The sequence below is a fragment of the Dermochelys coriacea genome, chromosome 7, assembly GCF_009764565.3.
Source record: "Dermochelys coriacea isolate rDerCor1 chromosome 7, rDerCor1.pri.v4, whole genome shotgun sequence".
Classification (NCBI taxonomy): Eukaryota; Metazoa; Chordata; order Testudines; family Dermochelyidae; genus Dermochelys; species Dermochelys coriacea.
This window is the reverse complement of record NC_050074.1, coordinates 19,583,128-19,694,853: the sequence shown is the minus strand read 5'-3', so window position 1 is coordinate 19,694,853 and position 111,726 is coordinate 19,583,128. Positions and strand designations below refer to the sequence as shown.

Sequence of the window (111,726 nt, the reverse complement as noted above, 5' to 3'; positions counted from 1 at the left end):
TAAATATTCCCCTATATTCTTGATAGATACAGAGGGGCTTTTTGTAGCCTTCTGAGAGAGGTCTATTGTAAATTTTTTAAGTGATTTCTTTAAGTCTCCATTAGTGGCTACTTAGAAAACAGATTGCCATATATCTTTGAACTATACCCCACAGAATAAAGCAAAAGGCAGAATGCAATGCATGGTGCAATAAATGTCATTTCTAAAATCTTCAGCAACAAGATCATAACAGTCATGTCATAGAATTAAAGGCCAGAAGGGACCAACAGAGCATCTAGTCTGACCTCCTGTATATTACTGTATATTACAGGCCAACATCACCCAGCACCCGCACACTAAATCCAACAACCGAAATTAGACCAAAGTATTACAGCCCACAGGAAACTAAATTATCGTGTACCATAGGCAAAGAATAAAAGGGACTACGGTGTACAAGTGCCTGAGGCCCCTGCAGTGGCAGGGAAATGATTTAGTGAGATATACCCAGATAATCCTGGCAAGGGATGTGCATCCTCACTCCACAGAGGGAGGCCAAGAAACCCAAAGGTCACTACCAGTCTGCCCTGGGGGGAAATTCCTTCCTGATCCCACATATGGCAATCAATTAGACTCTGAGCATGTGAGCAACAACCAACCAGCTGAATACGTGAGACAGAGAATGTTCAGTGCCACCTCAGAGCCCTACCCAATGTCCCATCTCCAGCCATGGCCATCCCTGATACTTAAGAGGATAGACATTAAAAAAGCCACCCAGAATACACTGGGGGAGGGAATCCCCTCCTGACCTCTGCAGGTGGCTAGCTGAAATCCTGAAGCATGAGATTTTAGGAACATGAGAAATAAACTAGAAATGAGCCCCAGGGCTACTGAGTCCTGCCCCCTACCATCAGAAGCAACCCTGAAGCTGCACTCAACAATTTGTCCAACTCTCTCTTAAAAATAATTAAGTTGTTTACCCCCACAACTCATATTGGAAGGATGTTCTAGAGCCTCACCCCACTGATGATTAGAAACTTGCTTCTAATTTCCAGCCCTAATTTGTTCAAGGCCAGTTTATGTCCATTTTTTCTTGTGCCAACATTGTTCATGAGCTTAAATAGGTCTTCACTGCCCGTCTCTTCCCAGTATTAACTGCCCTAATGTATTTATGGGAAGTATCATATCCCCTCTCAACCTTATTTTTGCTAGATTAAGCAAGCCAAGCTTTTCCAGTCTTCTCTCGTAAGATAGATCCTCCATTCCTCTGATCATCCTAGTAGCTCTCCTCTGCACCTGTTCCAGTTTGAAATTTGAATTAATCATTTTTGAGCCTGGGTTAAATAGTACCAGAATAGTACACAATATTCCAAAGGAGGTCTTATCAGTGCCTTGTACAATAGTATTAATACTTCTCTATTTCTAATGGAAATGCCTCGTCTGATACGTCCTAGGATTGCATTTGCCTTTTGCACAGCCATATCACATTGGTGGCTCATAGTCATCCTGTGATCAGCCCACACACTCATGTCTCTCACTTCCTCTGTCGCTTACAACTGATGAGCTCTTAGCTTGTTGCAGAAGTTCTTATCATTAGTCCCTAAGTGCATGACATTGCATTTTGTACTACTGAATTTCATCCCATGTCTGTCACTCCAGTCTTCCAGGTCATCTGGATCTTCCTGTACAACATTCCGATCCTCCTCTGCATTGACAGTGCCTCCCACCTTTGTAGTGTAAAATGTCAGGTTTTTTAATAATCTGTATGCTAAACTATCTGTTTATATGGAAATTTAAATTAGAGTAAGCTCCAGGTTTAGACTACATTCCTCTATACTATATTCCTTGTTTCTATCGCAGAAGGGCTGAGAGGAGTGTGCTGAAACAGTCCCCTCACATGCTCTATTTCTATAAAAGTAGAGATTGTGGCAACTACACTGAAGGAAATGATCAGTCAGAGGTATGTTAGGGTTCAGAATTGTCCATATGAGATTCAGTTTTTAATTTTGTTTTCTTCAATAGTTTAAAAAATAAAACAACTTCAGTTAGCTGTACAAGTAACATCTGATTATGGAAATTAAATGCTCAGAAAACTGAACAATTATATCATTACTGTTAAAGACATGAGAGGCACTGAGAACTCCTCTATCACAAAGAATTTCTTAAATTCATTTTTTTCTGAGGTTAATGTAATTATTTTTTGTACAAGGCTTTTTATGTAAATCCAAGTTAGCTGAAAGGGAAAATTAACAAGATCTACAGACCTTTCAGTAATTTAAGTTTTTAAAATATTCTCCCTTAGAATAATTTTGTACATATCTTTGGCCCAAATCTTTGAACACTCCATGTGCTCAACTTCCATTGCCATCTGATGTCAAAGGGAACACCTCACATGCGTAAGCTTTTGCAGGATATGGGCCTTGGTTGTAAAGTCTTTGCTGTGAAGAATACTAAGAATGTGTTCCTTTTTGCCATGTTTAAAACATATGTAGACTGTTTCAAATATTGATTTTGTGAAACATCCATCTTTTTAACATTTCAAGCCCAATTTCTGAGGCCTTCTGCATGTAAAATGCCCATTTAAATCAATGGGAGCATTTCTTGCATAAGGTGGCCCTTCCTTTGGTGTCATGACAATCACACCGTTTGAATATTCTTGCTTTTCTGTTGAAAATAGAATGGCAACCTTAATGTCTTTAAATGCTTTTTTATTTCAAGAACATTTTTTAAGGTTAAGAAATGGGTTGGGGTGTTGATCAGCATTGCAGTCATTTCAAAGAATAATAATTAAACTGTGAATTTAAAAAATAATACCCATATTCTAAGACTGAAGGGTTATGGAACTCACAAGTTTGATTTTTTTCTCTTTTGAAAGACAAAATGTGTTAACACATTTCATCCATATTTATATTTATGTACCATCTTGCAGGAACTACAGGATGTGAAATCAGCTTCCTGTAGTGATCACAGACCACCAAATTCTGAGAAGTGCTAAGCAGCTTCCATTCCCATTGCAGGTGCTCTGCACCTCTCAGTAATTGGCTCATTGCATATAAAAATCTGTTCCTAGAAACATCTATTACTGCAAAGCAAGTACAGAGCCATTTGAAGAGTTTGTTTTACCATTTAGATTTTAAAAAGGGGAATTAATAGATTTCAAGTTAGAGGTGGGGATATCCTTTAGAAAAGTATGTTATTTATAGAGCATATTTGTTTTTTTATCATCTGTGGTATTAAGTTCAAGTTCTGGAATATTTTCCTATAATCCATCTGTTCTTTAAAATATATTGTAAGCCAGTGTTAAAACACTTTTATAACTAAAAACTGCACATTTTTCATTGTATAATTGTATGTATTTGGCATACTATGAGCTCTGAGCTCTTACAAAAATACCCCACTTGTTACAAAGGGAATTGTCTGCTATAGTTCCTTGGGATATTTTTTGTAACCCTCTCTTCTTCACTGTTTAGAAAATTGTTATTTATGCCATTACATTAACTACAGGTTTAAAACCTGTTAAAGCTGTTGCTTTCTCACAGCTTCTTTGTGAAATCAGCTTTGTATATGTGATGGCATTTAAAAATAATAGCATGAGTTTTTTAATCTGAATTTTATATCTAATCAGTGTCTTCAGTCATGAAGAGAAATTTGCATTGTTGTGTTTGTATATAGAGTATTGCAGTGCATGAATTAGCTTATGCATTTTATTAAATGCAGTTTAAATGTGGCATTACATTGTTGTGGCTTAATACTACTACCTGAATGAGGTTTATACTATTAAAGTGAATTACAAACTCAAATGTATCTTTGATATTTATAAATGCTTTATTTTTTTCTTGAATCACAAGTGATCATTTCACATCCATGCCAAAATTTCAATTTTACCTGCTTCCCTTTTGTCACGCTATCAGGAGTGGCTCACAATCATGAGTGCTAACCTTAGGGCAGACTGTTAAAAGCAGGGCAGACACTCCAAACTGGTGGTATGTTTTATAATTAGATTTCATCAACCCAGTAACAAATGTGAGCTCCTAGATCACTGTAACATTCTTAGCATAGGTTTCATAGTAGCAGCCGTGTTAGTCTGTATTCGCAAAAAGAAAAGGAGTACTTGTGGCACCTTAGAGACTAACAAATTTATTAGAGCATAAGCTTTCGTGAGCTACAGCTCACTTCATCGGATGCATTCTTAGCATAGAGTCACAGACAGTCCCCTTGGGCTCTCCAATCTATCTTGCTACTCAGCGGTCACTAACACCAAAAATCACAAAATTTTCCAGTTGCTTCCAGTCCCAAGAGATCAGTCACTTATCCCAGTTCAATTTGTGCCCTACATCTCCCACCAAAGACAATGCCTGTAACCACATCCTGCAATAAACTAACTAAAGGTTTATTAACTAGTAGAAAGAAATCAGAGAGTTATTTACAGGTTAAAGCAAACCAGCATATATGCACAAATGAATTTGTTTGTGATTTGAAAGCTGACAGAGATGTAGTAATCTGTCAGCATGGAATGTCTTTTTAGGACTTAATCCGGTTCAACCCTGGGAATCTCTCCTTTTTGTTTCTTAGCTCCAGCCTTTGTGAGAGTCCAAATAGCAAAGTGATGAAAAATCTTCATGTTAGCTATTTTCCTTTTCCTCTTCCAGAATTCACACCAATGAGATGATGCCTTCTACACATACTTTTCCATGGGTGGATGGGGCAATTGACAAAGTTTTTGTCCTACAATGGCCCACTTATTTTTTGATAGACCTCCTGGATGGTTGGGGGAAGGCACTCTTCTCATCTGAATTCATAAATTCAAAGCAGGCATTTTTACAATTATAAAACAAACTTTTATTTTATTTGTAGCATGCAATACAGACATTACAAGTAAGATTAATGGATGCGGCAACTTAAAAACATTTCATAAAGTCTAAACACTAAATATATTCTTATAAGACTAATACCTATTTTGAACAAAACTAATGTATAAGTGAGCTAGTCTGGTTTCTAGCTATGAGTTTGTCTGCTCTTAGCTAACACCTATGGCCTTGGCCAGGCTGGCACTTGTCTTACTGATGTCATGCCTGTCTTCAGAAAGAAACAATTTGATAGTTTCTCCGCATTTGGTAAAAGTATCCTTTTGGAGTGGTCATTTAAACTATTCTAATAAAAAGGCCCAAATCCTCTTCACCTTACTTGTGCCTATGAACAAGTTGAGCAAGATTTGCCACTAAAGATATTCATCTTTCTCAAAAGAAAAGGAGTACTTGTGGCACCTTAGAGATTAACAAATTTATTTGAGCATAAGCTTTCGTGAGCTACAGCTCACTTCATTGGATGCTGTAGTTTACGAAAGCTTATGCTCAAATAAATTTGTTAGTCTCTAAGGTGCCACAAGTACTCCTTTTCTTTTTGCGAATACAGACTAACGCGGCTGCTACTCTGAAACCATTCATCTTTCTGTGGCTTCTCAGATTTTCCATCTGAAAGCATATGAGATTATTTATTGAGAGTTATATTTACCCTTAAGAACATAAGAATCAGCATTCTGAGTCAGACCAATGATCCACCTAGCCCAGTATCATGTCTTCACACAGTGGCCAATGCCAGATGCTGCAAAGGGAATGAATGGAACAGGGCAGTTATCAAGTGATCCCTGTCCTACACTCCTAGCTTCTGGCAGTTGAAGGTTTAGAGACACTCAGAGCATAGCTAGCATCCCTTACCATCTTGGCCAATAGCCATTGATGGACCTTTCTTTTTTGAACCCTGTTATACTCTGTCACAACATCCCCTGATAACAAGTTGTATGAGGAATTACTTCCTTTTGTTTGTTTTAAACCTGCTGCCTATTAATTTCATTGGGTGAGCGCTGATTCTTGCATTATGTGGAGGGGTAAATGACACCTTCTCCCTACCATTCATGATTTTATAGACCTCTACCATATCCCCCTGTTAGTTGTCTCTTTTTCTAAAATGAATAGTTCCAGTCTTTTTAATCTCTCCTTGTATGGAAGCTGCTCTATAACCCTAATCATTTTTGTTGCCTTTCTCTGTACTTTTCCCAATTCTAATGTATCTTTTTTGAGATGGGACGACCAGAAATGCATGCAGTATTCAAGGTGTCGGTGTACCATGGATTCAGATAGTGACATTATGATATTTTCTGTCTTATTACCTATCCTTTTTAATGATTCCTAATATTGCATTAGCTTTTTGACTGCTGCTGCACATTGAGCAGATGTTTTCAGAGACTATCCACAAAGACTCCAAGCTTTTTCTTGGGCTTGCAAGTATAATTGGTCCCTCACTTTTATGAGCACAAAATTCATTCTTCATATTTGACAGAGGTGTATGTCTTGCCACTAAGAAAAATACGTATTCATGTCAGATATCTCAAAAAAGAACAAAAATTCAACAAGCTGCTTTTGAGCCTTTTGTGGCCATATGAATGCAAAGGAGAAATGAAATGCAAAATTTGGACTCTTGCATGTATTCAAAATCCAATTTGCATCAATAGAACATTATTATGAAGAGGACACACAACCGAATGATAGAAAACAGCAAGAATTGTCATTTGTTTCAGACTTAACAGCAACCTCACTTTCCTCTTGAGCCATATACCCAGTGCCCTCTTTGACTCTGTTCTCTCCTATCCCAAATTCCCATCTCTTGTTAACTCCTGTCACTTCTGCCTATGTTGGCTTTCATACTATGGTATCTATGTCCATCTTAAAAATTCTAAGTCAACATATTCTTTAACATATTCAAATTTCTCTCTTTTTGTACTATAACCATTGCTTAAATCCTTGTCTGAAACCTGATCCATCTCTTGCCTTGTTTATTACTTTTTACTGAGTGGTCTCACTGCTTCCAGAATAATTTCCCTATTCCCTTGCTCCAACCAAGTTAACTCCTCCATTAATCTTTCCTTTGGCTTCCCATAAAATTCAAGCTCTTCAGCCTCATTTACAAGGCCCTACATAATCTTGATTCTGCATTTATCTCAGCTTTCATTTCTCTTTAATTCTCTCTAGTTTTCTCTTACTCCTGTCTTTATCATCTCATCCTTTTCCATTCAACTGCATGCCTTCTGTCATGGTATGCTTGGGACACTGTAGTTGACTTCATCTGCAAACTGGCTTTTCTTTCCTTCAAATTTCTCTTCCAACTCTCTTAAAGCTATATTTCCTCATAAATAATTCCACATCCTCCCTCTCCTGTGCTGTGATCCCAAGTCTTGTATTTGCCTTATTTACATTGTAAGCAGAGAATTAGTCTAATCTTTGGAATATATTGTGTATATATCAGTGTTCTCTGCTTTCTTCCTCTAAGCCTAAACCAACTTGTCCATAATGGATTAGCTTAATAGCAAATTCAGTTGCTCATAACCGCTATTGACATATAGAAAGGGATTTGACTTTATATAGCATCTTTCATGCTAACATCTCAAAACACTTTAAAAAATAGCCGGACAGACATGGTCAGGTTATGAGGTGCTTATGGTCTGTGGGTTAATCAATATGCAGAGGACCCTCAGCTCCATGTCTCTGTTTCTTCATATGGCAATGTAGCTGTTTCCTTGCTCTTTTTCAATATCTAGCAAAGATAGGGACATGGATAAAAGGCAGGTTTTTAGTTCAGGCTCAATCTGTGAATTGCTTATTGACTTGGGGAAGTCAATAACCACTTCCTTAGTTGAAGGCATCTGCTCAGTCATTTATAAAATAGTTCTCAATCTCTGCTGATTCTTGCAGACTTTTCTCTGCTTGTACAAACCCAAATAGCATCAAAAGCTAGAAACCCATCATCTGTCTTATGCTGGCAAAGATATTGCTTCCTTTCTTCCAAGGCAAATCTAGCCACAGTCATCTGTAGCTTTGTTATTCAAAGCTGGACTGCTACACTGAGGGCAACTCAGACGCTTCACCTTGTGAAAATACTGCTGTTGCTCACTTCATGTACGGTCCTGCTAGTTTGTCCTACTCACAACTTCTGTGCTCAACTCTTCACTAACTAGCAATCCACACAGCAGACATTCAAGGTGCTGGTCTCTTTATCCAAAGCCCTTGAGGGTCTACGTTTTCATAATTTCCCATGTTGACCTGGAATTTTTCAGCTATCTGGCCCAAGTATAAAGTTCATGGGAGCAGAGGTCAGGGTGTTTTCACTATCATGCCCTTTAGTTGGAGATGAATAGAAATAGACTGTTGGAGGCATTTAGCACATAATAAACTTGTTCATTTTCCCTAATTGCAAGCTCTGGAATCTCTTGGCACTTTGCCTGATGACAGGGTTTTCCCAGCTCATTTTTCTAAGGTTAACTGCTTACTGCTGGGTAGAAGTAGGGAGTACATGCTTCTCAGTTGGGAAAATTACTGTTACTCTGAACCATGTAAAGGAAACACATACCGTAATATCATGTAAATGCTTGTAATCATGTTGGTCATGCAGTCACTGCAGGCAAAGGTAGGAGCTATTGTGTATTCCTGAATCAGGCTATCAAGCCTTAAATTCATATTGTGTAAATAACATTGACTAAAACCCCTTTCTACACCAATCTTGACTGTTAAACTACTAGATGTTAGTAATACTTCAAAATTGTTGGACAAAAAGTGCTACATAACTGCAAAGTGTGTTATGAACAAGTAGATCACAACCACACAAGCTAAGCAAGTGGAGAAATGGGCACAGAGTAGCTGTGGTTTCAACAGTTCATACACCTAGTTAATAAGTAGCAAAGAGAGGAATTGAACCAGTATCCTGCTCTAATCACAGATTATCTCCCCCTAAACAAGTGTGTTAGCTACATAAGTACATAACCTGTAATTGATTTATGCTGTTGGCTTCTAAAATAGGGTCTCGATCTTTCAGTGGTTTTCAGATTATAGTCACCTTTCTTTCACCCACTGCCACTAGTAATTACTGAACCCTAACAATTATACTAGTAAATCAGTATTGCCAAGTCCAGCCTTTCCAAAATCATGAGTCAAGCATGTGCGCACCCACAAAACAGTCCTGCCAATAGCTCAAAAGTAACAAGATTTGTTTAAAATAGTAAATTTTAGGCTCTTTATTTGTCTTCTGATTTCTGAGCATTTAGCTACACAAACTTCATTTGCAAGCTTTTATTCACACCCAAAAGGGCTAAACGCTTACTATAAAATCTCTTCACTCCAGCAGCTGGAAACCCCTAATGTACCAGGCTGGATAATGCTTTCTTTTTCAGTATTTGCAAGGCCACCCACTCCATTTCCTCCTGGGGTTAATTCAATGGAGCCCCACCTGGTGACCTGAGCAATACTGCGGAGAGGCGATGTTAGTGCGAGCAGGCAGCTGACCCAATCCCACCCAGACGCGTAGGAGAGCCGGGGAAGTGACTCACCCCGCAGCCTTCGCCTAGGGCTGCCCCCTCTCCACCCACCATCCCCAAATTCTTTTCTTCTTCCTGCCTCCCTATTGCCCGCTCCACGCACCCTCTTCCTCTTCCCACCATTGCCCCTGCGAATCCCCGAGCCCCGCTTCCCTGCCCCGGGGCAGCGAAACTACATCTCCCGTAGGCCTCTGCGGCCGGGGCGGAGAGCACGTGTCTCCTCGCCCTGCCGGCCGGGCCCTGCCGCCTAAGTTCCCCCGCGCGTCGGGGGCTCGGGGCTGAGCAGCCTGCCCGAGGGAGCCCGCTGCAGCCATGCCGATGAAGGGCCGGTTCCCCATCCGCAGGACCCTGCAGTACCTGGCCCAGGGGGAGATCGTCTTCAAGGGCGCGGTGAAGGTGATGACCGTGAACTACAACACCCGGGGGGAGCTGAGCGAGGGGGCCAGGTGAGTGCCGCGGCGGGGAAACTCGCCCCCCCGCTCACGGCTCTAGGGCGCGCCGGGGAGGGGAGGCAGCTGGGTATCCGGGGGAGTGCAGCCTCTGAGGGGGGGGGCTTCAGAGCGCACCCCCCTTTCCCCAATCGCTGGGGCACCGCGCCCTGGCTGTGCCGGGGGGGCAGATGTTGCTGCCGGCTGCTGAAGGGCTGCGTGCGTTTACACGGACTGGCTCGCTACGAGAGACTCTGGCTTTCTTTTCCCCCTAGGAAATTTGTGTTTTTCAACATCCCTCAGATTCAGTACAAAAACCCCTGGGTCCAGATCATGATGTTTAAGAACATGACCCCTTCGCCGTTTCTAAGGTTCTATTTAGGTAAGTGCTTTATCCTTGGGGTGCTGGGCACCCCTGCCCCGCCTCAGAGTAACAGCGGATTCTCCTCTCCCAGCTTTCAGAGCAGCAGCCGTGCTAGTCTGTATTCGCAAAAAGAAAAGGAGGACTTGTGGCACCTTAGAGACTAACAAATTTATTTGAGCATAAGCTTTCGTGAGCTACAGCTCACTTCATCGGATGCATTATCTCCTCTCCCGCAGGATGCTGGCTGTCCCAGCTGCCTCATGCTGTCTGGGATTCCCTGGGGGATGTCATACATCTAGGCCCAGGGTGGGCAAACTTTTTGGCCGCATAGGGGTGGGGAAATTGCTTGCAGGCCGTGAATGTCGGGTTCCCCGTGGCCAGTGGGAGTTTCGAGGGAGGTACCCACAGGTAAAGGCAGCGCACGTGGAGCCCTCTGCCCCGCAGGAATGTGGTGCCGGCTGCTTCCAGGATCGGCGGACGCACGGACTGGAGTTTCCCCACCCCTGATCTAGGCACTGCAAGGACTTCTTATGATAGGGTAACTGCAACCTCCCCCTTTAAAAGGGCCTAGAGAGCACAGATCTCCGAGCACCCAATTGTTGTATAAGGGGCCTAACAGACTTGCTGACTCAGGTGCTGATCTTTAAAAGAAGCTCTACAGTGTTGCCTGCTCACAGCACTTTCGTGTCACTATTTGAAGCTGTAGGGATTTGTTCCATTCCCACAGAACAGTTACAGTCTACTACAAGGGTAATCTTAATAAGGACCTCACATCATCCTGCAGGTATATCTGTAAAGCCTTCCCGTGGCTCTCTCTTACTAGCCCATAGAAATATGTGGGGTTGATGGATTAAGGCAGTGGTTTCTCACATGGCTTTCTGGTCATGAGATCCATTTATAAGGAGGCAGTGTGGCCTAGTGGACAGTGCATTTGATGGGGACTGGGAAGACCTGGGTTCTGTTCCTAGCTCTGCCCCATCTGTAAAAAGGAATAATGTTTACAGGGAGCTGAGTTTTACCAGCTAACACCCACCCCAAAACCCCTTTAAACGTTTAGCTTGCACCCTTGAGAACTGCATACAAAAGTGAGGCTACTGACCAAGGAACAGGCAGCACATTGTGCTGTTCATGACTGTCTTGCTGGTGCTTTACATCTTAAAATATTTACTCAATCTAATGCGAAATGGGAGACACTTCTGGGTAGTCACCTGTTGATACTTATTCTGTACCACTTTCCTCTACAGATAGTGGTGAGCAAGTCTTGGTTGATGTGGAAGATAAAAGCAACAAAGAGATAGTGGAGCACATTAAAAAAATCTTGGGTAAAAGCAAGTAAGTAAACATCCTTCACAACCTGAGGAGTCATTGTCTCCTTTCTGACAGATCTGTAAGATGTCACAGCACTGATGGATGGGTTGAAAGTGAACAAGACCTCTTAAACCAGGTGGTTTAGAACAGTGGTTCTCCACCTTTCCCAACTACTGTGCCCCTTTCGAGAGTCTGGTTTGTCTTGTGTACCCCCAAGTTTCCCCTCACTTAAACTTACAAAATCACATATAAAAATACATAAGTGTCACAGCACACAATTACTGAAATTGCTTACTTCCTAACTTTTAACCATATAGTTATAAAATAAATCAAATGGAATATTGTACTTACATTTCAGTTACAGAGCAGCATAAACAAATCATTGTCTATTAAATTTGTTTGTACTGACTTCACTAGTGCTTTTTAACGTAGCCTGTGCTATTGACACAGTAAAACTGCTCCAAGCTAAGCAAATGGGAATTTTTTCTACAAGTCAGTCCTGGAAAGGTTGCTTTGCTGCTAGCAGCCATTACTGTGTGAGATGCTGCCCTATGAAATTTTGGGGTATGGGAAACAATGCACCACCACGATTCTTTTTAGGCAACATGGGAGAGGGTGGAGAAGAAATACAGCTGCCTTAATAGCTAATTGTTTTCCCTCTTCCAGGGAAACACTACAGAAAGAGGAGCAAGAGAAAAAGAAGCTGTCTCATCCTGCAACCTTTGGACCTAAAAAATATCACCTGCGTGAATGTATGTGTGAAATTGAAGGCCAGATTCCTTGCCCTGGTTTAGTACCGCTGCCTAAAGAGATGACAGGCAAATATAAAGCTGCCATGAAAGAAAGTCACAGCCTGATTTAACAGATTGGGCAAATCTGCTGATGTTCAAGGTGCAGATAGGATACAAGGTGCTTCAGTAACTGAGGCAGACTTCACAGCCAAAAAACTGGTCCATGTTATTAGATGAAAGCCCTTGATTCACAAGAGGTCTCTTCATAGATATGATTTGACCCATTAATGTTGGTTACTCAGCCAAGGGGAAGAAAATATTTTTAAATAAATTTTTAAAACTTCAGCTTGGTCTATTTTTCTGTACATTCTCCTGTCCAGCAAAGCTTCCTCTCAACTTTGTACCCCAAGTTGCTTATAGGTAAGAGGGAGTCCTCTGTTTCAAGTTCATCTACCTTTAATCAAAGAACGATTCTGTGAGTAGGCGCTGTAACTTAAGGGTAACATGCCCTAATAGTTCTGCCTCAATTTCCCCACCTGTAAAATGAGACTATTACCAGAGACAAGTAGATGTTTGTAAGGTAAGAGTTCTACAAAGAAGGGGAACCAAAAGAAGCCAGCTTCCATAATTTGCCTTTCATGGGGGAGGAGGAGTGAATTAAGGACATGAGATGGAGCTTCCATATAGGGAGAGGAACAGCACAGGATGCTGGTGAGAGAGGTCCAGTATGTGAAAGGCAAGGAGTAGCAGAAACAAACTTGAGACTCCTGAAAGAAAACAAGTTACACTATAGGTGACTAAATACTGGGAACCTTGCAAAATTATCATGACTAACTGCCCAATCTACTTTTCCCTACTCCAAGGGTGAAACTAATGATATTTACTTACTAAAGTAAGTAGCCTTAGGATGGATTTTCAAACTTTAGTCAAGCAGGGTGGGTGGGGGAGGTACATCTTAACCTTGTTCACCCCGATCCCACCAGATACAATTCCCATATCAACTGACAGCTAAGATCCTGAATGTTTAAGAAAGAGGTACTCACTAGCTATTGGTAGTACCTAGTATGTGAACAAAAAGTCTAATTTTTTTTAAATGGGTTGAAGCTGGACTCTGGTATTGTCAGCAACAGTGTTACAAGAAATGAAATTCAGAATAATACAGGCCACTTTTAAAAGATTAAACCTATTCCCTAAACAGTCTCCTACTTAAAACTAAAAGATTGAGCTATATGTAGACTCAACCAATCAGTTTTCACCAAACTTGTATCAACATCCGTGTCCTGCTGAATGTTGCTAAATGACAGCATACACTAGAAGCAGTAATTTATTTTGGTTTGAAGGTGCTGTGAAGTGGAAGAATCATTCCACATAAAATTAAAGTTAGTTTGACTACTCAGGACATGGGGGAGGGGAAATAAGTGTGTAGCTGCACATCTTAATTTAAAGCAGTTTGATATGCCCCCAAAAGAAAATTACTGTAATGGCACTATATTAAAGTTCCCCTGCTATTGCACACTGAATGTTGGCCCATCAGATCCTACTGGTATCTAGACCCACATTTAAAAGCATTTTCCAACTACTGTATGCACACACACCAAAATAAACATGTTATTTTATTTCTTTACAAATTTTCAGTATAGAGTAGTGCATGCAAGTTTATTAACAAATGTCAATGCTAGTTATTTGACAATAGGATGTATTCATTCTGCTTTATAGTGTAATCTCCACAGCAGTCCACATACAGATAAGGTTTTCACTTTGGAGATCACCTTTACTGTTAAGAGTTCTAGTCTATCACATTTAACATTGATTGAGCTCATGAGGTACATTAGCATCTTATCTGCTTGTAAAAATACATTGTTACATGTACAATACATATACTTTAGTGTATTAGACTGTAAAACACAAACAATGCAGAATATTTGCAACAAAGGAACACTTTCTCCCTTCGCCTCCCAATGTAAAAAACTGAAGCCATGGAACCATTTTTTTATTCTTAAACTGAGAGCAAAATAAATTTTGGATTGCAGCCGAGGAGCCAGTTCTGGTTTGGTACAGGAAACAGTTTTGCCTTAAATGAATAACTGCTATATTGTTATGCTTTTAAAATGTAAACAATTCCATGCCTTGACTAATCTCTGAGCTACAGGGACATGCATCTAACCTGCCTTAATTAAACTGGTGCTAGCACCACTTGTAGTGCATTTTTCAAGACATGCCATGAAACACCTCCCCACAATCAGTTACTATTTAAAGTCACTAAAGGAAAGTTTATATATTTATGGGAAGATGTGCATTACTCCCTAAGCTTCGTTTCATTCTGAGTAAAAGCACAAAGAGCCTACTTTTGACTTTCAGGCAGTAACGTTACTTATGCCCGTTGAGATTTTAAAAGGCATATGTAACTTATTTAGGCAAAACTACAAACGTTCTGTCACAAAAGAGTTTGCATTTTCATATTCAGTGATCAATAAAATTTGCATGCTAGTTCTAGCATGGTCTGTTTTAACCATTTGCTCTATTTCATCTAAAATTACACATACACGGTTAGGCCAAAACTTTCAAACACAAGTTCCTAAAGCTAAGCACCTAAACCTAGATTTAGAAAACAAGAGTGGCTTGATTTTTCAGAGATGCATCTTCCATTGAAGCAGATTCTGGTACCCAAATCAAGATTTAGGTGACCAACTTTGGGCACTCACACTTCAAAAGTGATGACCTTCATTCATGTGGATCCTAACAAAGGCTCATACCTGGCGCTTAAAACACATCCAACCTTATTTTATGTAAGACAATCAAGTTTGATTCACTGATATAGATTCACACTCTTTTAAAGGAAGTGAATCAAGTAGTAAACTGAAGTATTGAAGGGCATTATACAGCCACAAACTTTGTCCTTCAACTTTTTCACAAAATTCCAGTTTAGTGGCTTTTCCATTGCAAACAAGATTTCTGTTCCCTAAGTGCTATGTAAACAGGGTTCCAGTCTCACACACACACACGATCATTCTGTAACCCAGAGTTTACAAAGGAATGTGCAGGTTCCAAAAAAGGAATTAGAAATTGAATAGGGAAATTGAAATTTTCCCTAACATTTTATTTTGCAGTGGTACTGCCACTTTCTTCCTGGAAAGAGGGAGTTAGATGTTTATTTTTATAAAAACTATTCACCTCTGAACACAACTCAGACCTCTCTACTTTTATTCTGCAATTTATGGCCAGTGCAATGGCAACAGCTTAAAAAAAAAATATGGGAAAATGAAATGGCAGCATACAAGGCTTTTTTATGTAAAAAAAAAAATCCCGAACACACCACCTACGAGATCAGTTATCAAATTTGTTTTTAAATCCCTAAAAATCCCTTTACATATTTGCATTGCACAAATTGATCTGTAGCTTTTATATTCTGCAGCTCAAAGAATCACAGCAGCCTGCTTTTTAACAGCACTTTCTTGTAGCACAATAAGGCAGTTGAACTAGCCTGTAACAACTTACACGGTGTCATTTTCACGGGAAATATCTGATGCACAAAAATTTTAGAAAATAATGTTGGTCACTTATTAATGGAAGTCCAGTTTTAAAGGCTGACCTATAATATTGCAACAAAACCAAAGGAAGAAGGAAAGATGGCAGACTGATGTCTGCATTGTCATAGATATTTTTGATCTATTGATCATCTATTTCCCTATTAGCACTTTCCCATTTTGCCCAGAAATAAGCATGTGATGATGATCAACAATTTAAAAAAAATGTTGTTGTGACAAAGTTCATATTATTTAAAGTTTGTATTATTAAACATGTTTGAGAATAATATAATAGTATTAGAATATTCAGTTTTATTCTCCAAATCCAAATAGTAGTGGAAACACCTAAATGAAAGTGCATTGCACAAAATTCAAGATTCTTCTCATCCTTCCCTCTTGTAACCTGTGCTCCTTACTTTTAAATTCAGTCTGCTCCATCCTCCAGCATTAACAGCAGACTATAAAGTTATTTTTATGTGGACATAGTATTGCTTCAGCAATTGGATTTCTCTTTCTGCTTTGCTAATGTGCGCTTCAGTTCCTTTAAGTTCTCTGTCAGCACTTCCACCTCATCCATCCGTCCACTGTGTTTGGCATCAAAAATATAAGCCTTGATATTATCAATCTGTTGGAGAAGGAGTTCTTCTTCTATAATGTCCTCTCCTGAGATTTCATTATCATCAACTTCAAAAGGATTGGTAGAAGACAACCCTTCAAATGGATCACCAGAACTCTGAGCATTCACAGACTTTTGAAATGGATTTCCATCATCTTCAAAGGGATTTGGAGCACAAACAGTTGCCCCATTTGCTTGCTGATCTTCCTCATCATCTTCAAATGGATTATATTCTTTTTTATCACTGTGCAGGGCTTTGGTGGGCAAAGAAACCACCTGAGAACTGTCGCCAGCCAATGTGTTAATAGGGTCTTCTTCTACTAGACTAGTATCTGCCTCATCTTCGAAAGGGTTTAGAAACACTGTCTGATTTTGGTCTGTCTTTCTGATGTATTGTGGGGCATCTCTGGGTTTGGTTGGGAAGACTGAGTTCTCTTCAGTTACCTGTTTCTGGACAGCATCTGGAGACCGTGTTTTAGAACTTGGGCTGCTTTTGATCTGAGTGGTATCTAAGTCCAAAGCATGTGCTGTCTGGTTCAGGTTTTCTTTTCCAGATTCATGCTGGTGCTGCTTCACTTCTCTGAAGTCTAGAGAACATGTTCTTGAGTGCTGAGACATTGCTTTGTGTTGTTCCCTTTCCCACTCCTTCTCACGAAGGACCTGAAGCTGCTCCCTCTGCATCTCTTCCTCCTCTGCCTGCTTTTTAGAAAGCTCAATAGCTTTCAGAGTTTGCTGCTGATCGTATTCATCTTGAAGCTGTCGCAGGTTCTCTTGCAACATATGGACCTCGTCTAACCGATTAGCTGCCTTTGCTTGCTTAATAAAGGATGTAATATTGTCAATCTGCTGAAGAAGTGGGTCAGCTATTTCCCTTTGGCGAGGTAAGCTGGACATAGGTAACCAACCTTCAGATTTCTTTATTGTGCCTCTTTTTGGATAAGGTACCTCACCATTGGGTGCAGCTGTGAATCTGGAAGCCAAATCTTTCTGCTTTTCCTCCAGTCTTCTCTGTGTTTCAAGTGTTGCCTAGCAGAGACAAGATTTAAAAGGAGACCCATGAACTTAAACTCCCATTTTTGCCTGAAATTTCTGTGCCTATATGGTTCCAACACCTGAGATTATTATAACTGAAAAGTGTCAGTCACTTTTTGGGTTATTTTGTGCAGTTGACAGCATTTGTATCAAGTCAGTTTCCCCTTTGCTGAAAAAACTCAAACATCAAAGGACCAAAAAACCCTATTTTAAAAAATTCAATGTATACTATTTGAAGGTTGTTCCATCAGAAATGAAATATTTTTTAAAGTAATTTTAAAAAGTTGACAGTGTCCATTTCAGAACTGGGAAATATGCACAAGTCTCTCAAAAAGGGAGGATTACTGCACTATTTTGTTCTGTGACTCATTATTTAGATTATAGGAGCAACATAACAGATTTTTACCCATTTCTACTACAATAGGAGGAATATACAGGGCCCAAATAAGATATTAATGTTAAGAGGCTTGTCTTGGTGTCACCCTTGTGTTCTGTGTTGATCAAACAAGACAAAACTCAGAGCCACAATTTAAAATCTAAACGCAGTAATTTCCACCCAAAAACTAAGATCAGGTTGCTATAGACCTTCTGACCTGCAGTTATGCCTGGGGCAGTATTTGTATTATGCAGAATATACTGTTCCCTCAAACAATGACAGCCTGTTAGTAGTGGGGGTTAAAATACCTTTTCCTATCCTAGTATTTGCAATGAGTTCAGAAGGCCAATTATATGGAGATACTTCTGGATCATACAATGATGTGCCCATCCAAACTCACAACATGAGCACATCCCAGAGAAAAGCAATCATCACACTTCAGAAGATGCCGGAGTTCCTAACAATAACTGGATGGTTTTTAACTTGAGTTTAGCAGTTTCACAAATCAACTCAAATCCCACCAGAGCTGCCTACATAAACCCTCTCCTGCTCTACACTAGTAGTAGTGTTTATATATAAAATATAAAATTGTCATCCTCTTCATTTGAAGGTTGTGTGCACTTACTGAAAAACGTGCCTGATGAGACTGCAAAGAGCAATCCTAATTTGATTTGGGTATTAAATTGACCAAGCCTGTCTCTAACAGGTGCTCTTGTAATGGAATATCACACAGTATTAATTTAAAGGGGTCATAAATATAATGAAGCCTACAGAAATCATATACATTAAATTTTAGACCAGAGGACAAATGTGTTCTCCCTCAAGGAAATTCAGTGAATTGAAGAAAAGGATTCTCATTCCTCTCTGTACTCCTACCCCAAGATACACCCAGCCCGCTCTTTGCTAATGACTCCTTTCTCCTCCCTGGCTCCCTCCAGGGAATACCAAAACCTCATTCCACAGGGATCCATAGAGAAATGGGCCAGTTCCTGAAAGGCTAAATGAGACACAAAGTCCAGTGCTGCAAACAGTTACTCACGTACATTGAGGCACAATGGAGTACTAAATGAGTAACTAATACAGGTGAGTGACTGCAGGAATAGATCCTAACACAGCTAAAGCTAGATCCACATCTTCACCTGTTTTTCCATGTGCAGTTTTCTATCAATCTCCTGTTTTCTTTTCTCTTTCAGTTCTTCATACTTGTCTTTGGTTGGCAGGGACATCAGACCCAACAATTTTTCCTAGAGAAGAGTATAAATAGTAAACTACTGAAACCGCAGGTTTTTAGCCTACTCAAAAACAAACTCTATTTAAAAAGAGTAAGGTGATCTAGTGCAGTGTTTCTCAACTTTTCTATACCACAAACCAATGCTCAACTGAAAAAAGTTTCCCTGCAGCAACTTAATGCTCAGGAAAATAATGAAAGCACATCTTGGTACGAATATACACTATTCTGAAATAATCGGTCTCTGGAGCACACATTTTAGTCTAATATCTCCTCAGAATTAATGAAAGTCTGAAAAGTTTAGCTTACAAAATAAAAAAAATAAATTAGTTTTCTATATATTGGTACTTAAAATATTAATAAGCAAAAATTGGTGAAACTAGATGTGTAAAGTATGCTGTCAGTTCAAGAAGGGCATTTAAACATGTTGCACAAGCGTACAGTACTAGATTTCCAATACAAGTTATCTTCATGCCAAGGGAAAGTCTTAAAAGGCTCATTAAGGCAGACTGCAGGATATTCACCATTTAAATAGCCTGAAAAGTTATTCTTCTCCAATACGTAATTTGAGTCTAGTCACGGTTCCAATTTTTGCTTATGAAGAGAACACAGCAGAAGATTCACATATGTGCAACTCATTCTTTGTTTACCTGTACAAAAAGGGTAGCTGAGTATCTAATCATTCTCTGAAGTTGTAGAGTTTTGGGATGAGGTTGAGGCTCTTCATTCAAGCCTAGAGTCAAAATCTTCTTACTGAATCAGAATACGCATATAGTGAATTAGTACAAAAATAAGGGCCAAGAGTAAGAAAAATTTAAAATAAGATCCAGGTGTTAGAGACGCACTGTCAACCTACATTTAGACAGAAACATGATTTTTCTTAATATATTACTACTTGGGCTGTCAAGCAGTTAAAAAACTTAATTGCACTGTTAAACAATAATAGAATAGCACTTATTTAAATATTTTAGAATTTTTTCCACATTTTCAAATTTCACAGTGCTCAATTCATATTTATTTTTTGTTACAAATATTTGTGCTATAAAAAACAAAAAAATTGTATTTTTAAATTCACCTCATACAAGAACTGTAGTACAATCTCTTCATCATGAAAGTTGAACTTACAAATGTAGAATTATGTACAAAAAAACTGCATTGAAAAATGAAACAATGTAAAACTTTAGAGCCTACAAGTCCATTCAGTCCTAATTCTTGTTCAGTCACTCAGACAAACAAGTTTGCCTACATTTGTAGGAGATAATGCTACATGCTTCTTGTTTACAATGTCACCTGAAAGTGAGAACAGGTGTTCGCATGGCCCTGTTGTAGCTGGCGTCGCAAGATATTTACAGGCCAGATGCGCTAAAGATTCATATGTCCCTTCATGCTTTGGCCACCATTCCAAAGGATGTGACGTTGTATATACAAAGCCAGCAGCATTATCTCCCGTAAATGTAAACAAACTTGTGAGTCTTAGTGATTGGCTGAACAAGAAGTAGTACTGAGTGAAACTTGTAGGCTCTAAAGTTTTACATTGTTTTGTTTTTGAGTGCAGTTACGTAACAAAACAAAAAATCTACATTTGTAAGTTGCACTTTCACGGTAAAGAGATTGCATTACGGTATTGTATGATGTGAATTGAAAAATACTATTTCTTTTGTTTATCATTTTTACAGTGCAAATATTTGTAATAAAAATAATATTAAGTGAGCACTGTACATTTTGTATTCTGTGTTGTAATTGAAATCAATATATTTGAAAATGTAGAAAAACATCAAAAATATTTAATAAATTTCAATTGCTATTCTAATGTTTAACAGTGCGATTAAAATTGCAATAAAAAAAAGAATCATGATTAAAAAAAAGTTTAGTCAGTCGCGTGAGTTAACTGCGATTAAATCGACAGCCCTAATTACTTCTACTAATACCTAAGCTTACTGAAAAAGTTTACAGAAAAATATTGTTCAATTGGTTAATTCGTGTAGTAATACAGAGTAAGAGGGGAAACAAATATTCTTACAAATTAGCAAGCGAGCCTGTAAAACTACAAAATATTGATAGGGAGGACTGGAATACTATTTAAACTTGTTTTTAAAACTGAAAATGAAGTTGAATGTGTCCCTTTATGTAGACAGAGGTGTGGTGGGCACATAGCAGATTCATAACCTAGCATGATTGGTTTTTTGGTTTGTTTTTTCATATTCTCACTCAAACACTATTAGAAGAGGTGATTTTTCTTTTTCTATGTTTGATTAAATTAAGTACAGTACATTTCAATTTCAAACCCATCCACTAAATAGTTATAGAAATCTTTCTCAACAGTTTATTCCTTACCTTAAAGCATCTATTAACTCATACACTTTCTGCACCTCCACTCTCAGGTCATTAGCATGTTCAAGATTGTAGGTCATCTCCCCAGCACTAGGAAAGAAAGAAAGAAAACACATCTCATTTACACTAAGTTATGTCCTGCCAGCAATCTATGCAATAGTAAGAATTAACAGGAGACCTTTTAATATTACTTATCTCTTCTGTCAGATAAAAGGACTACTGCAGCTAACAAGATTTCAGGGTGAATGTCCTACGTTAAACTCATACATGAAAAATTTCTTATTTGCAAAAATGAGAAATGGTTAATTTGTGAATGCTAACGTTTCACAGAAGAGAGTTTACTATATGATTTTATGAACTCATGTATAGTACCTATATTTTAATACAAGCAGAAGAAAAACTGTTGTATCTTTATGTGTAATGTCTTGTGGTGTGTGTGTGTGTGTGTGTGTACACATACATATGTACAGTTATTGGCATATTTGTTTATTTTGTTAAATTGAAGTAAAACAGTGATACCAAAGCTATCCTCTCCTTGAGTTGGTCAGAAATCAGGACAATTATCTATCAGCATGAAGAAACGATAAACATCAACAGACTGTAGTTTCCTAGCATTTTGCTTTTTATATTTATTGAACAAAATATAACCAGTAAGGATTTATAAGAATGAAGAGTCCCCCCACCCATTTTCATCTTACACATTAGGCAAAAAAAGAAAAAGAAAGTGACTATACTATTCTGAATTAATTTTATATCAAATGATCCAACATAACCCAAATCTCAGTCATTTCAAACAAGCATCTGAAAACCCACCAGAATCAAGGAAAGGATAAGTCCTGTCAATTCTGAGATATGCTTTAGTAATTCAGGACATTTACATTTAGCTTCAGCGATTGAGCTGCGTACTTAACATTTTGCTGTAATGAAGTCTCAAACAACATACTACCCATTTTCTTCCCTGTAGACCTTGTATTAAAAAAGCAAATAGCTTTTTGGAAAGATGCATGCAAATGCTAACATGCCTTTTTTAATAATTGAATCTCAAAATAACTAGCATTGCAACACATTTGACACTTCATTTAGTGATGGACATAGTACTACAGACTGTACTGTAGTATCATATCTCACTTCACTAATCCACAACCCTAAAAAATTTAGTCTTGCACCAATTTTCTGTACAGATGCAATAGCAAAGTGTGGTAGTGAGATATAATTACTGAAACTCATTTTTTAAAATTAGACTTAAACGTTTAGCTTGTATTATTAGTATAAATAATTAAATTTGTATCACTCTGTTTGGAAAGTGCCTACAATATTTTGGGTGCTACGGCCATATAATTTAATAATAAAGCATAACTATACTTGCTAAAATAAACAAACTGAGCACACACAGGGATGTGGTAGCCTTGATTTGTCAGAGAGTTTGTGAATTTATTTGCTAATTTGCAAAAATTCTAGGATCCGAAATGGGTCTCCCAGTTGTTAGCACAAATTAGTGAGGTCTTACCCTATATTTTACATTTAATATGTGCCACCAGAGAATACAAATATAGCCTTGTGAGGAGTCTAAGCATGACAACAGACACACAAAATAAGTCAATCTGAATGAGAGAATATGTCCCAAGAGGAGCTCCTGGAAGTGCCTATTAGTATGATAAATTAATTCATTTGGCTTTTGGAATTTTATAGTAGTAAGAAGAGAGAGGGTATTATAATCATCACACTTTACAGTTCTATACAGCCTTCCTCCTGAGGATAACCAATGCTCTTCACAAAGATAAAGACAATAGAGTCAAAAAGATGACTTTCCCTCTAGAAGCGCTGTATCTGGGAGCAAAACCCTGACATGCTCACCCAGTTATCTGCACTTATGATCCTCTAAAGTCTTCAGAGCAGCTCAAGATAACATACTGCACCAGATAACGTGAGTTCAAATCACTGAAAGGGGAATCCTACTTAATACCCCACTTTGCCCCTTCACTGGAATGGTCTCCCTGAATCTATTTGCCATGCAGCTTCCTTCTCCTCCTTCAGAACCCAACTTAAAATGTTTGTTTTTAGCTCAATTTCCAATACTGATCCAATGCTTTGTAAATAAAAAATGCACTGTCATTCCCTGAAGCCTTTGTTACTCAATGAAATAACTTAAGTCCTAATACTGACCATACACTGTGCAGACCACCTCTTACACAGTAGAGAACCTCTTCCTTTGCCACAGCTAGCCTAAAGTCAAAGCCCTTTGGGATAGCATCTATTGTACTTGTCTGTAAAGTTTTATGCAGACTTCTCAGATGAAATTCTGACCACTGACTTAAATAGGGCCAGAATTTCACTCATACTGCATAACAAACATTCACCTATTCAAACCCTCTACCTAACACCCTCCCCTCATTTCCACGAACATGTAACATCACTGGTACATCACATCAATGTACAAAGTATCTCTCCAGGCCACCTAGATGAGATATTTTTATTTAGCTTCAGGCATTTCAGACTGTCATCTGAAATCTTAAAAGAATTAAGCTAAAGATGAAACCTGTCAACTCTAAGATATGCTTTAATAATTTAGATCATTCACATTTACTAGCTTAGCTTCAGCCACTGTGCTGTGTCTAATATTTGGCTATAATGAAATCTCAGTGTCTAATACTTGGCTGTCCTCAAATCTCAATACAGAACAGGTTGCCAGTTTTAATTACTGTAGACTTTATATTAAAAACAGCTTTTTAGAGGAAAAAACACATGCAAGAAAGTCACACAGGCTTACTTTAATGATTCTGCCATCTTTATGTATTCCGGAGCCTTCTGGTCAACTTTCTCCATGCAAAGTCGGAGTTTCTTGTTTAATCAATCAATAAAATCAAGAGATTAAAATGCAGTTCTCCTATATTAGCTATACACATACTCTCCTCACATAAAAAAAACCCAGACATTTGTATGGCATAAACCTTTCATCTGGGGCATGTGCATATGCATGTGAGAGTTTAGAGCTGATGAATGCTCTCAAATTGACTACCTGGGACAACACGGTCCTCTATTTATCCACACAAAAAATTCAGCATGTGCAGTAGCACAGCAAACTTCCCTACACTGCCCCACCCCTGAACCAAGTTCAGAGACCATTTCTAGGGCTGATGGTGTATATCTGTCATCATGACTTCTTCAGTCCTTGGCGTCTCTGCTGAGATTGCTGACAAGCGGACCAATTAGTGCTAACTATGATGTTCTGATATGTGATATTGACATCTAGCCACTAGCAACGGAACTAAAACCCGTCAATCCATTTCACAGACACCACCAAAGAGCCATCAGATTATGACTTTCAGTCACTAATGGCTTGGAACAGTATTTGAACCCATAATCTAGAACCAAAAGGCTCCAGTCATAGCCTATTACTAATTTCCTGAGCCATCCTGTCCACCCGCCCTCCAGTCCCCATACAAGAAACAGTTAAAAGCAAAAGGCATAGATTCTGTACAATCCATTAATGTAGTGCAGACACACAAATATGCACATACATACTTCTTTTAAAATGCATTTTATGAGCAACCGAGCTGAGGAAGACCAGAATTTGGGAATCACCTCAAAACTATTGTCTCTAGATGATTAGAAACAAAACAGGTCACAAAGTGAGATGCTTCTTCATCCGGCTAGGGAGAAGGAACCAATTATTACACAGCCCTACGTACATTTAGATCCCAGCTAGTGGACAGATATCATCCTGTATTCCATTTTCCTAGAGTGATTAACAATGAATGATCCACAGATAAGGGAAGTCAGATGAGGGAAAATAAGACAGGGATCACCTATGTTCCATGCCATCCTCCACACCCACCCTGAGCAAGTAATAGGTTTTATTTTACCTCATAGAGTTTCACAATATCCGGTGTGTATTCTTTCTCATCAATCTGTTGCTCTCTTTTGAGTAGGGTGTCTTTACAGTGCCTACAGCAGCGGATTCTGTCATCGTCCTTCTCATCCAGAACTGAGCTCACACTGCTTACACTGCTAATGCTGCCACGACGGGAGCCATGGATACTGTTAGGTGAGGAGTTTGGACTAGTTTGAGAGGCCAGGGCCTCTTTGCTGGCACTCGTGAGTTTGCCTGAAAACCACACACACAAATGATTCTGCAATATCCAGAAGGCCAGGGGTTCTCAAACTGACCCCTCAGGGGGTCACCAGGTTATTATGTGGGGGGTCACAAGCTGTCAGCCTCCACCCCAAACCCTGCTTAACCTCCAGCATTTATAACAGCGTTAAATATAAAAAAAAGTTTTTACTGGGGGGGGGGGGTCGCACTCAGAGGCTTGCTGTGTGAAAGGGGTCACCAGTACAAGTTTGAGAACCACTGCAGAAGGGAATGAATATTTCCAGTCTCTCATTGGAACCAAATTGATACACATGTCGGAAAGGAAACCACCTTGTTAGGGAGGCAAGAACTAGCTATTGGGACATCCTACATCCCTTTGTAAGTAAGCAGTTTATCAAATTAGCAAGCAGCTAATCAGATAGATGAGGACCTTATGTTGTAAGACTCTCATATCCAGTAATTACCACCAAGTTTATTTTTATATTAATAATTAGCCAGAGTTATGGGGCATCACAGCTCCTCTCTGGAGCTATAGGACGTGCTTGAAGACACAGAGGAGAATAAATTAAAATGACTGTATGATCAAGACCAATGTTAATCAAGTGATTTTGTGAACTAATCCACATTTAACTCATAAAAGGGAGGATAATATTTGTCACAGTAGTGCTAGTGGGTTCATTACAGAGTTGATAGCTGACCACCGCATAGCACTATCCATCTGTCTTCTTCCCACTGCTCTCTTAAATAGTCATTAATGCTAGCAGACCAGCATATAAGGGCTGCAGCAACAATTTGTCTTGTTTAGTCAAAGCTACAAGGTGCTACAGCTGCTAGGAGAAGACATGGTGTAGCTGTCAGAGCACATCACTAGGAACCAAGAGATCTGGATTCTAGTTCTGTTTACCTGGGTCTAATCTGATCTAGCCTGCAGTAAGGCTTAATTCATTAATGTTTATAACACACTTTGAGCTCCTTGGAAAGATGCTACAGAAATGAAAAATTACAATATTAAAGAAATTCAACTGCACCACACTGGGAAATCTTGGGAACTGGGAATACCAAATAGAGAATCATAGATAGGAACCTTTGATGAAAATAGACACAAGCAGCTCAGATGGAAAAAGCTGAACCCCTTTAGTCGGTGTTCTCAAAGAGAGGACGACAGGAGTAACTCACATCTGCCCACTGTACTCACTCGCCAACGGAAGGCTGACAAGCTCCATACACTTCTTGCACATGATAGACCCGCAAAGGCGGCAGTGATGACGTCTGTTCCGAATGCTGAACTTATTGCCACAGTCTGGGCAGAACGGTACATCCTGATCATTGACCCAAGGCACAACAGACTTCTCTATAGCTGTTCATGGGGAAACACAAAAAAACACCCCACCTTAGAACCACCATGAAATCCATTTATCAGCTGGTGTGAAACATCAGCAAAGTTAGTTTGATGTAAGCATGTACCAACCTCTTATTTTAGCTGACTCTGTATTTGTTCTGTCAAATGACGTAAGCTGGCAAAGGACACACAGAGAAGTTAATCAGGTCAACCGCATGCTTCTCATAAGACAATATTTACAGGCCTCAAGAATGGCATTTTTAACAGCTTGGACTGTTCAGTCTTGACAGCATTCTCTTATGTACTACAAAGGTAATCTGTCTTTTATAGCAACCTCCCTGTACTTTCCCCACTATTTCTACAGCAACACTGGTGTAAACAGCACATGACACACGTAAGACAGGTGCCTGACCTGAGGACTCTCACTAACTTCGATGAATACAACAGATTGCTCTTGTATATTCTTCCTACAGCACCCATCATCACTGTACCTATGAAAAGATACAAGTAAACTAGAGCTATGAGACAGGGTCCGTAACAGAATATGAATAATAAAAGATTTGGGGTAAAAATATGAAGCAGACAGTATGAGGGAGGAACATTACAAAACTACAAGAAAATAGTAAAGGGATGGCGCTTGGCTCACTGAGAAGTAGAAGTTCTTAAAAGTATAAGGGACAACATGGAATAGAGGTATTAACTCAAACTGAAAATGGAGCTCTTAGTACAGGACCAGGCCAAGCACAGGACACACAAGAAAATGAGAGCCAAAAAGGAGACTGTATGAGAGATAAAATATTTATGATTAAACCTCCAACATTTCTGAAACAATTTGGGCATTACACAAATTGTGCACATTACAGATTCAAACAAGGTTTTACATCAGGTCTTCTATACATTCACAGGAATAAACAAGTAGTAACAAATTTACCTTCTCTAACCTGATTATTAATTTATTGACTTCAACAACATAATGATCAATCCTAGCTGCTCGGTGTTTCTTGAAATCAGAAAGATGACTCCTCATGGCACCTGGTCAGAAAAGACAGATTAAGAAAGTCCCCAGATTCAGTCACATAACCTTGTAAATGTCAGTTTAAGAGAAACTTTCATTTCTTTTCACTGTTTGCTACTCGGGTTCAAATGGAATTTTAAAGACAGATTGGAATCCTGTATTTTAACAGCACTGCTTTGAATATAGTTGTAGATTAAAACTCTTATCTGCAAACTGGCTTCAGTGATAAACGGAGCACTCTATTTCTACCACTAAAATTACAAGCATTACTTTAAAGACAGCAAAAGCAACAAAAAAAACCTCTTGCTTTTACTCTCTTGATCCCTCAATTACCAGTCAACAACAGCTTACTAACTGTAGGAGTTGCTTCCTTTTCATTTGCTGACTACCACTGGAATTAAGAATAAAGCTGTCAAATGGATATTAAAAATGTATGCAACTGCAATTCCTCTTTCAGATTTCTAACTTCCTTTTTTTCTCTTCAAGGATTTTAAAATCTGACTGCCAAATACATAGGAGAAATCAAAACTGCATAATCGCTTCAAGAAAAGTGCAATTCAACACTGCTCAAAGATGTTTCTTCTGGTTCATATTTTATTCTCAGATATATGGACAAATCATGAAGTAATGACTTTTTTTCCTGCAACACTATTGATGGAGCAAGAAATCAATGCTGAGGTTACACTACAAATATTTGTTTATAAATATAAAACAGCATCTGTCACTTCACCTCCTCATACTAGTGCAAGCCAATAATCACATAAAAAATATGGGTCTCTCTGAAGACAAAAATTCCTTATGCCTTGCTGTTGAAAGAGTAAAACATTCAAAGCCTAACTGAACAGTACAATACACCATGAAGCTCACCAAACTTAGGCTCTGGCAGACCAAAGGGACTGAGTTCCAGAGGTGTAGGTCTGCCATTAGTCCTGTGGGATTTCATCCCAGGACCAAACAGCAAAAATGCCCCTGAAAACTGTAACCATAACGACAGGATACAGCATAAGAGGCAGTCTCCAATAATGATATTAGAAGTAAATCGAGGTCCAAACAAGATACCCTTGAACTTTAAATAAGTCTTTGATATGGACCTGAGCTTTACCAAGCAGCCTGTCTCTAACAATGCCAGCCCCCCGCACCTCCCCCACCAACTCAAACCCAAGCAATACAGAAATATTGAGAAAATCTGAACCTGAATCCATACTTAGTGGCTCAGGGACAAAGTAACATCTATTTTCTAAAATGTTACTTAAGAGTCTCAGTATAGTTTAATAAAACAATACACAAAGCATCAGCTCTCTACACAGTGGACCAAATTCTATGTAGATTTACAATCTGTGCAACTCCAATGAAATCAATTGGATTGTACTGAGTGCAAGTTAACAGAAAATCTGTCCTACTACACATGGCTTTCCTGTTTTCTTACCCAGTTCTTGGGGCTCCCACATGTATGGATCTACTCCACCATAACTGAAAGACTCGTATCGCTCCTGAGCCCCAGTATCAGTTCGGTCATCTCCATCTTGTTTCAGTAGCTTCTTCTTTGCTTTTTTGGCCTTTTGGACTAGATCTGAAAAACAGATCAAACACTAAGCAATCAGTCCCTGAACATTTGTCATTTGAAGCCACTATAAACTTCATCTGCTCATTTAGCATAATTCAATTTCCTTTAAAACAATAATAGTTTTCCTCCTTCATAAAAATAAGCTGGCCTGGTGTACAGAACCAGAAAGCATCCCCATACTTATGTCAGACAGTGGTGAGGCTGGACATAAGGAGATGCTTAGCATTCACAGCTCCTGTTGATAAACTGGAGTTACAGGTGCTCAGCACCAGCATCAGTGTTTGATGACAGAAAATTATGCAAAGAAATTAATCTAAATAGTGAACTGTTGACTAAAACATCATTGCAGGGGTCCAATCCTGCAAGTGGTGCTCACCTTGCACGTGCTGAGCACCTCTCAATTCCCAGTAATTTCTCTGGGAGCGGAGGTTACTCAGCACTTCACGGGATTGAGCTCCAAGGGAGGGAACCCTGTCCAAAGTCAACTTACCGACCCAATCCTAAGAAAAGCTACAAAATAATGATCAGCAAATGCCTTATTATGTTCATTAAACATTATAAAGGCAGCTACTTGAATGTACAACTATCTTTAGTGCAATACCTTTGTTTTCAAATATTCTGCTTATAAATGGCATTGCTTTGCATTACTTAGTTACATTCTTTGTAATTTCACACAAAAAAACCCACAAGTAAAAAGATGACATTTAGCAATATTGTAACAGTGAATATATTTTAAATATTAATGAATTCTACCAGACTACTTCACATGAGTTGAATATTACTGAGAGAGGGGCATGGTCTAGTGCAGAGGTGGGCAAACTCCAGCCCGTGGGACCATCCTGCCCTGCCCAGCCTCTGAGCCCCCTCCCCTGTTGTCCCCGCTCCTCTGCAGCCTCACCTCGCAGCACCACCAGCACTCTGGCCCACCGCTCCTGTCAGGCAGTGCAGCTGGCTCCAGCATGGTAAGGGGGCGGGGAGGTTGGATGAGGGGCAGTCAGGGGACAGGGGGAGTTGGATAGGAGGTGGGGTCCCGGGAGGGGTGGTTGGGGCAGGGGTGTGGATAGGGGTCATGGCAGTCAGGGGACAGGGAGGGGCGGCGGGGCTGGATGGAGGTGGTGTCCCAGGGGGACGGTTAGGGGCGGGGGGGTCCTGGGAGGTGGCAGTCAGGGGTCAAGGAGCAGGGGGGGGTTGGATGAGTCAGGGGTTCTGAGGGGGGTGGTTAGGGAGCGAGGGCCAGGCTGTTGGGGGAGGCAGAGCCTTCCTTACCCGGCCCTCCATACAATTGCGCAACCCCAACGTGGTCCTCAGGCCAAAAGGTTTGCCCACCCCTGGTCCAGTGGACCAAGCAAAGGACTGGGAGTCTGAAATTCCTGAGTCTTCATCTGTATTACCACACTTGCCCCTGAGATATTGGCCAAAACATTTTAGTATTCTGTTTCGGATTCCCCCTCTGTAGAGATATGGGAATACTTAGCTACTGACACATGGGGCAGTTATGAGAATTAATCAGCTGAATGCAAAGAGCTCTGAAGTTGAAAAGCACTGTAAGTACTATGATAATATTGGTCAAATTCTCTTACTTGGCTCAACCTGGTGTGAATATTAATGTGCCAGTTAAATCATCTTCCCAATTATCAGCAGCTCACAGGACTACAGTGTACCCTGACAAAGACTTATTTTTCAAGCAATCTGTGAAATTAAAACACTGAACACAGTACTAGATATGAGAACACACAAGTCTGATTAATTTAGCAGCTATTAGAGGGTAGGTAAGCAGCTTGTTATGTGGAAGTTACTGTTCACTGCAGTGAATTGGCTGCAGACCCTCCCACATATAGTATTCTAAACAGAACAAGTGTCACATTTATCCACCAGCTAGCAATAATTACATTTTGTCCTTCTAAAGCACCTTGCTTCCAAGGATCTCAAAGCACTTTATACAATATTAAGACTCATAATAGCTGTAGGTTGAGGTCACAGGTATGATTAGCCCCATTTGACAGATGGCTAAATTGAGGCACAGAGGATTAGTTTCACACAGGTTCAGTGTCAGTTGCAGAGTTAGGAATATAGCTGAGAAGTCCTGACACACAAGACTTTCCTCTAGACATGCTTCATTTCTAATATAACTGATGTGTGTCACCAAATCTTTCCCCAGCTCTTGGCAACAACTAAGAGGGTGTGCCACAGATCAGGTGGGCTGCTAGGGGTTTATACTGTTTATAAGACAACTCTTGATAGACGGGAGCCAACCTTAACTTTCCAACCACCGCCTATACTGTAGGAGGAGCTACAGTCACTAGTCCAACCAATTAAATAAGAAAACAATTACTATAAGCATATTACAGATGGGCATTAGTAGCAATCCTATAAGTAAGGTTATGTTGATACTTTCACTTTAAATTAAGACTAAAATCCCTGTTTCACATTTTAATGATGAGACAGTCTCCAGTTTATCACAATTACTGTTCAAAAAACAAAATGAACTTTTCTAGAACATTTTCTGGATAGAATACTTGATAACTATAAAGTTAAAGAGAAAACTAAAAAATTACAGTTTTGAATTTTAGCCCCAAGGGCTTTTTTGTTTTATTTTTAGCAGTTTTGGTTTTTGTTTTGTTTGCAGGGCACAGAGAGTAGCTCATTATAGCTGCACAACCCAGCCACTCCAAACTACACACCATACATCTGCACTACCACATCTCAGAGACAGGCACTTTTGAAATTTAAAAAATATACAAAATAAAAATTATTTCCCTTGATTAAGTCATCCCAGAATAATTTAAGCATCAGCCAGAGCCAACATGTGGCTAATATTAATGTTTATTAATTCTGTTTATAAAGACCTTTGAAACCCTAGGGTCAAAGGCTCTATAAGAAGTCCCAAGTTAATGGGGTAACTAGAGCTGGCTTAGACTTGCTGGGGCCTGAGGCTGAAGCCTGAGCCCCACCACACAGGGCAGAAGCTGAAGCCTGAGGGCTTCAGCCCTGGGTGGCAAGGCTCAGGTTACAGGCCCCTTGCCTGGGCCTGAAGCTCTTGGGTTTTGACCCCCCTGCCCGGGGTGGTGGAGCTCGGGCTTTCTGCCTCCCTGCACCCCAAGCAATGGTGCTTGGGTGGGCTCAGGCCCACCTGGGGTCATGTAGTAATTTTTGTTGTCATAAGGGGGTCACAGTGCAATGAAGTTTGAGAACCCCTGCCTTAGTGGATCACAGTTCTTTATCAGGTCAGTACCACTAAAGTGGATATTAAATTATTATTTATATTACCAAAGCCTTAGGAACCCTAGTCATGGACTAGGACAACATCATGATAGGTGCTGTACAACCACATTAGCATCTTAGTCTTTGCTACTCTGATATCTTCATAGAGAGACAACCCAAATCTGCATATGCAAACAGTGAGGAGGGAAATCTGTGAAGATTATTTTGTTCAAGGAACTGGAGTCAAAGGGTTAGAATATGATAATTCAACAGTGTTGGTTCCTGAATGTTTTTTTGCTAGCAGATATATTTTAACAGTTTCAATATGATTGTAGACAGGGGCCCGAGTTAGCACCACCAGCAGCTCCTCAATGGCCACTATTTATTTCTTTGTCTGTGAAGGGAGGGAAACTTAGTTTCTCTTTGGCCAGATTTAACCTTCAGGTTTTAGGTTTAGTAGCTTCACCACTGGCATAACTGATTTACACCACCCTACAAAAACAGCCTTGATTTACACCACCTTACACAAATAGCCCTTGTTACACTTGTTTAACAAAGCCTTTGTTAAAGGCTTTCCAGTCTCTTGAGCTGTGAATTTCCAGTAAAGTCCATGTTTAAAAATATCTATTTACTATCAAGCTAATATCTGGCAGTTTCTAACAAATATTGTAGGATACAAATCTGTCACACAAATAATATATGAAAAGTGAATAGTAACATTATAATGCACTTCAATAGTGTCTTACAGTATCTACTAAAGACAGAAAAGTTATGTGATTGCATGGTACTATCATTTGTCATAAAAAGTTTAACACGTATATTAATGTGACATGGGATACATGCAAATTGGAAACCTGCTGTACTTTTCCTCATTGTTATCAGTTACCCACCAAATCTCAGTTAAAATTTACAGTCAAAAGTGCTATCTGAGGACTAAGGTACTCAGATAGCAATGCGAGTGAAGATATAATCTGGTTTAGAGATTTTTCTTGCAGACCACTTCTCCTTTCAGTCATAATGGCATAGACCCATCTCCTCCATCCATTTCCTACTGAGCAAACCATCTCCCATCTCATTCCTGATCTCATAGGCAAGGCAATTTTTTTCTCACAGAAGTCACGGAAGCCTGTGGGGTACCCTGGGGACTTTGGAGGTTGGACAAAAACAAGAAAAAGTATGGGTTCCTCATGACTATCAGAGACAAAAGGTTCTTTCACATCCACTTCATCTCCCCCCACAATAAAAACATATAAAAGTTTAAATTTAAAAAAAACATGGTACATTAACACAGCATATATGTAAAAGCATATATAAATGATCATCTTATCCACCCACATTTAGGACACTTTGAATTCAGCAAGAAATCACTTAGAAATATTTCTGATGTGTAGTTTGAATACTACTTCCCCACTTAATATAAAAGCAATTTTGTTGTTTTCTACGCTAGGGTGAGTTTTACTGGATATGGCTTGACATGAATAACTATGATAAAGTAGGCAGATAAAAACAATATTCTTAAAAATGCAAATTAAAGAAAAATTTGAAACAGTGTGACTATTATATTTTCAATTAAAGGGACACTACTGAGATAGCAGAACCCAAAATTTAGGTGTTTTTTGTTTAAAAGTAAAAAACAGTTAGGAGAGCTAACAAAACCTAACACAACTTCTCTTTTTCTTAAACCAATGAAAAGAATATTGTTATTTTGGTTTAAATATTCCAGTGTGGTGCTTGCAATTCCAATACTACAGCATTGTGCTAGTGCAGGAGAACCCCAAAAGCGAAACTGACAATTTAATTGAATTTAATTGTCCAAATTGAGTGAATGGCTAAAAGCAAATGAGCAGCTGAAGTGGTGAAAAGTAAACCAGATTTATAAAACTGAATTTTAATAATGTAACATGGTCTAAGAGTAACACAAGCAATGTTTTTAAATAAAAAAAAGATTGTTTGAATATATGGCTTTTAACCTGTGTCCTTTTAAGCAGCACTGTCAATTATAGTTACAAATGATAAAAATTCAAAATTAAGGAAAAACAATTAAGCGACTTTCCAGAAAAACACTCAAAAGACTGTTTCTGCACATTTTACTCTACACATAAAATGAAAGTGTAGATGAACAAAAAGCTAAGAACAATCTCATCATCACAAAAATGGGAAAAAAAATATGATTATCTAAACAGAACAGAAATCCAGTATAAATATAGTCAAGGCACCCAACAATTAAGGGGTGTAATTGACAAGTTCAAGGCAGCCACATTGTAGTCAGCTGACAAATCCAGTCTATATTTGACATTATGCCCAGGGAAGTTCCAAGGAAAACTGCTATTAATTCTAACACTATAAATCGTCCATGTACTGAGAACTTTCACAAAAGTGAAAGGCCAGCATTTTCTAACTTGGGTGCGTAAAATTAGGCATCTGAAAATCAAGCCTCTTATTTAGGTGCCTAACATTAGGCAACATTTTTGAAGCTTTCTGTTGAAAATTGTACAGTAATTATTCTTTGGCCTAAATCCATTTACACATAAACGAACCCCGCCCCTAACTCATTTTAATCAATATTTTAGTGAAGTGAAATTTATAGGTGAGACGCTTTTAGGAATCTGTAGTACAACTTAAACATTTTTCACTGTATGGAATTTTACAGAGCAGAAGTTAAAGCTGCTATCATGACTCTTACTTCTGAGCTGTCCTTTGACATCTCTGTCCTCACTTGAGTGTTCTTCTTCATAGTGAGACTGAAGCTGATAGAAAGACTGCAGATCCTTCAGGCACAGTGGACACAGAAAACCCTCTCTCACTTCCACAGGGTCATCAAATGGAGGAGGGCAGCTTGATGCCATGGTGTTTTGTTTACTCGTGGGATACTGCTGTCCCCCAAGTCTTAGCAGCAGTGGAACAGCAATATGCTGTTCAGTAGCATTATGTCTGATGAAACAACTGAGCTAATGAAAAGAAAGTGCCATCGTCCCTTGTAGCTTGTGCAAAACAGCACTCTGAAAGAGATCCACAGAGCAGTTTTAAACAGGATGAACAGTTTTAACTCAGTAACTCTCTCTGATCTTTTAATACTGATACTTTTAATAATCCAGTTATAGCCTAGAACACTGCTTCACAGAGGACTGAAGGGCTCTCAACCTTCCCAGACTACTGTACCCCTTTCAGGATTCTGATTTGTCCTGCATAACCCCAAGTTTCACCTTGCTTAAAAACTACTTGCTTACAAACTCAGACATAAAAATACAGAAGTGTCACAACACACTATTAATGAAAAATTGCTGACTTTCTCATGTTTACTATATAATTATAAAATAAATCAATTGGAATGTAAATATTGTACGTACATTTCAATGTATAGTATATAGAGCAGTATGAACAAGTCATTGTCTATATGAAATTTTAGTTTGTACTGACTTCGCTAATGCTTTTTATGTAGCTTGTTGTAAAACTAGGCAAATATCTAAATGAGTTGGTGTACCACCTGGAAGACCTCTGCGTACCCCCAGAGGTACACATACTTCTGGTTGAGAACCACTGGACTAAATCACTACTTCACCTCTTCATATCACATGGTGCACAGGACTCTCAAATATTTTGTGGGTGGAAAAAGCGGACCCTTCCTTCAGGCAATACTTTGGCGTAAAACACAAGTTTCTCATAAGCTCCTTCCCTCGGGAAGGAAACTTCTATGAAGAATGACAAGGAATGCTAAAGGACACAAAATTAGGTGTCTGACGCAGAATGCTTGGAATGCTGGAAGCATTCTGGTAAATAGTTTTAGCAGTACCAAATGTGACAGAGGACAATTTCCTGGATACACCGTAATGAATTAAGTTAAACCTTCATTAAGTTTAATATCTTTGGGATCCATTGTATAAAAATGAAATTGTTTGTGTGTTGTTACTGTATGATTGTATGTACATTTTCTAGGAGACTGACTAACGTGAACCTTGGGGAAATATTAGGAACTTCAAAGAACCGTTTGGGACAATTGAGGTGAAGTGGGTTTCCTGGAAGGTACTTGGGAGGCTGTTCAGCGTGGAAATACTCCCTGAGAAGGGACAGAGACATGCATCTCCACCCAAAAGAGGTGTCAGCCAGGGGTTTGGAGCCTGAGAGTGGGGTGCTTTTGCTAGATCACTTAGGGGAAATACAGGTGCTGTTGCCCTGAACCGACGCCAAGCCAATGTACTAGACAGTTGAGTAGGACAGTGAAGGATCTTTATTGTGGAGAAGAGTAGTTCAGGAAGGTAGGCACACCTAACGGGGAGGGAGCCTGGTTGAGGATCTGCCCCAAGAAAGGAGGCAGATCTGGTCCAACATGTGTTTGCAGCATAACTTCCTGACCTGCTTCACTGTGTTCAAGAAATGGCTTAATCTATTATTCTTTATCCGATTCTAACTCCTTCCTACTCTGTAATTTAGTTTCTGTTTATGTCCCTGCCTGTACGTTACATTGCTTTGTCCCAGATATTGTTATGCCATTAGTTGGCTCCCAGCTGTTGGCATTCCTTCCTAATGCTCTCATCGCCTCTTATCTCGGATAGTCACATCTTGACACACGAGACAGCTGCTTTAAAACGATGTCACACACATCCAAACACCCCCAACAGGCTTGACGTGCAGCCACCTCTAGGGTGGCGCGCTCAACAGCCCAGGGCGACCCTGCCCCAGTTAGTGGAAGGAAGCGGGGAATGCCCCACGCCCAACTGGCTGCGCGATGGGCGTGTAAAGTGACCAAACTGGGACCGCCTGGCTGCCGCGAAACGCGCCAGGGGAACCTCTGCCAGGAGCAGGGGACCGCCCGCGAGACCTGGGTTCCGCCCTGACTCCCCGGCACCGGGGCGCTCCCAGCCGAGCACAGGCCACAACGGCAGGACGTCGGCACCCCCCCCCCCCCATCGCCCGCAATGGAGGGAGGGGGGCTCCGCTCCCAGCCCCGGCTGCGAAGGTGGGGGGAGGGAGGGGGGAGCAGTACCGTACTCTGGGGCCCGGCAGCCGTCCCTCGGCCCCGCCCCCTCCCGTGAGCGAGCGGGGAATCCCCCCGCCCTGCGGCACAAGGGGGCGCCGGGCAGGGGCGGGCGGGAGCTGGGGGGGACTCGGAGCCCACCCCGGGGCGGGTCTCACCTCGGCTCCCAGGCGGGGCGGGGGCGGCGGTGGCGGTGGCGGCAGCTCCCGGGCGCGCGGGGCGGGAGAAGCCCTGGCCCAGCCGCGTCTGGCGGCGCTAGGGGCTAAGGCCCGGGATCGGGGCGGGATGCGCGCCGAGCCAGCGATGAGGGAGTGAGGCGGGTTCATCCGGGGCAGCAGGGAGGGGCGGGGCCCGGCCGGGCCGAGGCGCCGCTGTCGAGCGTCGAGTCATGGATCGAGCAGGAGTGGGTGCTGGGGAAGCGGGGCGGGGCTTGCAGCAGGCCTGGGCCAGGGCTGGAAGGGAGCGGGCGGGGAGGCCAGGGCCTAGGGCAGGGTGTGCCCTGGGCGATTGCATGGGCAGGCTAGGGGCTGTGATCCCTGTGGAAGTGGCAGTGCCAGCCCGAACAATCATGAGATTTACCAGTGGAGAAGGGCAGGGGTGGTTGGTTTCTGGTTTCCGAACCTTTAGGCTACGCTCCCGTCACGTTTTCAGGCTTTTCTCTGCAACCCTGTGGGCCGGCGACGTACCGTTCTCATTTAAGTGAGAGCGGAGATTCTCTTGTAATCAATTGTCTTCACAAGTTGGGGCCGTGAGCAGAACATTGTATGCTGCGAGGCTTACGATAAAATTCGGAGAGTTGGCAACATAGCTCCCGGAGCTGGGGTACTATGCAAAATACTACATATTACAAGAGCGGAGAGAAAATTGCAAGCGTTGGCAATACTGTGTCTTGCTCAGCCCCCTTGCCCCTTTGGAGTAGCTTTGGTGGCAAGGATGGGAGTGTGAGACAGAGATTCCCACCTGAAATATCCTATAGCCTAGGTATAGTTGGCAGGAGATCATAAATTGTAGGCTTACCTCTTTCACTGACTGTGATTAATTCTACAATTCACAGTCTTATTACTGAGCATACCGGAAAAAACACAGGTTGCTAACATTACAGATCCAAGTCTCATTCTCTGGTCCACCCTGTAATTCAAAGAAAGTATGTCAAAGCGAAATGTTTGACTGTGCTGTCCACTGGACCACACTCTACACCCAGAGCCAGTAGTGAAACCCAGGAGTCCCAGTATCAAATTTTCACCGCTGCCTCACAAATAGTTGTGTAAACCACCAGCAAAGTGTGTGTCATGTCCCTTTTCCGATACCAGTTACCCCCTTATCTCAAGTGGAAGAGGTCTGTGCTGTGGATCTGAAGTTTCCTGGGTTCTAATTGCTAATACAGATGTGGAAAAATAGTGCATGATCATGTAAACCTGTGTCCGTCTTGTATGTTTAAGTTGTAAACTCTGTAGGGCAGGGACTGGCTGCTACTCTGTACAGTCCCACATCTAATAGGGCCCCATTCTGGGTTGGTCTTTAGGCACTACAATAATAAACATGATTATTATTCTATCTACTTAACTACTGCCTCTTGAGAAGGTAGATTTACTACAGTGAAGGAAAAGCGCCTTTTGTTACTATAGTCAGCATCTATAGTACAGTGATGTAGCTACAGCGCTGGAGTTGTGCCACTGAATAGCGTCCCCCTCTACCACAGGAATCCCTCACTGAGGATGGATTGTGTTAGTGGCCCTTAGGGACTACATAGCAGCATGGTTCCAAAGAGGGCCCTGCTGTGGGGATGATCAGGAGAGACCTGGCCTCTGGCAGTGTCCTAGTGTGCCCGAGCATTATCAGCAGCACCCAGACCACTCACAGTGCTGTAGCCTGAAAAAGGCTGCAGGCCCAACTGGAGGTTATTATATACTTTCTGTTGGCGGGGGGGGGGGGGGGGGGGGGGGGGGGGGGGGGATTGTGAGCACCTGTATGGTAATCAGTGGGTTAATGAAGTAATGAAAGGATATAAGTCAGAGGAACAGAAAGCAACTGTGAGTTCAGATGGTGAAGTTTTGAAGATGTAATGGATGGGTCTCTTTGCTGTAAGCCTGCATTTTAATGAGATAATTTGTAAGAAAAGAATAAATATGCACCTTAGTGAAAGGATAATTTGATGTGTATTTGTGACTATGAGACTGTGGGAACTGGCCAGGCAGTAGGATACATGTGGTAGTGACAGATGCCCTGTGACACCAGATTTCAAGCCATCTATAGGTTTAGGGGCTGAATGTATTGCCCTTCTGGCAAATACCATCTCACTCTCTGGCTCCTTTCCTAATGAATGTTTCACAAGAACTTGAGAAGGAAAGATGTGTGGCGTGCAGGAGTATTTTCAGTTGTCCACATGGGGCCCCAAAATCAGTGCAAATGGTAGAGCAGCATCTTTCATGTCACTGAATTTAACCCATTTTGCTTTTGACAACTACAATCTTACAAAAGCCTAAAGGGAAATTAAAGGCACAGAACTGATCTGATTTAGCTGTAGGAATAACTGCTTGTTTATAAATAACCATACTAATTGAATTTTTAAACATCCACTTTCTTATATCCATTACTCCCCACTTTTCAGAACAATACAATCTTGGTTCAATTATGTACAGAAAATCAAACAGCTATGAAAATAAATGCAGAACCCTAGTTATGATCACTTTGCTGTTTAGCATGGAAAGTGCAGGCTCAAAACCCATCTGCTCTGAAAAGCAGAGGAGAGATTTTTATGGTGCTGTAAAAGAAAGAATTCCCTCAGTCAAATACTGCTCCCCCATGTTAGACAATTTTACTGTATATAATAAACTGTTAGCTGATTTTTAAAAGTGTTTGATTTTTTTATACTATGAGGCCACACTGATCAAAAACTCTTAAGAACCTGAACAGTTTAAAAACAAAAACCAAAAAAAACCTATTTTACTGGTTTTATTTTTAAACTAAAGAAAAAGCCTCGGCCCATATGGACTAGAAAGAGGGAAACAGGACAGTAAATTGCTGCACTAAAGCAAGACATGACAATTGAATTAAGTATAACATAACAAATTTGGAGGACATCCAACTTCACTGCTTATCTGTTTTTCATCCTGTATAGCTGCTTATCTATTTATCTATCTAAGCAGTGTTAGGCTGCTCTTTACCCAAGTGTCTAGGGGCCATATGTAAGGGAAAGGAAAAAAATTAAAAGAATGAGAATGAAAATGGGATCAATCTGGAGAACTCTTTAACTAGCTTATTTGTCGTGCTACTATTGTATTATACAAAATACCCTCTAGCTTCTTTGAGTCTTAGTGGTAAATAAATGTATACATTTTAATTACATATTTAATAGAGCCATGAAGATGTGTGCCTGCCTTACATCCCCAATTCTGCAGTTGCTTTTGTGCTGGTGGATCCCTACACCTGTGTGATCTCGTTGAAGTCTATGGAAGTCTACCTCTGCTGATCCAGTTTCAAGATCAGGCCTAGATGAGTAAATATCTGATTTTATTACTGACCTTTTTCCCACCTCTCCCTTTCCCTAGCAGTTGTTTACTGACCTCATTTGTTGTCTCACATCTGTTTCTCTGCAAACAATGAGGCATGTTAGTCATCAGCCTGAGCATTTGCAGATTTGAGCTCTAAGGCCTTAGTCCTGTGACTTGATCTACCTGGTAGGGATCAGCCTGTACTGATCAATTTACAGGGTCCAGACATTAGATTGTAACCTCTCTGGGGCAGGGAGCATGCCTTTACTTGTTTCTGTAAAGCACTGTGATGAGGGTGTCTACCACACACAGGGCAGAGCTTGTAAATTAGGGTAATTAACCTGATAGGAAAGGAGTACTTGTGGCACCTTAGAGACTAACAAATTTATTTGAGCATAAGCTTTCGTGAGCTACAGCTCACTTCATCGGATGCATTCGATGATTTTCCACTGAATACATCCGATGAAGTGAGCTATAGCTCACGAAAGCTTATGCTCAAATAAATGTGTTAGTCTCTAAGGTGCCACAAGTACTCCTTTTTCTTTTTGCGAATACAGACTAACACGGCTGCTACTCTGTAACCTGGGGAAGAGCCAGGGACCGAAGGACTGATTGAAGATGGCCTTCCCACAGACAAATGATGGCCTTCCCACAGACAAGTGCCACGCTGGAATAAGCCAATGGTGTTGTGCCTCTGTGCCAGAGATAATTTAACCTCACAAGTGGCATCTCAGTCAGGTAAATCCTAGCTTCCTAATTACATATTAAATATTCCAGTGATGTAGATGAAGTGGATTTGATTATCACACTCCCAGGGGAGAGATCTTGGCATTATCTAAATTTATACTAGCCAACACAAGGCATTTATGCAGACAGAATGAGTCACTGGGTGAGGAAAATGACAGTCTGTGTAAATGCAGTTCTTTTTTTCATTGTTACACCAGAAATTGTTTGTTCCCACAGTACATGTCTACAGGGCACAGACCTCACTTAAGTTAGCGTCAGTCTCATTAAAGTCATCATGATACACTAACAAGAATGTGAACAAGAGATGGGCTCAAGATGCAAGAATTTGGATCCAATTTTGGAATTAGCTGTTTGGTAGGGTTTGGATCTGGTGCATTTGTTCTCATAACTGAATGCTCAGACTGGATTTGCCATTGTCAAGTTCTTTGTGGGCAGGGACATCCTTAATACAAATGTCAATGGGCTAATATACCATCACTGGATGGTACTCACAATGATTTCAAAGTTGTCTCTTCTCCTGTACTTTGCTGGTAGCCTTTCATGGGGGAATATTGCTTGCATAGCACTAAATAGCAGGAGATCATGGGCCAGATTCTCAGTTGGCACAAATCAGCATAAGTCCACTGTGGTCTGCATTGATTTATACCAGCTGGGAATCTGACCCTCACTGTCCATTTTGGCTCCACTCTGGCTAGCTATGTCTGGGATGATGCTCAATTATGCTGAAGTGAATTTGAATTCCCACAGATGCCAGTGGCATCATTTAGACTTTTCAACTCCCATCCCCAGGGTATTTCATATTAATTGTGGAGCTGTTTTCTTTTTCCAGTGTATGAAAAAAAATTCCTTAATGGCTTATGTCTTTTATGAATATATTGAGGGTCAATTTGCTGTGTTAAACATATTGGAATACTGTGTAGTGTATGTGTGTGACCACCCTCTACTGGATGTCAGGAGAACTGCTCAGCTGTATGTTATAAGCCCTATATTGCTAACAGCTAATCTAATGGTATATAACAATAGCTTTAGCATAAATGGTATGGGGCCTATATTTCTGGCACAGGGGGATCTGAATTCTGTCTGTATAACACAGAAGCGATGGAGCAGAACATGACAGCAATCCTGAATCCTAGGTGTCCTTGAATTTGTTTATTTGCTGTATTTATTCTATGGTATGAACATAGACATTCCAGAATACTAGGAACTGTATTCTGAAGTTTGACTCAGAGGTGCTTAATAAAAGTTGGAGGCAAAGAGGGGGTGAAAAGTTGATTTTTTTTTAAAGTTATCTTTATGTTCTGATTCTGGGCTGCTGTACCCTGGACTAGGCCCCAGGTACAAATTAAAGCAATGCGGAGGCTGATCTAAGTAGTAGTGGCAGCTTGGGATCACCAGGATGCAGGGAGAGAATGGTGGCTCTATGTTCTGACTGTGGGGGATCCTCCTTCGTCTGGGTTAGCTAGCTTTAGGACAGGCAGCTTTGTGCTGGTAGAGGGGTGCACTGGGAACTCTCAGGTGGAATCAAACTGCTGATTCTCATTTATAACCCTGTTGTTACCCCGCTGTTTTGCTCGGCCAGGCTTGTGTTATAAGTCTGGCTCAGCCAGTGAAAAACTCCTCTCTCATACAAAGAGGTGGCTCAAAATAGACCAAGGGAGGCTAGAATTTCTGGAAGGGCTTAAAGAGCTCTAGGATGGCTCAAGAGCTGTGATCTGAACAACCTTTGAGTGAAGTTTGGATGTGAAGAGAAAAGTAGAGAAGAGTGAAAGAACTTGGGAATGTGGGAGAGAAGGGAGAAGAGAGAAAATTTGGAGGGCAGAACTGGGGATGTTTTCTATGGAATTAAAAGTCAAAGTAACCTATCAGGAGTAGAATTTTAAATTAACGTGGGTGTATGCATGGAAATAGGTGATGAAAATGCAGAGGCCGCCTATGATGATATGATTTGTAAATGCCACCAGATGGCGGAATAGGCACATCTAAAATAGCCTAATGCCTAGTGTACAACTACATAGAGAACATTTCACTGCATGTTCTACTTAACTGTTAACGTTAGCTTTCATTATTTCTCACATTTATGGAGCACATGAGATAACTTGGCTTGTCTAGTTAGAGCACCAGGCTCAAAATCATCCTTGCAGTCTAGTCCTTTCACATCCTCTGGAAAATCTAATCGTAAAAGTCAGAGAGCAGCAAATGGTTTGCTTTAACTCTGTCCTTCTCCAGTACTTTACCAACAGGTAAATCAAATGCTGGCACTGTTAAATACTTTAAAAGGCTTGTTGTAAAAAGTAGCCAGGATGGTTAAAGATTAAAAAGGTAATTGATTATTCATGGGATTGTCTAAAATCTGCTATAAATGGGGGTGGGGATTAGTTACACAGATTTATGGTGGGCATGGCACAGGTCAGGAACTGAATGCATTGACAGAGCAGTGTACAGAGCCCAGAAGTGGAATAGCTGGACTGTTGCTGACCTGAACTGCAGTACACACCCAGAGGTAGCTGTGCATGACTGCTGTCTGCATTATCCCCAACCTAAGCCTGTGTAATCTGTTCCCTGCTTCTGCAGGCATCCAATTCACCACAAACATTCAAACCAAACCCATCCTCTGGGAAGGAGCATGCCATGTTTCCCAGTCTGAAATCAAAGATTTTCAAAGAACCGGTCTCTACTATGTAGGGATCACTGTGCAAAGCTTCAGGTTTTTCAGTTTTCCACCAGTATAACTGAGATTATGAGAGACCCTCTTAATAAATGAATCCGTTTGAATTAGAGATAAAAAGCCACAACGTGTCAGTCATTCTAGACAGAAATTTTTCTTTTCCTAGTAGTTTTAAAATGGAAGTCTGTTAGTGTGCATGTTGTTGAACTTCTGTCCTGATTTTTGGAGTCTTTCCTCAAGTACCCAGACTCCTTTACATCAGTGGTTCTCAATCAGGGGTACATGTACTTCTGGGGATACGCAGGGATCTTCCAGAGGGTACATCAACCTATCTACCAATTTGCCTAGTTTTACAACAGGTTACATAAAAAGCACTAGCGAAGTCAGTAGAAACTAAAATTTCATGCCGACAATGACTTGTTCATACTGCTCTGTATACTATATACTGAAATGAAAGTATAATTTATATTCCAATTATTTATTTTATAATTATATGGTAAAAATGAGTAAGTAAGCAATTTTTCAGTAATAGTGTGCTGTGAAACTTGTATTTTTATGTCTGGTTTTGTAAGCAAGTAGATTTTAAGTGAGATGAAACTTGGGGGTACGCAAGACGAATCAAACTTCTGAAAGGGGTACATTAGTCTGGACAGGTTGAAAGCCAGTGCTTTACATGACTGTCTGTTAATACTGGTCCTGTAACTACAAAGATAGATTATACTGAGAATTGTATATGTAATAGCTAGTATAAAATTGGTAGGCCAAATTCAGTTGTAATCTGTAAAGTGGTGTGTTAGACCCCCCCCCAAGTGTAAATTCTGGCTCTATTTACACTTGCGTAACTCTATTACAGTCAGTGGAGATAGTTTGGTCTTAGACTGGTGTAAATGAGAATAGAATTTGCTGCCTTGCACTTGTTCAGACTCCCTAACACTCAGGGGTTTTGGTAGACCCAAGAGTGTAGGGCAGACCATGCCTATGACTAAGTTTTGTAGGCATAGGCAGTGGTGAGCTGGCGCTGGAGCCAGTTCGCCGGCACGTCATTCACTCGCTCCGGATCTTCGGCAGCACTTTGGCGGCGGGCCCTTCAGTGCTGCCGAAGACCCAGAGCGACTAAAGGAACCGGTTCTTCGGCTTCTGGCAGCTCATCACAGGGCATAGGTATGTCAGATAGAGTGTGTGGTATGTCTGTGTGTTAAATACACCTCACCTACATAGGGGTGTGTGTGTATTACATACACCGTGCCTACATAGCTATGTCGGCAAAACCCCCAGTGTAATAGTTATTTGTATGCTGCATCTCCACTAGAGGGTTTTGCAGATACAGCTGTACCAGCAAAGGCTCTGTAGTTTAGAAAAGTCCTGAGTTCGTATAAGGGGGTCTAAGTCGGGGGCACCAATTAAATGGGGCTGAAGGGGGAGGCAATTCTACTCAAGTTTTTTGCACATGCTCAAAGCCGGAGCGTAGCTGTACTCAGGGTGGGCTGTGGCCTACCCTGGCCCATTAGCACCAACACCCACCCAAATCTGAGCCTGTGTGATGCCCTTGAATGGGAGCGCATCCGATGAAGTGAGCTAAGCTCACGAAAGCTTACGCTCAAATAAATTTGTTAGTCTCTAAGGTGCCACAAGTACTCCTTTTCTTTTTGCGAATACAGACTAACACGGCTGCTACTCTGAAACTTGAATGGGAGTAGCTCTGTGGGCTTGTCCAGGTTATGTGACCCAACAACTCTGCCCACTGCAGTGTTTTCTCCCCCTCCCCACCAAGGCAGTGGCAGAAGGCACTCTGTGGTCCCACCTCTGACATCAGTGGTGCCTAGGATTGCCATCTTTGAAATGCAAAAAAACTGGCACTCAACCTCCCTCTTCCCCCGCCCCTCCAAGGCAAGCCCACTGCAACCGCAAACACAAGGCAACTCTGCAACCCGCCCCCCTCACCCCAAATAGCCAACTGCAGTATCTAGAGAGAGAACTCACAGGTCTCCTCACTTTGTGTGACTGACTCAAATCCTCTCTCACGAGTCTATTGGTAGGCAGACAGCTGCTCTATTATCAAGTTTTGCTCTATTATCACTCAAACCGTGGAGGTGGGAATGCTGCAGCATCTTTAGCTGGACACAAACTGTTAACGTTGGATATCCCAGTATACTGTGGTGATCATGCAAATCTTAAGACCCACGTGGGAATAAAAAAGGCAGATTAAATTATTTTTCTAGCAACTGGCAAATCCATTAAAAAAAAAGAAAACTGGCCAGGCTGGTCAAATACCAGTCAGGTGGTAACCTTAGTGGTGCCTGACCCTCAGGCAGATGGTAGGGTAGGGAGCCCTGTCCCCATGCTAATGGATTTGTGCCAACAGTCCCGGGCAGTGACATCAGGGGGGTTGGCAGGAACCTCAAAACACACACACACACACACCCCGAACTTGGCAGGTGCATGAGGCATTTCCCCCTTCCCGGGGGTTCACTCTTCTCATTCTCCCAAAGACACCCAAGATACTCATGGTGAGGGTGTCTGCACCAGTCCTTGCCTCCCTGCTATGGTGGGGGTCTCTGGAAGGTCTCCCCATGTCCTCCCATCTCACAGAGGGTGGGAGGATGTGTGCTGCAGGTGGGGTGGGGTCAAAGCCTGATTAAGTTCTTTTTAGTGTATATTTAAATCACAATCTGAAAATTTTGCCCCTGCCCCTCCCCCCAAATATCTGAACCGGTCTAAGTTATACCACCTTACACACTACAAAAAGAAGGATTCTGGGTGGACTCCTCCTGAAGGTCGAAACAGCAGCCTAGATTTCTACATAGACTGCTTCCGCCGACGTGCACGAGATGAAATTGTGGAAAAGCAGCATCGCTTACCCCATAACCTCAGCCATGCAGAACACAGTGCCATCCACAGCCTCAGAAACAACTCTGACATCATAATCAAAAAGGCTGACAAAGGAGGTGCTGTCGTCATCATGAATAGGTCAGAGTATGAACAAGAGGCTACTAGGCAGCTCTCCAACACCACTTTCTACAAGCCATTACCCTCTGATCCCACTGAGAGTTACCAAAAGAAACTACAGCATTTGCTCAAGAAACTCCCTGAAAAAGCACAAGAACAAATCCGCACAGACACACCCCTGGAGCCCCGACCTGGGGTATTCTATCTGCTACCCAAGATCCATAAACCTGGAAATCCTGGACGCCCCATCATCTCAGGCATTGGCACCCTGACAGCAGGATTGTCTGGCTATGTAGACTCCCTCCTCAGGCCCTTCGTTACCAGCACTCCCAGCTATCTTCAAGACACCACTGACTTCCTGAGGAAACTACAGTCCATTGGTGATCTTCCTAAAAACACCATCCTAGCCACTATGGGTGTAGAAGCCCTCTACACCAACATTCCACACAGAGATGGACTACAAGCCGTCAGGAACAGTATCCCCGATACTGTCACGGCTAACCTGGTGGCAGAACTTTGTGACTTTGTCCTGACCCATAACTATTTCACATTTGGTGACAATGTATACCTTCAAATCAGCGGCACTGCGATGGGTACCCGCATGGCCCCACAGTATGCCAACATTTTTATGGCTGACTTAGAACAACGCTTCCTCAGCTCTCGTCCCCTAATGCCCCTACTCTATTTGCATTACATTGATGACATCTTCATCATCTGGACCCATGGAAAAGAAGCTCTTGAGGAATTCCACCATGATTTCAACAATTTCCATCCCACCATCAACCTCAGCCTGGACCAGTCCACACAAGAGATCCACTTCCTGGACACTACGGTGCTAATAAGCGATGGTCACATAAACACCACCCTATATCGGAAACCTACTGACCGCTATTCCTACCTACATGCCTCTAGCTTTCATCCAGATCATACCACTCGATCCATTGTCTACAGCCAAGCGCTACGATATAACCGCATTTGCTCCAACCCCTCAGACAGAGACAAACACCTACAAGATCTCTATCATGCATTCCTACAACTACAATACCCACCTGCTGAAGTGAAGAAACAGATTGACAGAGCCAGAAGAGTACCCAGAAGTCACCTACTACAGGACAGGCCCAACAAAGAAAACAACAGAACGCCACTAGCCATCATCTTCAGCCCCCAACTAAAACCTCTCCAACGCATCATCAAGGATCTACAACCTATCCTGAAGGACGACCCATCACTCTCACAGATCTTGGGAGACAGACCAGTCCTTGCTTACAGACAGCCCCCCACTCTGAAGCAAATACTCACCAGCAACCACACACCACACAGCAGAACCACTAACCCAGGAACCTATCCTTGCAACAAAGCCCGTTGCCAACTCTGTCCACATATCTATTCAGGGGATACCATCATAGGGCCTAATCACATCAGCCACACTATATCAGAGGCTTGTTCACCTGCACATCTACCAATGTGATATATGCCATCATGTGCCAGCAATGCCCCTCTGCCATGTACATTGGCCAAACTGGACAGTCTCTACGTAAAAGAATGAATGGACACAAATCAGACGTCAAGAATTATAACATTCAAAAACCAGTTGGAGAACACTTCAATCTCTCTGGTCACTCGATCACAGACCTAAGAGTGGCTATACTTCAACAAAAAAGCTTCAAAAACAGACTCCAACGAGAGACTGCTGAATTGGAATTAATTTGCAAACTGGATACAATTAACTTAGGCTTGAATAGAGACTGGGAATGGATGAGTCATTACACAAAGTAAAACTATTTCCCCATGGTATTTCTCCCTCCCACCCCCCCACCCCCGTTCCTCTGATATTCTTGTTAACTGCTGGAATTAGCCTACCTTGCTTGTCACCATGAAAGGTTTTCCTTCTTTCCGCCCCCCCCCCCCGCTGCTGGTGATGGCTTATCTTAAGTGATCACTCTCCTTACAGTGTGTATGATAAACCCATTGTTTCATGTTCTCTGTGTGTGTGTATATAAATCTCTCCTCTGCTTTTTCCACCAAATGCATCCGATGAAGTGAGCTGTAGCTCACGAAAGCTTATGCTCTAATAAATTTGTTAGTCTCTAAGGTGCCACGGGTACTCTTTTTCTTTTTGCGAATACAGACTAACACGGCTGCTACTCTGACACCTTACACATGTTGTAGTACAAGCAGATACTGACAGGAAATGTTGTCCTTGAAGACATGTTGGACCAAATTCACCCCTGGTATAATGCCACTGAAATCAGTGGAGCTATTTCAAGGCTGAATGTAAATCAATAACACTATACATTGGGCTGAAGACCAAAAACAACAAATGAACAAAAATCCAGTTTTCAGCAGCTCGTACTGTACTTCAGTTCTCAAAGAAGCTCAGCAGCTAAATGACCCGCAGGTATTTCAGTAAGAGTAATGCATGCATCTGAGTAGTGGTCACAAGTGACATTAATATGAAAGGTTTCAGAGTAGCAGCTGTGTTAGTCTGTATTCACAAAAAGAAAAGGAGTACTTGTGGCACCTTAGAGACTAACAAATTTATTTGAGCATAAGCTTTCGTGAGTTACAGCTCACTTCATCGGATGCATTCAGTGGAAAATACAGTGGGGAGATTTATATACATAGAGAACATGAAACCGTGGGTGTTACCATACACACTGTAACAGGAGTGATCACTTAAGGTGAGCTATTACTAGCAGGAGAGTGGGGGGAGGGAACCTTTTGTAGTGATAATCAAGGTGGGCCATTTCCAGCAGTTGACAAGAACATCTGAGGAAGGGTGTGGGGGGCGGGATGATGATAAACATGGGGAAATAGTTTTACTTTGTGTAATGACCCATCCACTCCCAGTCTCAATTCAAGCCTAAGTTCATTACACAAAGTAAAACTATTTCCCCATGTTTATCCTCCACCCCCCACTGTTCCTCAGACATTCTTGTCAACTGCTGGAAATGGCCCACCTTGATTATCACTACAAAAGATCCTGTCTGTCTCTCCCCCCCCCACCCCCTGGTAATAGCTCACCTTAAGTGATCACTCAAATAGGGCCTGCCCCCTCTCGCTCCATCCCCGCTCCCTCTGTTGCTAACTCTCCCGCACCCTCAATCACTTTTACCAGGCAGGGGTTGGGGTGTGTGTGTGTGGGGGGGTGAGAGCTCCAGCTGGGGGTGCAGGCTCTAGGGTGGGGCCAGGGTTGAGGGGTTTGGGGTGTGGGAGGGGGTTCGGGATCTCGGAGGCACTTACCGCAGCTCCCAGGTCCCAAGTCCCTGCAGCCCCTAGGCACATTGGTGGCCAGGGAGGCTCCATGCCCACAAGTGCTGTGCCCACATCTCCCATTGGTCGCGGTTTCCACAGCCCCCCGCATCCATGGAGCGATAGGCAGGTGGTGTGACCACAGCCCTCTCCTCCCACCACTCCCATCCCCGGAGTGATGGGAGGGCGGGTGGCATGGCCCAAGCTGGGATGACCCCACAGGGAGACAGTGAGCTGTGACAAGTAGGAAGGTGGGGGCAAATGGGGGCAGAGCATGGGTGGGGCCACACCTGGCTGTTTGCGGAGGTACAGCTTCCCCAAGCCTATGATACCTGCTGTCCATGGCAGAAGGTGCTGCAGCTTGTCAAAACTGAAGTGTTGTGTGACAAACGAGTGCCGAAATCTTGCCCAACTTCTTTCTGTTCTAAACATAGTCAACCATGACTGCAAGTCCCTTTTTTTTCTTCCCAAGAGCACTAAATTTATACATTATTAAAAGAAAAGTATGTGAAATTACACACAGCACCTGGAAATGTCATATTCTGTGATCAACAGCAAAACCTTTTAAAAAAGCTTACAGATGTGGAAAACCCTGTGTTATGGTGTGTCCTACTTCTCCCACTGGAGTGCAGGTATTCCACAGTCCCCTTCGCTGCTCTCCTAGATCCCTATCTAGCTCCATCTACTCTGCCACATGAAGAGATAGTATCAAATATTTCCCACTTTAACCTCTTTCACCCAAGGATCTCAAAGCACTTTGCAAACATAAATCTGCATACCACCCCAATGCCCCAGGGAAGGCGGGGGCTAGTAAAGTATTAACTTGTATGTCAAATGGAGACATTAACACGGGAATGAAGTTAAGTAACTTTTGCCAAAAACATGCTAGCAGTTGGCACAGCAGGGAATAGAACCCAGGAGTTCTAACTCCCAATCCAGCATTCTAAACACTAGGCAATGCTCCCCTTGGCCATAAAGGTAGTCTTAGAAAATCTTAATTGCAGATTGTGGGTGAAACGTACACAGTTACTAGGAAAAGACTCAGTTAAAGACATCAGGATACAAATTATGAATACTGTATGTGATCAGATCAGTGAAGGAAAGTTACTGTGTACTGGGCTATTAGAATTTCCTGTCTGACTGAATAGTCTAATTTATACTGGGAGTAGTGCAATATTCATTTTACATTTATAATGCTCAAGTTCAATGGGGTGCATGCAGGAAGGTGAAACATTGGCTTTCCAGATAAGAACACCCACAGTTTTACCCATTGTCTTTCAAGTATCAGCCTCCAGGATCTTGCATCCTGTCTCCAAGGCTGATGCAAGCTTGTTTTGCCAGGCTGAGAACCTGGCAATCGGGGCTATAAGCTGTCTAAATTTTTGTGATGGGGGTGAGTTGCCAGGAGCTGTCGAAGGTGGTGTCAGTCAGCTCTGACATAACAAGAAACTTTCTGAAAGGGAATTAGTCATTGCAGTATCCCCGGGTGGAAGATGGGTAGATACCTGGCAATCAGGTGTGCTAATAGATCATAAACAATAAACCAGCCTGTTTTCTCTGGAATACTTTTGTTCTAAATAGCTAATACTGGGCTTCGAGGAGGCTGTTTGGTCAGTAATTATCACTGTCATTACTTTCAGAGGGAACAGAATAGCAGTGTCAGCACATAAATCCGTAATCCTGGTTGATACACAGGGGAGACAGAGAACCATGTGATTCCACCAAGAGACAGAGGACTGCTAGAGAGGATTGAGACTGAGGGGTCAGAGATGCAGTTAGTCTGGTAATTGTGACACAAACACACTAGAAATATATCCCACCTATGTTGAGTCATGTTATTTGCCTTGTTTTAATATTCTCTAAGGCATTTAGGATGCTAAATTACACAGAATCTAATCCCATTAAAAAAGAGTTAAGATACAAAGTGAAGATGCTCCTTGATGATGATCTGTCTAGCTTGCAAGTTCCTTTTAACACATGCTCAATAAACTGGAGCTGTTTATTCTAAACATTTTTATAAAAAGCAAAATTGTTTGATCGCTCGGCATGGGAAAGACTCCATAATTCTTTTGTTGTTTGAAGAGTCATCTCTCAAAAGTGACAGCAAAATGGTTTGTAGGAGCTGCAACTAAAAACTTGTCAAACCTCGTTCGAATGATTTGCCCATTAACTGCTTCAGTGTTATCTAACGTTCCTGTCTAACATAACTTACCTGACCTGCATCTTTGTGCTAGCTGACCCTTCCAGTGCTGCTAGAAGAATTAGGGGGGAGAGGGGAGTATGTCTATGCTGCAGTAAAACACCCACCATTGGCTTGTGTCTGCTGACTGGCTCACAGGGATTGGGCTTCAGGGCTATAAAATTGCAATGTAGATGTTTGGGCTCGGGCTAGAGCCTGGACTCTGGGACCCTCCCTACTCACAGGGTCCCAGAGCTTATGCTTCAGCCTGAGCCCAAATATCGACCCTGCAATTTTTATAGCCCTACATTTTGAACCCTGTGAGCCCAAGTCAGCTGACCCGGACCTGGCACAGGTGTTTTATAGCAGTGTAGATGTACCCTGGCTCTCCCTGCCCTCACTGATGTACCAATGTTGCAGTGGAATGTTGGTACTTTTAAAAGAGGCTGAGATGTATGTGAAGGAGGGGAGCAGAGGAAGATTGAGAATCCACAAATATTATCATTTGACTAGATAAAATATAATGATAAATATAGAGTAATAATTAGAGGGGAGACAAAGGAACAAAATTCAGTTCCAGCTCCGGACCCCTGTTCAAATCTCAAACAAACCTACATTTGAGAGTCTTGGGACCTGGGTTTTTGGTTCAGCTCTGTCTCCATTAGCCCTACTTGTCATCTTTTCCATACCGATTAGCACAGCGACCAACTCAAATCTTGAAAGCAACATATCTAAAAACAATATGTAGATTGCACCTTGGTTATCAACTTACTGCTAGACGAAAGGAGCTACCTGCTTGACAGTGATCAATTTATATTTCTCATAGACCATTATTGCTGTCACTTTCAACACAATCCCCTCCTTCAAAGAGCTTGTTCAAGTGATGTGCTTACATTTTGCCTTGACTGTGTCTACTTTGAGAGCTTTCATAAAAGTATGATTATAACTTTCATTTCTCTTTGATCTTTCTCTTTCGTCATCTTCCCTTCTTACAGTAGTTTTGGCAATAATCTCACAAATCAACATCAGCTTCCTAAGTTAGTTAAGTGGTTACTTGGTGTGTCCTATGTTTTATTTTGTTTTTTATGTTGTGGACAATGTCTTAAAATCAAGTTGCTTCCATTTCAGTTCCAGTCCTAATCCCACATTGTCCCTGTAGCCCCCAAGTGCTGGGCTAACTGAACACACACAGTTAGGATAGCATTAGACAGAGGAGAATAAACTAACTCCTTTTGATGTGATGCCTGTGGATGCTGGCTTATGTCCACTCCATTTTGTAGCAGTGCTCGCTCTGAATGTAGGACTCTTCATTTATTAGGACCTAGGTTGACCAGATAGCAAGTGTGAAAAATCGGGAAAGGAGGTGGAGGGTAATAGGTGCTTGTTATAAGACAAAGCACTGAATATTAGGACTGTCCCTATAAAATCGGAACATCTCGTACCCCTATTAGGACCAAATCTCCACTCTTTCCTGAGAGTCTTCTTTGCTTCAATGCGCACAGGAAACTTTGCAGTTTAGTTTTGACCCTCTGACACTTTGGCTTTTTGTATATGTGTGGGAGAAGGATGTCGCCCTCTAGTGGCTGGACCTACAAAGAGGTTGGACAATCTAACGAGCAGTTAAGGCCCCTGTTCAGCAATAGGTAATAGGACTGCTGAATAGGGAGGTCCTATTTAGCTCAAGTGAGAGAAGTGGGAGTCTTGTTTCTTGTTGGCCAGCAGGAACATGATTTTCCTTCTGTGTGTTTGCTGTCTCCTTCAATGTTGATGTTGCTCACAAATGTGAATTCCCCCCTCAAAAAAACAAACAAACACCTGAAGAAGAAAGAAACAACACAGTTATACAGAGCTGTTTGTTTAGTTGTTGTTAACTTGGAAACAGAACCTCAGCTGGTGTTAATCAGCATAGCTCCATTTGACTCAATTCACTGATTTATGTCAGCAGAGAGGAGAGTGGGGGATCAGGCCCTTGTTTTTTGTCAGAGGTCCAGCAAAACTCCAAAGACATGGGGTTTGGTTGATTTGGGGTTTTATGACAAACTCAGTTTTGTCGAGAAACCTGCTATGGGTCACAAGCCTGGGCCCAGTTCTGCATGAACATGGGACTAGTATAGTGTTTGGCATCAAAGCCTTGGGCGAGGAGTTTCCCATACTTCTGATGCAAAACTAGGAAAGACTCCTCCATTTCCCCTGAATCTTGCCTTGGGATGTAGGGCCTAATTCTGATCTCACACCAGCATAAATCAGGAGCAACTCTTCTAAGTCATAGTTTGATGTTAATCAGAAGGCCAAGAGCATATTTCAGTCACTGAGGCCTGGACTGGCACCTTGCAGTCTAGCTCAAGTAAGGCGTAACACATACAGTGTAGCTGTGCTGTCCCAGGACCAGGATGGGGAGCAATCAAACTGTTTAATATCTGACATGTCAGGGGGCTGTGTCTAGTCTATGCAGGCAGACAGAATCTATTCTCTAAGACATTTCCATCTCTACCTCTTCTGACCTTTTATGTTCCATGTGAGCTGCCAGCGTGGGCCACCTGCTCAGCTACGAACGGGCATCAGCAAGTTTCTTCTTCCTAGTTTTCTTCTTTAGATTTTTAGACAACAGTGCTTTTATCAAGAGAAACAGATCTGAATGGCTTTATGCAATCCAGAAATACCCGCCCTCAGTCTGAATTACATTGCAGCCCTGAGTACGGTACAGTACTCCAGCCTTCTCAGTGACCTTTCCCCTTCTAACTCTTTTTATAGGTGTTCCTTGTATTCCATTTGAGAGCTTGATGGAGCCTTCAGTCTCCAATTCTCCCTCATAACTGACTGCTGACATTGTCCCATGCAGAGTAAACTCCATCCACTTCTAGCCAGCCACATTTCTATTCCTTAAAAACAAGCTGACTTTCTCTTTGCATCCTCTCTGTGCACTGTCATTGGTTATAGTCTAACTTAATTAGCTTCAGGACTTCTGGTGTGTGGTGCCTCCATTTGACTTCTCTTGAGCAGTGAGTTGTTCACTAGGATGGTCTAACTCGGTGGTCACGAACTGGTAGATTGCGATTGACCTTGTCAATTGTGGCACCTCTGACAGTCAATCTCAGTCTACAGTTGCCAATCCTCCTGTAGCCAAACTGGGAGATTGTTCACTAACAGTCCAGCGGCGCAAATGGCTCCCTGCCTGCCATGGCCCCGTGCCACTCCCAGAAGCGGCTGGCATGTATCGCAGCAGCTCCTGTGGGAGGAGGGGGCAGGGGGTCTCCACTCGCTGCCCTCACCTGCAGGCACCACCCCTGCAGCTCCCATTGTCCAGGAATGGGAACCATGGCCAATGGGAGCTGTGGGGGTGGTGCCGGCGGACAGGGGCAGTGCATGGAGCCACCTGCCCCTCCCACTCCAGGAGCCACTGCCAGACAGGCCAGAAACGTCCGGGAGCGGCATGGGGCCTGGGCAGGCAGGGAGCCTGCCTTAGCCCCGCTGTGCCGCTGCCTGGGAGCCACCTGAGTAAGTAGCACCTGGCCAGAGCCCATACCCCACACCTCTCCCACACCCCAAACCCCTGCCCCAGCCCTGAACCCCCTCCTGCACCCCAACCCCCTGCCACAACCCTGAGGCCGCCTGCACGCCGCATCCCCTCCTGCACCCCAACTCCTGACCCCAGCCCTGAGTACCCTCCTGCACCCCACACCACCTCCTGCACTCTAATCCCCTCCCAGAGCTTGCACCCCCTCCTGCCCCAGCCCTGAGCCCCCTCCTGCACCCAAACTCCCTCCCAGAGCCCGCACCCTGAACACCCCCACCCCCCAACTCTCTGCCCCAGGCTCAGTCCAGAGCCCCTCCCACACTCCGAACCCCCCAGCCCAGAGCCCACACGCCAACCTCCTGTCCCAGCCCAGTGAAAGCGAGCGAGGGTGAGGGAGAGCGAGTGACTGAGGGAGAGGGTGGAGCCTCAGAAGGGGCAGGGCAGGGGGCATTTGGGTTTGTATGATTACTGTTATTTCTACGTTTTCTTTGAGGTAGATCCTAGGCTGCACTTAAATTCAAAAAGTGATCTTGTGCTTAAAAATGTTGGAGACCACTGGGGTAAGTGTTACTTCAGAAGTGCAATTGGCAATGTAATGTTAGCTGAGTGAGTCACTGGGTGAGCAATGACTTCTAGCTTCGTTGATGATGTTTCATCAGCTCAAGGAGTTTGAGCGCCATTTAAAAAATAATAATAAAGGGTTTTGTTGGGACCGCATGTCCCTACGAAGTGCTCAGCCCATGCTAATTATAATGATTTTAAATGGAGGTTGAGCATTTGTCACAGCATCATGTTCAGGGGGGTGGAGGGGCATGACTTTAGTGATGAAAGCGGTTTAAAATGTGTTGAGAGGTATTAATTACACAGCTTGTCCCCATCTACCCCCAGCCAAAACCCAAACTTATGTTGGAGAAGTTTGTACGGGATGCTGCTAGGGAATCAAACTCCTTTATGCTTCAGTAGTTCGTGATGATTCTGGAATGTGAAACTTTAGTGGAGTTGCTTAGGTCTGCAACTCTGAATTGTAAACATTCCTGTTACAGCTGGACATATGACTTTGCATTATTGTGGTTCCAGCCAAGAGTCAGTGCACATCTTCTGATAATGGACCTAATCCAATTCCTGGTGAAGGCAATGGAAAAATTCCCACTGACTTTGAGCATTGGAGTGGGCATTATAATAACTATGATTCCTAAAGTGCCACTGGTTTGTATGCAAATAAAAAAACCCAGACACTGATTTAAGGTGCTGTCAAGGCTGAATCCCTGCTCGGGCACTTCAAGTGCAGAAGGTGGGGGCCCGCAAGAATTCTAAAAATTAATACTTGTCACTCCAGGCTTGTATTAAACTCCCAAGGTTACAGCTTTTCTCTGACCTTGGCTTGGTAAATGCTGCCACCACCCAAATGCAAAAAAACCTCCTTGGACCCAGAAAGGAGGACTAGGGAATTCATCCCTGTGGGGTACCCTCAAGCCTTTATAAAAAAAAAAAAAAAAAAAAAAAGTCCTCCCCCACCACCGCCCCCACTTCAGGGAAGAGCTGAGAAAGAAAACAAAGGAAATTAGCTGTTGCCACCAGCTAATCAAACAGTATATGCATAAACCTCTTCAGACACCAAAAATCCAATCCTGTTCTTAAAAAAGGTAATTTTTACTAAAAACAAAAAGGAAAAATAATACATCTGGAACTTAGGCTTTTGCTAGATTTTAAAAGAGCAATTCCAAAAATTAAGAACCCAAAATAGCTTTCTTGGGGTTCAGCTTAAAGATTACAAGCAAACAAAAACATCTGGGGTTAGCACAGAGGAGATCCACAAGCCAAAATAAAGAAATAAGTCTAATCGCATTTATCTAAACATTTCCTATCCAAATTATTCCTTCTAGGTATGGAAGATAATTTTTCATACCTGGTTCAACCTTACACAGCATTCCTACTTATAGCATTGCTGCTCCATGTCCCTGCAGCCCAGAGAGAACAACCAACAAAGGGAAAGTTTCTTTCCCAATTTTAAAAAGTTCTAGCTGTAGCTCACGAAAGCTTATACTCAAATAAATTTATTAGTCTCTAAGGTGCCACAAGTACTCCTTTTCTTTTTGCGAATACAGACTAACACGGCTGCTACTCTGAAACCAGCCTTCCCATTGGCTCTTTTGGTCAGGTGCCCATTTTTTTTGCTTTACCTGTGGGACTTTTTAACCCTTTACAGGTAAAGCAAGTAGAGAACAGCTACCAAGAGGGATTTTACAGCTAGCCCTGGCTGGCTGGGTGTCTATCAAAGGGAGCTGCCCCCCCATACTTTATTTATCACAGGTGCTTACCACTGAAAGCCCTGATCCTGCAAACACTTACCCAAATTAGTACCCCAACACCTGTAGTTTGATGGGGTATGTCTATGCTGCAAAGAAAAACCCATGACTCTGTGTCTCAAAGCCTGGCTCACTTGACTCTGGCTTGTGGGGCTATGGGGCTAAAAGTAACAGTGTAAACATTAGGGCTCAGGCTGTAGCCTGGGCTCTGAACCCCTGAGTGAGAGGCGGGTTAGAGTCTGGCCCAGTGCTGGAGTCTGCAGATCCTAGTGAAGGGGTTGGCTAATTATGGCCACAGGGCCGCATCCGGCGCTTCAGATGTTTTAATCCAGTCCTTAAGCTCCAGCTGGGGAGCGGGGTCGGGGGCTTGCCCTGCTCCGCATGCGCTGTGGCTCCAGGAAACAGCAGCATGTTCCCCCTCCGCCTCCTATGCATAGAGGTAGCCAGGGGGCTCCACACACTGCCCCCGCAGCACCCATTGGCCAGCAACCGTGAGCAATGGGAGCTGCAGGGGCGGCGCACGCAGATGGGGCAGCGCACAGAGCAGCCTGGCCGCACCTCCGCATAGAAGTTGGAGGGGGGACATATCACTGCTTCCAGGAGCTGCTTGAGGTAAGCGCCACCCGGAGCCTGCACCCCTGACCCCTTCCTGCACCCCAACCCCCTACCCCAGCCCTGATCCCCCTCCTGCCCTCTAAAACCCTTGGTCCCAACCTGCACCCTCTTGCACCCCCAACCTCTCATCCCGAGCCCCACCCCAGAACCTGCACCCCCCAGTCGAAGCCTTCACCCCCTCCCACACCCCAGCCCCCAATTTTGTGAGCATTCATGGCCTGCCATAAAATTTCCACACCCAGATGTGGCCCTCAGGCCAAAAAGTTTGCCCACACCTGTCCTAGTGCATATAGAGCATGATCCCAAATAACTAACCAGTTTCAATCCCCTTGCTGCCCATGGTGCCACCTTCCACGAGGGTTGCTTACATCAGCTAATTAGCTTTGTGCTCTTCCCAGTGGCTTTGCACCCCTTGCTAAGTTCCTTTTTATAGGCCAGATAAAGACCATCCTGAATGCATTTCTCTTCATTATCTCTTGCTTTAATTTAAGCAGAACAATCAAATACAGCTTTATTTTGCCTAGTGCCCTTCATGCAAATTGCATCCTCTGAACAGCTTTACAGAGTTTAATAATATCACTTCAGTCAAAGGCTCTTGAGCCAACAGTGCCAAACTTATGAGTAGGGGCATTAAGAAGACAAGCCTCCTGGAGACTAGAGAGCAGATCTGTGTGAGTGACTGAAGCAAGTTCATTATCAAACACAGTGACAGGTGACGGTCTAACCTTTATAAGATATACAGTGAGACAACACAGGCAATAGCTATGTTATAAGCAGCATCGTGGCTGTTAACATAGAGCATGAGGGCATGCAGAGAAGAGAGGTAGTAGCATAAACTGAGTGATGCAAAAAGTGAAGAAATAGTATGGGTCAAATTTGTGCAGTTCAAAGGGACCTGAAACCAGCCCAAAGGGGGCTCCACAAGCATGGGAGAAACCTAGACAGGAATAAAGTCAGCATTGCAGGCTTTATGTCAGCCCCTCCTCCAGAGTAGGAGATAAGCAAAGGATGAGAAGGGAGCAGGACCAGAATGTGGTACGCTCCGCTAATTCCTGGCTGGCAAAACAGTCCTTACGGGTGCAGCTTAGAGCAGTCCTCACTTGTACTAGGGGCTGCTTTGCACCCCTTCTCCCCCAGCCAAACAAGGGTTAAGGAAGGTATGAGGGTGACTTAGTCACCTTTTGCTTTTCTCCCCCAGCTGCCCTGTGCGTGAGCTCGGTGCGGGTAAGATTTTTCCAAAGAGCTCAGGGCCAGATTGCAGGGTAGTGGTGAGTCAGTGAGCTCTAACTGTCCAGCTACTTCACATGCATGATTATTTCTAATGATGTCGGCCCTGGCATAGTGGCATAGTCTTTTCCATAGTCTTTTTGAAAAGACTCAGAAATCCAATCAACTATGGCTTTGGCAAAATAAACCCTGATCTCTAGCCTCAACTACTCAAGAAGGTGAGAACATTTCCTGACACTCACACCATGAGAACATGAGTCTCTTCGTACTCATATGGCACATTGGGTTAATACTGGCAGAGGAATGTCTCCGGGTCAGATTGTCAAGGGCTCAGCACCTGCACTGGCTGGGGCTGTATTTTCAAAAGAGCTCAGCTCTTAATTAGGCACCTAAACAAGGGCCAGATTTTGAGAAGTGCTCCGTACCCAGTATGACCACTAAATTGGGGTCCTAACTAAGAGCTGATGTGGATATCAGGATATATTTTTGTCTTCTTGAGAAACTGATGCTAGAGATCAGGGTTTATTTTTCCAAAGCCATAGTTCTGACTGGATTTCTGAGCCTTTAGAAAGGGAACGAGGTTCATTGAGCCAGGGCTGACATCTTTAGAAATAATCATGTGTGTGCAATGGCCTGACAGTTAAAGATCTCACTGACTCACCACTACCCTGCAATTATACAAATGCATATGGAAGAGATTAATAGTGTCCCAGCTCTGCCTGCTGGGCTCTCTTATCAGGCTTGCCACAATCTTTGGTACTCTCTAACGCTTCCATCCCTGTTCTACGCGCTCTGTTGTTCACATTATTAAACACTGTCACCTGGAGGGCTAACCTAGTGCCTGCAGTATCCTATTTGAAATACATAGACTTGATGGGACTACCGGGGTGCAGTCAGCTTTACAGCCTTTCAAGGCTGAGAAGCTGCATTCCGTGTCTTTTCTGGTGGGACATGATAAACTTAGGTCCATCTGCTGTGCGTGGTGATTAGATATCTCGTAAGAATAGGGTTCTGCCCCAATGCCCTGGCCAAATTCCTCCCCCACTAAGAGCTGAGAGTCAGAGTAGCTGCCACCCTGCACCTCAGAGGTAGCTGCAGTTCAGTAATAAGTTCAATGATGCTTGTATATGTATGGGATGAAGGTTGTTACATAACTGAAAAATGCTATTTAGCAATTATACTGAAGTGCAGAGTTTGGATTGGGCTCCAAACCTCCCCCTTCCCAACAAAGTTTGTGGATTTTCAGATCCGGGGCTCTGGTTCAGGATCCTCCCTAATATTACCTCATGTTTCATCATCCAACCTGCACACTTCACAGCTGCTATCAGACATTGGGAAGGAGTATTTCAGATGGGACTGTACTACCGTTACAGTTCAGGGTGAACTACAGCTGTGATCTCTCTCCTTCAAGTTGGAGGTTTGAATTCCAACCTAAGGAGAGGAGAGATACCCACACTAGCTCTGATCAAGCTAGTGCACTAAAAATGGAGTGAAGGTGGAGCAGCCAGAGGTCTAGCCTTTCCCATATATACCCATTGCCACACTATGGAAGCTAGCCCCTCACGCTGCCACAGCTACACTCTGTTTAGCGCGCACTAGCACGGGTATGTCTCCCTGAGCTGGAATGCACACCTCCAGCTCAAAGTGTAGACCGGGGTTCTCAAACTTCATTGCACCACAACCCCCTTCTGACAACAAAAATTACTACAGGACCCCAGGAAGGGGGACCAAAGCATGAGCCCACCCAAGCCCCACCACCCTGGCGGGTAGTGGGGGGCAAAGCCAAAGACCCACTGCCCCAGGCCAGGGGGTCAAAGCCGAAGCCCAAGGGCTTCAGCCCCAGGCAAGGGGCCTGTAACCTTAGCCCCGCTCCCCAGGGCTGAAGCACTCAGGCTTGGGGTTTGGCCATGAGCCCCAGCAAGTCTAAGCCAGCCCTGGCAATCCCATTAAAATTGGGTTGTGACTCACTTTGGGGTCCTGACCCACAGTTTGAGAACCACTGGTGTAGACATACCCCAATTGTCTTGCCAGTGATGGGCCCAACACCTGCACTTTTCTGAGTGGAATCCCGTGACTCACCCCATTTTGACTGGACTACCAGGTTAAAACACCCTCCGTTTACCAGCAGGTTCAGCGGGGTTTGATCTCTGCTTGAGAGTCAAAAAAACGTGAAACTTTTCCTATTGAAAAATGCTATTTCATGGCAGAGCAGGGACTTGGATGGGGTCTTCCACATCTGTAAGTAAGTGTACTAACAGGCTATCCGCTATTCTGGGGTGTCTCGGTCTCTCAGGTTTTCATGACAAAATTCTAAAGGTTTTGTTTTTGTGCCACCATGGACCAGAACGAAATTTTGAAACCTCAAAATCTGTTTGCAAAGTGGAATTGTTTTCCAGCTAGCCCTTGTTGTGGCTAACGCTTGAGGTGTGCTGGCAGAACTATGTGAGGGAAGATTTCCTAATATCTCATTCTGCTTACATTCTGCCTGACTTAGTTCAATGCTAGCTGCACTTCGTTACCAAGTACGTGCCAATTATAAAAAAAAATTGCAGTCACAAAAAAAATGTGCTAAACGTGAGTTAATGTAAAACATTGTCAGCTCAGATTTGGCCTAAAATTTATATCCCTCCCCCCCAAAAACAAGCTTTTATAAAATCTAATGCTGACAGGAATAATTCCTTTAAAAAGGAAATCTAACAGAGGTTATGGTTTTCTTTAAACAAATAAACATCCCCGGACAGTGCTGAAATCCTGAGATAAAAACCAATTGTAGAAAAAAGTAAAACTGAATTGCTGATTTTCATTCTCTCCTCTGAGAGAAAAGTGCAAAACCAAAAGGTATCCAGAATGAAGATTAAATTGGATTTTTAAACTCTTTACCTTTTTTAATTATCTGCAATGCTGTTAGTAATAGAGGTCAAGTATTTTTCATGATGTCTGACTTTCTGACTGTGCCCTCGTATCTTCATTCGCGTTTAGCACCTTAGCTTGTAGCTGCGTATGAATAACTTTGACCAGCAGATGGAGAGTTTCCCTAAGGCCCCACACAGCTGCAGAAGTACATCAGTCTATTTTTTTTTTTTTTCAAACTTTGGCTTCTTGCATGTTCTTCCTTCAGCGTTCTTGTGGGACTCTGTTGTGTTTTGTTTGTTGTTATGGAATGTTTGTCCATTCCTGAAATTATGAAAACCATTCTACCCCCATTTCTTTATTTTGCACCTATTAAGACACATGGTGGTGGTCACATGTCATATCATTAGGGTTCTCCCTGTTTTAAAAAGCCTGATAAATAGGAAATGATGCATGAAATAATGCACAAGGAAATGTCTTTAAACTAATTCCTTTCTTCCATTACAAAATGAGAAATACCTGCTTTAAAAGGCATCTTATGCAGAAAGTATGCCAATGGATGCTGAAGTGTACAAGATGTACCCATCTATCTGCTTTGAGAATTTACTCGCCAGTTTTTAATTAGAAAGCTATTGCTAGTAATTGATGCCTGCCAGTCATCACAGGCATATAACAGGACAAATTATCTCCAAAGATGCAAATTGCTTGACTGACCACATTGCATGTGGGTCACTTTTGGGAACCTCTAACTTCAGTGAAACTTGTTAAGATTATTAATTATTTCTCTCCGGGGTAATAAACCCATATGGCACCACCAACATGTCTAAGCAGAGAAGTTCTCCAGGGGGAAGAAAGCTATATATTAGGAATCCTATGAAAAGAAACACTACGTTATAGGATGGAAGTTTTGTATTAAAATGTTTTGATTAGATTAATCGAGTAGGATAAAGCTGCTTTGAAAAAAGATTTTTTTTTAAACCATGGGCTATATTGACAATAGTGCTACTACTTTTAACATAGAAGATGTGACATCAACATCACTTGATAAATGTCTATTGATCAACAAAATCTGTGTATCTAGAGACAAGACCAGGAAATATGGAGTCAGCATTCCTAGTTCCTGTTCTTGGCTCTGCTGCTGAGGCACTGTGTGAAGTAGGGTGAGTTGCACAGTGTCTGACTTGTTTTTTTAAAATAATAGAAACCTAGGATAGTGTGCACTGCAGGCCAGTTTGCATGTCACCACGACACACATACAATTATTTGTAGTTACATGTGCAAATGACTGCTTAGATATCTAATGTGAGATTTGTGTGCATGTGTGTGTACAAATACACAATTTCTTCATGCAGTTGCAGTAACCAGGTCAGATTCCAATCTCAGTTACACCTATGTAACTGGTTATTAAGCACAGAGCATTAAGTGTTGTCCAAGCATTAAAGAACTGGTGAATTACTCCGTCTCTTGTCACTGGCATGAATGGTTATCTAAGTATAGATACATACCCATGCTGCATAGGTTGGCCCAAGTTTCAAGGTTCAACTTGTACATGTACAAAAGAAATAAAATTTCTTCTGTTATGTAGGACCAGTCTGACTCAGACTAGAGCATCCTTTTGTGTACAAGGCTCAGACTCAAATAACCAAAGTTCATTGTGCAGCTGTGTAACAAGGATGCTTGTGGGTTTATTCCAGATGCATAACTTTATTATAATACACAAGTAGAAGATTTCAAAAGGGACTCGACTATCTTTTGTACAAATCAGCCTTCCACTTCAATTGCAAAATAGTTCTATATACAAACATGTAGTAACCACCAGGACGCAAGATGTTGTTTCCTAGAAAAATAACTTTTCATATTAAACTCAAGAGGACTTGATATTTTTCACGTTATTGAATTGCATTTGCACAACCATAAAGGACATCCGAAGTTACGATGGGATTGACTATTGATATTTATTGAATTGTTCATGCCAAATAAACACCTTGCAGAATCTGTAGACCACATAAAGTGAAAACATTTTTTAGGGAGAGGAGGAGAAACTTAATTAAAGAACAACAAAAATGCTGTTATGGAGAAAATGCCTGCTTGTTGCAATTTAAAATGTTGCTATCTAATAAAGAGAACACATCAGTTTCAAATCAAATGACTGAAATGTAGCTGTATTGATTAGGGGACCGTACTATGCAGTCACACGCAGGGCTCTTCTCAACTTGTTGAATTGTTACGACACATTAAATGTCCTTGTTCTGTAGTTTCCTAAATGGAATATTGTTTGGTTTTGAGTCAATTGTTTGAACGCAAGGTGTAAAGCTAAACATCCAATCTGTTACATTCGCGCATAGTGTCTCTCTCTGCCCAGGAATTAATGTTTATTATCAGAATAGGCTGAAGTGCATAAGCATACATGTTTCACTAATGTATCATTTAAAAGTAACACCCTGTTAAATTTCATTTTGAAATCACTTCATATGTTGTTTTTTCTCTCCCTCTCTGTAAATTAACTTGTTTTCACTTACATAAGAGCCATGTAATTATTCTGCTTCATCGTCTAGTATCCTGAATGCATATAACAGGGCTGTTCTAGTCCTCAGGGGATACAATTGGTGGGTGCACATAAAGGGATCTTAGAGCCTGATCCTGTAAGATACTGAGCACCCTCAATTTCCATGATGGTGGGAGTTGAAGGCACTCAGTACTTGGCAGGATTAGGCCCGTTGCCCCTGAATCAGCAAGGTCTTTAAACACATCCTTAACTTTAAATGTGTGAGTAGTGCCATAGACTTCAGTGGGACCATGCACGTGCCTAAGTACCAGGCTGAATCAGGGCTTTAATCCTCGAGGACTTTAGCTTTATTTCTAAGGAGTTACTCATATGGCAGGTCAGTAGCAGAGAGCCTGGGGGTGGGGGGGATGAACAGAACTTTAAGTAGTCTGGCAGATCACTCTGAATCAAATGTAAATGATGGCCAATTCAATCGTCCTTTCTCACTCCTCTGCCCCCGTCTCACCTTCCCAAGCAAACCTCCTCCCAGGATGCTGCCGTTTCTCTTCTACTCTGCCCTTGTTGACATTATCTAGTAACTCGAGCAAGAAGCTGCTGTTGCTACAGTTGAAGGAATCCTGGCGGTCACAGGGGGCATCGTAATCTGGGCTTTCAGAATCCACGTATCTTCTTCCAGGGTGCTGGCGTTTCTCCAGGTCTTGGTTGCCCAGATCCAGCTCATCATCCCAGCTCCTCTTGCCAGGGTGCTGACGCTTGTTATAAATCAGAGACCTCTTGCCCGGGTGTTGCCTTTTGGATAGTTCATTCAGATAGGCCAGTTGGGTGTGAGGGATATCAACATACTGGTTCCACAGTGACCTCCTGCCAGGATGCTGCCTCTTCTGCAGGTCCATGTCACTGTCAAGGTCGTCGTCTTCCTCTCTTTTCCCTGGATGTTGTCTCTTCTGAGTTTCTCCATAAGACACTTCTTCCTCATCTTCCCTTTTCCCAGGGTGCTGCCTCTTCTCTAGGTCACTGGGGAATCTCTTCCCTGGGTGTTGTCTTTTGGAAAACCAGTCTGGCTGAGGAGCACTTGGTTCTGTCCAAGGAAATGACCAACATTAATGAACTTCCGTGATTATCATTATTCATCTGGAAGCTGAACTATGAGCTCCCTGGGGTATATTTATTATGGCTCTGGAGGGAGCATAGGGTTATATTCCACTTCCAGTCACACCACTGTAAACCTAGAGCAACTCTGTAGACTGGAATGCGGTTACTCCTGATGGGGAAGTGAAGTGCAGACTGGCGTATGATCATTTCAGCAAGGATGATTTGAAGGAAAAAAGTCCAGTCTGGAAAAGAATTGGGAGGGAATCCAATATGCCATTCTAGAGCATTGCTCCATAGAAATTTGGGGAAAGGGGAAGTTGTAGAGTCAGGCCAGGGGCTGCAGGATACATGCACAGGGGGAGGAGCTGAGTTGCAGTGCCAGCGGAAGTGGGTACAGGGCAGGAGCTGCATGCCAGGGAAAGCAATAGGGCTGAGTGGCAGGTAGAGGCAGGGGAGTAAAGGACATCTTGAAAGACTGGGGACTCAGTGCAGCCAGTTCTTATGATTTTATTGCATGTCTTGCAATATTTGTACCTTTTCTTAAAGCCCCAGCTCCTGGATTCATGTGACTACCTGAGAATCTCCGCTTTCATTAAAAAACAAAACAAAACAGTAAGTTTCTAGGAAGGTGGGGGTGGGCTTTCTAGAGCCAGCTCCCTTTGCTTCTTGCAGCAGGATCTCCAGCTATCTGCACCTTTTCTTGCACAAGCTCCACATCAGGGCCAGCTTCTGCTGCTGTGGCTGCTGGGACCAGAGGATTTGTGAGATGTTGCCAGAGGCAGCCTGGGCACTGCATGGAAATTTGACCCCTTGCTGTCAGACAGGGGGAGTGTAAGTGGTAAGGAGCAGCTGACGGCCAGACGGCAAGGAGTCTAGCAGGGAGTAGCTGAGAGTACACTTGCCCTGGTTTAACTTTAGAGCTGCCCCTGTAGGAACCTTCTCTACAGACAGGTTATTTCATCATAGTGATTCTATCATCCCCCTCTGAAGCATCTTCTACAGGATGCCAGACTAGATGGAGCATTGGTCTGATGTGGTGCAGCAGTTCCCAGGCTAGTAAAGCTCCCTAGGGAAGAAAACATTGTTTTCTGATTTCTCTTTGTGTCACACCTGGCCTAACTCTTTCCCCCTTTTATTTATTATTTACAGGAAAGAAAAACAGACCCCAGAAACTAAGCACAATGAAATTAAAGATCTCCATCTAAGTAACGTGCTAAAAGCACCAATTAGTCTACCTTTATTAGTCTCTTCCCCCTCTTCTGCTGTCTTGAGGATAGACTGAAGGATGATGCTTTCTGCCCTTTGCAGGATGTCATCCAAATGGCTTCTATCTCCATTCTCGTTTGCCTCTGGAATGGGCTGCCCCAGACTGACACAGACATTGGAGAGAGTCAGGGAGAGCAGCAGCAGCCGGACGGATGTCATTGTGGGAGAGAAGTTCCTGCAACTTTCATGGGAAAGTAAAGGACAAGGGAGGGCAATGGAACAAAACCAACAACAATTACAACATTCCCGATAACTCAGGAAGCAGCCTGGGAAAGTACAAAGTGTTCAAGCGCTCTGTGCTGCCGCAGAGACTGAAGTTTCTCATGGAAATGATTTCCTGTCCCTTTTTAAATTTTCTGACAGCTCTCTCACTTTGTTTTGAAGTGCTCCAAAGAATTTGTAAATTCTTTGTAGGTAATGTTGAGAGCAAGTTCACTTTCTGTACAGAACAGATATTTGGGTTTTAAATGTCATATACATTTAGCATTTTAGTATCTTTTGATCAGACTAGAATAGTCTTCCTTTTTGAAACTGTTAGCCTGTTGTTTTGTATTTTACACATGCATGTACACCTGCCCCAGGGACTGCTTTCATTAAATAACTCCCTCTCTGAAACTAAAGGACTGCTTTAAAATAATCCCAGTGTTTGAAGCACCGTTTTTGTTCCGCCTTTAGTTAGAAATCAACTTTAAATAAGCAACGGAGTGTTTTTTGCTTCTCGTGGGTACGCATTCAAAATAGGGCGAGTGTGTGAGAGAGCGATACATATATATTTGGGCACTATTAGGTCAGGGATTGTCGTCTGTGTTTGGATAGCACCTACCACTTTTTGGTCCAGTCAAATAATAAAGAGTAATGTCATATTTTACAACCCACATGCATAAAAATAGTATCTACCTTTGTTCTGATCTGTCTCTGGAATTTCTGAAGCACCTAGCACATTTTATCTACGTTCTGAGCCTTTTTATTTACCAAGCAGGGAAGTTGATTTCTGAAACCTATGTCACTATACGTTCCTTTTAGCTAAATAACATCCCTAGCAGACTTGTTCAGTGAAAGGAATACACTCTCTACTAAAAGTTTTACAAAACAATACATCAGTTTCAAAACAGAAAACAAGTGTTACCTCTCTTAATGGCAGGCTTCTATTACCCTCTGACAAAATTCTTGAAGAGTGGCTCTGATAGTAGCATGCTGAGGAATGCTATGCTGTCCAGTACAATCTTAAGAAGAAAAGTTAAAGTAGGCAGCTTAACAATTTATAAATTACCTGGATTGTGTTTTGTGGTTTTGGTTGATCTTTCTCCCAAGAGGATCTTCAGTTCATTCCTTCTTTAGAAGTATTTGCACATCTGAGCTTCAGAGTTTTCCTTCTTTACTACAGACACTTGCAGTATCCAATAGAATGGGTGTGAAATTCTCTTTGGATGGCTAGTGCCTTCCTACTTATATTGTGCTGCCTCTGGACCCATTATGCAAATAGCTTTGAGCTAATTTAGTTGAGGTGGCTTTTTTTTTTTCATTGATGTCAGAGATCTGAGTTTTGGACGCATTTTAAAACTGACAGTTGTTTGCCAACCCCCTTGTATTAGCCCTGGACTCCAAATGCTGCTATTTTTCATCCCCTAAGGGGATTATACTGGATCTTATGCAGCACAGAAAGGAGCTGCTTTTATTTTTTTTCCCCCTCCTTAACCTGAGAAGCTCCTATGCCTTATATTAAGCAAGCAGTGCAGAATAAAGGCAAAGGGACAGGTAATTTACCATGCTAAGGAAACAAAACCATGGGGGTGGGGAAGGAACACACGGGGCTATATTTATACCAGCTGAGAATCTGACACAATATCCTGAGTGGCTACAAAAACTCTATTTAACGTCTAATTCCATCTTTTCTTAGAGACGCTGTTCATAAACAATATGCTAGAATTTATAAGGCGTAGCAATGACTATCAAAATGCTACATAAAGAACTTATTTATTTATAACTAGTAATAATTCCCTTCTAAATAATCTATTTTAAACTATTTCCACATACATAGTCAACATATATACCAGATAGCCAAACTTGGAAAGTTAAAAATGGACTGTATTAAAAATTAAGTACAAGAATATAAAGAAGTCTCAGAGAAAAATATAAATTAAAGCATCACTAGTAGAACCTGACTTTTTCTTTGTAAAGAGGTAAGACAGAAAGGTATTTGGGGGTGGGGGAGAGAATATATCTTTTTCTAGGGTTTTTAGTCTGACCCCTACCACCAGCAAATACACAGGAAGATTAACACTTGACTCTAAAACGCACGCAACTAATTAAGTCCCAGTAGGGTGCAAATAAAGGGCTAGCTCTTCCAAAATCGTTATTCATGCGAGTAACCTTTCCTGAGTGTAGTGGTCCTGTTGACCTCAGTGGGGTTATTCATATGAGTGAGGATTACTGACAGGCATACTGGTTTTCAGGCTTTGACTCCAAGTTATTAATCTGAGTTTTTCAAATGAAGGGATGGAACCAAGTGAAATTAACATTCTTCTGAATTCCCATTTATTAACACGTTGTCACAAACGCAGTCTGGGCCTTGCATATTCTTTTCTTTATTGTTATCAAAGAGTTTAACGATAAAGTTGTTTTTCCTCTGTAGTAGCTGCTGACAGAAACCAGCCACCAGATCTGCATGGATGCTGTTGTCCCTTTCCTGCATGTTCCACTAGCATTTAACTGTTCTCCAGGGTGCTATTCTGAAACCAGGATCAGAAGGTATTTTGGACATTCTTACAATACACTGGACTTAAGTCCATATCAGACATGTGCACAGGTCTCCTAGTCCTGATCTGGCCTTACAAAATTGTATGTGTTGCTACTCCAACTAATTTGTGAATGGAGCCCACATGGAGCATCATCTGAGGTGTATGTTGGGGATCGGGAATCCCTGGTATGTGGGCTGGCCCTTGACTTTGTAGCACAATTGTACCAGTTTCACTGTCTTTTGAGCCTTGCATCTGGGAGAGAAAAGGCAGCATTTGGCATGTAAATCACTAATGGAAAAATCCTATAGAATTGAATATGGATGAAGCCAATAGCTTTCTATAGAAATTATAATGCCCATTGAATATAATAAAAAAAGTTAACTTTTCTGTAGCTTTTTTGCAGAATTTTCTATTCAACTCTAAATGATAGATCAAAAAACCTACAGAGAGGTTATAACTGTCTGTTAAATTCTCTAGGAATTTCAAATGGAGCCAGAATTTCATCCAATGACTTTTCCATGAGGGATTGCGGTCACTGGTTGAATTTCAGCTCACTATCTAAAGTTATCTTCAGGAATGAATGAGATACAACAGATGCAATCATGTCTGATCTTAGTTACAGCAGTGAAAATCTGAGTCAAATCCCATTTCATAGACACAAGTGTAAATCTGGAGTAACTTCATTCCATGGAGTTTCTCTGGATTTAAGCTATTTAAACAGTTTTTTGTAAAGAATTTATCTTAAAATGAGCATTTTTTTCTTTTTATTGGGATCAAAATCCTTTTCCTTAAAGAAGTCTGAGCAGCAATAAAAAGATGCCTTATAAGCAAAACAGATTCACAGCTTTATAAAGCTGCTGTCATCTCTAACCTAAGAATCTGTCAACATTGTTTGCAGTATAACAAACAACATGACCCAAGAGCTACAGGGTCAATATTGCAAAGAAATTAGATTCAAGTATCATCAGGCTACTTTACTGTAATTGAGCAGTTATACTTCTTATCATAAATAATAAAGAAACCCCATCAAAAACAGCAGAGACTCTAGTGCAGACAAAATTCATAGGGCAAGTGATTTCAGAAAGCGTTAGAGCTTTTCAGAAATCTGCAGAATGCTGGTTTAGGGTTTTAAGAGCCTTCAGTTATTTCAGAGAGGTGCTTGTTGAAGAGCAACAAACCTCTATTAACGTGTAGCTTAGGTGTAAGTTTACCCAACCACCAGCCTGATCCAAAGCCCCTAGAAGTCAATGGGAGTCTGTGGCCAGTGTCCTGACTTCCAACCGTGTCTTTAGACTATAGATCCTCAGCTGGTGTAAATCTAGCCCTTTGTATTCCCATTGTTGTGTTTCATTCTATGTATTTGAATGATCTGATTCTTTTAAAATTCTGCAGCTTTTACTGAGGGCCAAATCCTGGTCCTTGAGGTAGCTAGACAGGTGAAAAATATATAAGGGATATAAATCCTCATGCTTCGGGGTATAAACCATCCACTCTAGTGAAGCTAGGAAGCAATCTCTGTGACACAGAGTTCCCTTTGCAAAGGGTCCCCTGTTCCTTGCAAACAGCTCTCACCTCAGACCTGACAAACTTACTACACCAAATAAGTCTCTCTGGACATTTCTCCATAAAGAGAAACAGTAAGAGATCTACAGAAAGCTCGTGACTTGTCAAGATTCATAATCATTGTGAGATGTACACACGGATGATAATGGAATAAAAATTAGTTACAAGGGGTTTATGGCTCAGTGATGGTCCATTCGAGTATTGTAACCATTTGTACTTAAATTGGGACTTATCATAAAACAGAAGGAGGATTATTTAAGTGCCCATAAGTGCTGTGTGGTTTACAGGAGTGGTAGTTTAAGGTAAAACTGGTAAACTGGGGTACACTGCACCTGTGGGGATAGAGGATCTGGGATTTCTGTGAGAGGCCGGATATTGCGGGGCAATGATTCAAAAGGACGCAGGGACTGGGATGCACCTATTAACCTGCAGAGCCAAGTTGGGCTGGTATAGCCCTGAAGAGAGGCTTGAGTCAGTGGTGGAAAGGCTGCTGGTGGTAGGGAGCTGACACCAGGCCAAGCACGACTAAATCTCCCTCATGCTGGAGGCAGGGGGTAAGAAGGTAACTCTCAGTCCTGGGTGCCCCAAGAACTCTCTGTTCCGATGAGCAGTTTATTGCCCATAATTGCACCTTTCTCTGAAGCATCGTTATTGACCACCGTTGGAAGGCAGGATACTGGACTAAATGGACCATCTCATCTGATATGGCCATTCCTGAGGACAGGAGCTGTGCAGAGGGGAACCACACAAGTTGGAGATGTAAAGTGTTGTAGCTCCCTTGAAATCAATTACATTTGTGCCAATTTGCACCAGCTGAAGATCTGGCCCTCAAATCTCCTCCTTCCACTCCCTCAGTTCAGAGGGTGGTCACAAAGCACCTGACTATCCTTTCCTTTTCTAGGGGCTGCAATAGCATATGTGGACCACGATGCATCTCCTACACGTGGGCCTAGGATAACAGAACCATTTAGCTATTCATCCACTGGCCAGACTCCAAACCTCCCACTGTGTAGGTCCATGGTGGAGGTTCTTGCTGGTGAGCACATCCCTGAGCTAGTACTGCGGTGGATGCACTATAGATACCATAGACGGTCATGTTCCCAGGGTTAGGGAGGCCCCTATCATAACTTTTCTGCACCCAGCTCCTCAACATGCAGGAGAACAGCACTGATTCGTGTGTATTCAAGATCATCATCTGCAGCTCTTACCTGGGACAGAACATTTAGCCCTGGGAAAGTTTGTAGTTGTTTTTTTAAGACAAAAAACACTACCTACAGTTACAATGGCCCTACACTATTTTTTTTCTCTCTGCTGCTGCAGTCAGCCAGGGAAGAGATCTAGGGAGCAAACTCTAGGCTTTACCATCCAAGGAAGGAAAGCAGTGGAGCAGAGACTTGGGGGGGCTTCTGTCCCATGAGCTGGGGCTGGGAGCAGGGAATCTGCATTCACTAGTTGGAAAGGGTAGGGAAGGAAGCATGAAAATAATATTAAGAAAGAATGTTCTAGAAAAGGAAAGGTCAGAAACACAAATGACCTATAACAATTCAGATGACAGTGAGCCCCCAACAACACAGGAGCCATCAATAGAACATGCTCTGTGGAATCAAGTGTAGATTTTATAGTTCAGTCATGTTCAGCATGAGATGCAGCATTTCCATGCCCAGTGTGATAAATTTCATAACCATCTTTGGTCATCCTGTCATCTACTTCCTCCAAATCCCCACTACTACGTCTTCACTTAACAACCATGCACCATGGCTTAGATTGTGCCTAGCCCCGCCCCACATCTCAAGTGCAGCCAGACTGCCTAAGGGCAAGGTGGGTGAGAAAGGACTGGACAGAGCTGAGCTGGCAAAGGGTGAGGTCCATGCTTGCCCAGTGCTCCCACAGGCATTGGAACTGCCTCACGCACAATGCTTCTGGGAACAGCTGCCAGTGTGTAGCCCCTCTTGCAATGTGAACAGTGGCTTAAAGCTACAGCCTGGGTCTACATTAGTTCACTTTTCTTTGTGGAGGTGTGACGGGTTGGATCACAGAAACCCCTGGCAGCTGCCACCTGATGGGCCAAGACTACTTCTGCTCCTGCTTTCCTGCCCTGCCAGCTTAGGACTCCAGCACCCTGCCTGGTTTGAGCCAGACCCGCTAGCCTGCTGCAAACCCAGACCCAGGTCTGAACCACGTCCCCTAACAGCTGTAGGCTTAACTGAAGGCAGCTTACAGAAGTGTGCCTGTCTTTAACACTCAGATGCCCAACTCCCAATGGGGTCCAAACCCTAAATAAATCTGCTTTACCCTGTATAAAGCTTATATAGGGTAAACTCATAAATTGTTCGCCCTCTATAACGCTGATAGAGAGAGGTGCACATGTTTCCCCCCCCCCCAAGTATTAATACATACTCTGGGTTAATTAATAAGTAAAGAGTGATTTTATTAAATACAGAAAGTAGGATTTAAGTGGTTCCAAGTATTAACAGACAGAACAAAGTGAATTCCCAAGCAAAACAAAATAAAACACACCAGTCTAAGTCTAGTACAGTAATAAAAACTGAATACAGATAAAATCTCACCCTTAGAGATGTTTCAATACGTTTCTTTCATAGACTGGAGCTGGACACCTTCCTAGTCTGGGCACAATCCTTTCCCCGGTACAGCCCTTGTTCCAGCTCAGGTGGTAGATAGGGGATTCTTCATGATGGCTGCCCCTCTTGTTCTGTTCCACCTACTTATATATCTTTTGGATAAGACGGGAATCCTTTGTCCCTCTGGGTTCCCACCTCTCCTTCTCAGTGGAAAAGCACCAGGTTAAAGATGGATTCCAGTTCAGGTGACATGATCACATATCCTGTGAGACCCCAAGCCTTCATTCCCTCCAGCCTGACTCACAAGAAGGCCTGAAAGCAAACAGAGCCATCCACAGTCAATTGTCCTGGTTGATGAGAACCATCAAGATTCCAAACCACTATTAATGGCCCACAGTTTGCATAACTACAGTAGGCCCTCAGAGTTATATTTCATATTTCTAGTTTCAGATACAAGAGTGATACATTTATACAAATAGGATGACCACACTCAGTAGATTATAAGCTTTGTAAAGATACCTTACAAGAGACCTTTTGCATGAAGCATATTTTAGTTACATTATATTCACACTCTCTATATAGAGTTCAGAGTAGCAGCCGTGTTAGTCTGTATTCGCAAAAAGAAAAGGAGTACTTGTGGCACCTTAGAGACTAACAAATTTATTAGAGCATAAGCTTTCGTGAGCTACAGCTCACATAGAGTGCATCACAGGGGGTTCCCCTTTGAGGGGATATCTGAAATATTTTCAGATTCATCAAGCCAAGGATGCTCCAATATTCTACTGAAACCAAGAAGTTCAGACAGCTTCCATGAACACATGCACACCAAATTAGCTCATGGAAAAACTAATAACTTGGTATTAAAAATCTGTTCTCCACATGAATGTATTTCATTCTGGGCTAAATAGAATCTCATTTGTTCACTTAACATGTGTCAGGTCAACATAGTGTGTCCCTTGGCTCTCTGGAGATGATGTGATGGCTAAGACTTAAGCTCTTGGAGCTACATAAGGCTTTAATTCTGATGTTATGGTATAATGGCCAGGCAGCTGGGATTATGCTATGTGTCTTCTACAGACAGCTCCATGTGGTGTAGAAACATTACAAGTATCAGCTGGAAAGAGAACTCCGTTCTTGGGACAGATCAGTCTTCTCTTTCAAGTCTGAAATGTGGTGTTCTCTGCATTCATGAGCAAGGTAACAGTGGCTTAGTTGCAGTAGGAGCTCTGGCCTCGGAGAAGGCTCTTGTCAGGGCTCTAAAGGCATTGATACAGTCTGGAATCTGTGGAGATCTGTTCACCCACTCTCCATCCAATGCTGTTGCCTATGCTTCTGGTTCCTTCGTCTGTGTATCAGACTACATCGACTTTAATCAAAAGTGGATGGCCCCTGGAAAGATTAACAGGCCAGATTCTCCATTCTTATGCTCCTTGTGCAGTCATGTGCATTAGCACAAAATGAATGCACAGTGGGTGTAAAACACCATCAAATGCAAATGGCCATGCCTTACACTCACTTTGTACAGGGGTAAATGACTGCATAGGTGCAGTCAATGGCGAATCGGGCCCTAATGTTTTTATACCGTATCTCCCATTTGTTTGCTGGCCAAAGCAACAAGATGTCCTGTGATACCACCGTGGAATTAAAGAAGTAATTTACTAATTAGTAAATTAAACAGGGGACTGAAGGGGAAGAGGGAGGAAGAATTGCATTTGTTTCATAGAGGCCTTTATAAAAGTAAAACACAATTGCCGTATTATTAAAAATTCAGCTGAGCTGCTGGCTTCCAGCAAGGCTGTCCTGATAAGCCATTGAAGCCAAGCATGCCTTCCAAATTAAAAAGATGAGGATATTTTTGTCATGTGTCTGAAGGCTTCAGTAATTTTGAATGGATTCCTAATCTCACTTTGGTATAGCTTTTCTCCCCCCTTCAGTTCATCACCTTTTCTCAGTCATTTTAGCCTAGTTATCAAGTCCTTTAAGGCCTTCAAAAGCAACTGGATTGTAATATTTCAAAGTAGTAGTTAGCTGCTGAATCACAAAGCACCAAGTTGAAGTCAGTGGAGCTACAATGATTTACCCAGCTGAAGATCTGGCCTAGGAGCCTTTAGTTCTGTGTAAACATTTATTTGTACCATAAACATTGCTGAACAATTTATTGGTTGTATTTTTTCAGCACTTGTGGCATTAGGCCACAACTCAGCCCTTCATTCCTAGACTTTATTTCCCTGATGTTTTAATGTGATCCTACCTTCCTAATGGTATCGATCATGTCGCCCTTCCTCCTGGCTTGGGCAATGGGATATGTGTCCATCTGTCAGAAGTTAACTGTAATCTACAAAGTCACCAGCAGAAGGTGCTATATAGTTGCACAGGCAACATTGCTCCCCTCCTCTCTGGCCAAACACATGGATTACTTGACAGATCAGATGTCCCCACTCCAGGTGAGCTGCAGTTCCAGGCTCACTTTCAGAGCTCCCATCACAACACCCAGCAAAGAAGGGCTGTGATTTAATGTGTTCAGACCACAGTGTAGCATCCATGTACCACATATGGTTAGAGTGTGCAGCGTGACAAATGGAATGCTGAGGAGAAGACAGCAGGAATCCTTCCCTCATGCCCCTGGCTATGCAGGTACAAGCTAATCTGGGATTCACACTGAGAGAATGGCATCGGACAAAGAAATTCCTTGACATCTCAGGGAATTTAGAGGAGTGATTGTTCCAGTAGCCAGGGATTGCAGGAGGCAAGGATGCCCCAGCTGTGCCCATTTGCACCTGGGAGTGCCCTTTATATATGATAGGAAGGGCATGGCATAGTGCTGCTACACTGGCACTGCGCTGCCAGAAATTCCCTTTAGCCAGAGAGAATCTTCAGGGGGTGGGTTAAGCTGTCTGTCTGACTGTTTTAGGCCCAAGAGTCAGGCACATAACTTCAGTGGGGTTGTGTGGGATGAATTCAACAGCCTGGTGCCCCACATTTCCTTATTCCAGCCATCCTTTCAAAAAAAGACAGTCCCTAAATGCATCAGTTCAAAGAGAATGTGACTAATTGTGCAGTGAGGGGTGAGGAAGGAGGTCTGTTTCATTTATCATTAATAAAATAAGTGTCCGGGTAGAGTTTAAATAAAGGGATCCCCTTAGAGGAAACCAGTTAGAAGGCACAAGATCCTGCCTTCCCAATGCACCCCTGAGCAGAGATCCTCTAGTGGTGTAAAATGTGTCGCTCCATCGATTTCAAAAGATCATTTGATTTCAATGGAGCTCTGCCAATTTATACCAGCTGAGAATCTGACTCCAGTGACTTTCTAGGTGATTAATGCCATGTATTATTGTCTTGAAAAGCATAGCATAGCTTTTAATGAACTCCTTTAAAGGGGGATGTTTATATTTAAACATTTCCAAAGGACTTTTGTTTTATTAGCAATTCTTTTGCTTTCTTACCTGTGGCAAATAGTCTTTTTTCATCTACTAATTTATTGTATCACCCAGCCTTTGCTGTATTAAATTTTCTTGTGAAACTGATCTTTCTATGTAAAAGATGTCTGGAGGTTGAATTTATTAATGATAAAATGAGGTGCCCTTTCATCCCACTCACTGCACAATTACTCATGATCATTTTGAACCGATGATTTTAGGGAGCTGTTTTTCTGAAATTACAGAGCCACATTTGGTGCTGGGTTTTGCCCTCTGAAGCCTTGGGGTTGCACAGGGGCATATCTGCTATCATGCCAGCACTATCATGCTATGATATGATTCAATGATTATGAATTAAAATGTAAGGGACATATACCATGAAGCATCAACCATCAACTGATGACTGCCTGGAGTTAGGAAGAAACTTCTCCCTGGGTAGATTACTGAAGAATTGTCCATTGTGGGTTATTGGCCACTGCTGGAGATGGGCTACTGAACTAGATAGACTGTTGGTCTGATTTGAGAGAGCAGTTCCTGTAATGTAACAGTTGCTATGGAAACAGCTCTTCTTTTATTGAACTGTTGAATTTAAAAAATTGTCATGTGAAATTAATGTGCACCCTGCTGAAGTGTGTGTGAGACTCTCAGTAAAATGGAACGGAGAGTTTAAGTGATTTGCCCAACTTCACACATCCTTTTAGTAGAAGAGTTGGGAACAGAATCCAGGAGCCCATTCTCCACTCTAATCACATACAGTTTGGCAGAATTCCCCCATCCACCATGACAAATATTTCGTAATGAATCACAAAAACCGGTGCTTTTCTACTTAAAAATAGTATCTACATGCCATTGCTTCCATCTGTAAGCTGGAGAGAAATATCCATCTTAGATATTTATAGCATGTCATTCCTTGTAGTAGGTACAAATTATCACTGTGATCAAGAATTCTAGCTCCTGTCTCTTGAAATTATTGCATTGTCTCGGTTACCCAGATGATGTTTCAACATCTCAAAATGGCAGCAAGACTGGGTTGTTCTCTCTGGAGTCTCCTTTTTTTTTTCCTTACACTGGTGTAAATCAGAAATAAACCCATTGCAGTAAGTGGGGTTTCATGAGCATGAATAAGAGGAAAAGCAGACCCTCTCTCTCTCCCAGGAGAATCTGAAATTGTTTTTAAGTTGAATCTCCCCTTCTAATTTGCTCCTTGACTGGGACTAATCAAGGAGACAATGAGGAAGACTGCTGTCATGCATAGTTCATGAACAGCTGCCTCTATCTCTGACACATGGGGTGATGGCATTCAAAACATAAATTCTCAGGTTTCAGAATGTAATCTGGTCATCCTGTAGGCAGGGGTGAGAGGATCTTCCTTGCCCAGGATATTACATTGCACAATTATCCAGGTGCATTTTTGTTGTCATGGAAGGGTGGCTCCACCTTCTTCCTCCTCTATCTCTTCTACTTCTTTATTTGTGTAGCATCAGAGGTGTGCTAGTCATACATTACTGAAACATCAGATATGGTCATTGCAAGAGGCAAGATTCCAGACCAAGCGGTCAAGTGATCTGCTCTGATCTGGAAACGCATCCATGCTATTAAAATGTGTCTAGCCAATGCAGACTAAAACACCTATGGGCCTAGTTACATATGAAGTCTCTTTGTGCAAGCTGCCCCAATGAAGTCATAAGCAGAAGCTGCATAACTGGGCCCCTGTGTAACAGGTATGCCCAGCTATGTAAGCATCACTGCAGAGACACAGCAGAATGTGCCATATTCCATCTGGCTTCATTTCAGGTACATCAGAAAACTGGGAAATAATAAATAAGAATACTTAGCTGGGAAGGGCAAATCTATGAGACTGGGGAGAGAGCTCCTTTTCTGTTGTCTCTATTCTTGTTCTAGCCTCAGGCTCTGTCCATGGTGCTGAATGCTCATGCAGCTACTTGGTTCAAACCCTGGCAGGAGATTTTTGGTTTTGTTTCTGACTCGGGGCGTGATGCCTGACGCACACTTCTCTGGGGTAGCTGCTGAGTTAGGTCATGTGATTGAACTGTGGATGAGTATTTGGGAATTAACATGACCATGTATACATAGTGTGGTTTAAGACTAAATGGGGCCCTGATCCAATACAATAGGAGAACTTTGGTTTCTGTGGGGCCCTTCAAATTCTTGCCCTACTCTCCCATGCAGAAAACTAATCAAAGGGCCTCCAACTTATTACATGATTATGGCATTCCTTGCCATCCCTTCTGCTTCCTTATCCTCCCTGATGGCGGTGAGGAGGCTCACTACCCTCATCTGATGCCAGATTTTCTGGATTCATGAGCCCCTGCCTAGTTCAGGGTCTGGATTTGTGGATCCTGCCTTAATCACTGCTGAATATGGGCCCATCTCTAGTTGCCAGTTAACCCACAAGCTGTCAGGTGTCAGACATAGAATCTGGTTCTGGACCCCCTTGAATAGTTTATTCAGATGCCAAAAGGAAGTTTTTGGTTCCGTGATTTAACAGTTAGCTTATGGAAGGCCAGTGTTTTAGTGTAACTGAAACACAGGCTAACACCTCTGAGCAGGCAAATTCTACACAAAGTAGTCATTTTTTTCTGGATAAATATGGAAGAATCCTCTTCTAAGAAATGTTTTCTGCACCCTTTCCCCACCATTTAGAACTGAAGGATTACCGCTTGCAGACCCATAAAACCGTGAGTTCACTAAATCCCTCATGGACATACAAGTGAAATCTCCACCTTACAAGGACAAAATTATCTCAGTTTGGCATTTTAATGCCAAGGCCACAAAATCTTTTGTTCCTTTCAAAACAGACCATCTCAGGAGTGAGATTCAGCATATTATCCTTCTAGAGGAGAACCTGAGGTCTAAAACACTGTTCCCTCACCCCATAGAACTCCCTCAGTGGAATTTGGAGGGCAGGGGTTGGGGCAGATGTGTTTGGAGCCAAGGGCCAAATGAACACCATGGCATCCTCTCCAGCAGATCATGTAGTGGAAATCTCATTTCCACTGTTTGTCCGGCTGTACCCCTAAAGACTGGAGGGGGTGGATTCATTGGAATCTTGCAGAGTTTCTTGATCCCTTAGGAGGAGAGTGTCTGGGCACTTCTTGCTCACAACCAGTGTGAGGAGCAGGCCAACACATCATCAGGCATCAGGAAAAGCAAAGGCCTTTTGGAACATTATTACTGATTCATGCTACTGAATAATCCCTACAAGTTCTGATGGCTAATACTGAATCCCACTGTACTGTAAATGTCACAGAAGAACAAAAGCCCAGCAGAGGTCCTAACTGTGAAATCTTTCAGTTAAGAGGCAGAGAGTTGCTGCCTCACTCTTCAGAGACGATCGGAATGATACAACCTAATTTGATAGCTGCCAGCCTGAGAGTTTTGGACACTTTCATGTTTGCAAAGCTACAAGCTTAATATCTTGAATTCCTTGAAACTAATAAGAATCCCTTTGAGGGGACTTAATTAAGGCAGAGAGTAGATATTCTGGCTTGGCTAATGAATAGGACTGGTACTGAATGAGATGAGGGCATTAATTTATGAGCAGGGAAGTTCTTAATAGAATTACTGAGCAAATTCCACATGGAGTGCAAACAAATCCCCTTAACAATTTACATCCATAAAGAGCAGAGAAGGCTATTGTGCTTGGAAGCGAGGAAAAAACTTCCATACAGTTCAGAACTACATTTATTTATGTTCCCTTTCAACAACATGTCACTTATATCGGCTAAACTGATTTACAGTTTAATGAGAAAGCAAAACCAAGGCATTATGACATTAATCCCACATATCAGTTCGCTGACAGACTTTTCAATATTAAACAGCATATTATGAAGTCAGCACTTGACAGGATTAATTGTATACTTAAGAGTCAGTTTAACTCACAGTTTGTTCCTTCTGGGGTAGAAATGGTTTAGAATTAAAGATCTCAGCGGATCTCACTGTAATGTTTCTTTATTTTATAATTAACTCTGCCATGTTTATGCAAGGTCATTTTTATAGGATTCCAGTAAAATGGGGCTGTGAATGCACCACAAAGAGAGAGAATGGTCATCTTCAGCAAGGAGATCCTTATGAGCTTGGGTGGCAGAATAAATTGTCCAATGCCCAACCAGTGTGTTTCAAACAAAACAATGTTGCCTAATGAAATAAACAAGGCAGAACCCAATACCACTGGGCACTAAAAGCAACAGCTGTCCATTCTGTTGTCTCATCACTCTGTTAATGATGGTGCACCAGTCAAGAGATCCTTATTCAGTTCCAAACAGGGAATTAGTCATAGGAAAAAGCAAATTTCAAGAGTTCAGTATGACTTATAAAGAAGTTACTGCTGAGCTGTGGATAAACTCATGATGCAGGAAGGAAGCAGAATAATGGAGAGATTTGATTTATGAATGATAGAAAGGGCAGGTTTCCAGCTTGCTCTTAGCAAACAGGTAGGATTTTCTGATTCATACTATTTGTCTCATACCTTGTCTAGGACAAGTCTGGGTTGGTATATTGGATGTTGCTATTTCCCTTAAACAGTGCACTCCTTACAAGTATAACGTATTAGCTCATTTCTTCTGTGCTACTTTAAGTCATTTGGATGAATTATTTTACCCTTGATGCTGACACACCCTAATTATCCTGGTAGAGCTCAAAGGATGGGAGCAGAGAGGAGAAAATAACAGATTTAACATTTGGAAAAACTATTTGAAAATGCTGAGTGGAGTTTTCAAAAGCACCTAGCATTGACTTAACGCTGCTCTTTTAATGTTAACACAAACTACCATCGGCATCAGTGGAGCAGTCTGGCCAAAACTGAGCACTTTTGATAATCTTGCCCTATGTTCCCTAGTGAGAGACTTCCCCAAATGTCATTGGATGTGAGGAAGATCTCAGGATCTCAGGATACACTTGTACATCTTGAAACACTGTGTTCATTTAATGAAAAAAAAAATCTTCCTTTGAAGAAAAAGAGTTCTTGCAGTGGTGGTGCACATCATTGTCAGTCAAATGAGGAATACAGGACTTCATTGGAAGTGTGTCTGAGAAAGACAATGCATATGAACTGAGTAAGGAGCCCAGGGTATCGGCCTTCAGATCTCTTCAAGATTGACTGTAAATTGACTTCCTCTTGAAAATTGAACATTTCGTCCATGGCAGCTTTTAAAATTAAATTAAAGAATTATGTGTTGCTGCTTTCAGTTGCTGTCAACTATTAATTTGTACAGATTATTCAAAATAGTGCCCTAAGCCCTTGCTAAAAGATGCAGTTTAAATGGGTTTTGTTGTTGCCGTTGCTATATGCATTTATGTCTGGTTATCCACATGGATCCAATAAGACAGAGAAACAGGGCTAATGAGAGAACCGGGCAAGCAGGCCAGCTGCTCTTATGCCTGAATATGTAAATAGCAGTAATTAAGCTAAATTTGGCTTCAAGTAAGGAATTGCAAGCAGAAAGTCATATTTATAAAGGAGCCTCTAGCTGGGGTCCAGTTCTAGAGTCACAGTTGTTTTTTTTCCAGGTACCAATGTGGTTGAACTATTCATCATGAATAATGTTTATTACAAGTAACCCCTTTTTATGGTTAGTGAATTGTCTAGGAATAGATCCCGATTTTCTTCAAATATATTTGTTATTCTAAGTAGTCACTGAATTATTTGGCCCAATCCTTTACTGACGGTTTGCTTTGCTTATTCATCAGTCATGGCCTAGGCTGTGAGGTTCATCACCCTAAAATTAATGTTAGTTGCTATTAATATCATTCATTTATACTGCAAAAGTGCCTGCAGGCCCCAATCAGGAATCAGAACCCCATTGTGCTAGGTGCTGTACGCATGAGTAAAACAAAGACACCTCTTGCCTCAAGGGCTCACAATCTAGGATTATGACAAGGTGGATGAAACAGGCAGGACAAGTGAGATGACAAGGTAACAGTAAATCTCTTGAAGTTTTGCGTAAATGTGTCCTTTCAGAGGTCTCAGTAGTCCCAGGTCATGACCAGCCCCATCCGTGCCAGATGGAATTGTTTCATAGACATCAGAATAGATGTAGGTTTTAAGGAGGGGTCTGAATTTTGATGGGGAGTTCTTCCCATTCATAAGGGAAGGCATGGGAGAAACCACAAAGGAGCTTGTTGAAGAAGTGAACAAACAGGCATCGTTGGCAGAATGAAGGCAGCTTTTTGCTCTCTGATTGGATGTCTGATGCATTTCATGCAGGTTCCCAGTGAACAGAGAGTTATACGCTTTCCAGGATGAGTTTTCAGACAATAACCATTTGTATTAAAATACAGAAAACTATTAAGATTTGGGAATATTTTAATGAATTCCAGGTGGCTGGCTGGCTATCTAATCTACCTACCTACCTGTCTATCTGGCCCCTCTTAACTTAGTATTTGATCTTGTGTCTACTCTAGAATAGCAAATAATATAGCCACGCAAATGGCAGAATCGCAAACTCTGAGATTTTATTGTCAAAATACTCGAACACCAGTATGTTTTTTTTACTCTTTGATCAATTTTAGATAATAGTTAGACATCTAACTACCAGATCTATGACTACAACAAATAATAATTACACATCTACATACTATAATTTGTGCCCACAGTTAATGGCGCCTGCACAACTGGAGGTTGTTTTAAATATCAACCCTCAGCTGAGGAATAGGGACATTAATTGTCTGGGAAGAGCTACACCTTTGACATTACTAATAACATTGTATTATTGTTGCTTATGTTGGCATATGCATACACAAAATGTGTCTGTAAGGAGGCTTTTAGCAGGAGAAGTTCACTGGGTCTTTCTATTAGAGCAGCCCCTTCTCTGAGGGATTGAGTTAGTTATCTGGCTAATGCAATCAGAGTTTTCAGATGACACACTTCATTTAGAATGGCTCTCAAGCTCACCATTCCCTGTAATTTGGATGAAGGTCATCACACAACAGAGAGACTAAGGGACTTTTAAAAACCCAACCTTGTGTGCAGGTAAGGCACAATTTCTTCCTGAATTGCGATGCACATAATGACATGGACCTTCACATCATTTACATCTTCATAATAATTTCCCGAGGCTACATAATAACAATAGGTTTCTTCCACTGACTTCACTGGGGGCTCTTATGTGGGGGCCAACAAAATGAACTGAGAAGTAAGGGGCACTCAGCTGCTATTTGGAAATAGAGATTATAATTACGTCTCTTTCCATCAGTCAAATACTGGACGTCCCATTCAACAGTCTGACCCTCTGAGAAGGGGAAGATGGGTGTGTGACCAGGAAGGCACACTGAGGAGGCCGTAAGTCCAGGAATGTATTTATTATCGGGTTTAGAAATGTGCAGTAATGGCTGCTGTGATATATTTGTGACCTCTTAGGAACTCCGCAGTGATGCACACATTGCTGTATTATCCAAAGTGATCTTTTACAAACCTCAGCTACAAAATTAAATGCATTGACAGGCTAGGGCTGAACTCTGGCTTTTCCTTTCAAACACCTGTGGGGAGGCAGAGGGGTGGGAGCAAAACTGTAGCAGCTGAGTGGAGAATCCTCAAGGCATTCTTCATATGTCTGCCCACTTTAATCTCTGATTCCATTGGGGGGCCTTGGAACCTGGGCTTCTCTTGTGGTCATAGTGTTCACAAGTAACTGGTGCTGACCTTGAATACAAAGGTAGAGTTAAAAGCTACAGAAGAGTGGTGATGCAAACTCGTGCAGCTGTATAAAGCACTGAGCAATAGTTGGTTAGTACAGACACTGGGAGTCAGGAGCCCGAGTTTCTATTCCCAGCTCTCTTAGCGACTGAACTCTGAGACTTTAGGCAGTGCATTAAGGAGCCAATGCAACTGCCATTGAAGTCAATGGGAGCCTTCTCCTCAACTTCAATGGAAGATAGAGCTGGCCCATAAGCTCTGAGTTTTGTGTTCTGTAAAAGAAGAATAATTAGATCTATCCGATGGAGTTGTGATTATGTCAATGTCTGTAAAGTGCTTTGAAAGCTAGAGAAGTGCAAAGCATTATTAATCATTGTTATTTCCAAGGTAGTGGGTGAATGTGTATCAAAAGCATGGAGGGGCTAGATTTCAGGTTTGATTTAAGAAGAGTGCAAAGAGAACGTTTATATTTAATTATGCTCCAATTCAGCCTTCCTCTCACTGTGAATTGTATAGTAATCTTGGCCTAAGATTAACAGTATGAATTGCTGTGGAATGGTTTCAGGGAGTTGTTATGACTAAGCTAACATGATTCTTGGTGTAAGTAAAACAGAACAGAATACCAGTACTGATGGATTTCCACTGGCACTGTACCAAACCAGACAGTTAACTGTGCATCCTGTAAGCGATCTCCAAATACAGTACCTATTTAATTTTCAGAGCATCTGTTGACCGGTCAACTAAGATATCACAGGGGTAGACTTTGTTCCCCATGTACCTCATGAGTATGACCTTACTCCAAAAGTGGTCTCATTGGGACTACTTTTGGACTCACAGGGACTAGAAACAAAGATGGATAATGAACATTATCACGGAGAATCTGCAAACTCCACAGACTTTAACCATTCTATCTTCAGTCATCTTTGTTTAAAGCAGATTGCTATAAAACATGTTTCTTGGCTCCCAAGAATGTGTTACATGCTTTCTTTGTGTTGGTGCCCATTATATCCCTTCCCAGTCCCTCACTGGGCATCAGGCTTAGAGTTCTCATTCACAGTACAATGCAAAATAAAATCTGGGAAATCTAGAAATGTATTCTAGAAAGGCCACTGGGCAGGGTGTTCAACTTTATATTTCTGTACCTATCAGTGAAAAATGTTACATGACATTTTTGCATTTTGAGAGAAAATGCCTCATCAGAAACAGGAAGTTGATAGACTGTTTTTTAAATCCTTTCGGAAGCTCTCACCAATAATCTGTGATTATTTCTGATCCCTTCCTTGTTTAAATTGAAAAAGTGGAGCACAAATCTTATTGCATGGGGAAATTATGGAAATGCTGTGGATTACCTAAAAAACAAGTGACGTTAGTACTTCATTAACACTACTACATAGACAAGGCATCTTTCTGTCATTTGAATAAAAAATTATCTGAGAGCCAACATCAGAGTAAATTTTACTGCCCTTCCAGGATTGCTCAGGCTTTTTTTTTTTTATTGAAAAGCAATAACTCCATCTTCATTAGAATCTCATTCAGTTGAGTATGGGGGCCAGTTATTGAGCAAAGTAATTCTGTATCAGCAAAGATTTCCATAGACTGAAAAGAAGGTCTTTCAGGGGAGCTGCCTAAGCAAATCTGGATTTTTCTATTTCCTTCTCCTTTTACTGAATAGAAAAGATTATCTATGGTTTAAGACACAGTCTAGGACAATTTCTATGGAGGGGGCTAAAGATAAAGGCTGAATAGTCTATCTACTAGATCTCCACAGTCTTTTCTTTTAAATTACTGGTGCGACACAACACCCACATTGGCTTCCAGATATGTAGTCTGATGTACATGCCCATTAACCCAAGTGCTCATTGCTACCCTGGAAAGGGGACTGTAATTTGGAAGTTTTACCGCTATATCAAGTCAGGAAGCAATATACTTCCACTTACACTCATTAAGCAGGGAAAACAGAGGGTATGTCCTTTGTACGATAGGTTCATAAAGCTGAAGAAGTAAGGTGGCTAGGTTACTACTAAGAGATGACAGGGTACAACAATAAGAGTTCAAGACACACACCCCTCCAAAAAAATTTTACATGACTTGATCTCCACAAAGGGGAAGTAATGAATGTTTGTATCTCTTCCACAGTGCTAGATATTTCAGCTGAACCTGGGTACCAAAAACCCAACCCTCTCTCATTGTCCATTTTTTAATTTCTTCTCATTACCCCAAGTTTTATATCCATGTTTCACCCTCAATAATTCATCTCAATCCTTGATATTTACAATTGTCTAATATTTGCAGACTGTTCTCAAGTTTTTGTTCAACACACATATATATATTTCAGTATCTTTCTAGTAAACTGAACACAGTATTCCAGATGCTGTCTCAGGCGACGGTTACCTCCCTTAGTGCTGCTGTCTGTGCAGCTCTAAAATGAGGTGGCTTTTTTGCCACCATGCTGCACAGCAAATTCATAGACTTCAATTTTGGATTTTGCTTGGCCCCATTATGTCTCAGCTAGTCTAATTGTGCAATGAATTGTGGGCACCCAGAATTCCCCTTGTGTATGTGGGGTTTTCCCCCCCCAGATGGTCAAAAGCTGGCAGAATGGACAGCAGAGGGACATATCACAATTGTAGCTGGGTAAAGCGGGGGCATTAGAGAGGCAGTGGGGCCTAGTAGATAGTGCACTGAACTAGGGCTCAGGATAGAGACCTAGGTTCTATTCCCACCTCTGCCAGCGGTCTACTTGTTTGTCCTTGGACAAGTTACTTCCCAGCTCTGTGCCTCAGTTTTCCCATCTATAAGATAGGGATAATAATACTAACTTTCTTTGTAAATCACTTTGAGATCTATTGATTAAAAGCACAATATAAAAGTTAGGTATTCTTATTATTAAATGAGTTTGGTTAGAGTCCATTGTCCTCTGGTTATCCTGGATCACCTTGCACCCCCCTAGGAGCTTTCAAGTACTACACGTTGTCAGGAGCACTTTGGTTTTATGTTCCTCTAAAAGGCAGATGCTGAAAATATAATAAAAATGAAATACAAAAATGCCCCAGATGTTTTGCCCACCAAGTCAGATGAGCTGTTTAATTCCTTACAGATGTCAGCTGGCAACATGGTACGGGAGATTAAGTAACTAGATTATCTCCAAAAATACCCAGCTGATATAATTTTTCATTCAAGATTATGCTTATTGAAAAAGACAGTTATGATGCATGATTTCCCATCCACACAGTAAATCAAGATTCTGTTTCAAACACAACACAGAAAGAACAAGCCAAATACCTTGGAATTAGTTGCAGATGCAGTATAACCTGTTAGAAAAATTTTAGATGGAGATAAGTGAGCGTGTCCCCTCTGTCTGTATTAAACATATTATGGTTTCTGTGATCAGTGGGGGGCTGGGTAGGGAGTAATATTCCAAACTAGTAACAATGTCATGTAACGCCTGTAAGTTTTCAAACAGCTGTGAGGAGACTTAGTCACAGGGTTACAGTGTGGGAGAGCCACACAGGTAACCCCCTGCACAGACATTGCAACTTTGCCCTGTAGAATGAAGCTAATGCATGTATGGCCCCATTATTAGAATTACTTTTCTTATTATAATTATTATTATGATAGCACATAGAGGACCCAACCAAGAACCCAATGTGCTAGATGTTGTACAAACACATGAGAGACAGCTTTTGCCCTGAAAAATCTAATCAGAGAAAACAGAAACAGGGTGGGAGGGGATCAAAGCACAGATAGAAGTGATTTGCTCATATCAGGAGAGGGGTGGGATTACTAGCCACAGTTTTTCATGACAATATTGCATTCAGACGCAGGTTATGGCATGCGGCCATCTAGCTACCTATCTGTGCAGGTATGAGCTTCTGTGCTAACCTGTCGCATACTGTTGCTGAGAGCTATTAAACAGCAGCTCCAGTTTATCGGTGGGTGAAGGCAGTCTGATACCGTGGTCAAATCACTTTGGGATCCTATTAAATGTATCGTTTTTATTAATTATTAGGATGATGCTTTGTTCACACTTGGCTCCTTTGCCACATTACTTCCCCCAATCCCTGGCCATGCTTATTTCTGTGAGAGTGCTGCCTGGAGGAGCCACTGGGATTCTTAATCTTGACAGAATTACAAGCTATGAAACTGTCAAGCTATGTCCTAGCTTCAGCTCTGTTTGAAATCACTGAATGAATTGCTCCTTGGTGGCCCAGTCCCACAAAACGTTGAGCATCTCCTGAGACATTCTTCTCCCATTGACTTTAGTGGGAACTGAAGACACTCAGCACTGCTCAGGATGAGGCCCTGGGTCAGTGATTTCATACAGCATCATTAGGGTTGAAATTCCTGTATGAGCCCAAACCCAACCTCATAGTTTAAGTTCAGGTGAAATGCCTCAGTTAGCTTCTGACCCTCAGTTATTTATGTTCCATGGAAGGTTGCCTAGGCCCCACTTGTGGACAAAGGCCTAAGGTAGCTCCTTAAAGTGTTTTGCTGACAGGAGAAATTGCTGGGACAACTGGATGAAGGAGAGATGGGCTTGAATATGATCAGTTAGTGCACTAAATTACAGGGCGCAAACACTATGTAAAGTGCTCATAGGGTTTGCTGAAGAAACACCGTCTCTGTGGGCAATACAGTAGTAATGTGCTTGGGCTCCAGGTTACAAAGGAGTTATGCTAGGGAAGGGGAAATGGAATTACTGTGGAATTTGTACTGTTGTTTAGACCAGTGGTCTCCAAAGTTTTTGGATCGCGCACCCCAAGGGTGCCGCCGAAGAAGGAAGTCGGGAAAACCTGCCACAGGCATGCAGAGCTGCTGCCAAAGAAAAAAATGGCGGAGTGCTGTCTGGCAGTGCTCCTCCTGCCGCGCACCCCCTGGGATCCTCTGGTGCACCCCCCGGGGTGCCTGCACCCCACTTTGGAGACCACTGGTTTAGACCAGTGCTTCTCCGTGGGTTTTTTTTTCCTGCAACCAAGAATATCCCATAATCCTTTGTGACAATGCTTGTGGAATTTCAAGAAATAATGAGAAGTTTTTGGGTACTGCAGGGTGGGGATGGAGGAGGTGAATGGTGGAGGGCTGGGTTTGTTACTGGTAGGAATATTGACTGCTGGGTGGGGGCTGGTGTTGGGTTTAATGGTTGTGTGTGGGACTGATGAGGCTGGCTGCTGAGCAGGTAACTTGCTGGGAGCCGAGTATTGGGCAATGAGATTGTTTATGTTGTGGGGGAGGGAGAGTTGAGTTCTGCTAATATCCATGGAAAGGTGGTCAAATGCTTGCAATTGAGTTTCCAGCCCTGCTTTGACAGGGAAATGTTGTGATCGTTGCAGTGAAGTTGAGGAGCATGTTGATCAGACCAGGCAATCTGTTAAAAGGTCGGAATGCAGCAGACCCAGTTTCATTGCCTGGTAAAGGGTGGGGGCAGGCTGCAGAAAGCCCAGAGGGGCTCCACCCATCCTGGCACAGAGAGGTTCTAGAAGCAGGACAGCAGTTGGGTAAGGGATGTGTAAGGTGTTGGCAGTGGAATAACAACTATGCAGATTCACCAGACAACTTGCAGTCCCTGAATACGAGTGAGCAAAGCAGTCCCAGAGTCTATGACGACAGTGGCTGCAAGGTGGCCTTTTAGACGGGATCTATTCAGACCTTGCACGGGGCTTGGAACTAGGGTCACTTATAACTAGGGGGGAAGGTCAAGTCCAATAACATGTAAAATACAGCCCAAGGATGAGGGAAGCTCTGATTTTTCTAGGTGGGAAAAGATGGTTACAGATTTGAAAGGGTTTTTTTTTAAAACGCATTATTCTGCCACCCACTTGAAAAAACAGGCCTCCCTCGGCACATGACAAGAAGAGCTTTCCAGGGGTCTATTGTAAAATAGAAAATTGCAGAACATAAAGATATGAATATGTATGGGATATTTTGCTGGCAAGCACTGCAGCAATGTTTCCCCTTCTGAGACTAGTGGCTTGACTGCTGCAGGCTGGTAATTTTTTGGGTGTGGCGACTTCATGGGAGAATAAACTGCAGTGCACGCAAAATTGAATGTCCTGTATTTATGCCGTTGTATGGATACATTGAAGTTAAAGGGCCAAATTCATGCAAGCCAATTGACTTCCTCCATGGAGTTCATGAATTTAGTCTAACATTTCCTTAATAAATGGGCGTCCTTTGGAAAGCACATTAGAAGCACGGGGGGGCTGCATGGAGAATTTCACACAGAAAATGTATGAAACTAATTAAAGTCAAGGGGCTGTGAGCCTTGCAATCACCACATCCTGGGCCTTTGAAAGTGGCAGGATGCTCAGTAGCTTCATGCTAATAAAGCTGACTCTGAGTTACTGATGGAGTTCCTTGGCCTCTAGACAGGAAGTCAGCTTTGACAATCATGGTAAGCATAATGTGTTCATTCAGTAGTAGGTTACAATTTACATTGCAAGGTTCTTAAGTGTTCTACACTTATATGGGAGTTGTGGACCATTTCATTACAGTGTTAGTGATGTCGTGGTAGGGAGCTTATAAAATAACTACTATAACAAAATAAATTAGTTTAATTTGACTCTAGCCCAGGATCCTGGTTACTCGTTTTGTTTTGTTTTTGGACCTACTAAGTATAATCACTAAATTATGTGCAGTAACATATCAGTACTATGTACCAAGCAAACTCTAGTGGAACATAGCCAGCCAGGCCCATGGTAAAGTGACAGTACCTCCCCCTACTCTACTCCCCCTGCCGAAAATAACAAAAAAACACCCACCACCATGAAATCTGCACTTATAGCAGTAGATTTTCCAAAGATCTCGGCTCCAATTTAGGCACTACAATAAGAGGCCAGATTTTCAAAGTGCTCTTTATCTTGGGTGCTTAGCTCTTTCGAAAATCTGGACATAGGAGCAGAATGACAGCAAAGGCCTTTTGAAATGTCTGCCCCTTATTAGGTGTCTAAATGGGAGCTGAGCTCTGTTATACTGAATGAGTCAAATTCTGCTCTCATTTGCACAGGTGTAAATTCAGAATAACTTCACTGGCTTATAAAGAACTAATTTATGGAAGCTCAAGTGGAAAAATAAGTGTGCATTAAAAATACCAAGCTACAGTATCTTAGTCCTTTGGAAATCTCCTAACTGCAGACCTGTAAAATGGATGAACTTTCTGTATTATTCCATTTCACTTGGTATCTCAAATTAGGGGTTGCTAAAGATATTTGCTTATTTCACTTACCTGCTACATAAAAGCATCTTAATCTCCTTGCTACTGTCCATGCTTCAAATGATTCAGATAAACCAATGACTCATGAAGTGACTGCCTACTCTGTTTTAAATATTATCTTTGCTGCAAAATGAAAAAACATCCAAAGAAGTTGATTTCTGTTCATGAAAGAAACTTTCTCTATAATGTTGCTGAGAAAAATGCCAGATGGTTTTGTGAAGCTGCAAGGCTTCTAAAATAAATCTGGGCTTACAAAGAGAACTCATTTAGGCAGGTACAATATACCACAGTGGATTTTAGGGGTAATAAGTCCCACTTCATTCAGTTTGACACCAGTAACATTTAGGAACCCAGGACACCAAATCCTTCCCTGGGGTAAGTCCATTGACTTCAAATTCAAGACTGAGTCGGGGATAAAGCTGAGGTAATAGTTTCAATTCTGTTACACCAGGGAGGAGTTTGGCTCCTAAAATAAAGATAAGAAGAGAATGACATAAATGGGTGAAGAATTAAGGGAAAGTCTCAGAAGTATTTTCTTTACTGATTAACCTGCAGTTCAGAAATACTCTGTTAACAGCACTACTCATTGGCTGAATTCCAAGCTGATATCTGAGTGGCAAGTGCAAAGGTAAATTCTCTGTCAATCTGGATTATTTACCTGGCGTAGCCCTTTGTTAAGTCTGTGAAAGTCTAACAGGGCTGACCGGACTCCTCTCCGGTGATCATATTAAAAACTGCTGTAAACCGAGTCAACTCCCAGGGAAGTCAAGGGAGTCACATCCACTTTGCACTGAATTTGGCCCAGAGGATGTATTAGAGACTTCCAGAAAGAAGTAAGTGAGAAATTAAGAACCAGAGGCGAGCTCTTCAGCTGGGGTAAATCAGCATAGATGTGTGTAAATCAGGTTTACACCAGCTGGAGATCTGGCTCCCAGATATTTGTCTTTCTTCTAGCTCTTACAGGTTTTTTCTTTTCCTTTTCTCCTTTATTTCTTTGAAACAGCCTCATTATGAATCTCCTGCTTTGTGCAGGCAGAGACCCCATTCCTTTTCCTTGCAGGTTCAGGGAGATGCATGCCAGAGGGATGTTTGGGGGAAATTATAAGGGTTAAAGCCTATATCCCCTATTAGAGAAAATATTTGGTTTCTGGACAAGGACCAGCAGCAACCCCAAAGGGCTTCAAAGCCCTTCAAGCGGGGTGACAACTAGGTTTGGTTTTGGAGGCAGAGTTTGGTCTTCAGGGCGGGACTTACACCCAGGAGTCATCCATCTGCAGCTTACACCCACCAGCCAGCTCGGATGAAAAGACAGCCAGCTGAGGCATATTCACTGAGACAATGGGCCAGGACAAGAGAAATGAAAGGGGGATGATCTCAGCTGTTCAGTGGACAATGAATTGCTTTTATCCTCTCAGGACTGGTCTACACTGGAAAATGTGATTGACTCAGCTACCTCACTCAGGGGAGTGAAAAATCCACACCTCTGAGTGAGGTAGTTTAGATGACCTATGTGCCTGTGTAGTCAGCAGTAGGCAGATGGAAGAATTTGTCTATTGACCTAGCTACCACCCCTGGGAGAGATGGATTTACTGTGGCACAGGTGGAACCCCTCACAGTGTGGAGGCAAAGCCTCAGACAAAGATCCTTTACAACCAGGTAATTTGGTCTGTCAATTACTTTCTTGAGCTGTGAAACATTGCCAGAGTTGAAGGGCTATATGGAGCTCTCTCCCAAGAAGAGCCAGACCTGGACATTGTCCTTTGTTTATTTGGATTCCTTAATAATCAGTTTGGCAGATAGGGAAGCAAACTGCTGGTAAGGTGACACTGCACTCCCAAATCTTTCCCCAAAGGTTTTATCTCACTGTCTTTACAGTTCCCTGAATGGAACTCTCTCTCAATTACCCCACGGAGAGTCAAAGAGTTGTGATCACCCAGACATTCAGTGCCTCTTGCACTGAAATTTCCTTTTACAAAGATTTCATGTCATGGGCCAGGTGCTATATCCTCTATACTTAGATACCATAGGAATGCATGGTTAAATAAACCTTAGATATAGATTAGATGCTGATTTCTGTTATACTGTAAATCAGAATATGCCATTTGTTCTCAACTTGATCTCAACAATCAGGTAGTTTTAAATGTATATGCATATAACTGAATGCTTAAACTTCTCTCTTGAATCTAATATCAGCCAGTACGTGCATTAGCAATAAAATAAACCTGTTTGCCAGATCTGTGACAAGAGGCAAGTCATATAATAACCATTGTATCAGAAATGAAACACACAATCTCCTGATTGAGTATCCCAAGATTCAGTTGTGCCCTTTCCATTTAAGCTGCCAGAAAAGCAACCCCTCTAATTGTTCTCTGCACACACACCCCCACCACCACCACCATTCTATCTTTGAATTCAGTGCCTGCCTGCAAAGGCTGTATTAGCCAGTCATGCAGCAATGAGAAACTTAACTGAATGAATACAGTATTCCCATTCCACCTTCAACTTTCCAATAGAGATCAAGAAGCCTTTTTTCTTTGTTAGGGGAGGAAGGAAAGGAGCTCACCAAGAGATACTTTGCCTTGTGGAATCAGATGAAATATAATTAAACTTTTGATTAGCGTCACAGTATAATAGAAATCTAGAGCTAGAGAATTTAGCAATGATGAAGAAGCATCTTAGAAAACTCCAGGGAATCTCTAAGCATCCTCTGTCTTACTTTCAGCGAATATGGGTATTGCAGTCAAACTATCAGTTTTCAGGTAAGATAAAGGAACCTATTTTCTTTCACTGACCCCAGTTTCATACGAATGTAACTTCACTGACTGACTTATGCTAGTTACCCCATGTATGAGAACACTGGTTCCGGAGTCCATGCCTCAGAATATTTGTTAAAAACACTGGTCCTTTAAAGCGGAGAGTTCTACACACAGAGCACATGACTGCTAGCAAGCATGTGACTTACAGGAAACCACACATAAAGCTTCCTGTAGCTTAGGCACTGAAGAGTGGTGATCAGGGTGACCCAGGGTTGGGGAAGGACTTTGCATGTGGTGCTCAACATACGCTTGGTGGAAGTCCACGTGTGGGTCTTCCAAGTAGCCAGGCAAAGGGCTGATGGATTATAGAGTCTAGAAGGGGCTGGGCTGCAGAAAGACCGGCAGAGATGAATGACTATGAACCAAGCAGAGGACTCGTTGATGACAGAGCCAGACAAACACGGACTCTATGAAGAGCAACTGCTTATACTTTGGTGTGTGTCTAATAAAGCACAGCCCATATGGGGAAGAAAGGAATGTTCTGTGATGTTGGGATTTATACATTTATGGGGATCCAAGAAGGGGGAACTGAGGCAGTACATATGACCTAATGGGGTAAGCTGTTGCACAGCGAAAAAACAACCCCTTAGGCAGTTGAGGTGAGATGGTTACTAAGAGCTGCAACCTGCAGGTGTCAGTGGAAAAGTTTGGACAAGGCTCCACATACCAAACTTAAAACCCAACAGATTATTTTTTAGGAAAGAGGGGCCCACACTGCAAAACTTGGTTCTAGACCAATGGTTCTCAACCAGGGATCCGGAGTCGTGAGCAGGTTTCAGGGGGTCCGTCAGGCAGGGCCAGCATTAGACTTGCTGGGGCCTAGGGCAGAACACTGCAGCCCCACGCATGGGGCTGAAGCTGGGGCCCTGAGCAACATAGCTTCGCGGGCACACCTGTGGCATGGGGGGCCCAGGCAATTTACATGTTTTATACCCTCTAACACCGGGCCTGGCTTTTATATGCAGAAAAACAGTTGTGGCACAGGTAAGCCATGTAACATGTTGTAACATATTGGCGGGGGGGCACTCAGAAAGAAAAAGGTTGAGAACTGGTGTAGACAGTGAACACCCTAAAATTCAGCAGTGCTCCCCACACATACAGAGAAGGGAAAAGGATTAGCAGATTTGATATAAAGATAGTGTCTGCGTTATTTACTACTCCTTTTAAATCGATGCATGCATCCTACTCATTGTCTGCCCAGCATCAAACAGAAAAGACATCTTGGCTGAGTTGTCAGGCACTGGTTGCCTAGGCGTGCAATACCTGCCTAGGTGTTGAACTGGGAAATCATTTACAATACATCCCAAGTGGTGGTACTTATCTTACCTAGGAAGCTAGGGCTTGATTTAAGACATGGGCACTACAGGGCCATGTTCCTGGGGTCTTGTGCTTAAATCGCTTTTTTTAAAAAAATTCACACATCTAAGTTTCTGGTCCTCAGCTTTACAGGAAAAAAGCTTGAAAACACAAACCAAGTGTGACCAGTGCAGTGATGCCTGCCTGAGCCAATAGCACAGAATGCGGTGAATTGCCCCACGCCCCTTTCTGGGGTGTAGCACACCAAGTCCCACCACTCTGCAGTCCCGTCCCAACAAACGGTCCCACCAACACCATCCCAATACAGGACTGTTCATGGCAGGTAGAGGAGAGTCCAGCTGGCCCAGTCAATCCAGCTGAGCCAGATGCATTCTAACTGCTGTGGTAAGGATTTGGGGGAACCTAGCTGTACCCTCTGTCTGGTGGAGGATAGCAGGTCCCCCTGTTGCTGCTTCTATGGGGCAAAGGGAGCCCCATGCCACTGCTATTGCTTTTCTGGGAGGTTGGCCCCCCCCTTGCTACCTGAGAAGGGGGGGTGTACTGCTCTTATGGGGGGAATAAGTGGGTGAAGCATATGACTCTCCTGTGTGGGAGGGTGCCCCCAGGCTGCTGTGTGGGGGTGGCACCATTGGGGGTATGTGCCTAGAGCCTGGATTGCCTTAATTTAGCTCTGCTGGGAGGGCCCAGGTATAGTACGTGCCAGGCAGGTTGCAACATTTCTCCTTTATAAGCAAATAGTCAGCCGGAATTACTATCCACAGTTATATGGAATCTTATAACAGTGCTGCTGGGGTGATTCTCCTCTCACTGTTATAAGTCAGGAGCAAATCTGGTGAGGTCAATGGTGTGACACCTATGCAAAACCAGTGCCAGAGAAGAATCAGACTCACCTTGTTGATAGTAGACGACTAAGGCCCAATTCTGCAACCGTGTAACAGCACTGATGCAAGCAGTTCCATTAGTATGGCTCAACGTGAGTTGCAGGAGCGGGTCCAGATCAAGATTATTTAAAACAGCACTAATTGCTTCTAGTTCTGATATTTATGTTGCCCCTTTGCCTGTATGTCTGCTCCACATGTCAGAATAAGCAAAATTCCTATAAATCAAATGCCAATGTTTCTTTGGGACTCAGCTGTTAGGGCTTATTTCCTTGCTAGAGATGTTTTTCCAGGTGGTTTCTTATCCGATTACCACAATGGAGCTAAAGAATATTCATCCCTCATATCTTATAAGCACAGCATCTCATTTGCATAAACTGAATAATTACTGCATTATCAATCATTAATCAGGCTAGGCGAACTGGGGCACAAGGTCCTTTGGTCTTGCACATCACTCGAATCAATTCAACTCTGATTTGCTTCATAGTTTGGATTCCTGCAAATTTAAATAACAGCGAACTTGAGAGGATATTTTTCACAACATATTATACAGCATGAAGTACAACAGCATCTGGCGGATGTTATCACTTTTTCAGACCCTGATCTCACAGTGTGACTTGCAGTTATTTAACATAAATTCTTTGGGGAGGTGGAGCACATGAACAGATCACTGGGAGCTTCCCTTCTGCTGTCCACACCAGAAGGAAACCATGTTGTGGCATCTACATGCAGTGCTCTGATCAGTATGGGCTCAATGCTGAGCCTGGCTGCACTCCAGGCGGGGTGGAAATGAGGCACAGGGAACATTCTTCTTATTGCCCTATGAGAGCCACCTGCATCACCAGACTCTTGCACTGTGGAAAAGTGGCTGCTAGCTAGGAAAGGGAGCAGTCAACATCGGCTTCAGCTTCAGTGGTCTGGTGGCCTTTACAAAGTAATTACATAGCAATTACAAAGTAATTACAAATTGAATGAGTGTGCTCATTTACAAGGAGAGAAAAAAACAATGGAAAGGTTACGTTGACAAATTATTCGTTGTCTAAAGAAGCTTGTAATTATCAGTCATAACAAAAACACACAAAACAGGCAATGGGCAGGATCCCCTGACAAACCTATTAAGCAGGCATTATGAAATTAATTATTATGTTCATCCAAACAGGCAGAATTAAATTTGAGTTGATCTGTGAACAACTATTAAGATGCCAAATAATATCCCTGGCAAACTCTGTCTAATGAATGCAAGTAACCAAGCCAGACACACTTCAACATTTGAAACATGTTTCTCAGATTGTGGTTGTATGAATGCAGAACAATGCTGCATTTTTAATCAGAGCATTTGAAATGCAAAATGGTTTTCATTACCTAGAGAAAGGCTTTAGCAATGCCGTATGCTGGATTATAATGGGAGAAGATAGTAGAAGCATATTAATGCCCAGTAGGTTCATTAGCATCAGTGGACTCACAGGATGCTGTCTGAATGCTTAATGGCTGTACACTTACTATTTTACTTTGAGTGTTAGCATAATAAATATGTTCAGCACAGATATGGTAAAGGAGGAAGGCTGGTCTTAGTGTGGATGTAATAATATGATACTTGGGGCTCAAATAGGGCCTTTTCATCTCAGAACACTTGACAGATGTTGAGAAATAAAGCTTCCCAAGACCCTACGAAGGAGCTAAGAACTGTTATCTGTTTTACAGATGAAAAAAGTAAGGCACAGGAGAGGTAAACTGGAAGGGACCTAGAGACATCATCAAGTCCAGCCCCTGCATTAAGGCAGAACCAAGTAAACCTTTCAGAAGTGGTGGGCCGAGTCTTCATTTAGTCACTTGTGCAAGTCAGTTCACCTCTGGGTCTGCCACTGACTCGTGCATTTATTCACTCTAATTTAAGGTTTCACATGCCAGTAATGCACTTTAATGTTTTTAGAAGGTCTCTTTCTATAAGTCCATAATATATAACTACAGTGCTGTTGTATGTAAAGTAAATAAGGTTTTGAAAATGTTTAAGAAACTTCATTTAAAATTAAATTAAAATGCAGAGCCCCCCGCACCGGTGGCCAGGACCCGGGCAGTGTGAGTGCCACTGAAAATCAGCACGCGTGCCGCCTTTGGCATGCATGCCATAAGTTGCCTACCCCTGACCTAGACCATCCCTGCTGGCTGCTGTTCTTAAAAACCTACAATGATTGGGATTCCACAGCCTCCGACGGAAGACTATTCCACAGCTTAATTACCCTTGTAGTTGGAAAGTTTTTCTTAATATCTAACCTAAATCTCCCTTGCTGCAGATCAAGCCCATTGCTTCTTGTCCTACCTCCAGTGAATATGGAGAACAGTGTATCATGTCCTCTTTATAACAGCTCTTAATGTATTTGAAGACCCATCATTCTTCTTTTCTCAAGACTGACCAGGGCCAGGTTCTTTAACCTTTTCTCATAGCTCAGGTTTTCTAAACCTTTTATCATGTTTGTTGCTCTCCTCTGGACTCTCTCCAATTTGTCCCCATCTTTCTTAAAGTGTGATGCCCAGAACTGAACACTACTCCAGCTGGGGCCTCACCAGTGCAAATGGAACAGGACAATTACCTCCCATGTGTTACATACAACACTTCTGTTAATACACCCCAAAATGATATCAGCTTGTTTTGCAACTGCATCACGTTGTTGACTCGTATGCAATTTGTGATTCGCTACAACCCCCAGATCCTTTTCAGTATTACTGCCTAGCCAGTTATTCCCCATTTTGTATTTGTGCACTTAATTTTTCCATCTTAAATGTAGTAATTAGACTTCTCTTTATTGAATTTCATCTTGTTGATTTCAGACCAATTCAGGTCATTTTGACTTCTAATCCTGGCCTTCAAAATGCTTGCCAAACCTTCCTAGCATGGTGTCATCTGCAAATTTTATAAGCAGGGCTTTGGAGCTGTGCTCTGGCTCCGCTCCTGCTCCAGGCAAAAACCTGCAGCTCCACTGCTCCGGAGCTGCTCCGCGGGCTCCGCTCCACAGCCCTGTGTATAAGCATACTCTCCACTTCATTATCCAAGTCATGAATGAAAATATTGAATAGTACCAGATTCAGGACTGACCCCTGCAACACCCCACTAGATACACCCTCCCCGTTTGACAGAAAACCATTGATAACTAATCTCTTCCACCAGTTGTGCCCATTACCTTATAGTAATTTCATCTAGACCGCATTTCCCTAGTTTGCTTATGAGAATGTCATGTGGGAGTGTGTCTAAAGCCTTACTAAAATCAAGTTACGTCATGCTTTCCCTCATCCACTAGGCCAGAACCCTGTCAAAGAAGGAAATTAGGTTGGTTTGGCATGATTTGTTCTTGACAAATTTGCGCTGGCTATTTCTTATAACTCTATAAAGTCGTTATAGCCATAGTGTGGGTTTTAACTTCTCGTTCTTAAGCATCAGACAGGATACAGGATGTGATGACCAAATGATCTGATCTGTCATGGCAAATCTTTAATTCTTCTGTTCCATCCTCCAGGAGTTGATGTCACAATGCCAGTCAATCCAGGGCACAGATTCTCACAGGTGGGAGAAATTGCAGAGCTTTCAGGCGATTTCCAAGTGGATCCTTGGAAAGCTGTGAATTAGGGCTAGAAGAGATGAGCACAACACAGTAGCTTGGGAATCTATCACCATTGTTTGATTTATTTTTATTAATATGATGCCCACAATGTCCTAGATGATTTACAGATACATTGAGAGATACGCCCCGGTCTGTAGAGCTTACAATCAAGGCAGTGTGGGATTCTCTCCAAAGCCAACAGCGTGAATACAAGGCCATTAAGAGACTGTAAAGGACAAGTTATGGAACAAGAGTCTGCAGGGCTGGAGGAGGTACCAATAAATCCTCCTATTCAGGAGACAATGAGAGAGAGAAACTGATCTCCAAAATAACTGACCTTGTGGATCGGAGATTGGGATCTAAGTTGTGGGGTGGATCTAGTACGGCATCCAAACACTTGGACTCTGACTCCACAGATGAACTTTGCTGCTCAGCCCCTTCTCTACTGACTCAGACGCAGGGGCAGGGCTCTCGCTGTATAGGGAAGAGGAGCAGTGCAGCAAGCATCTCCCAGCAGCAGCAGGGGAGTGGAATCTGAATGCACCCCTGTGGGGAAGAGCAAGGGATTTAACTGGGGCAAATCATGTAAGCTCTCAATAGGGGGCAGGGTGAAAACCCTTCGTCCTTCACAAATTTCCATCTCTTCTGTAACCCCATCTTCATTTGTACACAGCCAGGAGAAAAAGGCAATAAGAGGAGACCTAATACCAAGGGACCTTCTCTTCTACACAAGCAAAGCTGAAGAGAGAACCTGTTGGTCTATTCTGCCCCAGGGTCTGGCTTTTTTTTTTCATTCCAGCCCACACTAGAGTCTATCACATACCTCGGTAATAAAACCAATTGTGAGAATCAGTTCTCCTGGGTGAAACCAAAATGAGAAACAATGAGAATTTAGTTTAGCCCTGATTGAAAATAATAAGTTATCGAACCATTGCTGGTTTAAATGACAAACACTTTGGGTGACCTCAGCAATCAATTCCTGAGCTGTGTTAGAAAGAAAGCACGCAAAGGAGCAAAATGCTCCAGAGTCATCTAGTTACGTAGCAGATGTCATTACAGACAGGGGTGTCTGAGTCACACATGTAAGGCTCCTATATTAAGCACCAGCCTCCAGGCCTAGAGGACTATCTTTTCCAATTCATACCCCTGAGCTACCATCAGTCCCTTAATCTCATTTCATTTGGTTTGATTTTTCTCTGTGTGCGTTGCTATGGATGGGCCTTAGGTGACTTATCCAGCTTGAAGCAGAGCCAGGCAGGGAACTCAGAGACAACTTTAATATGCTCAGGTAGACAAACAAAGAGACTGAAACTGTTTATGTTCCTTTAGCTGTGCTGATCATCTTTTCAAATAGGAGGTAATAACTAGCACTATTAAGTGAAAAACTCAGGATGTTGATGATGGAGTGGAGACATGGGTCCACTAAATTAATGAGATATAATTAAAAAAGCTAACAAAAATAGCATTCAGACCTTGCAAGCTGTAAAGTAACAGAAATATTCAGCACATTTCTAACGTTGTTATAGCAGTAGTGCTTCATGACTCTAATCAGGTATCCAGGTCCCACGGTGCTACGCACTATACAAACAAATATCTCAAAGGTAGTCCCTGCCCCAGAGAGCTCACAATCTGCGATAACCAACAAACAGGACAGGAGAACAAGATAACAACAGAGACAGAGTCTTCACATAAACTAGCCGTCCTGGGGGACTCTGTAGTCACAGGCGGTCACCAGTCTAGCTAAAGCTAGAAAGACACTGGTCCAGATTCTGATCTCACTTACACTGTTTAAATCCATTGCAGTTAAAGGAGTATTCCAGATTTACACCAAGATAAATAAGACCCATCTCTCTCATTATTGGTTTCACTTTTGAGATTCTGCTTTAAAATAGCATGTGATTTGCCTACTGTGGTCTTGTGTGTCACAATGTTTCCATTTATCCTGCAAGGATGCTGATATCACTGGATACGTAACCACAAATATTCTACTACCCAGCAGCTCTGGGAAACAATGGACCTGACTTTCCATTGCCTTGTGTACTCACAACTGTGTAGAATATACTAAATCAGACAGTAGGATTTAACACGCATATTGCACAGGTTTAAAGGACTAATAGCCAGCTCGTGCCTTTGGTTCTGAGAAGGATCACTCATAAGATGCACCATCCCATGCATAATTCAGGATATGTCTACTCTGCAATGCAATATCTGCAGCTGGCCTGGGCTAGCTTACTTAGGCTTGGGCTGTGTGGCTATAAAGTTGCAGTGTAGACATTCGAGCTCAGGATGGAGCCTGGGGGGAGAGTCCTAGAGCTGGGCTCCAGCCCAAGCCCAAATATCTACACTGTAATTGTATGTATAGCCTTGCAGCCCGACCCAGCTGACACAAGCCAGCCACAGGTGTTGTACTGCAATGTAAACATACCCTCAGAGACAGTTGGGACCGGCATGGGGCCTTGGTCTACGGTTAGCATTGGGGCTGGCAGCGAGCCCCAGGTGAGGGTTAGGGTCAGAGCTGACTGGCCCTGAGCAAGGGTAAGGGCCTGAGCGGCCAGCTGGCAGCCCTGAGCCAGGGTTAGGGGTGGGGCTGGCTGGGGGTAAGGTTACCACCTGGCCAGTATTTGACCAGCCTGGCCAGTATTTTCATGGACTTGCCATTTGCCAGAAAAATAATTTAATCTTCTGGGAGTTTTCTACATGAGTCTAAAGATTTGCATTATTATCACAGGACACTCAGATATCTAATGTTAACAGTTCCTGTGTCCAGCTAAAGATGCTGCAGTGTTCCCACTTCTGCAGTTTAAGTAAGACAACGTTGTTAGCAATCTTATTTATATGTGTTCTCTTTCTAGATATTGTAAGTGGCTGTTTGAAGGGGAGGGTTGTGGAATTGCCTTGTGGTTGGGGGTTGGGGTTGAGGTAGGCTTGCCTTGAGGGGGAGGGTGGTGGTTTTTTTGCACTTCAAAGGTGGTAACCCTAGGTGGGGCCCATGGGCCAGGGTTAGAGTTGGGGCCAGCAGGAGACCCTGAGCTAGGGTTAGTGCTGGGGCCAGTGCAAGGACCCTGGAATAGGGTTAGAGTTTAGGGCTGGGTGAGGGCTGTGGGCTAGGATTAAGGTTGGGGCTCAGTGTGAGCTCTGGGCTTGGGTTAGGGGCTGGCGGCAGGCCCTGGGCTAGGGTTAGGGTTGGAGCTGGCTGGGGATCCCAGGTTGGTCGGGGCTGGGTGGGGGCCACTGGCTACAGTTATGGTTGAAGTTGGGTGGAGGCTGTGGGCTAGAGTTAGAGTTGAGGTTGTGTGGGGGTCCTGAGTGAGGGTTAGGGTTGGGGCTGGCTGGGAGCCTCAGGCTAGGAGGGGTTGGGTAGGGGCTGTGGACTAGGGGCTTCATTGGGGTCCTGGTCCGGGGTTAGGTTAGGGGCCAGATGATGTTGGCTCTGTGCTAGGGTTAGGGTTAAGATTCTATTGGTATTCCCTCGTTAGGGCTATGGCTGGCATTCTGTGTTCACCCCATAGCCTGGGCAGTGCTTTTTGCTTTTAGATGGGGACCCTGTTTTAGGGTTCGGTGAAGGTTGCTACAATATTTAAAATAATTTTTTTCCACAAAATATTTTTTATAATAAATCATGATTTTTCCCCCCAAATATTTATTTTTCTTTAAAATCACATCATGAGAAATTCAATCTCTTTTTATATGTACTTTTTTTTCCATTTTGTTTTCAGTTTTTCTTTTTACTACTTTGGTGTTTTTCCACATTTGTTGTGTTTTCCTGTTTCCTCCTGTTGCCTTGGTAAAGTAGTAGAAGTTTTAAAAAAAACAGTCTGGAAGGAGGACTTATATTCCAGATTCGCTATTATATTCCATTCTGCTAAAATATATGTGCTGGATGCTAAGCCTGCTGAAGTGTGTAGGCTGCTACCCTTGTGTTTCTACATAATACATGTAATTTATACACATGGGAGAAGGCAAAGGAGCAAAACATGCAGAAGAGGGAGCAAAATTCTCATTGACATTCACACTTTGCCCAGTATTAGTCTATCTCTACGCAAATCTGGAGGTGTACCCAGTCATTCCAATGGGTTCGGGCAGATAACTACCATGTCTCATCAGGTCAGCCTCTGTGAGTCGCACTGTGAAGGGCCTAGGGGCCTTGTTAATCTTAATGAACGATGGAAATACTGCATACATTTGAACCTAGGTTCCTTTTTTCGATAGCCTTATGCAAATCCAATTTCATTGGCATTGTAGATGGTTTTCATTAAGAATTCTTTGGCCTTTTCCCTTTTCTAGATGACCTTGAGAATTACATAGAGGGGCCTTAATTTGAAAATTAAAACCATAGACAACTCATACTTTAAAAAGAAATCATGCATATTTTATCACTTATTGCATCCTTTCCAACTGCATCTTTATTGGTTAAGACCAGGGACTAAATTCTGCTCTCAGCTATGCTGGTGTAAATCTGGAATAACTCCATTAGAGTCTATTTTTTCTTCATTTTCATGTCTGTGCCACAGAGTCAATGTTTAAGTGTGGCTAAGCTTTCCCGAAACAACTCCTGTTCATATGCGACATCCTTCACCTGGCTTCTTCTAGGGCTGATAAGATGGCAGTTAAACCCATTCAGCCATAGGCCTCATTGCTGATATTGGCAATAAAAGGTATTATTGGGATGGTTAATTTTCGGGTGATGTAGATACCCGCACACTAAGAAATTCACTGAGTCACTGGAACAGGATGGCCTACTTCTTTAAGGGCCAGGAGGTGTGGAATCAGTCAGCCCTATTCAGTTAGCCCTGCCCTGCTAAACCTGAGCTGGGCATTGGACTTCAGAGTAAGAAAGACAGCAGCGAAGGGCTGACTGGGACGAGTGCAGACAGACTGCTCTTACATGGGGGCAGGAAGCCTGGTTGAGGGCAGGAGCTGACTGAGGACCATGGTTGTCCTGAGTCCTTTGTAGGAAGGTCAGCCTGGACTAAACCGATGGGAGGACAAGAGACCAGGTACCTGTTGGTGGGCTGTGAGACAGGCCATTTCAATTAGGGCCCTCCTATGAGGAAGGGGAGCTGAAAATGGAGCCCAGCTGGACTGAGGAGTCCTTTGTTTAGGGCTTTTATTGGACTTTATCTAAAAGACTCTGTTACCCTGGAAGGGATTGAACTCTCTCAATTGGCTCAGTCAGAGGGCCAAGTCATACCTATGGCTGGAGCAGGGCAAAGAGCATGGTGGGGAAGCTCAGGCAGAGCATCTCCAATACCATGCTGTGCTGAGAGGGGATGCTCTGGGATGGTGAGTCTTGTAACAGTCATCCTCTCCCGGCCAACTCATTTCAGCCAGGCCACAGAGCAGCCCTGGAGCTCTTTCATTCACTACCAGCTCATTGGAACTTGCAACCTTGTAGTGGGAGATGCTCTGTCCCACCATGCCTCAGTGTTACTCATCAGGTGTCAATTTGTCCTGTGATTGCTCTGCATACTGCAGCTCAGTCTTCTCTAACACAATATTTAAATGAAGTGTGGCTCCATCTGAATTTTTGGTGTATCTTTTTTTAAAAACCCCACCGGCCTAAGGTTCTGGGTTGAGCATTTACAGAAAATGTGTGCCCCTTGGGAACTGATTCCAGTGATTTCCCAGAAGTGACACTTGTATCTGATCTAATTCTTTCTTCCCCAACTACTTCCCCATGTGGGGTGCCTTAGAAAAGAGAGACTGTATATATCAAAAGTGGTATCTTTTCTTTCCACATTCATCTTGTTTCCTCTCTGTGCTTCTCAAACACTTGAGTGATGTTTTGCTGTACTGGGTTTATCATTTTGTATTTCTGATGTATCCCAACAAAGTGTCAAAGAACCCCCCTAACTACTCTGGTGCTATAAACATCAATATGATTGCCCTGTGCTATCATCAATTCCAATATGTTGGAGATTGCCATGTTTTGTTCTATCCTGGCTCATGATACAGGGATGTATTTTACAATTATTTGATTGGCGTTGGCCTTTTTAAACTCACTTGTATAATCCATTTCTTTGAGGATCAGGAAAAGAGGTATCCTGAGAATAAACTGATGAATAAAATGACTGACATGGCCAAGCAGGCCTGTTTGACAGCAGTAACTCTGAAAGATGCCTGGCCTGATATTGAAATGATGGATTTGTGGTTACAAGTTTTGCACCGTTTTCCTTGAACTGAGATCAGCTGTCAAAACCTTCAACAAAACATCAGGCTGCATCCTGAAATGAATGGCCAACCTTTAATATCTTAAAGACACTCATACGAAACAGATATTTCCATCTTTATCACCACATTAAGTGTTTGTCTTCAGTGCAACTCACCCCCCAACTCCCCTGCTGTCTAGAGAATGTAGAATAAAGACGGTGATATAGTAAATACTGTGCCTAAAAGCCAAAGTGGGATCGTTTCCTGGTCAGTGTAGGACAGGAAAAACTATGCCGAGCATCACGTCACTTAGAACAATTGTTGACAACTGTGTGCCAACATGGTAAGAGTCTAATGTAGACTTGGCCCTCTTGGCTGGTAGATGCTACACCAGAAAATTGAGGCAGGTGGGCTATCACCAAATAGCCCATGAGAAAGCCACCAAAGCAAACTTCTTACTCCAGCCACATAGTGCTGCTGACCGTGGTCCTGCCCATGGATCACAAGGTGCAGTCACACCACCTACCACTATATTGCTGAGCCCTCTTCTCATGCAGTCTGTGTCAAGATCCTGGAAAAACGTAGGCAGGACTAGTGGCAGGAGCTTGGAAGACAGGAATTGAAGACAGGGGTTAGAGCCTGTATCAGGGTCAAGAATCAAGCTGAGGGTGAAATCAGAGTCAGAGTCAGGAATTAAGACAAGGGTCAGAGCTAGAGACAGAGTAAGGAATCAGATCTGAGGGTCAATACCAGGTATTGAGATTCCAGGGGTCAATTTGGAGTCAGATTCCAAGGTCAGTAATGGGAGTTGAGAAGCAGGGCAGTCATGGCACCTAGGGACTCCCAAGCTGGGCCTCCCGGTCACCAGGTCACTAATTGCTGCGGTATCCATTCTCCAGGATGGTCACCAGGTCACCAGTTACTGGGCTATCCATTCTCCAGGCTGTTCACTGGCCCTCTGTAACAATAAACTCCCTCTCCCACCCCTTGTTAAACCAGTAACACACAGGGAAACTGAGCCCCATGCCTTCTGCATGCAAACCATTGAAAACAACAGGAAAACTCCCTGCTTCATCACACCAGCACTCATCATTTTTGTGGGGTGGAAGAGCGTAGATCTAGGATTTGCCTGGAGCAGTATTAAGGTGATGAAGTAAGCTAAACAGAACACTGATAGTAATCACTCCATCATCCTAGTGAGAGAGACATTGTAGATAATCCTGATAAAATAGGTCCTGTGCATAGTAGGCAGTTCTCATTATTGGAGCTCTTGTTGTTACCATAGTGTGGCGTGCAAGGGTTTCAGAAGTGGTCGCACTGATTTTGGATGCTCAGCTTGAGAAAACCTTGGCCAGGATTTTCAGAGATGCTAGTGCCCATTTCCCATCGCTTTCTGAAACTCAGTCCTGGTGTCTCAAGATTGGCACCCAAAATCAGTGGCTACATCTGAAAATGTTGACCAATGTCACATCACTGTTCTGCTGTAGTGTCAGTCCTGTCTTAGAAGATGCTGTGTCCCAGAATCAGGAAGGTTAGAGAAGGGAAGACCTACTAGAGGATGTTCCCTACAGCATATATTCCCTGTTTACTATAGTGCATTGCCCACTCGTCCTCCTCCTTCCCAACCTCCACCTGCTTATTTCACTCTTCCTGCCCTCCCTTAGCGAAGAAACACAGGCTCTTTCCAATGTGGCTGATCATCAGACTTCCATGCTGAGAGATAAAGTAATAAAAATCTCTCTGATGCATGTAGGAAGATGCGTTGAGGCCACTTGGGCCATAATCATTCCTCCCTCACCTCTCTGCTGCATTGTTTCTCTGATAGGAACATAGAAACTACCGGAACCACTAATGTGGAACAAGTCAAAAGCCCTTGTAGTCTGGCATCCTGTCTCTGACAGTGCCCACTGCTGGACACTTCAAAGGCATATCCCACCCAGCTCTGAGTGGAATTCCGACTGAGCTCACTTGCTGTCGCCGTTTTGCTGATTCTTTTGTTCCTAACTTGGGGAGATGAGGGCAAAAGTCTGTAACAATCTTTTTCCTTTGCAGAAGGGTGTATTGGAAAAAGTCCAAGTGGGTCCATTCTATTGTCCCTCCAAAGAGACAGGACAAACTTTCTGCAGTCTGATCTCCCTGGGAAGATGTTTATTAGATGATCAGGAAATAGCTTGGTTTTGTTATTGGCAAGCAGTGGCTGCTATGGACTGTGTATGCCAAATGTTCCTCCAACTTGATTATCTCAACGAGACAAGACAGGAGGGGACTAGGTAGCATCTCCTTCATTTGCGTCAGCCAGAAAAGCAATACGCTAGCTGGCTAGTACAGGCTGTTAACCCTTTCAGAAAAAGTGGAATATTTCATACAAATACAATTCCTGGTCTCTTTCTTGCTCTGACTGAAGCAGCATTTGTTCCCGATGTTTCTGCTTTATGAAGCTGCCAGTAGCCAATCTGTGATATGGGCTTCAACCAACTACCTATCCAAGTACCATTATTGACCTTCCCCACAACAACCATGTCAAATGAAACTTGTTCTGGTCTGAACAGTCACCTACCTTGTGTCAAAGCAGACAGTAGTTTTATAAAAAGAACAGAAGTACTTGTGGCACCTTAGCGACTAACAAATTTATTAGAGCATAAGCTTTCGTGGGCTACAGCCCACGTCATCGGATGCAGAGAATGGAATCTATTTCCTTAAGTTAAGTATCCTCACACCTTCTTGTCAACTGTCTAAATGGGCCATCTTGATTATCACTACAAAAGTTTTTTTCTCCTGCTGATAATAGCTCATCTTAACTAATTAGCCTCTCACAGTTCGTATGGCAACTTCCAACTTATCTGTATGTGTGTATATATATATATATATATCTTCTTACTATATGTTCCATTCAATGCATCCAATGAAGTGGGCTGTAGCCCACAAAAGCTAATGCGCTAATAAATTTGTTAGTCTCTAAGGTGCCACACGTACTCCTGTTCTTTTTGTGGATATAGACTAACATGGCTGCTACTCTGAAACCAGTAGTTTTATACGTTTGTAGGAAATCATCCAAGCCAGTTTGCAATGCTGTGTGTGTGACAAGTCAATAGGTGTCAGACTGTTGGAAAAAAGGGCCAGATCACGGCTACCCACTATAGCTGCTGTGCCATGTTTCAGCATGATTCTGTCTTATCTGCCAGGGGGAAGCTTCCTTCAGCATGGGGGAAACTCCAGAGGGCATAGAGCTCCTATGCTACACCCTTTCCTGGCCCACAGCTTGGGAGACATGACCAGAGATTCTCCCAATGCCCCAGTGATCCCCGGCTGCTTAAGTGACTCCAGAGGCTGTGGGCAGCCAGCCAGCCATAATTCATCATTGTGCTTGGACAGGCCAGGATCATAGGGAGGCATAAAGGTGTCTTAAAGCCACATTTTCACATCCCCTTGCCAAGCCGTGCTGAGGCCACCTCTGGAATGGCCAAGAAGATGGTCCAAAGCAACTAACTTTAGTTTACATACACCTCAAAGAATGTGAAAACATCTCCTACAGTTAGTCTTGCCTAGGCTAGGTCAAGAATGAAAAATGGGGTGAAAATATAGCAGATGGGTAAACATTTCCATAACGGTCTGCTTAATGGCTGAGGCAATGAAGGTATTTGCTGTATTCAACTCATTTCAACTTGTGAATTACTTTCTGCGGCTGCTGCTTCTCAAT

The 111,726-nt window shown here is 42.5% G+C and overlaps 3 protein-coding genes and 1 long non-coding RNA gene across 5 annotated transcripts; 2 read left to right on the top strand and 2 right to left on the bottom strand.

Annotated features, from left to right (window-relative positions):
* Positions 1 to 6,585: 6,585 nt before the first annotated feature.
* Positions 6,586 to 12,511, top strand: MRPS25 (mitochondrial ribosomal protein S25). Its single transcript, XM_038411764.2, has 4 exons — positions 6,586 to 9,783; positions 10,041 to 10,147; positions 11,374 to 11,461; positions 12,104 to 12,511. Exons 1-4 carry the CDS (start codon positions 9,650 to 9,652, stop codon positions 12,297 to 12,299), a joined length of 525 nt encoding a protein of 174 aa, XP_038267692.1. The 5' UTR covers positions 6,586 to 9,649; the 3' UTR covers positions 12,300 to 12,511.
* Positions 12,512 to 13,768: 1,257 nt separating this feature from the next.
* RBSN (rabenosyn, RAB effector) lies at positions 13,769 to 38,011 on the bottom strand. 2 transcript variants are annotated; one of them, XM_038409999.2, is made up of 12 exons: positions 37,618 to 38,011; positions 35,171 to 35,486; positions 29,149 to 29,292; positions 27,639 to 27,739; positions 26,837 to 26,882; positions 26,564 to 26,725; positions 25,139 to 25,380; positions 24,043 to 24,113; positions 21,279 to 21,365; positions 19,595 to 19,697; positions 18,856 to 18,960; positions 13,769 to 17,334 (listed from the first exon to the last, which is right to left on the bottom strand). In XM_038409999.2, the coding sequence occupies exons 2-12, from the start codon at positions 35,331 to 35,333 to the stop codon at positions 16,186 to 16,188; spliced, it is 2,373 nt and encodes a 790-aa protein (XP_038265927.1). In that variant the 5' UTR covers positions 35,334 to 35,486; positions 37,618 to 38,011; the 3' UTR covers positions 13,769 to 16,185. The 2 variants fall into 2 exon arrangements, with proteins under 2 accessions (XP_038265927.1, XP_043375590.1); XM_043519655.1 differs by lacking the exons at positions 29,149 to 29,292; positions 35,171 to 35,486; positions 37,618 to 38,011 and having other exon boundaries at positions 26,545 to 26,725; positions 27,649 to 27,739.
* Positions 38,012 to 39,494: 1,483 nt separating this feature from the next.
* On the top strand, positions 39,495 to 71,610 carry LOC119858724. Its single transcript, XR_006282774.1, has 4 exons — positions 39,495 to 39,540; positions 40,815 to 40,955; positions 70,748 to 70,863; positions 71,331 to 71,610. It is a non-coding gene; the product is annotated as an uncharacterized LOC119858724 (long non-coding RNA).
* On the bottom strand, positions 64,162 to 69,947 carry TRH (thyrotropin releasing hormone). Its single transcript, XM_038410000.2, has 3 exons — positions 69,386 to 69,947; positions 68,085 to 68,296; positions 64,162 to 66,835 (listed from the first exon to the last, which is right to left on the bottom strand). The coding sequence occupies exons 2-3, from the start codon at positions 68,272 to 68,274 to the stop codon at positions 66,240 to 66,242; spliced, it is 786 nt and encodes a 261-aa protein (XP_038265928.1). The 5' UTR covers positions 68,275 to 68,296; positions 69,386 to 69,947; the 3' UTR covers positions 64,162 to 66,239.
* Positions 71,611 to 111,726: the final 40,116 nt, after the last annotated feature.

What these genes read in the sequence shown, in the direction of transcription:
- MRPS25 (XM_038411764.2), top strand. Translation starts at nt 9,650, where the DNA reads ATGCCGATGAAGGGCCGGTTCCCCATCCGCAGGACCCTGCAGTACCTG. An exon ending in GTTTCTAAGGTTCTATTTAG is followed by an intron (nt 10,148 to 11,373) that starts GTAAGTGCTTTA and finishes TTTCCTCTACAG; the next exon opens with ATAGTGGTGAGCAAGTCTTG. An exon ending in AAAATCTTGGGTAAAAGCAA is followed by an intron (nt 11,462 to 12,103) that starts GTAAGTAAACAT and finishes TCCCTCTTCCAG; the next exon opens with GGAAACACTACAGAAAGAGG.
- RBSN (XM_038409999.2), bottom strand. Translation starts at nt 35,333, where the DNA reads ATGGCATCAAGCTGCCCTCCTCCATTTGATGACCCTGTGGAAGTGAGA. An exon ending in TGTCAAAGGACAGCTCAGAA is followed by an intron (nt 29,293 to 35,170) that starts GTAAGAGTCATG and finishes TCTGTTTTTCAG; the next exon opens with ATCTAGTCCAAAAGGCCAAA. An exon ending in AAGATGGCAGAATCATTAAA is followed by an intron (nt 21,366 to 24,042) that starts GTAAGCCTGTGT and finishes TTTCTTTCCTAG; the next exon opens with TGCTGGGGAGATGACCTACA.
- TRH (XM_038410000.2), bottom strand. Translation starts at nt 68,274, where the DNA reads ATGACATCCGTCCGGCTGCTGCTGCTCTCCCTGACTCTCTCCAATGTC. An exon ending in GGGGGAAGAGACTAATAAAG is followed by an intron (nt 66,836 to 68,084) that starts GTAGACTAATTG and finishes TTCCTTGGACAG; the next exon opens with AACCAAGTGCTCCTCAGCCA.